Raw genomic sequence first — 135,648 nt, forward strand, 5'->3', positions numbered from 1 at the left:
GCTGCCCCAGCCCCTCTGCCAGCCATGAAGGACACAAGCAGCCCCCAGGGGGGACAAAACACCAGCACAGGGCAAGGTATCCGAAGGCCCGCCCTAGACCCAGCTGCAGCCCTACCGTCTCCCGGGCCAGACCCAATGCTGGTGTAGGACAAGCTCCTTGGGCCCTGCAGTTATGTCCACCCGGCCTGAGCAGGGGTCCTGTGAGGGGGTGGGGGGGCGGGGTGCAGGCTGAGCCAGAGCTGCTGCTGCTCAGGGCAAGGGGTTCGCTGGGGGCACTGGGGTGGAGGGGTTTGAGGGATGGGGCTGTTTTCCTGGCCTGGCCTATCTGGTTTTGGAGCTGGGCTTTGGGGTGGCCTGAGTGTCTCTGGCTGAGGCCAGAGCCAAAGTGGCCAGCACAGTGCTAGCCGGCCTCGGGTTGACCCTGACCTGAGCCTCACCCCAGAGCAGCAGGATTGCTGGCTGACCCTCCTAGGCTCACCGCCCAGAACCTCAGTCTGACCTGCCCACTGCCAGGTGGGGGCTGGAGGGGGCTCTTGGCCTTGTGCATCCCAAGCTCTGGTCTTGCGGTTACAGCCAGGCTGCACCGTCCCAGCCCTTCTGGCCCCAAGGTGACCCAGGGAGGCGGGGGGGGGTGGGTCTCAGTGTTGGGTCAGAGCCTGCCCCCCAAGAGCCCTCGGCTGCTGTCCGGTTTGAGTGCAGACAGGAATGTGGGCGTCTGGCTCGGACAGCTGGAAAGTCCACTCGGGGGCCAGGAGCAGCCGCCAGCTGGGCAGCCAGGCCTCACCCCACGCCCTGGCAGGGGAAGGAGGGCCAGAATGGGGGCTCCCTGTTGTGAGCAAGAAGGAGGCCTGGTCCCACCTTCCATGGTTCCCTCTGAACTTGTGGGGTGGGACAAGCAGGGGTGAGGCTTGCAGGAGAGGTTGTGGTCGGGGTCCTTGGGCTAGCCAATGAGCCCATCATGCTAGATGGTCAGTCTGGCAGCCACAAAACTGCTGGACCCTGAGGTGGGGAAGTGCTGCTCCCCTGGGCCTCAAGCTGGACTCAAGGTGTTAGGTGGGGAACCCCGGGTGACAGGGCAAGGAATAGGGGTCCTCCCCCAAAGAGGGGCTTCCAGCATTATGTCTTGGGGCAGAGGCTTCTGGGGTCAGCAGGAGCCATCATCTCGTCCAAGGCTTCTGTCTTGCACAGAGCTCTGAGCCAGGCCTGGGCTGTGGCCGGGGAGCAGGGGACACTGTGTCTTGGGGCCTTTGCTCACTGACTGAGCTTGGCCAGTGCGCCTCGTGGGCTCTGAGCTCTGCGTGGCCTCAGGGCCCTGCCCAGGGTGAACAAGGTGCTGGATCTGCAGCCCCAGCTACCTAAGTGGACCCGGGAGCTGAGGCCTGCGCTTCCCGGGGTCTCCCACAGCCAGGCCCTGGAAGTGGGTGGGTCGAGGTGGTGAGAAGCATGTCGTGCCCATGCCTGTGCCTGCTGCCGCCATCAGCACGTCTGCCTGCCTGCATGTCTGACGGGTGGCCTGGTGTGGGCGGGGGCTCGGGGACAAAAGGCCTTTGTTCAGGAGGGTTGGGGTGCAGCCCCGCTCTCGGGCAGTGACTCACGGGTTCCTTGTGTGACAACATCAGTTTTGCAACAGCCGGTGTGTCACACACACTCATAGGTGGGGGTGAGGGCAGGAGGGACCCCCACCTGTGCCTGCGGCCCCTCCAAGCTGTCCTGTCAGAACCTAGGTGTGTGAGGGGGTGGCAGTGAGAACAGGAGTGAACAGGAAGGGGTGTCAGAGGGCCAAGCAAACCTCCATTTCTGAACTGAAGTGTCTGCAGAAGCAGATTCCCAGTTCCCTTCCCATATCCCTGAGGCCCTCACAGCAGCACACAGTGAGGCCAGACGCCAGGAGGCACTTCCAGGCCCACACTGTGGATGATGCCCAATCTCTCTGGGGCTAGTGAGCCAGGACTTGTGTGAGGCTTGAGCCTGGCTCCGGCTATCCACACCTCACTCCCTGTCAGAATCAGGTGGGCAGCTGTGGCAGGGGTGCCAGGGCCCCTCGGGCAGGGGCTGGACTGCCGAGACCCTCAGACGCCACTGGAGGGAGGGGCCAGGGCTTGGGTTTCCTTCTCCTCGGGTCACTGGGCTGGGTCAGGCCCCGGGTCAGTGGGAGGCCATGGAGATTCAGCCGCCTGCAGTCTTTAGAGGAAGAGCTGACAATGTCTGGGACCCCAGGGCCACTTTCTGAAGGCCCTGGCTTCTCTCCAGCCTCACACGTACCCAGCTCCATGCCAGCTGAGCCTTGCCCGGTGGATCCTGCTGGCCAGGGGCAGGAGCCCTGGGCCACGTGTAGGAAAAGAACAGCAACCTGTGCACCACCTGTGTACGTGGGTACAGGGGACTGTTTACCGAGTGGCCAGACCAGCAGCTGCCCCTTGCTGACACCCCTACCCCACTGTCCAGGCTGCCCACCAGCTACAGAACCCTCTTCCCAGGGCGGGGTAGCTTTTACCTGCAGGTTCAAGTGGACACCCCTCTGTAGAGAACCTTGACCCTCACCACTGTCCGGGGACCCCACGGCCACTCCGAGATGGCCCAGGTACAACCTCTAGTCTGCGCCCGGGGTAGGAGCCTCTTCACCCCCATCTTTAGTTTCTGCCCAGGCTGGGTCTTCAGGGTCAGCTTGGCCAAACCCTGCCCCTCCCTGAGGCTCTACTCTCCCCAGGACCCCACCAGTCGGGCACCTACTGATGCCACAGCTGTGCCCAGTCTTCTGGTGACTGGCTGGCTTCCGGAGCGGGTTCCCAAATCTCTGGGACCTCCCAGAACAGGTCCCCCTGGCCCGGGTCTGTGGGTCCCAGGGGGCCCTGCCCTTGCCTCACAGGAGCTGCTGATCTTTCCTGAGTCACTTGTTTGCCATGTGGATCGAGGGGATGGTCAGCGAGCGGGGAGTGCAGCTTCTGTGAGCAGCACAGCTCCCAGCTCCCCCACTGCGGCTGTGGGCCTCCTCTGTGACTCCCGCCAGAACAGGCCATGGGCAGAGCTCCAGCTACAGGCCGTGGGACGCCTGCCGAGGCCACGCTGTAGGTCTCGCTGGTCACTGTGGCTGGCCAGAAGACAGACGGGAGAGGCTGGCTCCCTATGGGCCTCCAGTGTGAGGGTCTGAAGCGAGGGCGATGGGCAGAGGCGGGGGGGCCACAGCACCAGCCACAGCCAGCGTGGAGGTCAGGAGAGGCTGGGAACTAACTGGGGGACAGTGGGGAGGGTGGGGGGCCTGGGTTGGCGAGCACTTCCCCAGGGAAGAGAACTGAGGGTGTGAGCACACCTTGGCCCCAAAGAAAGGGTGGTGGATGGCCACGGGGGCCAGGTGATGGGTGAAGGGACCTATTCCAGCTCCCAAGGCTGTGGGGAGGGTCCTCCCTGGGGACTGGGAGGTGAACCCCCACCAGGGGAGACCCAGGAGTGGAGGGTCTCAGGACAAGGAGACCCACAGGGCTTTGGTCTGACACCCTTTAAGAGCCAATGTTTGCTCCAAGGCTGGGCCTGGGGGACGGTCACATACAAGGGCCTTTCACCTGCTCTCTGGACTCACGTGGATGTCAGTCAACCCAGATTAGGGGGAAACAATTCAAGTGCCCGGACCCAGAGTGCAGGCACCAAGGAGCAAATGAGACATCACTCCGTTTTCACTGCCCTCCCCCAACCCTGCATGGTTCTCCACGATTCCTCTGGGGGCCCCGAGAGCAGGGGCACCTGGCCTGCTTTAGGCCTGTGGACAGCTGCCATGGGCAGCTCCTTGGGGCCCCGGACGGCTAATCAGCAGTCTTACAACGTGGAGAGGGTGCCCAGGCTGCCCCAACAGACCCGTTGGGTTCTGGGTGGTGTGCCCGGCAGATGGAGCCAGGCAGCCCAGGGACCAGCCTCTGAAGGCTGTGGGATGCCTGGGCATGTGGCCACGACAGGGCCGTGTCCTCCCAGCCGAGGCTGCACTGGTCTGTGCTGAGCCCTGGGAAGTGGAGACGTGGGCTCCAGCCAGCTGGGAGGCATAAAACAAGGAGCATGGGGACTGTGCTGGCGCTCTGGGGCTGCTGGAGCAAACTGGGCGCAGACAGGGTGCCTGAAAGCAGAAATTTGTTCTCGCCAGCTGTGGAGGCCAGAGGCTGACAGCTGTGCTCCCTCCAGGACTCTGGGTAGAACCCGCTCCCTCTCCCAGCTGCATGGCCTGCTGTCACATGGCTGTCACCTTTGCAGGCCTGTCTACTTTTCTTGTAAGGACACCAGGAATGTTGGAGTGGGGCCCACTCTAAGGCCCTCATCTTTCCTGAAGTGATGTCTGCAAAGGCCCTACTTCCAAATAAGGCCACATTCACGGGTACTGGGGGTCAGGTCTTGAACATACCTTTGGGGGACACTATTCAACCCAGGGCCATTGGAACCATGACGACAGCCAAGTGCAGGTCCCACCCAGGTGGGGGGCAGATGAAGACCTCAGTGAAGGGCTGAGGGGCTGAGACACAACTAGCGCTTTGCATCTTCAGGCTGCAACCAGGGCGACCAGGGCAGCCACCAGGCCCGTCCCGAGGGACCCAGGGCTGGCCCAGAGCTGAGCCTTGATGACGTCAGAACAGACCCAGCAGGCGGACAGGTGAGGGGCTCCTGGGGCCTTGCGATTTAGTCTGAATGGGCCTCCCGGAGGAGGTAACGTTCAAATGAACCAGGGACGGCGGATGCCTGAGCAGGGGACATGCAGGAGATGGCTGGCGGGAGCCTGGTGTGGAGAGCGGTGGAGGCTGCAGACAGGAGCAGGGGAGAGGGGCCAGGGGCTGCAGAGGTGACGAGGGGACAGGAGGAGGGCCGAGGGCAGTGGCTGCAGGCCCCTGGGCACGCTGCTCATTCTCCTGCTCCAAGCACCAGGCCAAGTGGGGAGCAGCAGCTTGGGGTCTACTTGGTCACCCCTCCCCAGACCCAGAGGGGTGCTGTGGGCACAGCGCAGTGCTCAGAGAGCCAGATCCCGGACTGCAGCTCAGACTGGACAGATTTTTGTCTCTGATTCTTTCTGTTTTTACCCTGTGCACATGGAGGCTGGGGACCGTCCTGCACCCCGAGCTTACTGACTAAACCTAATACATACAGCAACACTGTGGGGCAGAGCCCTGCCACCCTCAGGGTGACCAGGAGCCAGCTGTGTGCACAGGAACAAGGGGTGCAGGCCCTGGGAAGCCACCAATGCCGTGTGCAGGGCATGCCTTCTGGGGGCTCAGGCTTGAGCCTCAGTCCTTCCCAAACCACGCTTCATCTGGCAGGTGTGTCCTGGGCAAACCCCCACAGCGCACCCCCCAGCCCCCACCACCCTTTTCGGGTCTTGCCAAGTCTGCCACACCCGGTGAACCCAGGCTTTGGAGGTCTAGAGGGGCTAGGAAAAGTCTCGGGTGACAGGCAGCCAGCGGGGAGCAGCACCCGCCCTGTGGGCCCAGCTATGGGTGCTGCCTTCACTGGACCCCACGTCCCAATTGCAGGACCACGCGCTCCTAGTGCCTGGCCATCCTGGGGACACGGCCTTCCCAGTCTCTGGTTTATTAGAATTGGCAATGTGCTACATAGTCTGTTTCAATTTCGAGGTAATCGTGGACGCCCAGGCCACTGTGAGAAACGATGCAGGGCAGTCCCAGGTGCCCCTCACCATTCTGATGGTGGAGTTGGCAAAACCAAAGGGCAATGTCAACCAGGTCAACATTCAGAGACACTCGCCTCCCACCACAGCCCTGGCAGCACGAATCTGTCCCCATCTCCACCTTCCCATCCAAGTACTAACCAGGCCCGACCCTGCTTAGCTTCCGAGGTCAGACGAGTTCAGGGTGGTATGGCCGTAGACCCCATCTCCACCTTCATCATCCAAGAATATCGCAGAAACGGGAGCAGGCAGCACGTGACCTGTTCTTGCTCGGTCCGTTCGTGGCAGGTCCATCTTGGCTCTTGCAGGCATTGGAAGTTTCCCGGCTTTCTGGCTCTGGGCCCTGGGCCGCGGCACTCGGTCTCCTGTGCTACAGCTCCCTCCCCCCTTCGCGGGACAATGGACATCATTGGAGTGACAGTGCACAGCACTGGGCCGTTACCAGGTGTGACTGCCGGCTGGCGCACCATCCTGGGGCCCCCCTCCAGCTGCCGAGCTCCCTCGCCACCTCTCCTTGATGCCGGCAAGGGTGAGCAATGCTGACTGTTCAGAAGCGATGGAGTTTGGCCGGGAGAAGACTTAGTTGCCCTGTACCCTAAATTCCCCCCAAAAGTCTGGTTCGATAGTCTGACTTCTCCATCTACCAAGGGCCTGCTCTGTCCTGGGACCCCGGTCCACAGCACACACAGGTCCAGATGACATGGACTCCACTAGGACCACACATATGAGGGTGTCCATGGGTCACTTTACGAAGAGGTTGCCAGCCTTGAGCTCCAGCTGAATCCTGACATCACATCGACAGCGGTGTGGATGGGCATGGTCAGCCCCCTGGGCTGTGCTGGTTTGAAACAACCTGTTAATTTCCAGTTTTGCAAGTCAAATCTGGTTGAATACGTGGGTCAGCTGAATGTTACAGCTCAGGTCCCCCTAAAGACACCTGCCTGAACTTACAGATGTCCTAGCAGGCGTCTTGGACACTGGCTCTGTGCTTTCTGTGAGGTCCACGCTACGCAGCAGCGGGTGCTGCTGGGCAGGAACCCGTGACTTGAGTCTCAGCTGTACCACTGGCGGCATGGACCTCAGCAAGTCCTTCCGTTTCATCATTGCCTGAAAGATGGGAAGCGTGTACACACCACTGAACAGATGACCCAAGGTTCCAACAGGACAGCCCAGTTGACAATGGCTGTCAGAAATCGGGTTCTGCTGTTGTTAGCGTCCCACTGGGGGGCAGGGCCCCATTCTGCTCACCCCGGTGTCCCCAAACCTGGATCCTCATCCTGTGAATAAGGGGTACGCAGGGGCCATCAGTCCTGGCTCAAGGCGATTCATCAGAAGCTCACTCTCACCTTGTAATCAGAAGTGGGTGGAGCCTTGGGGCCTCTCTGGTCCAGACTCCACTTTCTGAAGGAGGCAGACTCACATTCAGGACACTAACTACACGACCCTCCAATCTGGCCTGAGACCCCAAGATCTGCACATCCTTCTCCCTTTAAATAAAAATAACCACAACCTGCTGCTACGGACTAATTGTGTCCCCACCAAATTCAGGCGGAAGCCCCAACCACCAGTGTGATGGTGTTAGGAGGTGGGGCTTTTGGGGGTGACTGGGGGAGATGAGGTCATGGGGGTGCCTCCACGGGGTTAGTGCCCCTAGAAGAGACACCAGAGAGCTTGCTCTGGTTCCCTCCTGGCCGTGAGAACGTGGCATCAGCACACCAGGGAGACACCTCACCAACACCTACCCTGCGGGCTCCCTGGTTTCAGACTCCAGCCTCCAGACCGAGAGAAACAACCGTCTGTTACGTCGTACTGTCGGTGGAACAGGCTATGGCGGATGGGCTGCCAGAGACACCTGCTCTTAAACCCGTGGCCTAAGAATGTAAAATGGTAATGAAGAGGTAAGGCAGAGATCTGTATTCCCATTCACAAGGCCCAAGGTGGACCGGAGACGGTGGCAGCCCGGCCGGGGACCTGGACAGAAACGCATGGCGGCCACACGCTGCCGGGCTGGGAAGGGCTCACGGATGCCCTGCAGCCCCTTCATTGAGCACAGCACCCCGTTCACACTTAACGGGAAAAAGGAAACCCCGTCTCCTGAGGCTACGCTGGAGCATGAGAGCCACTCATCTGCCGGGCGCGTCATATTCGTCCCCAGCACAAGAACACGCCGGCCGGCAAAGCCTGTTTTCTTAAGACAGGACTTGGGAAACCTCATCAGCGCTTCCAAGGGTTCAGATTCCTGGAACTTGGGCCCAGAGTCTAAGATAACAGATGCGTGCGTGAGAAGCACTTGCCCGTGAGGCCGCAAGGAAGCCTTAAAAGGAAAGTCTTTGCAGAAGGGAGACAATGGGACTGACTTATGTGTAAACTGAAAAGAAAAATGGACAGTTTTAAAATTCTTCCACGTTTAAACACACATGCAGCAACGGACGCACAACTCAAGCTGTAAAAACAGATTAATCCAGGAATTCCAAGTTCTGCGAGAAAGTCTCAAATAAGTTAAAAAATACCAAGACCCCACACACTCCCAGCTGAAACTCATCTACACAAATTTACAATGTTTATAAATAAATGACAGGCAGGCCCTGAATTACGTTTACCACGAATTCACTCTCGGGAGACACACACACCAAAATACCATGGAAGCTGGTTCACATAAAATGAAGTTCGCCCTCAGGCTTGCAGATGATAGACGACACCAACACGGGAGACACAGAGGAAGGAAAGCCAAGCGTAGAGCAGCAGCCGTTCTGATAGAAGCCGCTGGGTTGCAACACGCAGTGGGTTGTAACTGACAAGGGCCTGCGGCCCATTCACAGCAGGGCAGCTCCAGGGGCAATGACTTCCTAGACTGATGGCTAACACAGTGAATGTAGGACATGACACAGTCCCCACCCACAACAAGTTGCACTCTCTTTGGAGTCAGGTTCTGCAAGTGCCCATCAGCTCTGGCCTCTGGCTCCTGGTCCCTGCCTTGGGACAGGACAGCAAGAGGACAGGCTGGGGGTGGGGCTGCAAGGCCCTGCACCTCTGGCAGGTTCTGCTCGTTGTCACACCCCTAGCTGGGCACCTGTGCAGTCCAGGAAAATGCAGCTGAAATCCAGGGGCAGGACACATTTACCTGGATGTGATGCATCACCTTAGCAAGCCCCATGGTCTGCCAGTCCAAGAACGCAATGTTCTTGGGCGACATGGTGTGTAATATGGCCCAGATGGGAGCTGGGACCTACTTGTCCACTGCCACCTGGCATCGGGCCAAAAGCCCCACCAGTCACTGTATAAACTAGATTCCTCCCGAGGGCTGGACAACTGGCCCGAGCTATCAGCTTCCCCAGTGTAAGACCAGTGGGGGCTCCAGAAAGACTCGCTGCAACTGCCACGTCCTGAGGCGTCTATCTTGGGGTCTCCTTTAGCACCAACGCTCCGCGGGGCAGCTGCAGCTGGGCTGGGAAGCCCACATCCCTGGCGCGCCCGTTACCCCAGGTGTGGCAGCGGCGGCAGCGCTCAGGGGACGCCCTCCTTCCTCTGACAGCACTGCGAGGGCGGCGCGGACCAGTCGTAGATGTAGGAGAGGCGCAGCTGCACCTCCTGCTTGCACAGGCGGCCTTCACGCGTCAGCGTCTGGTGCTTCTCCAGCATGTCCTCCAGGCTTTGCTTGTGCGTCACGAGGTACTGGTTGCTGCAGCCGCGGGACTTGTACTCGGTGTCGAAGCGCGGGTCGTGCTCGCGCTGCACGTCCACGGGCGCCAGCCAGGCGCCCAGCGACACGTCCTCGCTGTGCCACGCGCGCAGGTACTCGCGGCTGAGGCGCAGGTAGTGCACCAGGTCCGCCGACAGCACGTAGCCGCCGCCCAGCGCGTAGGGCAGGTAGTAGTCGCACAGCTGCCAGGCGGCCTCGCGCCAGCGGCCCCCGGGCTTGACGCGGCCGCGGCCCGAGAAGAAGCCCCAGTAGAGGCGGCGGCGGCGCGCGGGGTCGCGGGCGCGCAGATCCGCCAGCAGAGCGTCCAGCCGTGCGAAAGAGTCGTCGTCCGCCTTGAGCACGAAGTCGAAGTCCACGTGCTCGTCGAGCCAGGCCAGCATGGCCAGCACCTTGGCAGTGAGGTTCTCGTAAGCGTCGCGCAGCGCGGGCAGCAGGAGCAGGTCCCCGTGCCGCGCCTGCTCGCGCTCCAGGGCGCGCCGCTCCTCGGCGCCCAGGCCCCCCGTGCCCACCGCGAAGCGCGCCCACACGTCGCCCGGGCCTCCGCGTCGCGCCGCCGACAGCCACGTGCCGCGGACCACGCTGCGCCGCTCGGCCGCCCGCGGCGCGCTGGCCACCAGCACGGCCAGGAAGGCGGCAGCGCGCGGGGGCCCAGCGGGCGGGGGCCCGGGGCCGCGGCCGGGCAGCGGGCGGTGGCCGTCGGCCGTGCAGCGCGCCAGGTAGAGCAGCGCGGCGCCGCACAGCGCCAGACCGCCCAGTCCCAGCGCCGTCCGGTGCCGCCACGCACGCCGCGGCAGCTTCATGGCGCGCAGGCCGACCCGCGAGCGCACGGACGCCCAGACGTCCACCGGCCGCGAAGCTGCGGGCCGGCCAGGGCAGCCCGTCACGTGGCCCCGCGCGCCCTTCTCATTGGTCGCCCCGGGACGGCGCGCGGCCGCTTCCGCCCGCAGGGAAGATGGCGGCGCCGGCGTCTCCGCGCGGAGGTCGCGCCCGCCCGCCCCACCCCCCCGAGGCCCGCCTCTTCCCGGAAGAAAGATGGCCGCGTCCTAGCCGAGGTCGGTCGGAAGCGTCACAGCGCACGACCGCGCTCGGCGGATACCGTGCGGTGAGTGAGGGCCCGTGCGGGGCGTGCGGCGGGGTCGCGGAAGCGGACGGGGCTCCAGGGCAGCCTGCAGCGCTCGCTCGGGCCATGGACCCCGCTGGTGTGGCCCGCGGACGTCGGGTAAACGGCCCGAGGGGCGCGCGGTCACGGGAGACGGTGGAGCCCGCGTTCACCGCGGGGAGACGTCACCGTCCTCGTCTGCGGAAGGTGCGCCGGGCCCCGACTGGTGGGATGTGGGGAAGGCTCGCCGCGGCTCCGGCCCCGGCCCCGGCCCCGGCGGTACCCGCACCGGCAGCGCGACCGCAGCCGCACCAGCTTCCAGGACGAGCGTCTGCGTTTCGGGCGACCGGAGCTCGTCTCCCGGGGACGGGCGCGCAGGGACGGCCCGGGGCCAGGGTTCGCACGGCAGCCGGAATCCCGGGTGGCGGCCAGGCCGCGCGGCCGCGGCCCCGGGCCCCACGCTCGTGGGGCTGCGCTCCCACCGCAGGCGGAGGGCGAGGAGGTGCGCGGGGGCCCGGCCTTGGCGGCCGCTTTGGCCCCAGACGACGCCCGTGAACGGAGGGCGACGCCGCTGCCCGGCGCCTGAGCGGCCGTTTGGGGTGACTCTGTGCAGAGCACGTGGAAGTCCCATTCCGTCAAGATGCGTCGCCTCGACGGTTGGCTTTGTCGTTTCACGGAGCAAGTACCGTCCGTGCGAACACGACGTGTGTCCTCGCGGCTGCCGTCGGGGGGCAGGGCCCGCACAGCCCTTCCTGGCCAAGAGCTGGGGGTCCGCACCGGGCTTCCACCCGGTGGGAGAGGAGCACCGCCCGCCTTGAGGGGGGAGCCGGGCTGAGGACGCAGGGCGTCCGTCTGTCAGTCCGGGCCCTTCCCCTGTGCCTGCCCGACCCCCCTGGACCCCCCTGGACCCCGGAACCCCGCGGAACCCTAGCCCCACTGGCATCGCGCTCACTTCTCCCCCACCCCTCTCCGCAGAGCTGCTCGCGGGGGGCACCCCTCTCTGGGTGCTTCCCACTCCGCGATAGGTTTTGAGTCACTTGTCCTTCAGTGTTGAGTGTGTGCTTTTGCGGGAGGCTGGCATTGCCAGGAACACGGATTGTGGTGCAGCACAGCCTCTGTATTTACTCACTCAGGCTCCCCGAGTGCCTACTGTGTGCGGGTCGTGTGTGTGTTAGGTGCTGGGACCCTGAGGCTGAGAAACATACAGTCTGTGCCCTTGGTGGGTGACAACGAGGAGTTGCAGTAAATGTGGCTCAGGGGACAGTCCCAATAGCACAGCAGAGCAGGTGGTGGGCTCTAGTGGGTGTGAGGAGGACACGGGCACCCACAGACCTGCAAGGAGGGATGTACGGTCCTCCTGTAAGAGTGGCTCCTGCACAGGGACGTAACCATCGAGGGAACAAGACCTTGTTGAAGGGCCCAATGGCGCTTGGACCCAGGAGTCAGCCTGTCGGGCTCAGTCAGGAGCAGGTGGGGTGGGAAGGAGGCATCAAAGAGGCAAGTCAAAAAAATCAAAGAGGGGAGCAGCTGGCCTGTCCCCTGCGCCCTTAGGCTGTGGAGTGGTGACAGTCTTTGCCTGATGGACTGCACCATGGTTGCTGAAGCCCTCATGCTCCAGCTTGGCCGCAGAGGGCACCCAGGCCTGGGGTGGGTGTGCCCAGGGCCACCATCCCCGGGAGCCAGGTGCCGGTGGGCTCCTGTCTGCTGCTCCTCCCTGTAAAGACCGCCAGAGGAGGTGGGGGCCTCAGCTGCACCTGGAAGGACCAGCTGGTGTTTGCTGGTGGACAGACTGAGAGGAACAGGTCAAGGGGCAGGAAGGAGCTGGAGTTCCCGTTGGGGTATGTGAAATGTGAAGGTGTGTGTGTGGGGAGTTGGGAGGCAGCCGGGCGCTATTCCCAGCTCAGAGGGGAGGGAGACGAGCCCTGGAGAAGGAGCCCAGGTGGAAGGGCTGCTGTGGACGAAGGCTGGGATGGCTGAGTGCCGCATGTGAGCTCCTCTGAGCCGTGGGCTCCCTTCCCTGGTGATGTTGACGGAAGGGTGGTTGGGGGGACAGAGCCAGGAGTGCAGTTTCCAGGCTCTCGGCCTCACGTGGAAAGGTGCTGGCTCAGGTAGTAAATGGCCATCAACTGTGATTGGATGGCCGTCAGCTGTGGCTAGTTGGCCATCAGCTGTAACCAGTGAGCCATTGGCCACTAATATAACTGCTGTTGCTATGCTAGCAGCAAATGGGGGCTGGCGAGAAGATGGTGGCTGGGCTGGCAAGTGCAGATTGCAGCTAGCACGGTGGATTGCAGCTAGCAAGTGACGTTGGGTTGGCAGAGAGAAGTGGACGGCAGGTTGCGGATAGTGTGGCTCCTGCTTCCTGTGTCTCCAACCCAGCCGCCATCGAGAATATAGTGCTGTGACTCCACTATCTAAGGCTCCGTGGGTGTTCCTTTTTGGCCTCACCATGTCCTGCGTTCTTATGCGGGGAGTGGGAGCTGAGACCCTGCAGGCTGCCCAGCACGACAGTGGCCTTGTTCCTTTGCTGCCAGTCCCTGACGACAGACTTCCTGGGTGCTCTGGCCTTCTTGGTGTTCCTGCGTGAACGTGAGCAAGGATGTGTGTGTGCACTTGCACATGTGTGGTTGTGTGTGCACATGTACCTTATGTGTGTGGTGCACATGTATGTGCGTGTGTATGTGTGTGCATGTATGTACCTGTGTGTACTGCTTGTGCTTCTGTGTGTCCACGTATTTGTGTGTTTATAGATTTGTGTGCATGTGCTTGTACTTGTGGGTGCACCCATGTGCACACGTGTATGTGTGCGCGCGTGTGTGTGCATGTGTTTGCATGTGCTGTGTCTCTGCGTGTGTGTATGAACATGCACAGGTGTCATCCAGATATGAAGGGGGGAAGGGCTGGTGTCCTGCCGGATAGGTCTGGGTATTTGCTGGCACCAGGCTCAGGCCTCACAAAGCGTTGGGGTGGGGAATGGGGGCTTTCTCTTTCATAGGGGGAAACTGAGACCCGGGAGGTCAGGTGGCTTAGCCAAGGTTACTGAACCCACAAGAGCTGAGTTGGGATCTGGGGAGTGGGCTGCCAGGACTTGGCTCAGCCTCAGTGCCGGGAGGAATGGAGACAGACGGTGCTGGGCAGGCTGCTGTAGACATTGAGAAGGGGCGGGTTTGTCCGAGTAGGAGGGATGGGAGCTGGAGACGCAGTAACACTGAAAAGGGCACTAATGCCGTGGCTCGCGTGGGTCCTGGAAACCGAGGACTCTGTTCTATGTCACAGAGTAAATGTGTCTGTAGGGAAGTGTTGGCTGGGCTCCGTCCAGCAGTGGCTCAGTGTCCTCTCGTGACCATTGACTGCTTGTCTGGCAGCCTCGGGCTGTTGGCCTGCAGCTAGGCTGGGGACACGACCTCCTGCAGTGTCGTGGCAGCAGGCGGTCTCTGAAGGCACCCCCGCCTCACCAGCCTCTCCCCTTTCCCCAGCTCCCGGCCACACTTGCAGGCCATCCCGCGATCTGGACCCAGCTGGCCATGGCGTCCAGGCAGGCTCCGTGCTGCCTCTGGCTCCTGGGGGTCATTCTTCTGATGGACGCATCTGCCCGGCCTGCCAACCACTCATCTGCCCGGGAGAGAGCAGGCCTCAGGGAGGAGAACGAGATCCTGCCCCCAGACCACCTGAACGGGGTGAAGCTGGAGATGGATGGGCACCTCAACAAGGGCTTCCACCAGGAGGTCTTCCTGGGGAAGGACACGGACGGCTTCGAGGAGGACGCAGAGCCTCGGAAGAGCAGGCGGAAGCTCATGGTCATCTTCTCCAAGTAGGCGCCGGTGGGCTGTGGGGGGGTGCGGGCGCCCGCCGTCTGCTGCCTTGTTGGCATCGCACAGTGTGGGGGGGGGCTGACAAGGGGCTCACTCACTGACATTCTTGGAGGAAGGTGCTGTGACACGTGCTCTTGGCTGGAGGTGTGTGGGGGTCAGGCTGAGGGAGATGCAGCATGAGCAGCACCCTGGGTCAGGAGGGGTCAGAGGGCCAGATAGTGGGGCTGCCGGGCCATCCCCAGAACCTTCTGGCTGGATGGCTGTAGGATGGCCTGGGGCAGCACCGCCTGCACTGCGTGGGGCTGTGGTGGCGTGCTGGCCTCATGCCTGTGTCATAATATCAGTTAGATGAGACCTGGCAGGAAGCAGTGACCAAAGGTGTTGGGAAGGCTTCATGTCACGCCAGACGCACGGAGCCGACTGGGGCGCCAGGAGCAGGGGCGGGACTCGAGCTCCGAAGGAGGAAGGAGCAAGGGGCCGAGTCAGGAGCAGAGGCCATCGGCAGCCCCACGTCCTTGCCTGCGTCGGGCATGCAGACAGGCTTGGAGTAAACTCTCCCCGACAGGGTCCCGGGTGCTTTTCTGCTTTTTTGACAGGCCCATGATCTGACATTCAGGGTCAGTCCTGCCCGGGTTGGAATGGGGTGGGGTCATGATGCCATGGGGTTCACTCCACACGTGGAGCCAGAAATGCGACAGATGGAATGGGTGCAGCAGCGAGGCCCGGACCTGTGGGGGCCTCACCTGGATTCACACCGAGGGGGCCCTGAGGACCCGGCCTGCAGATGTCTGTACACCTGGGGGCCGGGCTCCATGCCCCACCGACCCCACCTCTGCACGCGCTCACAGGCCTTGCTGACCCGGGAGCCTGCTGGCCGAGTGCACGCTGCACAGAGCCGTCGCCATCCAGGCCGAGAGTGCTCAGAGCGGGCAGTGATGGGGCCGCCGTTGCAGCTGCTCTGGGGGCAGGGATTGGGGGTCAGAGGCCCAGGTCAGCTCACCTGGAAATGTACAAAACCAGACCACGAAGGCTGTGACGGCCCGAGGGGAGGTGCCCACGGCCAGCCTGCGGCTTCTCGGCTGTCTCTGCGCTCGGCTGTGTGTCGTCACAGCCTTGCTGTACATCCATGTCTGACAGGCTTGCGGTCAGGGAGCCCCTGACTCATGCTCTCCTCTCCGCGCAGTGGTGCCTTCTTGCTGCACAGCCTCCACAGGCGCTGCTGTCGGCCTGGTGCACGTGGGGTCCTGGCTGCACCGCCTCACTTGTCCCCCACCCGGCAGAGAGGCCCTGGCGGCCTCAGGACCTGGTTTAGGACAAATGAAAGTGGTGTTGTCATGGTGTTTCCTAAGGAAGCTTCCTTTTTTGGAATGGAGCTGTGTTCATAGAAAAGCTGCAAAGACAGCCGCTCTCCCTAACAGCGACAGCCGCATCCCATGGCACACGTGCAATAGCAGTGTGACGTTACTGCCACCCACACCCAGACTTCAGGTTTCCCACCTTTCCCGTGCCCTCTTTCTGCCCTGGGACCCCATCCAGGGTCGCACGCCGTGTTACTGTCACGTGTCCCTCATCCCCCGGGGTGTGACGGTGTCTCAGGTGCCCCTGTCTTTCGTGGCCTTGACTCTTTGCAGGGGACTGCTCAGGCATTGCGTGCAGTGCCGTCATTGGGGACTTGTCTGTGCTCGGGTTACACTGAGGTGGTAGCTTTTGGGAAGAGCACCCAGAAGTGAGGCCGCCCTCTCGTCACATCCTGTGAGGGTTCCCAAGTTCGCTTGACGTCACAGGATGGGCACCTGGACCACCTGGTTCACGTGCTGTCCCCGGGGTCTCCTCTGTACAGCTGCTCCTGGCCTGTCCCTCCTTCTTCTTGGGCAGGCAGTCACTGAGGCAGCCCCCCGGGGGCCCACTGTCCCAGGGGGATTCTGTTGGGGGGTGTCTCTCCCCACATGGTGACTGCTGATTGCCGCCGTTCATCCGTGTGGATCTGGGAGTGTGGGAGACTCGGGTCGTGACCAGCACGGCGTCCCCTTGCTCCAGCCTTGGCCGTCAGGAAGACTGTGCGTTTGGCTGCTGTGTCCTTGTGATGTGCCTCCCCCCGCCCCCCATTTGTCGAGTGCTCCAGCTTCCTCTGTGCCGCTCCCATTTCTCCCAGAAGCCCTGTTTCTTCTACTGGAGAAGGACATTTAGAGCCTAGGACCCGGGACTGGGTGTGTGCACTGCTGCCAGTGTCACCGCTGTAGTCCTCTCAGTGGACAGAGCTGGGGGCCTTGTGCGTGGCACACGTGTGCCAGCCTGTATACATTTGTGCAGCAGCCGGTGCACACACACATGAGCCTTGCTAACCCGTGTAGATGTGCGACACACACATGCACCTCCGCCGTTCTCTATCTGCCATCTGTGCGTACACAGGCAGACATGGCCTCACTCTGGTGTCCTACCTCTAGGCCTGTTACGGGGATGCCCTGGGCCCGTGTCCCCGGAGTTGGGTTGGTGCTTCCGTCCCTTGTGCACCAGGTGCGGAGGGCCCGTTCACCTTCCCGTGGAGACACTGTGTAGCGAGCGGGCCAACCGCCCACGTGCCCTGACCACCCGCCAGCCCCTCCAGGGAGCATGTCCCCATCAGGCACGATGGTTTGTGGGCAGCTGCACGACTGCCTGGGCGTCTGGCCGGGGCCCGCCTCACTCGCCCGCCCGCCCGCCTGCAGGGTGGATGTGAACGCCGACCGGAGGATCAGCCCCAAGGAGATGCAGCACTGGATCATGCAGAAGACGGCCGAGCACTTCCAGGAGGCTGTGGAGGAGAGCAGGGCACACTTCCGCGCCGTGGACCCCGATGGCGACGGTACGGCCCCTGGCCTGACTGAGGGCCCCCGGCCCTCGCTGGTGCTGCCGCCTCGCGGGCCCGTGGCCCTGGCGGCCCGTTTGGAGCTGCCCTGTGGCCTGCTCTGCAGCTCCCCGGAGCACAGGGGTTTCACGGACACGTTACGGAAGGAGGTGAAATACCTTTTCACAGACGTTCACTAATAAGCACCCTCAAACGCTGATCTGCTTTTTCAGGCCGCGTGTCCTGGGATGAGTACAAGGTGATGTTTTTGGCAAGCAAAGGCCACAGTGAGAGGGGACTTGCTGAGAAGATGCGGAATAACGAGGAGCTGAAGGTCGACGAGGAGAGTGAGTGCGCAGGTTGCTGGGGCCAGCAGGGCTGTGCCAGGTGGCTCGTGTGCTGTGCGGCAGAAGTGGGAGGCGTGGGCGTGGCCTCACAGGCAGAGCCCCCCCGGGTCCTCCAGTCCGATGCCGCCTCACTCGGGTAGGTGGGTGGGTAGGAGGTGCCCTCAAGTGGACTTGAGTCTGGGGAGGAGGCGGCCGGAGGTGCCAGGAGCTATGGGCCTGGAAGACAGCCAAACCCAGCGGGTCGGTGGGGTTGGTGGGGCACCCGGCTGGGGGCTAGGCTGGAGGACAGACACCCTCCCCGCAGCCTCTGAAGGCTCACCTGGCGCCGGTAGGTGCCGTGGTGCCACGAGTGTCGGCCAGGTTCTCCACTGTCACGGCACACACGTGCCCTTCATGGGTCACTGGCCATCCACCGCTCGCTGGGAACTCATGTGTGGAAAACACTGTAGGGCCCTTGTCTCCTTTCTTCACTGGCTGGGCGTCATCCCCGCCGCTGTCCCATAGCGCCCAGCGTGTCATCTCTCGTGTAGGAGATTCTGTGCGGCCTCTGTGCCGGTGACGCAGTCCCTGTTTGTGCTGTGCCACGTGGCCGTTGGTGGAGGGTGTTACGCCTCTGGCGGCGTCCTCTGTCGCCCTCCGTCTGCTCTGTGAAGCGCATTGTTTTCTGGCCCACAGGGCTCAGTGCTGTTTCCTAGGGGCCTGCGGGCGCTGCCCTATCCGACTTCACGATGGCAGCTGTGCCTTCTTTCAGTTTGCGTCTGCTCTTTGGGTTTGGAATCCAGGCCTCACTTGTCCTTGCTCGTGTGTCGGAAAGTGACTGACATTTGGATATTAACCTCCTGCCCTGCAGCCTTGCTCTGAGTGTTCAGCAGTTCCTGCAGTTTTTTGTCAATTCTTTTGGATTTTCTACGCAGGCAACCATGACGCCTGCGTCAAAGACAGCTCATTTCATCCCTCGCCACCCCTACCTCTGTTTCCGCTTCCTGTCTTAGCGCCTTAGCTAGCACTTCCAGTGTGGCGCAGAGCAGGGGGAGGGGGCACCCTGCCTTGTGCAGACCTGAGGGTGAAGATTCGCATCTCTCCCCATCAGGCATGATGGTTTGTTCTTTATCAAGCTGAGGATGTTCCCCTCTTTCCCCGGTTTGCTGAGAGTTTTGGTCATGAGTGGGTGTTGGGTGGTGTCAGGTGCTTTTTCTGCATCTAGTGATCAGACTGTGGATTCTTGTGCAGCCTGTTGACATGATTGTTGGGGGATCTCACTGACTGTTTCCAGAGCCGGCCCCGCCGTGTGCCTGGGACCAGCCCCACTTGGTCGTGGTGTGTGACTGTTACACACTGTTGGCTTCAACGTGCTAATATTGTGTCAATCTCTGCATCTCGTCCTCACAAGAGAGATCGGTGTCCAGTTTTCTTGTGATGACTTCGTCTGGTTTTGGTGTCAGGGCGAAGCTGGCCTCACACAATCAGTTAGAAAGCGTCCCCTCTGCCCAGGTCCTCTGGGAGACTTCTGAGAATTGGTGGTGGAGTCACCAGGGAACCCACCTTTATTCTTGGTTTCTCCAAAACGTTTGTTTTTAATGGACCGTAGAGTGTAGTTCTATTTGGTGAGCCCATCTGAATGTTTTCAGTAATAGGTGAGTTAAGCCCATTTACATTTCTGTTTCTTTTTTTTCCCTCCCATTTTTCCCCCCTCCTTTGTTGATGTGGGATTTAGGGCCTAACCTTCCCTTTTCTTAGTGTCACCTTTAAATGTGGTCCCGTGTGGTGACCTGACAGCTTCCCAGCGTCCCATGGGGTGGCCCATTCAGACTGTCATGTTGAACTTAGCAGTGTCAGCCCTTCCTGGACGGTGTGAAGGCTCCTGCACATGCTGTGACTCTGGCTGACCCTCTCCAGTTCCTACGACGCCAGGCAGAGCTCCAGCTGGGTCCTCTTCAAGCCTCATGCATCAGACGTTACTGTTTTCTTTCTACAGTGGTGTTTGCCTTGTTGTGCTTGTTTCCGTTTGTGTTTCCACCATCTGTCCTGCTGTAGAGGGTGTCCCCTGAAGGCATCTAGGGGGTCCTGGGGCCTCTGTCCTTTTGCCAACCTTGGCACTTAGGCGCTGGCCTCTGGGTCTTGGGCAGCGGGCCCCTGCCTGCTTTCAGAGCCGGTCTGTCTCTGGCGCCCTTTCCCTGGGCTGTGTCTGGGGGGGTCGAGATGTGTAATGCCTGGACCTAGAGCCTCCTCACTTTGGGACTCAGGAGGTGAGTGCAGGTTCCGCACTCCAGCTGGAGGCTCCCCAGGCGCCTTCTTGGCGTGGCCCTTGGCTCTTATTCCCGCACCCCTGCAGGTTTGACCAGACCTTTGTTCCCTTTTCAGTCTGGAGTCAGAGTGAGGAGCAGCTTTCAGGGCTCTGGGGGGCCCTGAGAGGTGGGCTCGGCGTCACTTGGCTTCCTGGGGTTGCCATCACAATGCACCGCAGACGGTGAGGGGCTCTCCTCAGTCAGGGACCATTTCTCTCGGGACTCGGAGTGGGGTCCATCCCAGGTGTCCCTCCAGCTTCTGGTGCTGCCGGTGTCCCTGCTCGTGGCTACGTCACTCCAGCCTCTGACCTTATGTGTCCTCTTATACAAGGGCACCTGCCATTGGCTGAAAGCCCACCTGCCCCAGGTCATTTCATCTTAGGTTTTTAACTAATTACAGCTGCAAAGACCTTTCTTCCAAATCAGGTCCATTCACAGGCTCCAGGTCCCTGCAAGTGGGGGTGGGGCAGGCGGGGAACAACCAGCCGCTCCCAGTTTGCCAGCAGGACTGCTGTCCACCAGCAGGCAGTAATTCAAGGCGACAGGCCTGTGGAATGCAGCCGTGTCTCTGGGTGGGACCCTGCTGTGACCCAGTGAGGCCTGGGCGTCCCTGTCCCCTGCTGGTGTTGGGACCTGGGATGCGGCCGGCAGCTTCCTGCAGGTGACTGCTTTGTTGCCCGGGATGGTCACTGACCCCATGGGAGGGGCGTCTGCATCATCCACCCTCCTGGGAGCAGAGCTCTCCTCGGAGGGGCAGGGCCCATGGCCTCTCACTCTGCAGTGCCCGAGTACCCCTGCATTCAGGTAGCATGTCTTGGAACTTTCTGGATGCCCACAGGTGTGCCTCTCTCAGCACAGGAAGTCCTGGAGAACCTTAAAGACCGCTGGTACCAGGCGGACAACCCCCCCTCGGACCTGCTGCTGACTGAGGATGAGTTCCTGTCGTTCCTGCACCCGGAGCACAGCCGTGGCATGCTCAAGTTCATGGTGAAGGAGATCGTCCGGGACCTGGGTGAGTCCAGTCCCGGACGGGGTGGTGGGGTTTGCTCTCCGCATCCAACTGACCCTCTTGGCGGGAGGTCAGCATGGGCTGGTTCTGGGCTGGGGGCCTCAGGAGGCTGTGTGGACACTTGACAAGGGATTGTCAGTCCTTGCCTGGCGCAGCCTGGCCTCAGCCAGATTCCCGGCAGGTCCTGTGAGGTGCAGCTGTTCAGGTTCAGACTAAAATTTCACCAAATGAAACCCTGGTTACAAAACCTGCTTGGTTGACTCTTCTCCCCAGGGTCCCTGGGGGTCCCATGCCCACTCAAGGTGTGAGCGCCCACCCTGCTTGTCCCCCAGACCAGGATGGCGACAAGCAGCTCTCACTGCCCGAGTTCATCTCTTTGCCCGTGGGCACCGTGGAGAACCAGCAGGGCCAGGATGTCGATGACAACTGGGTGAGAGACCGCAAGAAGGAGTTTGAGGAGCTGATTGATGCCAACCATGATGGCATCGTGACCATGGCCGAGCTGGAGGTGCGTGTGGGGAGGTGCGGAGGGCTGTGGGAGTACGGGGTGCGCGGACGGACATGGGAGGGCTGGGGGGGTGTGGGGGTGCCCCTGTGGATGGCCCGGCGCCCTGAAGCCTCCATTTGGGCCTATGACAAGACGCTGCCATGGGAAGGGGAGTCGCCTGAAAGGTAATCCCAAGCCAGGAAGGCAGAGTTGGTCTGGCTGTGGCTGGTCATGTGGTCACCAGGACCGGGAGCTGGCCTAAGACGATGTAAATGCCGGCATCGTGGCCACGGGCTCCCTGGGAGGGCCCAGCCAGCCAGCCTGCGCTTGGACAGATTTGAGGCAGGAAAGCCAGGAACCCAGCGAGGTTGGGGTGCCTGGCTCTGAGAAGCCACTGCCCGTTGGGCAGTCTGAGCTAGACACTCGCCAAAGGGTGAGGGTGTGGGGTGGAATCCACATCTTCCTCTGGCGTTTCCACTGTCGTGTGTAGGTGACTGTGGAACATGTGTTTTCCTGTTTTGGATGAGTCATTTCATTTTACATGAGAATTGCCTGATCCCTGCTGATAGCTGATGGGAATGTCTGGGTCAGGGATCCCTGTGTGCCATGGTCCCGGAGGCCGAGTCCGGCTGTGTCCATGTCCGAGTCTGTGACTTGCTGGACGCCAGCTGCGGGCCCTGCAGGCCCTCCTTCTCCCTGCCCTACCCCTGTGCCCACTGAGGTGATGCCCACATGGCCCTGAGTCACGCACTGCCAGCCCGGCACCCGCCTTCCAGTACATTCCAGAACGTGCCCACATCCCTGTCCTGCAGCTTTGGTGGTGCCAGCCACGGGTGGGGAGGGTGGGGAGGGGGGCGGCAAGGCAGCGCTGCCCTTGGCGGGCTATGGCGGTAAAGCCCAGTTGCGTCCCTGAGGCCGCGTTACCACGTGGGGACTGAATCCAGGTAGTGAGGACACGTGTGGCTGAGGGCCCAGCAATGCCGCGGGGGCGGGGCGGGCAGCGGCGGGTGCTGAGCGGGCGGCGCCTTGCAGGACTACATGGACCCCATGAACGAGTACAACGCCCTCAACGAGGCCAAGCAGATGATCGCCATCGCCGACGAGAACCAGAACCAGCACCTGGAGCCCGAGGAGGTGCTCAAGTACAGCGAGTTCTTCACGGGCAGCAAACTCATGGACTACGCCCGCAACGTGCACGAGGAGTTCTGAGCCCGCCACCCGCCGCCCTCCGTGCGGATGGAAGCGGTGCCTGCGCGCGCCCCTCTGCGGGGCCGCGCCGCTCTGCGGCGGGCGTGTTTCCTCGCGGGGCCCAGCATGTGCAGGAATCCCGCGTCAGCACTGCGTCTGGCTTCTGAGAACCCAGAGCCGCTCTGCGGAAGGCACTGACCACATCGGGCCGCAGGCTTGCCTCCACCGTGGGAAACAGCACAGCTCCCGCCCTGCCCTTGAAGCTGAGGGTTGAGAGTGGTGGCCGTGCTTGGCTGGGAGCCAGGGGCAGCGGGGCGCCTGCTCCAGGTGGGGGGTCTTTCAGAGCCACCCGTCAGTGTTCAGTCTCAGAAAACGCACATACTTGTGACAAGATCTATGTTAACTCACTTTAAAATATAGTTGCCTCTTTCTCCCAGCTTCAGGTTTTTTTTTGTTGTTTTTTTTTTGGTGAAAAAAAAGGTAATTTGGAACGTTTGTGGCCATGTGGCTTCCCCTTGAAGCTTTTTGAGGTGGGTGATTCGGTTACAGCACGGGGTTTGGAGCTCAGCATCTGCCAGGATAGTGGCAGCGTGGGGGTCAGGCAGGGTCCTGGGGGAAGGGGCCTCCCACAGGGCGGAGCAGGAGGGAGGACTAGGCCCCAGATTTAAAGTTAGGAGCCTGGAACCCAGGCCAGGCGGCAATGGGAGTTTCAGGTGGAGAAGGAGGAACACCTGAGGACACGCCCTGGGCCACTTGTTAGGGCCGGGGCCAGGAGGGACAGTGTTGTCTGCTGTAGGGCGAGGTTGTCCTGCACCAGCTGCAGCCCCATCACCCTGCTGTCCTGGGCCCTTCCTGGGGGTCAGCTGTTCCCATTGCTTTGGCCGGTGTGTGGGGACTGAGGGGATCACGCTGTGAGGGTTTAAATGACTGAAGGCCCGTGACACTGGGCTCGCCCAGCTGCCTGCCTCCCAGGCCCTCTCCACCTGTTGGTCGCTCTGAACCCTGAGCTGTGGCATGGGGTAAATCAGTGGACAGCTCACGTGGCCAGTGGGTCTACTTGGGCCTTTGAAGTTCCTGATGGGGTGGGGGGCTCTGGCTGGGTGGCGGAGGGGCCACCCTGAGCTGCCCACATAACCAGCCCTTCCCACAGGGACCCACTTCTGAGCAGTGTGGGGTGGGGTCGCCACACAGGAATGGGTGCCGTGACACCTGGGATGCTTTCCACATAAACGAGCAGATTGTTTCCGGAACTGAGACGGCAATGTGTGGGGAGAGGTCAGGCCATGGTGGGCCGGGCCCTTGTAGCTGGGTTGGCGGTGAGCAGGTATGAGCTCGGACAGCTGTGGGCTGAGCCCCTGGCCTGGTGGGACCCAGCACATGGGGCTGGGCGTGTGGTGACGTGCAGTTGTCTGTGCCCCCTGGGTCACCTGTGAGCAGATGCCTGAGACTGGGGCAGCCATGTGGGGCCTCAAGCAGCAGAGACCAGCACCTCCAGATGGCAGGTGGCCCCCAGTGGGGGGCACGCCCAGAGTGGAGTGCTGTCCACTGGACCCCGAGTTACCACAACCCCAGTAGCTACAGTTTATTTGGCAAAAATAAAAAAAAAAATGTTTCACTGTCAGTGCGAGACGCGACCTGTGCACACACTGGGCTGCCGGGCGGCCCTGATGCCTTCCCGTGTGGACCCTCTCATGGCGGAGACTCGGAGGGCTGACTCCGCTGTGGCCCCTGCCAGTGGGGAGCCCAGGTGGAATTTCCCGAAGCTGGGCTGGGGACTGGTGTTCTTACCTGCCCTTCTCAGGAGGAGGGGACTTTCCAACCTGTGGGAGGTTCCTGGGCCTGAAACTTAAGTTAGCTGTTGAATAGGTAACTAAACGCTGCAGGCGAGACTGAGAAGGTACAAAACAACCCAGTGATGCCTCCTCTGCCTCTGGCAGCCAGCGATACCAGAGGTGTGTGCTGCGTGTGCACACGTGTGCATGTGTGTGCCTGTGCTCTTTGCCCTTTACATACCGTAGTCGTCCTGGCACACAGGCCCCCCTGACCTGTCCTGGGACTGCCCAGGTCCACATCTGAGGACACCGAGTGCTCCCAGGCCCCAGGGGTTGGGGGTGGGGAGAGCCTGATGCCATTCAGAGTCATGGGAGGCGGGCTTGGCCCGACCACCACAGGGGCGCAGCCCTCCTGTTGGCCCTGCCTGGCCAGGAGGTTCTGAGCAGGTGCTGATGATTTGTCCTCTCAGGACACCCCCCCCACCAAACATGCTCTCAGGAGCAGCCCACACACGTGCCAGCACATGGGGCCAGTGGAAGACACACGGACACAGGCCCACGTGCTCCCCAGCCATGCCACCCCCAGGAATGGTGCCCCGTGAGACACCATGGGTGGGCAGCTTAGGTGATGGACGTTGACTGTGCCCAGTCCTGGGGCTGGATGTCAGAGATCCAGGAAGGGCAGGGCTGGTTTCTCAAGGCCTCTGCCCTTGGCGTGCCAACTGTGCCCTCTGCCCTTGTCCTCGCTTGGCTTTCCCTCTGTGTGCTGGGGGGGTCGTTCCTTCTGACAAGGACGCCAGCCCTGTGGGATCAGGCCCCACCCTCATGACCTCAACTAACCTTCATCACCTGCAAATACACTCTGGGCTTCAACATGAGAATGTGGGGGCACACTTTAGCCCCTGAGGCCTGCACGTGCCCTCACAGCTGCTGGCCGCTGCACTGGTCCGAGCTGCTTCTCGGCTGGTGATCACGGGCTGGTGATCACGCTGTGCAGCCTGGGGCACTGCCACCTCTCCCCCTGCAGCTGATGCCGGGACAAGGTGCAGACTGGGAGGGGCCTGGCTCCTGGCCCAGTGTGCTGCCTCGGTTTACCCCTGTGCTCTGTGCGCCTTTTGCTGAGGGGTGAGAATGGCATGAATGTGGCCCCTCCACTTCACCTAAGGGGTCTGCCCTGTGCAGGGAGAGTGGTGCCCAGAAGGAGCAAGCCGTGTGGAGGGGTCCCCAGACCATCCTGTCCAGGCCTCTCAGCTGTCAGGGGGACACCACCTCCCGTTGAGACAGGTGTGTAGGGTGGGTGTAGACCAGATGGCTGGGAGACTTGGCGTGATCCTGCCGGAGTGAGTGTGTTCGGTCTGTTTGTGAGAAGACTAAGCCAGACATCTGTGGGTGTGGAGGAGGGGCCCCCCCCGCCCTTCCTCCCCAGCCCTTATAGCCACATCCTGCAAGGAAAAACCCAGACTCCTGCATCGCCTGTCCTTGAGGCGAGGATGTGCGTGGGGGCTCAGCCGCCCAAGGTGTGCTATGCAGCTCTCCTATTCCTGGGGCTCGTGCTGGGCTCCACAGCCCAGCAGAACTGTGCTGGGGACACCTACCCCAGCGGCAACAAGTGCTGTCATGAGTGCCAGCCAGGTGAGTGGCCTGGCCATAGAATAGGGGAGAGGTACCTGCGGGGATATGGGAACAGGAGATATGAGGACATGGGGATGGGGACAGGCAGGTGGGGAAGGGGTGTGGGTATCGCGGGACAAGTAGACTCGCTGACAGCTGGTGACCTGGAGCCAGGGCTTTCGAGCCGCGAACCTCCTCCCCGCAGGTTACTGGATGGAGAGCCGCTGCACACAGGACCACGGTACCGTCTGCATCCCGTGCAAGGACGGCTTCTACAACGAGGGTGTGAACTACGATGAGACCTGCAAGCCGTGCACCCAGTGCAACCAGAGTGAGCACCCACCAGCCCCACCGCCTGCGCCTGCCACAGCCCACGGGCCCCTGCCGCAGGGCAGACCCCAAACCACAGTGGAGCTCACTCTGCCTGGAGGGGCCCCAACCGTGTGGAGTTCGGGTGTAGCACATGTCAGCCACGTGGCCTGTTGAGGCCATGGGGGTCCTGGTGCCGGCTGGTGGAGCATGGGAAGGGAGCCCAGAGGCCCACAGGGCTGTCCCCGGGACCATGGGGCCAGGAGGGACACAGTGTACAGGAGTCAGAGGGAACCAGAAGCTGCCAGGCTTCGAGGGCGCTGCTGGCCTGGGGAGGCAGTGGTGGCTTCTCAGCCTGGCCCTCCAGCCCACTGACTGTGCCCCCAGGAAGTGGGAGTGAAATCAAGTGGAAGTGCAGTGCCACGCGGGACACAGTCTGCCACTGCAGGCCAGGCACCCAGCCCCAGGGCGGCAGCTACAAGCACGGAGTTGGTGAGCTGGGGACCTCCCGAGCCACGTAAAGAAGCATGTCCCGCACATCACATGCTGTCACCTCCCAGCATCCCTACCCCAGGCCAGGCCAGGAGTCCCTCCCCTCATAGGCCATGCCAAGATGTGGGTACGGGGTCGGGCCGGGTCAGGGCGTGGGGGGCATGTGGGCAGGGAGGGGCTTCCGAGGTCATGGGGGTGGTGTGAGCGCCCAGCCCCACGGCCCGGCTGCAGCAGGGGGCAGTGGCTGCAGGTGGCCTGAGTCTGTGCTGCTCTGTTGTAGACTGCGCTCCGTGCCCACAAGGGCACTTCTCCCCCGGTAACAACCAGGCCTGCAAACCCTGGACCAAGTGAGTGTCCCGGGGCTGGAGGGCTGGGGGGTAGGGGGTGGCTGGGGGCCTGGGCACTAGGGACCCGGGTGGGAAGCAGGAAGCCACTGACTAGGGGAGCTTCTGGCCTTCTGCCTACAATGGTTCGCTCCCTGCTCAGCCCTGGCCCAGCCTCCTCCTACCTGCCTTCCTTTTGGGATGAAGGGAGGAGTCGGTAGGACCCCAGCCCAGGACCCTGGAGTGTGTGAGGCCCTGTCCTTGTACGGCTCCCCTGGAGGGGGCAGGAGTATGGGGTTGAAGGCGCAGAGTGAGCGAGGTGAGATGGCGTGAGCCGTGGCCTTGGAGCCCCAGCAGGGTGGGGCTGAGGGTTGGGCCCTGGCAGGGTCCTGGCCCCCGTCCTCAGCTGCCTTTGTCCTGGAGTCTGAGCTGACCCAGTGGGCACCCCCTCGCTCCCCACCTCTCCCCAGTCCTGTCCCAGTTCTGGGCCCACCTGGTGGATCTGGGGAGGAGTCAGGGGAGGGCCTGGCCTGATCAACAGCCCTGCTCCCCTCAGCTGCACCTTGGCAGGAAAACGCACACTGAGAGCGGCCACCAACAGCTCAGACGCTGTCTGTGAGGACAGGCGCCCGCCTGCCACCCTGCCCTGGGAGACCCGGAGCCCCCCAGCCCGGCCCCCCACGGCCCAGCCCACCACTGCCTGGCCCAGGACCTCACAGGCACCCTCGACACCCCCCACCGAGCCCCCCAAGGGTAAGGAGGCCTGTCATCGCCCCAGCAGGGTCCCCCAATGCAAAGGGGGTGGAGGTGTGGTGGGACTGCCCTTGGGCCTCGCGGGGCCCTCCTTCCTGCAGTGGATCCCTTCCTCGGGTGGACTCCACTTCAGCGGGCCCCTCTTTGCAGGCCCCGAGCTGGCCGCCGTCCTGGGCCTGGGCCTGGGCCTGGGGCTGCTTGGCCCCGTGGCTGCCGCACTGATCCTGCTCCTGCACTGCAAGGTCTGCAGGCTGCTGCCCGCTGCCACCAAGTCCCCCGGTGAGTGCCTGCTGTCCCCAGCCGCCCCCCGCCCAAGAGCCAAGGCCCCGCTTCCCTCCCACCACTCGCTCTTTCCTCCTCCCCAGGAGGAGACAGCTTCCGGACCCCCATCCAAGAGGAGCACGCTGACGCCCACTGCACCCTGGCCAAGATCTGAGCGGTGTCGCTGGGATGGGAGGGTAGTGGGGGTGCCCCCAGGTGCAGACGCTGCGCCCTGTCACCCCATCGCCCTGCCACCCGCCCTGCACCGTTGTAGGTGCTCCTGGGCTGGCACCTTGGGCTCAGCTATGTATGCTATGCATACTTCCCACCCAGGGTGCTGCCCCCAATAAACTGTGTTGGCTAACGGGAGTCTCTGACTGGTGCCGATGGGCTGGGTCCGCAGTCACGGAGGGTCTAAGGCCGGGTGTGGGGGCAGGGGTTCAGGGGACCACTCAGACTCCGGGGGCTGTCCTCCCATTCTCTGGACACCTCCCAGTACCTGTGAGGGGCACATAGAAGCAAAACAAACATCTTGGAGGGTCGGACAATGCGGCTTCGATGAGGTCCTAAACGCCGCCCAGTGGACCGACCAGTGAGGCCCACGGCCCGAGGGTGTCAGGCTGGGCTCCTGGGGGAGGTGCTAATGGAGCAGGTGGGGAACCAAGACCCTGGCCCCTAAGGGGCATCGAGGACATCCGCCCATCTGTGCCCCTCCGAGGAGAGAGCATGGTGTCAACCCCTCTTCTTCCTGGCCCCTCAAACTTCCGCCTATTGGACGTGACTATGTGGTGACTCGGGACCACCTGCTGCCTGCAGGGCCCCCGAATCCCCGAGGCCATTTTGTGCACTTCGGGTGCCCAGGGCCGAGCACCACCAGGGGTCCTGGTCATGGGTGGCCACACTCCCAAGTCCTGCAGATGGGGCATCAAATGCCACTCTGGGAACCTGAAGGTACCTGGTGGAGTCCAACACAAAGGTCCCAAGGTGGGAACCCGAGTGTCCAGCAGCAGCAGCGTGTTCAGACGGCTGGCTGGCAGCACCAAGGGGTGGCCCCCTCTGTGTGCAGTGGACTAGCTTGCGGTCTCAGGTCCAGGGGGCCATGCCAGCGTCCTCCTGGGGACACAGGTTACTGCCCCTCACCTGCCCCCTGCACACACACCTCCATTAAAACGCTCAACTCAACTGAAGGCTGACGGTGCACAGGAAGCCCGGATCCAGCCGTGGAAATACTGACGAGTCTGTGTAATCAGCCAACGTGAGCGAAACCACAACCTGGCAGACGCGTGGGGCCGCCCTTGGTGTTTGTCACACATTTAAGAGCTACCAGGAATTAAAAACCAAGACCGTGAGATGCATGAGGTCTCACTGCACGCTCTAGCTCACGCACCTTCTCTCCCAGCCGCTGGCCCTCCCTGCCCACCCCTTCCAGCTCCCTCGGCCAAGCCACCAGGCCCACCAGCCCCCAGACCAACAGTATGCAATGGGAAGACCACCCCCTCCCGGGCCAGCTCTCCACAAAGTCACCCCAGAGGCTGTCCAGCACCTCTCTCCTCAAACCTCTGACCCTGTCCCTGGAACCACTTGCTGAAAAGGAAGGAAGCCATGGTCTCTCCGTCAGCAGGTGCTCACGGTGTTCCCACGGAGGAGGAAACAATATGATCTCCTCTGATGTGGGGATGGTGGCCCCCAGGTGGTCCCCAGAGCAGCACAAAGGCTGTGGCCTGAAGGAGGGGCCTGGGCCTTGGCGTTTGGAAGGTTGGAGGTCGTGGGGAAGCTCTCGCCCCAGTCAGGACCCTCTTGCCCCCAGCCTGCTGCTCCATCTCTACACTGGACAGATGAAGGGGCTAAAGGTTGTCACCTCCTCTGAGCTTCTGCACTGCCCCTTGCCCCTTGCCCGATTCTGCTCAAAATCCCGACTTTCTCCACTCCAGGCTCTGCCTGAGTCTCAGGCCTGGATGTCCAGCTGCGCACCACCACGGGCCCTATGAGCCACCACCCAGCATGCCCCCGCTGCCCCTCCCCACACCGGTCTCCTCCCGGGCCCCCCTGGGCTCCCACCTGGCCCCGTGGGATGTCAGCTAATGCTGGCCTCCCTGGTGGGGGACGCTTGCTGCTGTGAGCACCTGTGTAAGTTGAAGTAAATGATGGGGAAATAAACAAGCTGCTCACAAAATACAGATAGTACAGGAAAGTACAGACAAGCAGATAACAGTCGTCCTGCACCCCACTGCCCATAGTAGAAACCACCAACTCAGGAGGTGCCTTCCGCAGGGCCCACGGCACTGACATTTTGTGTTAGTCTCGCCTTTTTAAGACGTCGCTCACCATCTGCATGGCCATGTGACCTGCCCGGTGATTTCTGTGGGGCTGCAGGTGCAGTCACTGGTGGGGGGGACAGCCCTGCTCGACCCCCACTTCTCCAGTGCACATTTTCTGCCCATAGCTCTTCCTGTGCAGCCCAGCTTCCTCCCCTGCCACCTTCACCCCTCCCCCATAACTATTTCCAGGAGGTTCTAACTGTTCTTACTTCCAGGACCAAATGACATACAACATGGTCTGACAAGCATCCCTGTAGGGGTGTTATCGTATTTTCCTGGGCCACAGGACAGTGGGTGCTTTCCAGAACTGAGTGACCCTGTGCTGGCACAGACGTGGCTTGTCACACCGTTCAAATGAGCAGTGGCAGAAGGGCCACACCTGCCCGACTCTCCACTCAGAGCTCCTTTACCTGGAGTCCAGGTACGGCCAGATGGCCTCCCTTTCTGTCTCAGTCATCAGACCTATATCCCCCCCAGGAACAGAGGCCTCTCGGGCCCCGCTGGCTCCGCCTTGCTCTGAGCCTCTGGCAGCAGGGGGCCACAGCTCCTTGAGGGACCCCTCTCTGAGGATGACCTTGTTCATCTTGGGACTTGAGAACAGGAGTTGAGTCACAAATTGCTAATTCCTGTCATTTCCCTCAGAAAAGGGACAGCTGCCCCACGCAGGCCTCAGAGGGGCGTGAACCAGGTCTCCTGGGTCTGTCCCCATCACAGCTGGCATACCTCCAGCCTGTGGACGCACCCGGGTCACATCCCCAACACCCCACTGCCCATCCTCCAGCATTCCCAGGAGGCTTCACCAGCCAAGCCTTAACTGGAGGGCTGGGGAAGAGCTCCAAGCAAGCCAGGCAGGCTGCCTGAAGGAGGTGGGGCCGCAGAACGCTGCAGTGCCACAAGGGACAGTCTCAAGGGGAGGCAGAGGCTGCTCTCCGTGGCTAGAGAGCTCCGTCCGGGCTGGCCTTCCACATGCTCCAGGATGACCAGGTCGGTCCAGAGGGTCTGTGCTGCAATCTGTGCAGGCCTCCTCTGTGCGAGCTGCAGCTGCTGGAGGTTCCCTCAGTGCCCTGACCTCTCTTCACCAGCCCTCCATGCCCCTCCAAATCCCTGTGTTGGCTCTAAGCTATGCGCCGGTGTCTGCATGGCTGGTCCCCATAGGTGTGTGTGTGTGTGTGTGTTTGGGGGGATCCTATGCTGCTGGTGGAAAGTGGAGGGGGGCTCATTCTAATCCCCAGAAAGTGGGGCTCCCAGGCTGCTGGGTGCTGAGCTCTGAGTAGAGGTCTGGTGGCCATGGCCATGCCTGGGCAGCTCTGAGGATGGAGGCCTCACCCCACTCCCTCTGGGAATCCGAAGAGAGCTTTCCACGACCCTGGAAGTGGGAGGGGGTTCAGCCAGGAGCCAGGGGCAACAGTCCTAGGTGACTTCTGCTCCGATCTGCTTCAGGTTTCGCATAGGTAACCGCCCACTCCCACGTGTGGGTCTCCCGGACTCCGGAGGGGGGCGCGTGCCACTGTCCAGAGGCTGTTATGGGACCCCACCCCTCGAGGTCTGCTGGGCTGCACTGAATTTTTTTTAAACAGACTTTACTTTTCAGGGCAGGTTTAGGCTCACAGCACAGTGGGGGAAGGCGCGGGGGTTTCCCACGCCCCTCCCCGTCCCACGCACAGCCTCCCGTCCGCGCCCCCAGAGGTGCACGTGCTGCCCGTGACCGGCCGCCCTGCACTGACGCTCCTCGCGCCCAGGGGCCCCTTGCACTGGGGTCGTCAGCGCCGGCCGCGGCGCCACGTGGCCGCCGACCGTCGCGGGGGTTTCGCCGCCCCAGCCCCCGCGCGCGCGTCTGCGCCCGGAATTCCGCGTGGTGCGTGCGGGCCGACGGCAGGGGCGGGGCCTCAGGGTCGCGGAGCCGGCGAGGGCTGCCGTGGACGCCATGGACGCCGCCCGCGCTCGGGCCGCCCTGTGCGGCGTCGCCGTGCTCTGCGCCGCGGGCCTGGGCCAGCCGCCCACCGGGGGCCCGAGCTGCGGCCCCGGCCGCCTGCTGCGTGGGCTCGGAAACGACGCGCGCTGCTGCGTCGCGTGCGCCTCGGGTAAGGCCCGCGCGGGGAGTGCGTCTCCGAGAGCAGCCGGCGGCGCCCCCGCTGCGTGTGCAGGGCCGACCGCGCCGAGCCGCGCGCGAGCCGACTCTCCGGGTCCGGAGCCCTCGGCCCCGCGCGGTGCCCCGGGAGGTGGAAGGCTCCGCGCTCGAGCCAGGCGGGGGCCGCGGGCGAGGGTGCGCAGCCTCCCCGAGACTGGTCGGGGTCCCGACGACGAGGACGGCTGCCCCGATCCCTGCTGAGCGGTCGTGAGCCCCTGGCCGTCACGCAGACCGCTTCCTGCCGGCCCCGCCCTCTGCCTCTGCCCTGCAGTGTGGGGGAGGGGCCGGTGGAAGGTGCCTCTTTGGGGACAACTATCCGAGGGCATACACGCTAGAGTGTCACCTTGCTGGGTCCTGGGAGGGGGGACCAGGAGCGGATAGGCAGGCTGCCTCAAGGGCCTGGGCAGCTGGGGGCCATGCAGGGACTGAGGTGCCCCAGTCTACTCCCTTGTCCAGCACGGACAGCTCCTGGTCTCAGGGTGAGTTACAGCCACCCTGGGTGGGAGCAGTTTCAGGGCACTGGGTATTTAGGAGGGAGGGACACAGATGGGCCAAGCAAGGCTACTGGGTCCCCCTGGGGCTGAGGAGGTGCTGTGGGCTGCCAGGCCCTGACCTCCCGTTTTCCATGGAGAACCAGAGGGTGAGGGAACCCCGGGGCGGGAGGGCTTGGCCCACCTGCTGAGAGGGACGGCTTGTCTCCTGTCCAGGCGAAGTCTGTCCTGGGAACTGCACATGTGTCCAGCCTGAGTACCACTGTGGAGACCCACAGTGCCAGACTTGCAAGCGCCACGATTGCAAGCCCGGCCAGGAGGTGCGCGCTTATGGTAAGTCAGGTCGCTGGCGGCTTCAGCCAGAGCAGGCCAAGGTGGTTAACTGGACTGACAGAGCTCATGGGGACGGACGAGCGGTGAGTGGCCTGTGGGAGGAAGGAAGCTCACTAGTGTGGGGGTACAGACCTGTCTTCTGGGCAGGTCCTGCAAAGCCCAGGTCAGGGGGCCACGGTGCTGCTCAGTGCCACAGCCCCCTGTGGGCACACTCTGGCAAGCCCTCCCCTCTGTCAGCTGGAGGGAACTCGTGCCCCTCAGAGCTGGCTGTGAGGAACGGCAGGGTGTCCAGGGAGTGCCCAGGGCTGTCAGCCCTCAGGCCCTGCACCAGCCGACCGTCTGCATGAGGTGCCCCTGGCCCTGAGCCCCATCAGGCCAACCTCCTTTTTGGAAGGAGCAGCTCAAATCCTCCGGGGGCCTGTGTACCTGAGGAGATGGGCTGCGGGAGCACTGACAGTTTGGACAAGGGCAGAGCCTAGAGTCACCTGGGTGCCAGCCTCAGCCCCTCTCTCCAGGACCCTGACTAGCCACCTGTCCTCCAGCCTCCTGGAAGGCCTGCCCAGCCTGGCTCTCATGGCCTCTGCTTCCACCCCTGAGACCCCAGCCCCAATCAGACAGGCCCTTCCTGTCCCCTCTGGCCCCACCCCACACTGCTCTCCTCCCCAGGTGCCCAACCGCCCTCACCCCCACTCAGCCCAGCGCACAGCCTCTGAGCCCTCCCAAGGCTGCCTCCCCCCAGATGCCTGCCCTGGAATGGGCACACAGGGCACTGTCCTGTGGGTATCAGAGACCTCTGTTCAATGGATGCCTGTCCATTTGTCTGTCCCTCTGTCTCCAGGAAAATTCACGTTCGGCTTCGAGTGTGTAGATTGTGCCGTGGGGACCTTCTCTGGGGGCCGCGAGGGCCGCTGTAAACCCTGGGCAAAGTGAGTCCTGTTGGGGCCTTCAGGCAGCTCTGAGGGAGGGTCCTGTCCTGTGCCTCCTGGCTCAGTGACCCCTAAAAGCTCCGACAGCAGCCGCTCGGAGGGGTTGACGGGCGCTCTGTCCGTGTGCCCCAGATGCTCCCAGGCTGGCTTCCGCACCATGTTCCCTGGGAACAAGACTCATGACGCTGTGTGTGACCGGGGGCTGCCGCCTGCTGAGCCACACCACTGCTGGCTGACCATTATCCTGCTCGCCGTGGCCGCCTGTGTCCTGGTCCTGAGCGTGGCCCAGCTCGGCCTGCACATCTGGCAGCTGAGGAGGCAGCGAGTGGGACCCCCAGGTCAGTTGTGCCCTGGGGTGGGGGAGGCAGGCTCCTTGCCCCTGGCTGACCACAGCTCCTCTGCAGAGACCCAGCTGCTGCTGGAGGCCCCGCCGCCAGCTGAGGACGCCTGTAGCTGCCCATTCCCTGAGGAGGAGCGAGGGGAGCGGCAGTCAGAAGACAAGGGTCGGCTGGGGGACCTGTGGGTGTGACGCCTCGCCACCTTCTGGCACAGTGGACCCCAAGCCAGAAACTTGCCCAGGGCTGACCCTTGGGGGCAGGGGCTCTGCAACCTACTGAGGGCCCCCACTCTGGCCCGGCCCTGCTCCCCTCAACGGTGGAAGTAGGTGGGGATGCTGACAGTGACGAGTTCCCCAGACCATGCAGAAGCGGCAGCAGCTGTGGCCGGGCCATGGGACATACAGACTCAGCAGTGGCTGCCTCCCTCCCTTGCCGGCCCTGCTGGGTGGGCTCTGTGGGCCCCTGGTTCCCAGGACAGGAGGCCATGCCCGGCACAGGACCTGGCTGCAGGCGGTGCTCAATAAACACTTGTCCAGTGACCGAGTGGATGTGTGCTGGGGGAGGCAGGGACATGAGGCTTCAGGGCCTCTCCCACCAGCGCCCACAGCCCCTCGCAGAGCAGAAGTCCTGGGCACAAGCGTTCAGCAGGAACCCCGGGGCTTGGCAGGCTTCCTGGAGGAGGGTGCTGTGCCTCTGCTGCCCTGTCCACCGTCTGCCCCTGGCGGCCTGACTGGCACTCGCTAGGACAGCTGGGTCCCCAGGCTGTGTCTGGTCTCTGGGCCACCAACGCTCTGGACTCTGGGTTCTGGGCCGGTCACACAGCCTGGGCCCCGTGTGGTGCCTGCCTTTATGTCATTTGGGCCAAAAGTCCAGGGTGAGGTCAGTGTCCACACCCAACAATTCTGGGTGGTCTGGGACGGTCTCAGAGCGGCTTGTCTTTGGCTTCGGTCTCTCCAAACCCTGCCACTGGCTTCCACTTCCCAGGAACCATCTCTTGGGGCATGGTTCTGGGGTCCTGCTCAGCAGAGGTGATCAGTACCCTCCCAGTCTCTGGAAAAGGCTGACACCTGGGGAGGTCTGATAAGGACTCTTTGGCACAGTAGTCCAGGGTGTGGCAGGCGGGCCAGTGGGGACCCGTCTCAGCAGCAGCACCCTCCAGGTGCTAGCACACCTGGCCACTTGCCTGCAGCCCCAATGCTCCAGCCTCTCCCATGCCCTCCCCTCCCACCTGCATGCTGCTCAGTAGAGCCCCTGACTCATGGGTCCTCAATGCCACCCAGTCCCCCTGGGCATGCTCATAGTAGGTAGGTGGAGGAGAGAGGGGCTCTGGGTGCGTCTCACCCAGGGACATCATCAGACCCAAGCTCCGGGACAGCACAGCACAGCCCAGTTCTGCCCTTGGAAGAAGGGCGGGGACAATTCCTCTTGACTTTGCCCCCCTGGGAAATAAAGATCTTTGAGCAGGTTCTCTGTGCCCGCTGGGTCCCAGGCTCTGGGCACCCCCGCGGAGCCCAAGTTGGGTGAGGGTCCAGGTGAATGAGCTGATAAGAAAATGCGGGGCGGGGGGCGGGTAGCTGGACGTCTGCGGAGATGAGGCTGGAAAGCACTGGCCAAGACGTCGGCTGTTCTGGGACAGCCCTCAGGGGACAGATCTGGGACCTGCCTGCCACACCACAGGTGCTCCTCTGTCTCCAGGCCAGGTCTCCTGCCCTACCACCCCCTCACCCATTTTCCTCTGGGGAGCCAGCTCTCCTTGTGCTTGTGCTTGCTTTGGTCACCTGGGTGACTTCACAGCTCCACCCATGGCGGAGGGCACCCAGCTGCTCACAGCTGTCCTGGCTGAAGGAGCAGCGCCCACCCCAGCGGCCCCCTCAGGCTGCCCCGTGGAGAAGGGGTCCCCAGCCTGGCTCAACAGCCCTGGGAGGGGCCGGGGAGTCAGGTTGTCTCCAGACCTTCCGGAGAAAGCACCTGTGGCCTGCCCACGCTCAAGTCCCAAGGGGCCCTGCTGATGGCACGGCATGACTGACTCAGCGTGGAAACTCCTCGTGGGCGGCCAGCGTAGGGCCCCGCGGCACCCTGACGTCAGCGTGGGGGCGGCAGGCTGACGCAGAATGAGGTGGAGGGTTCCGGGGGTGGATTCACAGAGTGGGAGGGGGAGGCGACACCAGGCTTGGGGGTCTGTCTGGGAGGGAGAGGCCTGACCCAGGGAGCTCAGGGCTTGGGGAGGGCGCAGGGGAGTCATTGTGGAAGCAGTACCCCTGCTTCCCTTCACGCCTCCACCCTGGGCGGACAGGACCCCCACCTGGTGGTCACCCTAGGTCCATTTGCCCACTCCCACCCTCACCCAAGGCTCATGTCCCTGCCCAGCTTCCTCCAGGCCTCAGGAACCCTCGATTCGCAAGCTCAGCCTGGCTCTGCAGCGCCCCAGTTCACTCTGCCATGAAAAGGGCCTGGGGTGCTGACTGAAGCTGGAGGATCGGGTGGGGACCCCAGGGCAGAAGTTTGTGGGAGTTGCACTGGGGTTTAAGCAGGGGAGGCCTGAGCAAGTGTAAGTTCAGAGGAGGAACCATGGGTGGTAATGGGTGGCAGTGCCCCGGGCAGGGCGCTGAGGAGACGAGGTGCTGGCCTGTGGGGAAAGGGGGTTGGGGAGCTTGGTGTTGAGATAAGGTGCCACCGAGGGGCTCCCTTCCCCCTCCCACTCAGGCCAGCTTCCTGGGATGGGGGCAGGTATGTACCCATCTGCAGAGGCTGGTATGACCTCCCGGGCCACCAAGCCCCAGTGGAGATCTTAAGGTGAGACTGTCCACCCTGGGAACCCCCAACTGCAGGAGCAGGTCTCCAGCCGTTCCGGAAAACCACGGCCCCTCCCCGGGGTTGGAGGTCAGCCTCAGATAAAGATCCAGGTGCCACCCTTTGTTCCCAGAAGTGCTTCTGACCACAACAGCTCCCCACCCCTCAGCTGCTGGAAAAAGGCCCTGCCCTTCCCTTTACTGAAGGTTGGACTCAGCCAGGGTGGGCTCCCCCTCCCCCCCGCCAGCTGCACAGAGACCCACGATGGGCAGGGAGGAGAGCCATCCTAGACAGAGCTGGACACCAGCCTCGCCAGCCCCAGTCCTAGGGTGCTGCAGGGGACTGCGAGGTGTGCCCACTGATCAGATGGGCCCCAACACCAGGCGTGACCACTCGTGGGCCCTGATAAGGACCTGGGCCATCTTTCCTGCTCCCCTCCCCCATGGTGCACCCTGAGCACAGCCCTCACCCTCAAGCTGGGCTGAGGTCAGGAAAGGGTTCTCTCCTGGAGGGGGCTGCTCCTTCAGCCCCCGTGGCAGCTTTCAGGGCCATAGACCACCCCCTCCAGAAGTGGCTGTGCCTGGGGTGCGGTGGAAGGCAGACCTCCCCTGCCCCGCCCCAGGCATCCCATCTCTCTAGGAACTTTCTGGAGTTGTGTTCCTTTCCAGGGGCTGTGACTCAGGCCTGGGCCGCTGCAGACCCTTTTCTCAGAGACACATTCCAGGGAGCAGGGCCTGGGGATGCTGCTGAGTGCTGGGGGCTCCTTGGCTCTCTTTGGCTGTGGTACGGCACTCAGCAGGCCCGGGGCTGTCTGTCAGGGGCTGCGGGAGCCCCAGTGGGTGCAGGGTGGTGGCGTGTGCTGTGCAGTCCTCAAGGGGGAGGCTGCAGAGAGGGCGGGTCCCGGGACCGTGCCGGGTCAGAACCAAGGGCAGCTTGACTCCCCAGACCTGCAGGTGGAAGGCCCTGCTCGAGTTCCCACCTACCAGCTTGACCACTGGAGGGAGGAGGAGGAAAGAAAGGGGTGTGTGGGGGGAGGGGAGACACTCAGCTTCCACCTTGGATTACAGAATCCAGGCCGCAGTGCTGGGCAGCCCTGTCCTAGGCACTGAGGCCCCTCCTTCACTGCTGCAGGGGTCCCGGCCACCTCTGCTGTGCCTGCTGCCCACCATGTCATTTGAATATTGGGACACTCCTATGTCCAGATGTCCAGGAGCCCCCAGTACACAGCACCCCTGGGTCTTCTCTCCCTGGGTCCTTAAGGCTTGGAGCCTGAATGTGGGCTGTGGGGGACTGGGGAGGACCTAGATGGGGCATGGGTGTGGCCATCACCTCTGGGAGCAGACAAATCCCATTTATTGACATTCAGGCCTTTGGGGCACCAGGGACCCAAGAGCAGCAGATAGTCCAGGCTTTTGGGGGAGTCCTAGGACAGGGGTTCAGTCAGGATGGAGCAGGCCACTCGTGAACGTGCACTTCTTGTCACATTGCAGGTCCCCGTGGCTCATTGCACTCACTTGGGATCCAAGGATAATCGAGTCAGCAGGCCACCTCTGTGAGCCCCTCATCCACAGGCCGGCTCAACCTGGAGGAGCTGGAGTATTCTGGGATAGCACTGATGCCGCCGCAGGTCACATCGTGAAGCATGAGACAGCATGTGGCACCTGACAGCAGACACTCACAGGGTGGGTGGGAGTGAGGAAGGGGTGGGAGAGGCCCGTGAGCTGAGGCGTGGGGGCACAGAGGCCCCACGGTGCGTTCAGCAGCTGGCGCTGAGATGGTGTGGCCCGGAGGCCATCGGGAACGTGGCCCTGACCCCCGAGGCGTGGGTTTTACAAAGACCTGGTGCCCTCGGCCCATCCAGGAGGCCACCTCCCCCTGACGGAGGCTGGTCTTCTTTCTGCCCTGGCCTCGGGGCACAGAGCTGGCCGGCTGGGCTGCAGAGCAGGCAGTCCCGAGCCTGGCCCCTCACAGAGACCACCAGACATGCTGGGAGGGGACTCAGGGTTCTCGGACCCTGGTCACACAGTGGGCACCGCACACTCTAGTCCTCAGCAGCAGGATGAGGGGGAGCAGTGGGTACAGTGGGGCGGACAGGCTGTGCCTGGACAGGCCAGACCCCAGGCCCCGCGTCCCTCACTGGCTTTGTGACCTGGGGGACTCACTGTACGTCTGAGCCCCAGTTCCCCTCTTCCTCTCCGTGGACGCACCCCTTTAGTGGCAGGCGGAGACACCGCTGTGCATGGCGCCCTCTGGCGGTACATCCCTAGGAATGGAGCTGCCTTTCCCTGGAGCCGTGGCGTGGCCAGCGGGGAAGGGCTACCGGTGCCTCTCGGTCCCGCCAGCTCCAAGGCGGAGCATGGAAGGGGACCCAGCAGGTTCTTCCACCTGTGGCAGAGCCCACTGATGTCTGGGGTGGATTCGGGTCAGAACATCTGTGACTTGGCAGTGTCCATTGGGAGAGGTGAGACCAGGCACTTGAGGGGGGCGGGACGTGCAAGCTGATGGACCCTGGCTTTGGACTGGGGTGGGTGACGGGTGGCTGTGGGGTAGGGGTAGAGTGTGAAACATGGCTGGCCCTGGACACCTGGGCACATCTGATACTCTGAGTCACCCCGAAACCTTGGGCATGGGCAGGTGGGGAGCCGGTGCTGAGGTCAGATAAGGAATGGGCAGGGGAGGCTGGTGCTGGCTTGTGTGCTTGTCACTCTCAGCCTAGGTTCTCCAGGTCTCTGTAGCACCGGGCCTGCTGGGAAGCTCAGGCCATCGGGACGGTGCAGGAGTGCAGGGCACAGGGCCCTGGTGCCCAGAAGGCCCTGACAGGAGCTGTGCCTGAGATGGAAGTGGAGGGAAGGCATGGGGAGTCTGAGGAACAATCTGGAGTTGAGGCAGCCCTCCTTTGGGGATCCATGGGGATACCAGACACTTTTCCTGGGGATCTTAGAGCCAAATGGTAGGGGCATGAGGGTGGTGACACTGCAGGAGGGTCCAGTCGATGAGGGACACAGGGAACCCAGGAGTGGGTGGCTTCCCACGATGGAGGCAGCCTCCAGAGTAGGGGGCTCATCTCCCCTTCCTGCGGGACAGACCCTTCCCCACCCGTCAATCCTATATTCCTCTCAAGGACAGGTCCCAGCAGAGGAGGAGGCACTGGGGCGGAGGGAAGGGCGTCAGGGTCCACGGAAACCCCAGAGAAGCGTTCCAGGCGGCAGGCCCACCTGACCAGCTGTGGAGGCTGCATCTGTAACAAAGTAGCCTTTATGGGTCCCGGAGAGGGCTCTGGTGGCTGGCCACTAGGAGCTGTGGTGGCCCGTGCTCTTGCGCTCCTTGCGGTGGTCCCCCTCCGCCTGTCCCGAGGAAGGGGCCCGCGCTGGGTCACTGCTGCCCTCTCGCGGCTGCTCAGTGTCTCCGGTCTCAGGCTCGCCGCCCTGCGCACGGTCTTGGCCACGTGGCCGGGGGCGTCCGTGCATAGAGCGGGCCCACCCGGGCGCACCACTGGGGCCCCGGGGTGACGTGGGCCTGCGCGCGCCTGGTCTGTGGGCTGCGTGGAGCAAAGGTGACTCGGGAGACCTGGATTCGCGGGCTGGCCGGGTTGGCGGCAGGCGGGGGACATTGCGGGAGCCCGCCAGGCACGGCCACACGTCTGCCTCGCCATTGTGTAACAGCACGAAGTGTCGCTGTGAGACCAGCGGCAGCATCTTCTGGCTACGCAAGCTCTTCTGGAAAGTCTCAAGCGCCAGGTCTGGGGATAGGAGTGGAAGTGGGTGAGTGGGGGGCACTGGAAGGGGATGGGAGGGGCAGAGGAAGAAGTGAGGGAATGATGAGGGGTGGGCACCTGCCTCAGGGGGGAGGCCAGGGGGGAGGCCAGGGCTGAGGGTGGGGTTGCCATGCAGACCCTTCAGATGCTAGAGAGCTAGATTTGTGGGCATCTGAAGTGGGTAGTGGCGGGAGAAGGTGGGATGGCAGATCTAAGGCTGGGCAGGAAGGGGGGCAGTACAGGACCTCACCCAGCGTCTCCACCACGACCGCCGGAATCACCTCCTTCAGGACCTCACAGTTGGTGTGCAGGGCGGGGTTGGAGTTCATCTCCAGCAGCCACACCTGGGCCGGACACTGGTTAGAATCCTTCCCCACCCACCACTTGGCCAGTAGGAGGCTGAGGTCCCCGTTAGGCCAGGTGACCCTGGGCAGGTGGCTTCTTTTCTATGGCCACACATCCCACATTTGCACAAGAGGCTGAGATTCTAAGGGTCTGAGGGTCTGGCCCTAGCTGCAGGAGGAGTAAAGCCTTATGGACACCCCCCACCCCCGAGAGCTTGGAGAGGTCTGACTGCAGAGTCCACCCCAAGGGGCCTGCTGGGTGGTCAGGGTGTATACAGATTCTCCTGCCTATCAGGCCCCACCGCCCTGGGATGCCTCAACAGCACCTTGAAGTTCTCATCAATCAAGAAGTCACAGCCAATGAGGTCAAAGTAGCCCAGCTTGCACTCCAGCTTGGACTTGACGGCCAGGAAGCAGTGGACCATGATCTGTTGCATCCGCTTCTGTAGGTGGGGCAGGGGGAGGTGACTGGGTGTCACCTGTGGACCCTGATTATACCTCCCTGGCTAAACAGCCACATCCCTCACCTGTGCTGTACCTAAAATCTCACCTGTGCCCCCATCTGCACTCCCATCTGTGTCTCCACCTGCTTTCCTACCTGTGCCCCCCACCCCATAGCTCCTACTGCATAGCAGGTGCTAGGGTACAAGAGTGAAGAGAACGTTGGAGGAATACACCACTGAGTAGATCACTTGTAGCAGGAGAGAGAGACAACAAATGTGATACATAGATCATCATACACTTTGCACAGCATATTAAGCAATAAATATGTGGGACGGGGGTTTCTGGGGTGGCTGTTGTGATGTCTTACCAAATAGAGAATATCAGTGACGAGATATAAATTATAAAAGGGAATAAAATAGAAATTCTGGAGTTGAAAAGTATAATAACTGAAATTTAAAGTTCACTGGAGGGGCTGACTCAACAGTAGATTTGAATTGTTTGAAGATAGGTCAGTTGAGATTATATCCAGCCTGAGGAACAGAAAGAAGGAAGGAAGAAGAAAAAGCAAACCTACAGAGACCTGTGAGGTACACCAAGCAGATCTGGAGTCCTGAAAGGAGAGGAGAGAAAGAGGCAGGAAGAGTATCTGAAGAAATAATGACAGAAAACTTCCCAAATTTGATGGAAAACAATCTATACATCCAAGGCCAATGAGCTCCAAATAGAACAAACTCAAAGAGATCCACCACATCATAAGCAAACTTTCAAAAGACAAAAGACAAAGAGAGAATGTTAAAACCAGCAGAGAGAAGTGACTCATCATAAGGGATCCTCAATAAGATTAACAGAAACCATGGAGTCCAGAAGGCAGTGGGAGGACACATTCAAAATGCTGTAAGAAAAAAAATCTGTCGGCCAAGAATTCTATATCCAATAAATCCACTCTTCAAAAATGAAGCAGAAATTGAAATTCCCAGATTAAAAAAAACAAAAGTTATCACTAGTAGAACTGGGTCCTTCAGGCTGAAATAGAAGAATGCTAGACAATAACTCAAATTAATGAAAAGTAAAGAGCACCCATGAAGGTAACTACATAGTTAAATAGAAAAGACAGTATTAATGTATTTTGTGGAGATTGCTTTTGTCTCCTATCTGGTTTCAAAGGCAACTGCATAAAACAATAATTATAAATCTATGTTGATGGGCACACATGTATAAAGCTGTAGTTTATGACAGAAACAGCATACATAGGAAATACATAGCTACATAGGAAAAATTTTTATACTATTGAAATTAATTTGGTATTGATCCAAACTAAACAGTTATAAATTAAGATGTTAATAGTGATCCCCAGGGCAATAAGAAAATAACTCAAAAGTATATAGTAAAAGAAATGACACTAGCAATGGTACACTACAAAACATCTATGTAACACAAAAGGAGGTGAAAATGGAGAAACTGAGAAACAAACACGATATGACATATAGAAAACAAATAGCAAAATAGCAGATGTAAATTCTACCTTATCAGTAATTATATTAAATGTAAATAAAACTTTCCAGTTAAAAGACAGAGATTGGCAGAATGCACGAAAACCCCTTGATATGCTATCTGTGAGGCCTCAGATTCAAAGACATAGGTTGAAAGTAAAATGATGGAGAAAGATACATCATGAAAACAGTAACCAAAGGAAAGCTGGAATGACTATAGTAGTATCAGAGAAAATAGATTTTAAAACAAAAATTTAGGACATTAAGAAAAAGAAGGACATTTTATAATGATAAATCAAGAAGATGTAATAATGATAAACATATATGCCCCTAACAAAGAGCTTCAAAATAAAGCACACACTGACAGAATTGAAGGGAGAAATCAATAATTCAACCATAATAGTTGGAGACATCAGTATTCCACTTTCAATGACGGATAGAACATCTAAACAGAAGATCGACAAGTCAATAGAAGACTCAAACAACACTATAAACCACTAGACCTAACAGACATCTACAGAATACTTCACCCAAGAGCAAGAACACACTTTCTTCTCAAGTGCACATGGAACATTCTCCAGGATAAAAATTTGTTAGGGCATAAAACAAGTTTCAATAACTTTCAAAGGATTGAAACCATACAAAGTATGTTGTCTGATCATGATGTAATGAAATAGACATTAATAAGAGAAAGAAAATTGGAAAATGCACAAATGTGTGGAAATTACGCAACGCATTCTTATACATACAACACGCAAAAATGAAAACAGAATACAAAATCTTCTGGCATGCAGTGAAAGCCGAGCTCAGAGGGAAACTTATGGCTGTAAATGCCTACATTGAGCTCCTGCTCTTTATTGACTAAAGATCTCCAGTCAATAACCTAATCTTTAACGTTATAAAAACCAGAGAAAGAAGACAAAACTAAACCCAAAGCGAGCAGATAGAAGGAAAGAATAAAGACTATAGAGTGGATATATATGGAATAGAAAATAGAAAACAATAGAAAAAAATCAATGAAACCAAAAGGTGGTTATTGAAAAGATCAACAAAACTGACAAACTTTTAGCTAGATTGACCAAGAAAAAAGAAAAGAAGACTCAAATTACTAAAATCAATAAAGAAAGACCTTACATAGAGATGAAAATGATTATAACAAGGATGATAATTATTCATAGAACAATAGCATTTTAAACAAATTAGGTAACTTAGAAGAACTGGACACATTCCTAGAAAGACTAACTAATAACCCTGAGCAAAGAAGAAGTAGAATATCTGAATAACCTAGAACAACAAGATGATAATAATAATAATATTAATAATAATAATAATAATCCTTCTCAGTAGAAAAACCCAGGACAAGTGGTCCCACTGGTGACTTCTTCCAAATATTTAAAGAATTAACACTAAATTTTCACAAACTCTTCAAAAATAGAAGAGGAGGGAATGTGTCCAAAACCAGACAAACACGAGAAAAGAATACTATAGAACAATATTGTTTAAGAGTGTAGACAAAAAAACAAACAAAAAACCCTCAATGAAATACCAAACCAAATCCAGAAGCATATTTAAAGGATAATACACCATGTCTGATGGGATTTATCCCAGAAATGCAAGAGTTGTTCAATGTGTGAAAATCAATCAATGTCAACATCATACAACACATGAGTAAAATGAAGGTACAGCGTCAAAACAGTGTGATGCTGGTTCAAAGGTAGACAAACACACCAGTGGAACAGAATTGAGAGTGCAGAAATAAATGCACACACATCTGGTCAGTTGATTTTCAACAATGTGCCAAGAATGGTCTCTTTGACAAATGGTGGTGCCAGGACGTGGGATGTCCACATGCAAAAGAATGAAGTTGGACCCTTACCTCACACCCTATACAAAAATTAACTCAAAGTGGGTCTATGACCTAAATGTAAGAGCTAAACTATAAAACTTTTAGAAGAAAACATTAGTATAAGTCTTTCCAACTTTGGATTCGGCAATATGATCTCAAAAGCAAGAATAACCAAAGAGAAGATAAGTTGAACTTCATCAAAACTTAAAAGTTTTATTCAAAAATGGACAGTATCAAGAAAGTGAAAAAAGAAGTCACAGAAGAAAATATTTGCAGATCACATATCTGATAATGGTTTAGCACCCAGAAGAAATATGAGAGCTTTTTTTACGCTAATAAGGAAGAATTGACAAGGTATTTGAATAGAAATTTTTCTAAAGAAGATATACAGATAGCCGACAAACAGCAAGAAAAGATACTCAATATCATTATCATTAGGGAAATGTAAATCAAGCCCACAATGAAATACCACTTCACACCCACTTGATGACTATTGAAAAAAAGAAAAATAAAAATTGTTTGGCAAAGATATGGAAAAATTGACACCCTCATGCATTGCTGGTGGGAATATGACATACTGTGGAAAACAGTCTGGCAGTCCCTCCAAAAGTTAAACGTAAGAGTTACCATATGACCCTGCAATTCTAGTGCTAGGTATATACCCAAGAGAATTTAAAACGTACGTTTATGCAAAAACTTGGACACTCACAGCAGAATTATTCATAATAGACAAAAAGTGGAAACAACCCAAATGTCCATCAACTGTTGGCATATCCATACAATGGAATAGCATTGTATTCAATTGTGACATATCCATACAATGGAATAGTATTCAGCTGTAAAAAGAAATGCAGTACCAACAAATGCTACAACCTAGATGAATCATGAAAACATTACACTAAGTGAAAGAAGCCAGGAAAGGCCACATGTTGTATGATTCCAGCAGGGGAAGGGAACAGGGAGTGATGACTAATGGGTACTGGGTTTCTTTCAGGGAAGATGAAACGGTTCTGGAATTAGATAGTGGTGATAGTTGCACAACTTTATGAATATACTAAAACCCACTGAACTATACACTTTAAAATGGTGAGTTTTATGTCATGTGAATGATCTAAGAGAGAGAGAGATGGAGACAGCACCCAGTGGCCAGCTTCCCCCACCCAGTTTCACGCCCAGAGACACACTCTTTAGTACAGATGGTCCCTCCCACCCCTAGTACTTGGATATGGCCCGGGATGTACCTTGTGCCCAGCCCAGTACAGCCAGAAACACTGCCCGCCTCCTATATACCCTAAGGAGTCTTGACCCTTGGCCCCTCCCCCCAAGTGGGGATGGGTGAGGAGCACACAGACCGTGAAGGTGGTGAAGACCCAGTCTCGGGGGAGGCCCTTGGCTTTGCTGAAATTGTCGTTGATGTAGTGATTGAGGTGGTCCATGCTCCACACTGTGTCATCCTTCAGCAGCGTGTAGAGGGGGTTCTTCTTCTGCATGAACTGGGGGGCAGAGTGGAACCTAGAGACCATCGCCCCAGAGGCCCCAGAAGCTCCGCCCCTAGGACACTCTGCAGTGACCCTGCTGTTGAGCCCCCCTCCCCGCCACAATACCTTCTCCCACCAAGTCCTTCTCAGCTGATCCTCACAGAGGGCTCTGCGTACACTCTTCCCATGAAGAAGCTTCCATGGAGACCTCTGGCCCACAGGGGCTCTCCACTGAGGTCCTTACAGAGACCCTTGGCCCAGGCTCCTACCCCTCCCTCCACCTCATCCACACCCAGAGGGAACGGGGTGCAGGGCTCTCTGTCATTTCACCAGGATGCCCTGCATGGCTGAAGGTCCGAGGTAATGCTGACTGCAGGCCCAGGTCATCGTGGGGCCTGGACCACCTCTGGGCCTGAGTCATGTCTACAGCTGAACTCTCTGTGTTCCTGAGCAGTGATCTTGTCCCAAGGTGGTAAGAAGGGGCCTCACCTGGTTGGTCAGGTGGCCGCTGAGGTCTCTGGAATGGGGATCGTAAAGGCTGAGGGTGAGGCGAGCATACCCGTGGCCAAAGAAGACCATGTAGGGCATGGCACAGGCAATGAGCAGGTAGGAGCGCACGTCAAACTTCTTCCCGTCCAGCAGCAGAGGGTTCTGGATGTACCTGGGGACCACGGGAGGGCTGAGCACGCGGCCAGCCTGGCCTGTGTCCCTTTGCCCTCACCAGGGCCAGTTCCTCAGCACTCCCGCCACCTGCCCCAGATGTGACCTGTGGGTTCCCTCCCCTGGCTGAGTGCAGTGTCCATTGGTAGGGAGACATTTCTGAGCCTGAATAGGTGAAAGAAGCGCTAGATATCAGCCCACTGTGGTGTCTGGGAGCCTCAGGCTGCAGCTCTTGCTAGGAACTGGGAGGGTGGAAGCCACCTGGGCCTTGGGCAGGGAGGATTGCCTGGAGGAGGAGGGCTGACATTGGGCCTTAAAGGGTGAGTAGCATTGGAGAGGCAGGGAGGGGTCATCCCAGGTGGATGGAACTATAGGACTACAGACTCAGAGGCTGCAGGCTGCAGCTTGGGACAGCTAAGAGCCAACGGGGGAACGGGAGAAGGGCAGCAGACAGCAACTGTGACATGGTGTGGTCCACACAGGCAGGTGGGGAGTTTCAAAGGGACCAACGGAGGGACAGTCAGCTCTGTCTGCAGACCTGAAGGCTGTGGCTGCCTGGGCAGGAGACAGGGGAGAGGCTGGCAGTAGGGACACCTGCCAAGCGTGAGCTTCCTGTAGGACAGAGGGCCAGGGCCCAGGCTGGGGGACAAACTGACCAAGCCTTCCCTGCCCACCCCCATGTCCAGGAGCCTCTGTCCCGGGAAACCATCTCCTCTGTGACCCTGACTGGATGTGACGCCTCCCCCTCTGCTAGCTAAACAGGGACCCAGCTGGGGCACAGCAGCCTTCCTAGGCCAAGGAGTCCTCTGTGGGCCACAGACCCCCACGAGCCTTCACAGGTACCCCCAGCGGGGCCCAAGATCAGCCCCACCCCCACCGACGCCCTTCGTGGTGTCCACGCCCAACACCTCTGCACAACCCGCGCCGGAGGCGCCCGGAATGGCATCTTGCGGTAGATGGGGTCGTCCTCGACGCTCTGGGTCTTGATCCGGAGGGCGGCGACTTCCTCCTGGTTCCTGAGCAGAAAAATGCCTTTGCCCTGGTTGGAGGCGGAGGGCTTGCAGATCCACATGTGGGTCTCTGCAGAGAACGCCGCCTGAGGCCACTGCGCCCCACCGCTCCCGGCCCCGCCCCCACGTCATGATCACGCCCACCAAGCATGCCCACGCCCCCCAGCCCGAAACACACCCCTCAGCTCGGACCTCGCTCGGCCATGACCACGGCCAGCTGCGGCCCCAGCGGCCCTCCCAGCCACGGCTCCGCCGCTGCCAGTCTCCAGCCTGCAGTAAGGCCTAGTCATAACCCCCCCTGACTTCGCCCACCTGGCTCCACCTTTCCCCTTCCTAACCACGCCCTCACCTCGTCGTGGCCCAGCCCTAATCACGCCCCAACCCAGAAGCCGTCTACCCAGACCAGGTCTGGCGTCCAGCGGCCTCTCACCATCAAAGAGGTTGAAGAAAGCCTCTCTCTCATCCCTGATGTCCAGACGGTACGTCTCTGGGAAAAATTCTTCCATTTTGAGGATCCTGGGAGAACAGGGGAGTGGGGAGGACACAGGGAGGGCTGTCTCCCTGCCCGCCAAGCTTGGCCTCTGCGCTAGGACCCTGACCTGGGGGGGGGGGTTGGAGGGAGAGTGGCCGCTGGGACGCCGAGTTGGGCTCGAAGGGCCCCGGTTTCCTCTAGACCCCAGCCCCTCAGCTCTCCCCTTGCCAGAGTAGCCTTTTCTGGCTCCTTGCACACCTGGCCTCTCTGCACACTGCTGGCCGCCTCCCCACAGCCTGGCCCCTCCCCCACTCTCCCCCTTCACCCCCACCTGCAGGTCGTAGACGTTTGTGAGCGGTCGTTTCAGAGCTTTGTCCCCAGGTGAGGGCAGTGCTCGCTCGCTCGCTCTCAATAGTCAGCACGGATCCCTGAGCACCCAGCCCAGGGCTAGTCCAAACCTCTTCCTCTGGCCTGGGATGCCCTTTAACCCCTTCTCATCTCCCATCAGGCCATCCTTCAATTTAGGGCAGAATGGCCCCTCCCAGCGGGGCTAAGGGCATCTACCTCTGTGGCCCCAGGCGTTCTGGGGTGGTCCACATGAGCTCCTGGAGGACAGGTGTCGCGTCCTTTCCAGATTGGTACCCCAGAGGGACACAGCCTGGCCTGAGTGTCCACTCAGTAGTGTGTGGAGAGTGGTTGGGTGGGGGGCTGGAGAGGTGGGGAGTGGGTGGCAGCTTTGAGGTGATAGGTGGGTGGTGGGATACATGGATTGTGGATGGATGGGCAGGTGGGTACACAGTCGCCTGGAGGGGAGGAGGGGAGAGCTGCTGATAGAAACACGTGGGGAGGAGGTGGGTGCCTGGACGCGCAGATGTAAAGATGGTGTCCTGGGTGACCAGGCAGGGGTGAGCTGCCTGCCTGGTGGGGGTGGACAGTTGGTTGGGTGGGTGGGCAGATGTGTCAATGGTTGGACAAATGAGTGGACACGTGGAAGATGGACACATGGACAGATGGACACGCCAAGTGGCCTAGGCATTGCTGGGTGAGTGGAGGGTGGCAGATGGACACTGTATGTGGAAGGATGTGTGGGAAATGGGAGAGGGTGGACGGTAGTGGGTGTGCTGGGCCATGAATGACTAGATGAGGGGCACCAGTGGATGGCTCTGGGGTGGGTGTGTGGAAGAACACTGCGTGGGCTGTGGGGGTAGGTGATTGGAATGGGTGACAGGTGTCTGCGGTGCAGACAGACTGTGAGTGCTTGAATGGGTCCATGGGAAGATGGGTGGGTGGACAGTTTCCATGGAGGGCGCTCAGGGCCAGGGAATGACTGACCTGTCTGCGGTGTGGGTGCACCGCCGAGGGGAGGGGCACGGGGGTTAGTGGCGTGGGCGGGCTGGCCGGTGTAGTGCAGCTGTCGCTTCCCCGGGCGGACGGGGGTGTGGCGGGTGCAAGGCCGGGCTCACCTGGCCTGGGCGCACAGCGCCACCTTCTGGATCTTGCTGGTGACGCGCGAGTACTCCCGCAGGGCGCTCAGCAGCCCGATCTTGGTGGTGAGGAGCTTGTTGTTGGGAAGCTGGTACAGCAGCTGGTTGCCTGGCACGACAAGGCCCGGGGCAGCATTGGGCGGCCCCTGCAGGGCCCCTGCCACCCGGCCAGCACGGCCTCCCCAGGAGGCCGGAGCCCCCGGCCCCCCTTCTACCTTCCCGGAAGCTGCAGTAGCTGTCCCGGCACTTGACCTCACACCACTTGAGCGTGTAGTCCTCCCGCTGGCCGTCCTGGGTACGCCGCCAGCCCTTGCTCTTGCAGTAGGAGCTGACTCTGTGGGGCAGGGGCGTCCGTGACTCTGGAAAGGGCTGTGCATGCCCGGAGGGGACAGACAACCCCAGGTAGCAGAGCCCAGGCTGGGTTTGGCCCTGGGGGCAGAGGGGCCTGGCCACGGGCCCCACTCACATTGAGGCGCCATTGGTGCCTCCGATGTAGAAGAAGGGGCCGCCCCCCGTGCTGGGCGCCTGCTTCTCTCCACCCAGCAGGCGCCTCTCCAGGGGCGTGGCCTGGGACCTGGCCGCCACAGCCTCGTCGTCCAGGAGGTCTGCAGACAGGTGGGCGGTCAGAGGCTGTGGCCTGGCCGGAGGCTTTCCCGCCCCTCCCGGCCCCTGCTGGAGCCCACCTGCATCTTGGTCCAGCTGGCTTAGCTGATGCAGGAACCCCTCTGCTTGGCTGCTCCCCATCGATCTCTCATGGGCCAAGCCTGTGAATAGGGTGGGGTCTGAGGGGGTGGCTGGGGCAGCACCCACTCAGAATCTGGCCAGAGCCCAGTCCCAGAGGGCCCCAGACTAGTCGACCATGTCCCACCCATTTCTAGCAGCCCCCAAGCGGTTCCCTCAGCCCTCTCGGCACATCTCATCCCAGGCTCAGGCCTGACCAGGGGGCCTGGGCCTGTCACGCCTCCTAGGAGACCGGGGACAGTTGCCAGCAGCATCCAGCACCAGCCTTGGAGTGGGCAGGGTCAGGGCTCCGTGCAGGGGAGGGGGCAGAATGTGAGGCTGGCGCTGGGGGCAGATATGGTGCAGGCATGTGCCCAGGAGGGTGGGGGTCACAATGTCCATAATGACATCATGGGTGACCCATGTCAGGCCAGGCTAGGTGCTGGGGCAGGCAGGGTGCCAGCCAGACTGAGGACAGTGGCAGTGTCCTCTCTCAGTGCCTTTTCACACCCCAGTTCTTTGCCCATGTGGCCCCTCTCCCAGGGTTGGCTGTGTGTGCCCACCCTACCCCCCGTGAATACCTCCAGGGATGGGGTGCTTGTGCTCGGGGAAACCCTAGCCTAGGGGGTAGAGTACGTCCCCACACTACATTCACCTGATGCCCGCAGGCGGGTCCGCTGGAACCCTGCCATCCTTGACCGTTTGCCTCTCTTGGTGCTGACCTGGGTTCGAGTAGGCAGTCCCCGACAGTGGGTGAAGTGGGTGTGGCTTTGGCCCCCAGGCTTGGGGGCGTCAGATGCTGCCCCTACCCCTCTGCGGGACCTTCTGATAGTCCGTGGTCCTAGCCCTGGGACCCGGCGCACAGTCAGCCCCACTCTGCCAGGGAAGGGGCGCCTCCTGGGGTCTTGGATAAGGGTTTCCACTGGTGGCAGGCTCCTGTCTCCCTGGTGACCGTAGGGCCTAGTGCCCTTCCTGGGTGGAGGCAGGGCCGTCTCTGCATCCTGCCTGTCCCAGGCGAGGCCGCCCCTGTAGGGACTGTCTGTCTGGCGTCGCTGTGCTCCGTGGCCGACGTGCCAGCTGTAAGGACGGGCACCGTGAGGCCCTCAGGTCAGGAGGGGCCCGGTGTCTGAGGGACCGCAGGTCCTCGTGGCTGCCCTGCTCTGCCCCAGGTGGCTGCCTTGTTTGAGTCCCTTTTTGCCTGTGGCCAACTCAGGAGCATTTTGGGGGAGTTTTAGCCTTCCCCTCGAGGGTCCTTCCAGGTTTGGGGCTGCTTAGGAGGTGAGGATTGAAAGATTGAAAACACAAGCAGTGGAGAGGGAAGCACGTGGGGAGCTGGCAGGACGGAGGAGGTGTCATTCGCCAAAGGGGACAGTCACTGCAAACCAACCAGCTGATCAACAGAGAATGTTGACCAGAGAGCAAGCCCTTAGTCTCATTCCCGATGTCAGGACAGAAGCGAAAGATCCAGGAGCCAGCTCGCAGGCTGAGCCCTGTTTCCTCCGGCCCGGCCATCCGGCCCCGCCCCGGCCCCGCCCTCCGGCCCGGCCCCGCCCCGGCCCCGCCCCCTCCGGCCCCCACACAGATGGTCACGAACACGCAGATGCGTGCAGACATAGTCACACATGCATGGAGGAGGAGGAGGGGGACATCGGGTGGCTCAGAAGCCAAAGGAAACACTCCCAGAGCACACTGAGGTGGGGGTAGGACACGCCTCACCCCTGGGAGGCCAGGCGCCCTGCTCAGAGCTCTTGGAAATTAGAAATGCAACACACAGGTCAGCAGTTCAAGGCCAGGAAACGGCCCAGAAAAGAGAACACAAAGCTGGGAACAGGAGGGAGGTGGAGTTAACATGGCATCCAGAGGGCCCGCTTCTGGAACAGTGGAGGGGACCCTCGGGGACTCCTAATGTCTGTTGTCCCGTACCTCACCTGTGAGGTGGGCGTAGCAGTTTAGGCACACGGCAGGCTAACAGTGACGATGAAGAGGACACACAGCACCCGGCAGAAAAACAAGCAAATGCAGAACCAGGTCTGGGTCCCTGGGGCCGCTGGGCATGAGCGTTATCTGCGGTGCTGTGCTAGCCCGTTGTGGTCCATGGGCAACCTCTGTCACGGAGTGTGGGCTGTGGGGAGGTGGCCACATGCACAGGACGCTGCTTTTCATTATAAGCCTCGTGCCTCTCTGCGGCTTTTTGAACTGTGTACTTATTACTTTCACGAAGAATAAGGCCGAGAGTTATCTTGTCATTCAAATTAACAAAGATTAAATAAAAAAAGGCCCTGGGCAAGCCCTGTGGGGAGGGGCAGTGTCCCATGGCAGCAGGAGCTTAAGGGTGGGATGGGGCACTGGGTGGCAGCCAGGGTCCCTGCTCCCTTCTCCCTTCGCCCTTCGCCTGGTGAGCACTTTTTAGAGCCTCTGAAGAACATCATTCCAAATAGGGGCATCATTCCATGTGGGGGCAGGGGGAGGACCCAAGGCACGAGTGTGCTGGCCGGCCATGGTGGACAGCCCCGGACAGTGTGTCCAGACAGCGCGGGAGGGCTTTAAGTGAAAAACTGAACTCCATAATAAACTTTGAAACAATAAACTTTTTACCTGGTCAGGTAAAGTGACCGGCGGGAATCAGGACCCAGGTGTGATGCATGAAAGGCCCTCGTGAACCTGAAGGAAATGTCCAAGACAACGAGAAGTCGTCAGTGTTCTGCCACACACTGTCCCCCAAAATACACGTTTAGCATCATGGGATGCCATGGAGGTGCTGACATTGTCTGACGGACTGGTTGGTACCTCCTGGCCAGGGGAGAGCTGTCTGTAGGGACATAGGTCCCCACACATGTCAAGAGGCCGCTCTTCTGGGGATCCGATCTGGGACACAGACTTGGTCCTGGGCAAAGGAGCTTGCCCTGGGGGGCTGCCACCCCCAGGGGGCACATCCTTCTCTGCCACCAGGCCTGGGGGTGTGTGCCCCTCCCGCCATGGTCCTGGGGACATGGGTCCTCCCCCTGCCCTCCTCTCCCTCGGCTCCTTTCTGCTCCTGGACAGTGTCCTGAGCTGATCCGCAGGGTCCCTGGTGGCCGGGCGGGGGCACAGGACAACAGGCGCACCCTCATGCCCAGCTAGGACCCCCACTGTTGGTCCATCTGCCCCTCTCCTGCCCTACAAGCTGACATGAGCCCTCTGCCCAGGAAACAACAGTGGTGACCTGGCAACCGTCTCCCAGCAACCACTTCCCAGCAACCTGGGACCCAGTGGCCCAGAGGCAAGCAGGTGGGTGGGGAGGGACTAGGACCAAGTCGGGGAGCTGGGCCCTCCATTCTCTCCAGGATCATTTCTGAGCCTCTCAAGAGTCCCAAATCCATGCCCAGACCCAGACCCAAGCCCATGACGTTCTCTGTGTTCACTGTTCTTCAGTGCTACCTTTCTGCTCCCTCACCATAGCCCCAGCACGTGGGGTCCCCACCAAACAGTCAGTGGGGCTCCCCCAAGGGTGGGGGTGCTCACACCCAGGGTTGTACCTCTGCTGCCAAGGCCCCTCCAGAGCCTCTGTGGGTCAGTCACAAGGGTGTCCGTTTTGAGTGCCTTTACTTGCCTCTTGTAGGGCTGAATGGGGACCCCAAAACGTGTACCCACACCCTAAGGCCTGGAACCTGCACATGACGTCACTTGGGAAGAGGGTCTTTGCAGATGTGATTAAGGATCTCGAGACAGCGTCCTCCTGGATTATCTGGGGGCTCTATGTGCAGTGACCAGTGTCCTCATAAGAGGGAGGCAGAGGGACAAGAGCAGATACATGGGAGAAGCCACGTGAAGAGGGGACAGAGGTGGGAGGGATGCGGCCACCAGCCCAGGGACACCTAGAGCCCCCAAGGCGGAGACAAGCAGGAAGGCCCCTCCCCCAGAGCCTCCGGAGGGGGCGCCCCCCACCCAGCTCTGTTTCTGACTGCCTCCTGAGCTGTGAGCATGCATTTCTGCTGTTCCAGGCCACCCAGTCTGGGGCGTTTGCTTGGTGGCACTAGAGGATGTATACCCCTCTTAAAGCCCTCCTCACTTTTGAGGTTCCCAAATGGCACCCCCACTACAAGGAGGCCTCCCTGACCCCACACAGAGGCAGCTGCACCCCCAAGCTCCATGCCTGCCTGTACCTGGTGCTAGGGGCCTTCAGGGGTCAGTCCTGCTGGGCTGTGGTCTGAAACCCGCTCTGCCCTGTGGTAGCCGTAGGTCAGCCTGGAGGGGGAAGAGGGGTGGAGAGCAATGGCCAAGCCCTTGACTGAGTGGTTGGGGCATCCTGACCTTGGGAGCTGGTGGCCCTCCAGCCTGGGGCTTCTGGGGGCAACAGCGAGGGTCATTGTGGCCCCTGGTCACCTGCAGGCCACTTCTCGTCCCCGTGGTCTGAGCACCAACCCTCGGAATGCAGCGGCTGACCTCCCTTGGGAGCCTGTGCCCCTTCTACATCACTTCTTGGGGCCCAGACCCCTTGGAAGCTCCGAGGCTCCAGGGCCAGCCTAGCATCAAATGTCTGCGTGGTCCCCCCTGAATCACCTGCTCAGAGAGACCTTCCTGGGGCACCCTGCCCCGCCCCTCTGGCTCCTCTCAGGTTTGGGGGAGGCGGCCCCCTGCGTGCAGTGACACCAAGCTCAAACTTGAAAACTCTGCCTCATAACCCGAAAAACTGGACGGCGCAGTGCCGCCCAGCCATAGCCTTTCCTCACTGCGCATGTGGGCTGGGCGTCCACGTCCCCACAGCAGACGCAGCCACAGGGCAGCTGGGGGCCTCCTGGCCGTGTGTGTGCTGGAGCAGGAGCCCCCCTCTGAGCTGGGATAGGCTGGGCACCCCTCCTGCAGCAGTGATCTCCCAGGCAGGTCAGGCTCTGGCCCCATGGGGAGCTGGCACCTTTGCTGGGGCCAGGCCAAGCCTCCTGGACACTGGACCAGGAAACCCCCCTTGCTGGTCCCAGATGGCCTCTGGCCTCTGGGCCTCTCAGCTTGGCTCCTACAGGTATCTGCATGGTCCCCCCTTGGTCACCTGCTCAGACAGGCCGTCCTGGGGTGCCCTGTCCTTCCCCCTGCCTTCCTCCTGTTCTACAACTGCTGTGCAGTGTGTTTAGGAAAGACTCAGGGAGGGAGGGAGAGACCCCTGCAGCCCAACTCCAGCCCCAGAGCACTTGTGCTTATGCAGAGTCTGAGGCTCTGACCTTAGTGGGTCCTTTGCAAAGCTGTGGATCAGGACCCTGGGACCTGCTCAGAACTCTCAGGGGAAGGGAGAGGCTTTAGGGGGCAGCCTTGAGGCTGGGGGTGGGGTCAGCGCCTTTAGTTTGGTTCTGGGGACAGCTTTAGACAGAGGACATGGCAATGAACCTGTCCTGAGGAGAGCAGAATAGAGCGGGTGGGTGGCAGGCCAAAGTATGGGGTGGGGTGAAGGGTGAGGGGGCTTCATGGCACCTGGACAACGCCCCTTTCCTGACTGCCCAAGACCCAATGGGGCCCCTGATTTGAGACTTGTAGAGGGAAGGAGAGCTTTTTGCTCTAGGCTGAGGGTGGGGAGGGGACGGCCTGGGGCTCTCTGGGGGCACTCCTGGCCACGGGTACTTTTCCCCATCCTGGGGTGGAGGCTTGAGGGTCTGGGTCTGCTTCCATCTTGTCCTCCTGAGGACCCCCTCCCTGGTACAGGTGGGGCGTGAAGGATGAGGTCACCTTACTGGAGAGGGCTCGGGGTGGGACTGACTGCACCCCCATCTCTTCTGGCCCAGTGGCAGTGCCAGCAGCATTGTGGCTGCACCATATGTTGGCAGACCCTCAGTGTGGGGCCCTCGGGGCTGCTGTGGGGGTGGGCTGTGCCCTGACAGCCCCACCACCTGTGCACTTGAGATAAACAGAAGCCAGCTGCTTTGAGCCTCACACCTTTATTACGCCAACAATCCATTATGGCTGCGAGAGAGAGAACCCACCATGATGTCAAAGGGCTCCCCCAATCAGGGTCTTGGGGGCTGGGAAAGTCCCAGCGTGGCCTGAGCCCTGGGAGGACTTGAGGCATGCAGCACCTGGCTCAGGGCCACTGCTGGTCCCCATGTGCTGTCCCCCACCTGCTGTCCGGCGAGGGGCCCCTCCGGCGGCGACCAAGCCATGGATGAGCGGCATTACCAGACAGTATTAGACAGAAGGACCCAGGTCTAACCGTGTCTGGTAAGACGCCCATCGCAGGCTGCAGTACAGGTGGCCTCGAGTCTGGTGGCCCTTCCAGGAGGGCCCAGGGGCAGCTTCTCCCACCGCCTGTCCTGCCGCGCTCCGAGGGATGGGGGGGGTTCAGCTGGACGGCAAGACCTCTGGGCCCTCCTGAGTCTGCAGAGGCCAGGAGCCCCGTGGCCTGCTGTCTGGCTGGAACATCTCAGGACCCACTTTGCCCCAGACCCAATCCCAGCATGCAGCCCCCAGGCACATGTGTTTGTGGGGGCATCTGGTTACCTTGCACTTGACCCTGAGTCAGTGCTCAGTTAATAAGTAACAGTGGGGCCAGAAGCAGACCCTCCTCCCCCAGAGACCCTGGGGCCCCGTGCAGGGTGGGGCTCCCAGGGCCCAGAAGGCCACCCCTGTGCATGTTGGCCCGGCAGGTCTGGGAGCTGGAGTCCTGGCTTCAGGTCAAAAACATAAAACCAAGGGCCATCCTGGCCTTGGAATTTCAGACAGTGTTCCTGTTCTTGCCTGTGACATGGTGCGGGCTTGGAGGGGGGAGACTGTCCTTGTCAGGGAAACAGCACGGAACGTCCAGTGTAGGTCTGGGCAGGGGCACCTGGACACACCTGTGTCCTTCCTGTGTCCCCCATGGACAGAGGGAACGCACCCCCCTTCAGAGTAAGAGCCCTGGTGTGGGAGAGGCCCATGCCCACTGCGGATCCCACTTGATTGGGGCCACTCAGGGCAAGGCCAGCTCCCAACGGTGAGTGTGGCTGGGGTGCCTTAGGACGGTCGCAGTGGACACCTGCCCCTGTGTGCTGGACGGGAAGGGCTGGAAAGGGAAGGTGGAGCAGCCTGCTGCCAGCTGTGTACCAGGCACAAAGTGCATTTCCCTGTGTGGCCTGCCATCCAATTCTGGGGAAAGGTCTCGGGGGCGGGCAGGCTGGCGGTATGCTGGGGGCATGCTCCAGGCCCCCAGGACGAGGCTGACGTTCAGGACGGCCCTTCTCCAGTCCCAGTGTCCTGGCCCTAATGGTCTCTCCTGGGGGTCAGGTCACTGTGAGAGCCCAGCCAGGATGGAGCTGGGGGAGATAGAGCATGGAGAGCCTGTCCTGTGTCCCCAGTGTAGCAGGAAGATGGGGGTGTGTGCCCAAGGCAGGCCAAGGCCCTCTTGGTGGGCTGGGCTGAGACAGGCCGTCTGCCCACCCCACAGCCAGCCCTGCTCGAGTCTGGGACTCTGGATGGTGAGACCTCGGGCCACTTCCTGGCAGCGAGCGGTGGGTCACCTTTGAACATCGTTACCAGACAGTGTTAGAGTCGAGCCGAGAAATCCAGCACTGTCCGGTAAGATGCCCACAGAGGCCCAGGTGCACCTCGGCCCGAGGATGCAGGAGGGACATGTGGCGCCTGCCCTTGGGCAGGAGGACCCGAGGCGGGAGGCCTGCACACTCCTCCTGCTTTGTCTAGAGCGAGGACGTGGGGCCTGGACCTCGCCTGCCATCCCCGGGCCCACGCCAGGTCCAGGCCAAACTGAACACCCACTCAGAGTCTTTGCTGTGGTTCTGCCCCGCCCACACGACCAGGTGTGGTGCAGTACCTGTTCAGGCCCCGTGGGTGGGGACGGATACCTGAGTGTCCCAATCCCCGATCACTGTCTTGGGGGGGGGGCGCTCAGTGCAGCTGCAGAAAGCCTTTCATTCTGGGGGGCTGGAGGAGGGGCCTGCCCAAAGGTTAACTTTCTGCCCCATAGCCCCACCCAGAAGCTACCAGGTAGGACAGGGTGGGGACATGCGTGGGGCCTGCATGGGGAGAGAGGGGGCTGGGGGCTCAGGCTGGGGTGGGGGGCGGCCCCATCGCTGCGTGCAGGGCCCCGCCGTCATCATTACCAGGCAGTATTAGAGACCAGACACCATCCAATGCTGCCCAGTAAGATGGCGATGGCCGCCCCGAAGTGGGTCTGGGGGCCGCCCAGGCTGGGGTCAAGAAGGGACTCGATGTGGGGGCACTCAGCAGCCTGAGGCAGACACACGTTCTCTTACGACACTGCGGTGAGGAGGAGCCTGGGAGGGGTAGGGGCGCAAGAGAGGGCCCCAAATGCCTGAGGCCACAGCACCAGGAAGGTCCCATCTGTGGAGACTCAGCCTGGAGAAGGCTGGGCTGCAGTACCCAGAAGTCCCTGGTGGCCCAGACCACAGGGTGACGTCCCTGCCCAATGGGGCCACCAGCTCTGTGCACCAGCTCTCAGGGTTGGGTGCCTGATGGGGAGGGCTAGGGTGTCCTGCCCACAGGAAGATGGCAGCCCCATGGGTCAGTGTCAGGACAGGACCCTCCCTCTGGGCAGTGCCAGGAAAAGGCAGGGACCTCAGGGGTCCCTGTGACTGTGTATCGGAGGCCGGTGGGGCTACTGTGGCTGGATGGTGGGGCTCTACCTCTTGACACGGCCCCAATGGTTATGCAGCCCAGCCCCTCTTGCCCTCATCAAGGATGCGGAAGGGTATTGGGATGAGGACGGAGCAGGCTGTGGCTCCGGAGGCAGGATGGCACCTGGGGGCTCCCTCCCCCTCCCCACCGAGCAGGGCAGGTGTCCCGAGGGCCCAGGGCCCCCCACCACTTGCTGCGCTGCCTCACCAGCTGGGTCACAAATGGGGCTGTCTGCCTGGCCCTCTGCTCCGGGGCCCTGGGGTTCTGGCCACCGCTGGCCACGAGGTCCAAGGGCGAGGTGGTGCTGGGCCTGCAGGAGGGGTGAGAGGGGTAGCCCTGCCCAGCCTGTGCCTGGTGGTCACTGTGGCTTGTGTGCCCACTGGTCTGGTGTCCAAGCCCACAGCAGATGGGTCAGCAGCCCCCACACTTAGAAAGGAGGATGACAGTCCCCAGGTCTTTGGCAGCACCCTCAGGACAAGGGTATTCAGAGTGCGGGGGTCGAGGAAGTGGGGGCCCACACCTGGGGTCCCTGCATGGAGATGAGAGACCCTGGCACCCTGCCCTGGGGAGACTGAAGGGTCCTGTTCTCCCTCCTGTCCCTTGTCTGTCAGGTGGTACCTGAGCCTAGAGAGCCAGCCAGAGCAACTCCTCAAGTTTTCCGGCACCTTCCACCCACAGAGGCTGCGGGGGGGTGGTGTCCTGTACTGATTCCCCCCAGGCTGCCGGGCTGACCACAACAAAGGCTGCGTCCGCTCACCCCCGGACTCAGCCAGGTCTACCTGGTTCTCCAGCTCCGTCCTCAGGAACAGCAGACAGTTCTCAGAGGACCTGACCCTAATGTCGGCCCAGTGTTGGGAGACAGGTGGGAAGTGCAGGCGCCTGCCCTGGGCCCCCATTCCCACCCCGGCCCCGTAAAATCAGTGTGCTGCAAGAACGCAATGCCCTTTTTCTTGAGCTAAGTGAAACCATCTAGGCTTCACTTTCAGAGCTGAGTTAAATTTCAGCTCCACTTCCAGCTGCCAGGCCACAGGGGAAAGACAGTGGGGGCTGAATGAGGGGATGTGAGTGGGTGTCCAGCGTCCCTCCCTTGTAGCCAGCCCACAGAGCTGGAGCCTGCTGTCCCCTGTACCCTTGACTGCTCAGGGCCAGCCTTAATCCAGGCGAGTCAAGGGTCCAAGAGACCCCACAGGCCCACAGCCGGCCTGGCCGCAAGCCAATTGGACGGGCACCCCTGCGGTTGGCTGCCCACCAGCTCATCAGCTAGTGGGCACCTAGGAATCCTCACCTAGGAGGCAGAGAGGTGCCGGACAGAAAGACAGACAGACAGAGACAGGCCTGGGCGGGCAGGCAGCAGAATGCTCCCTCCTAGGTTCCAGGACAGAACCCCACTCTCTTCCTGAACTCAGAACCTGTGAGCCCACAAGGAAAGGCCGATGCCTGGCCTGGGCCTCAGTACAGCTCAGCGGACGGGTCAAGGGCCCAGCCCGTTGTGCCAGACGAGACTCTGAGCAGCTGAAATGAAAAGTGAAAATGAACGTGGCCTGTGTCCACAGGCCTGTCGTGGTACCGGCTGTTGGCGTAGTTAATCATCGCCACAGCGACCAGGCGCAGCAAACACCCCACCAGGAGGGCACCACCGGCCGGTGGGGAACCCGATCCCAGCGTGAAACACTCACTCGCTGGTTAACCTGCCCGACGGGCCTTAATCAATGGTGAGGCCCACAGAGAACAAAGCGCTGAAACCCAACCCCTGTGCGGGAGAGGTCTTCACGCCCGGTGGTGTTCAGCTCCGCCGGCGCGCCGCCATTTCCCCCACACAGCGCATCACTTCTCTGGCCTCCTGGGGGCGCACCCCATGCTGCCCACACCAGAGAACAGATGGGCCCTCAGGGGCGTGTGGCCCCTTGCCTTCTCTTAAATTCACCAAAAGCATTCCTACAAACTGACTTTGCAAATAAGATATTTGCAAATGACCAAAATGTCTGAAATGGACCATAGGCTGTGTCCATATTTACGGTTGCTTTGCATTTTCATAAATGCAAAACATTTTGCCTAATTCAACATCCTGCCAATCGCTCTCACTTGTAAGCACTTCATCTGGGTTACTAGAAAAAAGCAAAACAAAACAAAACCAACCTATTTTTCCCAATGCTCAGCCTAAAAAGGGCTAAAATGCTCCCACTGGATTAATTAAAACATCACATACTTAAAAGTTTTTTCAAGAACAATGAATTCTATATCATGCCTCAAAGAAGATCAGCCTTATGCCCCTATGATGTCATCCTCCCTTAAACTGTAACCGTCCTAAGAAAGCCAGTGATTTGGGCTGTGAAAGCGGCTCCAGGGGCTGCACAGCAGACTTTACCAGAACGAGCTGTTTAGGTGGCAGCAGTGCCATTTTGCATTTAAGTCAAGAATCTTTAGAACAGACTTTGGTCCTGGCCTGAGTAATCGTGTCGGCCAGGAGCCAGCCCGCTCCTTCTCCAAGTTGGTTCCGGCTTTGCGAGGAGCAGCCACAGTCAGGGCCAGACCAGCTCGGCCGCACTCCGACCCATCCAGTGTAGCCACCCCAACACCAAGCCCTCCCCATGGGCAAGCCCCAGAAGCTCAGCACCAGAACAGAGTGCCCCAAGTCCCCCCACCCAGCTCTGAGAGAACAAGAGCCCACACACACTGGCTGACTTGTGAAGGAGCTTTCCAGAAGGTCCTCTGTCCAGGCGGAAGGTGGGAACTTTATGGTCATGGACCCCAGCTGCCCTCTGGGTGGGGTGAGACCCCCATCGCCCGGTGCCGACGCCTGCCTGGCCCGGCACACGCGGCCTATGGACCCTGAACAGCCCGGCCCAAGATGGCTCCACACCCGACAACCAACGGCCAGGCCTGAGGGCCCACCTTCTCCTCAGAGAAGAAGGACCACCCTTCCCTGAGTCCTGACCCCGAGCCAGGCACATCGCCTGGTCATCCGTCCTCTCCGGGTCCACCCGGAGGCTCTCCTGCAGAGCGGCCTCCGCAGGCTCCCCACCTCCTCTTACCTGCCCCAACAGGTTCGGCACCTGGAAGAGGGGGCGGGAGGCCTCTCCCTGCCCCCAGCCCAGCGTGACCAGCAGCGTCCCTGCACCCAGGACCCACCAGGCCTCAGCACAGCAGGCACTGGGGAAGCTTTGACACCAGTTGCCCCAAATACCTGTCAGCCCATGGTCCACAGCCCAGGACCCAGGTCTGGCTTCGGCCCAACCTGCCCCAATCGCGGTCCGGCCTCGTAGAAACAGGACCAGGGGGCTGCCACCCTCTGGGGACGACCAGCTCCCTGCCTCCCCCAGCTGAGGCTCCTCGCACAGGACAAGCTGAATTCCACACTTGCAGGTGGCAGCTCGCCTGGTCTCTGGCAAGTTTGGAGAGTGGCTGGGAACAATGGAGGCGGCGGCCTGTCCTTCTGCCGCAGCCAGCGAAGGGCAGGGCAGGGCAGGGGAGAGACGGCGGCCCCGGGCTCGCCTTACATGTAGAGCCTCACCCCGCCCCATGCAGGTGCCTGCTCACGCCCGACCAATCTCCGCTCCTGGCCACCGACAGGTGTGTCCCCCGGGCTCCCATAGGCCGGAGGGAGGCAGTTACATGACGCAGCAGGGCGGGCAGGCAGCAGGCCCCGCACACATTCCTGCCCCGCCTCGCCTGCCGGCGGCCCAGGTTGAACAAAAACCAGGCCAGAGAGCTTCTGCCATGGGGCTTGCAAGCCAGCCTGGGGGCAGGGCGCCCACTCCTGTTCAAGCCCCTGGATGGGAAGGGGGCAGCGTTGGGTCACAGCTTGTACGCTCTGCTTGCCCGGGGGCAGCTCCACAAAGGCCCCTACCCCTTGGGCCTGCAGTCTCCTAGACAAGGGGCAGAAGCTGTGCCTGCCCCTCACGCAGGCCCCAGCCCCCAGCTGTGGCAGCAGTGGGGGTTCTGCTCTGCCTGGACCCTTGGAACACTACTCCCATGGGACCCCAGTTGGCCTATCTCACATGGACCCACACGTGGGAGGTGGGGGGCCATGGCGGGGTCGGGGGGGGAGCATGGCTACTGGGAGGGAACCAGCTACTGGGTGGGGACTGGCCTGGTGGCTACGGCTGCCGCAGCCCCTAAAACGCCTCCATTTTGAGACCCCTGGACGAGGGGTTCGAGGTTTCATGTTGGGGTTTGGAAGGACCTGGAGCCTGTGGCTGCAGGGCGGGAAGGGACAGTTTGGGGAAGTGACCCTTCTGACTTCAGGTCCGTCCCTGAGGAAGGGCCCATAATGAAAAAACAGGCAGCCCAGTAATTAACCCAACCAGCAGAGAGGTCCCAGAGGCCCAACTATTTCCATAACGAGCTCCGAGCTCCGAGCTCCCGCAGCTGCACTGGAAACTCCTAATGACAAGGGGCCCGTCTCCGCTGCCACTTCTCCGGGCTCACTGGCCCCTGGAGCAGGGCTTTGTACGGTCTCGTCTTTCTGTCCAGGGCCCAGTCTTCAGACCCAAAGCCTGCCCTCCAAGAACAGACCTGGCCAGAGGGGGAAGAGAATCATGAAGGCTCCTAGGGCTGCACAACTCCAGGAGGCTGCCTATCGGGGCCTCAGTACCCATGGCACAGGGGACCCCAGAGGAGGGCACGCACCCCATGGGCCCAGACCCCTGGAGTCATGCTGGGGGAACCTGAAACCTCCCATTGCCCCTTCAGAGTGGACTTCTGAGGCACTGCCCCCTGGACATCCCCAAGCTAGTGCCCTCCTCAGCCAAGCTCATCCTGGCCTCAGGCCCCACAGGGTCGTGCTGGGGCCATAGCCGGTCAGGCCCCTCCCCCCACCCCACAGCAGAGAGCAGCAGGGAGCTGGTCCCCAGTCCCAGCCGGGCATCTGGGAGCCAGTCCTGGGCACCTCAGTGACCTCTGACCCTCTGACCTCCAGGCCCTAGGGTTGTGGAAGGCATACCCCTCCTCAGAATTGGCAAGACACTTGCCAGCCCCAATGCCCACTCAGGGTGTCTGTGTTTGTGTGGGGTGGGGTCAGGACACCCCGCTGGTGGGCACCTGTGTTTTGGGGAAACTGAGGCATTGCTCACTAACCCTAAACCTGAAGGCACTTGCAGTTGTCTGGGAGTGGAAGGGGCTGCTCACAGCTGACCTCCAAACACTCAGCCATGGGGCAGCCTGGCACTGCCACTTGTCAGGACCTCCTGGCTCAGCGCAGAAATGTTGGGGAGGGGCTGACAGGTATGGCGTTGCCAGACTTCAGAGGCTCCCGGGTGGCTGGAGGGAGTCATGGTCAGTGTCCACTGAGTCCCAAGTGCTGGGACATGGTGGGGATGGAAGGGGGCAGTCACAGGAAGAGCAGTGTGGCCCTCCACCCTTGCCCATGGAAGAGGAAGTACCCGAAGTGGGTCCCCGCTGAGTGTTGGGACCAAGCAGGGCTTCCTTTTTCTTTCTTGTCACCACAGCAGCACCTGGCCTGTCCTGACTGCCAGATACGACCCAGGAGCAGTCTGTCTGTGACTCGGAGGTACAAGGCCAGGCAGTTTTCTGCAGGAGGTTTACCAAGGGGTTCTACCAGGCAGCTGACGCGAAAGGCCCCTCACCAAGTGCTCCCCACCTGCTTGGGGCACTTATTCCACACACTCGCTGTCCTTGTCAGTGGCCACCCCTGCTGGCCACAGGTGGGCCACAGAGGTGTGCTCTTAGCCCAGGAGTGGAGAGGCCAAGAAGCAGCTGAGCTTTGGTGACAGGTTCGGTCGGGTCTGCCTGACCACCGCACCCTGACGTGCAGTTCTCCTTGCCCTGTTCACACTTCTCCATGCCCTGTTTTGCTCAAGTCCCCAAATAACCCAAAGTCAGCTGTGGAACCTGAGACACGTCTGCTGCTTTGTGGGCTGAGATGGCCAGGACGGGCCTGGCAGGACGGGCAGCACACGGTTTCCAGCACACGGTCAGTTGGGACACCATTTTCCCCTTAGAGACATCACAGGTGGCTGCAGCCAGCCCCAGCTGGGCCCCACGGACCCTCAGGTGCCTCAGCTCTGCCGATGGCCAGCCTCGAGGCCCTGAGAGGGGCACCGTCACTCCTAACGGAGCAGTCGTGGGATCCCAGCACAGAGGCACTGGGGGGGTGGCCTGGGACACTTGCCAGCACAGATCTCCCTGGGGCAGCACTCTCCCGCCCTTCAAGGATGTGTGTGGACAAGGGGCATTGGGGCAGCCTGGAGCCTCTGCCTCTTCCAACAGGAGCCATGGTGAGTGCCGAAGCCCTGAATGGTCAGCATGGGCCACCCCACATGGCACCCCAAGCCCACGTCATCGCTATCTGCAGGGTGGCAGCTGTACTCACTGCCAGGAGTGCTGGAAAGGCCAGTGGCCACCAGACAAAGGTTCCGGGCCGGCCCACCTGGTGGGTGTGGACATTTCCATGGCAGCAGGAGGGGTGACGCAGCAAGCAAAATGGGTTCTCCAGAGACCAGAGATCGGGAGTCCTGACCTGGGAGGGGTGACAAAAGCCACCCCCACACTTGGGGACACAGTTGGGCTGGTGGCAGAGCTGGCCTGGTTGGGGCTGAGGCCTCCCTGGGCGGGGCAGGCAGGACAAAGGGCCATTGTGCTGTGGCTTGAGGCTGCTTCCTGCATGGCGGCCAGCCATAGACTGCCACAGGGTCTCTGTGCCCTCGGGGCCCAGCCTTGGCCTAGAGGCCAGGCTAAGGGAGGGGGCTCACCTTCCTGCCAGGACAGTTCTGGAGCAGGGGGAGAGCCCTGGAGCCTCTAGGCCCTCACGCAGCACTCGGCCAGTGCTGGGCTCTGAGGGGACAGGCTCAGAGTCACCTGCGCTGGTTGAAACGTAGTTTTCCTGCAGCCCCAGGCTCCTGTGACTCGCCTGCTGGCCTCAGCAGAGCAAACACCTGGGGCAGGTGTGGGTGAATATGGGGGGCCTCCCTCAGCCCCACCATGGGGCTGCTGTCCCTGGGCTCAGGGTCCCCCATGGGGGTGGCAAAAGTTGTCACTCACCCTCCTTGCCCTCCCCCAAGTCAGGAGTGTTGACCTGGGTTGGGGAGGAGACTGTGACTCTCCCTCCTGCTACTTTTGCCTTTGGCCACCCAATCAGCAATTTCCTAGAACACAGACATGCTTCAGGTCAAGAAAACTGGGAGGAAGAGACAGTCACAGACCCAGCAGAGCTGGACTCCAGAGTTTGGGGCTCATACTTGGTGGTGCTGCCAAGGACAAGGGCACCTCCACCCCCACCCCCAGGGCACCAGCTGTGCCTCTCGCCCTCTTGCCACCTGCTTCCTACTCTGAGCTGCCCCTGCAGCAGACACCCCTTCCCACCCAGGAAGGCCATGCAGGGGCCACTATGCTCCAGTGTGGGGGTGGGGGTGCAGTGCCTGTGCCCTGGGACCCTCCTGCCAGCCCCGCCAGCCCTGCTTCCTGCCCTTGATCCGCAGGGCCAGGTGCTTCCCCGCCCAGGCTGCTCCCGCCCGCTGTGCTGACAGGTGAGTGTGCCCTGGCTCAGGAAGGTGGGTCCTGCTGTAATTAAAGCCTGCACAGAGAGGGGACTCTCCTGCACCCACCTTTCTACCTTTCTGGCCCTGGCTCCTCCCACCTGACCCAAGGGCCCAGGGACTGTTGGCTGCCTCAAGCTCAGGACGAGAGAGTTCAAGCCAGAAAACTTGACCTGTTCCCACACGAGGGCCTCCCCAAGGCCGCCAAGTGGTCCTGGAGGCCTGGTCATCACATCCTATGATGTGACATGCCCACAGACAGGGTTAAGATTAGCCCAGTGCTGGGGCCCCTCTCCAGCCCTCCCGGACAAGTCCCGGCCCCGCTTCTTCACCTTCCTGTCGTGGACCATGCTGGCAGGCCCCGGTGTCCAACAGCAACACCCACAGGGCCTCCCAACCCCCGGGGAAGCTCCTGCAGCCAAGTTGGCCTTCCCCTTGACCCCTTCCACCGCAGACCAAAAGCACCTGTGTCGCCACTGGGCCATCTCCCTGAGGACCACACCTGCTCACTGCATCCAGAACACACTGGGCCAGAAGTCTGAAAACCTGAGAATGCCATTCTTAGACCAGGTTTCTTGCGAGGCATCTGTTTTCCTGACCCTCAGACTGTCCATTTCTTTCTTCCCGAGTGCCCCAGACCCACCCAACCCTCCAGCCATCAGCTTTCAGGTCCCCAGCTTCTTCCAGGGTGCCTTGGCCCGACCCGTCGGCAGCTAGTCACTGTGTGCTGTCAGGACCTCTGCTCATCCACCAGAGCCCACGCAGCCTGGGTTCACCCGTCCCTGGGAGCCAGAGGGTCAGGTTCCGATGCCACGGCATGGAGGGGGTGGGTGTAGATTGCAGCCCTGGGTACCCTGGCATCTAGAGGTTGGGAGGACCCAGAACACTCCTCCCCAATGGCCAGTGGTCTCAGGCCACACTTCCTGCTGGTTCCAGTTGGGCAGGTGGAGCACGAGTGTCTGGGGCTTTTCCCAGAGGAGACTCTGAGCTGCTGTCATAGGTCAGCAGGGACCCTGGACAGGAAACACGTGCTGTCTCCTGCTGATGGGGGACGAGGCCACTGTCAGGGTCTCCTAGGCTGGGAGGCCCCCCAGGAGTCCTGGTTGGGAAGTGGGCGGTCACAGCGGAGCAGGCAAAAGAGAGGGGAGCGCTAAGGGCGAGAGTGCCCCAAGGAGGAGGTGGCCCATACTGGCCTGCCTCTCCACACTCGTGGTGGGCGGAGGTCGTCAGGCCGACCTGCTCACCGAAACAACCAGAATGCTAAGCCATCTTATTACAGCATCAATGGGCCAAGGAGCTGGCAAGGACGGATCAGGCTGAAACCAAAGGAAAACATGGTCTTGAGAACAAATGAACACAAAAGCTGCTGTCCCCGGGGTCAGATGTGAACTTTTGTTCCGAGGAGCTGGAAGACAGACATGAAAGCTCGGGGCCCCCACTAAGTGAGGATGAGTGTCTAACAGGACACCCTCCCCACAGAAAGCAGGGATCCCCAAAGGTTCCGCCCCCACAGTGAGAATGAAATGTGGCTTTCCAGCTCGAGTTCAAGCCACCTTGCTCTTCGAGGGAGCTCAAGTCAAGGTTGGGCACAGGTGCCTGGCAGAAGAGAACCAACTGGGAGGGCACCTTCACCCGAGGCATCAAATTTTTCCTACAGATAATTCAGGTGCAATGATTAGCACACAGCCAAAGATCACCAGGCATGCAAGGGTGTAAGACACCATGGGCAAGAACCAGCAGAAACGAGACACCAGAAAGAACTGCAAGGACCTCAGGTTCTGCAGACTGAAAAACAATGAAACTTACTATGTTGAAAAATGAAAAAGAGAAGACAAGTTTAATGTTTGCAGGGAGCTGGAGCTTACAAAAATGATACAGCAGATGTGAAAAAAGAGATAAGTGAACATTTAAAAATGAAAACATATGATAACCACCATTTAAAACTCAATGGACTGGCTTAATATCAGAGCAAAAGTAACTAAAAAGAAAATTGGGGAACTGGAATACAGGTAAGAAGAATTTACCCAGAATGAAGGCTAGAGTTTAAAAGAAAAAGAAAAAAAGAAAAAGGACATTATGAAAAATTCAGAAGGAAGGGTAAGATATATACCATGTTTCCTCGAAAATAACACCTACCAGAAAATAAGCCCTAGCATGATTTTTCAGGATGACATCCCCTGAACATAAGCCCTAATGCATCTTTTGGAGCAAACCTTAATATAAGACCCGGTCTTATTTTGGGAGAAACACAGCATTAGAGAATTAGAAGAAGAGAGAATGGGAGAAATGGATATTTGAAAGGATACTGTCTAAGAATTTCCCCATCTTTGCCCAACATCCTTGGTGGTTCCTAGGGCCTGTAGGAGAGGGCAAAGGCCACAGTGGCCATTTGGCCCCACTGACCCTCACCCCTGGCCTTGACCCCACCCTAGCCACACATTCCAGGGGCTTCCTTGGCTGGTGGACACATTGACCCCCTTCTGGAAGGTTCCCCTCCTCTCTTCTGGTTAACTCCTGGGACTCCTGGTGCCCCTACCCCACAGGCCCCACATCCCCCCTAGTTGGGTGGTCAGTGGGAAGGTCAGATGAAGTCAACAGAAGGTCAGGTAAAGTCAGTGAGGTCAGATGAGGTCAGCGAGGTCAGGTGGAGTCAGTGAGGAAGTCAGATATGGTCAGTGAGGAGGTCAAATGAAGTCAATGAGGAGGTCAGTGAGGTCAGGTGGGATCAGGGAGGAAGTCATTCTGAGTTGTGTGGCCCCTCATTCATCCCTCCCCCAGGGTCTCACCTGGGGATACCCCCTCCTGCTCCTGGTGACCACTTGGCTGTTTCCACCCTGTTCTCCCTGCGGGGGAACTGTCCTATGCGATCTCCTGTCATGTCCAGATGGGGGAGAGACTGAGCGTACAGGGCTTCACCTTGTGCCCAGAGTTAGATTTGAGTGTGAGTAGGAGACGGGGAGGCTCTAGGGCCAGCCTAGAAGGGGTGCAGGATCGGGGGGGGGGGGGTGGCCTCCAGGGAGGAGGGAGGAACAGAGCTTAGCTTAGAGTTAGTATGGGCTAAGTAAGGCCTTTCCCAACTTTCTGGGTGCCCTTTCGGGAGCATCTGCCGTGACCCAGAGGAGGGTCCTGGAGTTCTGATGACCGCTGCCCACCCACGGCCCCTCTGTAGCTGAGCGGGAACAGGATATCATGGCCCCAAGTTTTCTTCCTTAAGCGGGACACAGAGACAGATCCTCTGGCCTTCAGAGCCCCAGCCAACTTGGGACTTACGGGGAGTGAAGGGAAAAGGCTCTGGGCGTCCCTGCTTTCGTGGAGGAGGACGGAGGCAGAAACTTCCAGAAACCCACATTTACAGGAAGGCTGCGGCAGGGAGGAGGGGCAGCTGTGGCGGTCCTGAGGGAGGCAGAGCCCAGCCCACAAGACAACTGAGGCAGCCCTGGGCTGGTGCTTGGAGCCAGCACAGGGGTGTGGCGGCCTCCGTGGCTGCAGGTGCTGCTGGAGCCCCAAGGGGCCGTTTGTCTGATGCAACCCAGGCCCCGGGAACTGCAGGCATCAGCTGGGCTGTCATCAACACAAAGAGGGAGCCCTGCAGCCCTGCACACACTGGTAGAGAGAGGTGGGAATCCACCTGGGGCCGGGGGCCTGGCCAGGCTTCCTCTGCACCTCTGGGCCCTGGACCCGCCTCCCTAGAGGAGCCTCCTCCCACCCAGGCCTCAAGTTAATGAGGCCGCTGGGCCCCTGCTTGTCCACACCAGCTGGGTAATTGGTCTCCAAAGACAGGAAAGAGTCACCGAGATGCCTGGGGCCGCCTCCGGGGACGGGGCTCCAGAAAATTACCACCCCTTTTTCCACTGGCTGGAGCATAATTGTGCTGTGGGGCCGCCCACCCGGCACCCCAGTTTGTTTTTCAGCTGCACACCAGGGAAGTCGGGGGAGGGGAACACACCGGCCCAGGCCACAGCACCTGAGCCAGGTCTGATGGGAGTGGGAGGAGCCTATTTTGCAGGAGTTTTTTTTTTTAAATTGAGGTGAAATTTACAGAACACAAAGGGAACCATTTTAAAGGAAACAATTCAATGGTATTTAGTGCATTCCCAGGGTTGTACAACCATCAGGTGTATCTAGTCCCAGAACAGTGCCCCAAAAGAACACCCAGCAGGCCGGTCCCTGGCCCCCCAACCACCCGCCGTGCCTGTCTCCATGGACATTTCCTGTCAGTGGACGCCCCCAAGCTGCTGACCTCCCGCCCTTTGAGTCAGAGGACAGTCGATGGAGCCCTTTCACCCCAGCTGTCTAGGCCCCACCCCAGCCCACCGTTGGCACCAGAGGCCCCAGCGAGGAGAAGGGAGGGAGAAGCCAGTGGGGCTGCCGTGGGGGTGAGGGGCTTGCAGCAGGTGGGCCACCTCCTCACGTGGGCTGTCAGGGGCTGGGCACCCAAGAGGGGATGACCATGATGTGTGCAGCCAGCGTGTGGGCCGGGGCGGGGCTAGAGGAACGCTGAGGTGGGCGGGTTTGGGAGGAAAAACCCGCAGCTTCAGTCACCTAAGTGTGACGTGCTGGTCAGACATTTCAGCCCGAACTCAAAGCAGGAGACTAGAGACCAGGGGAAGGTGTTCCAGCACGGACACCCAGCTGGACCCCATGGGTGTCAGTGACCGGAGGGCCAGGGCTGCCACCCATGAGAGTCAGGGGCATGGGAGCTGAGTGCAGAGAGCCTGTGCCCCTCGGCACGTGCGCCTGGTCACCTTTACTGGGCATGTGTGAGGGCACCAAAGGCTGGGTCCCAAAACCGTGAGGACAACAGTTGGGAACAATATGTCAGCGAATGTTTCTAAAAGATGCTGATAGGTCCGATGGAAGGAGCAAGACTTTGATGCCCCCCCCACCCCCGGTGGATAAGACTTTTGGTGGTGAGGGGTCAAGGGATGGGGGGCTGGGGCCCAGGATGGCCAGGCGCCGGGGGCTGGGGCCGGGGTTTGGGGGTCAGGGGGCCAGGGGGAATGGGGTCTGGTGGTTCAGAGGGACAAGGAGAGAGGGGCCTTGGGGACCAGGGGGCCAGGGACACAGGGGCCTGTGCTGCCACAACACCTGTGGCCGGGTAGGTCTAATCCATCCTGACCAGGCAGGCACCCGGCCTATCCACACCCACAGGAACTCCACTCCAAGATTCTAGCGTGGCTGGCTGGCCTGGGTGTTGGGGTGCCGTAGCTCCAGAAGGAAGAGCCCAGAGACCTGTCTGAAACTACAAGGTCCTTGGGAGGCTGAGATGGTGCAGGCAGAGAGGTGGAGGAGCAGGAGGGATCCTGATAGTGTCTGAGGGCGGCACCCAGGGGGAGGTGACACTGGCCAGGCCAGTAGGAGGATTGGGCATGGAGGTTATTGTGACCTTGAGAGAGTGCTGGCAAGCAGCAGGAGGGAGGAGTGGCTATGGGTTCTAGAGGGGGAGGAGGGAGGCAGTGAGCAGCAGTGTCTGGAGGGGTCACTGGGGTCAAGGAGGGCTTTATGAAAGATGGAAGGGGCATGCTCAGGTACCAAGAGACTGGCACACAGAGATGAAGGTGGACACTGTGGGAGCATGGGGCCTCCAGGAGGCCCCTGAACACGCCCAGTGGGGCTCCACTCGGCCGGGAGCACAGCGTCCACCCCAGGATGGCTGCTGCCTGACTACAGTTTGAGAGGAGACCTCCGGGCAGGGCAATTCCTGCAGCCACGGTGGGAGCCGAGGGATTGCAGGGAGAGCAGGCACTGCTGGGCTCTGGGGACCAGAGACAACCACCACACGAAGGGAGAGGGGGTGTCCACAAACCACATAGGGTGTCACTGCCCCCAAGGGGCAGCCAGGGGCCTGCAGAGACTGACCCTGGGGACCCAGAGGCTGTAGCCTAGGAGGCCAGGCCTAGGGATGGTCATGGGGCCTGGGGGATGGTCATGGGGCTGGGGTCCAAGGGCCCCTGTGAATGCAGCGAGGGTGCGAGGCTATGAGAAGGCCCTTGAGGACAGAGGGTGGACGCTCGGCTCAGGGCGGTGGGCAAGGGGAGAGCTGTTTAGGACGCAGGCTTCCCAGGATGAGGGTTGGGGAGAGGGACATCCACAGACAGGCACCCTGGGCAGGTCCCTTCAAGGGGATGTGCCAGCACTTAGCTCTGGACCTGGAGTCTGGGATCCCTGTGGCCTTGGAGGAGGAGGCATGGGGACAGCTGAGGAGGAGGCCAGGGCAGCTTTGATGACAGCAGTGGGCAGATGTCCAGCACAGCCAGTTGGAGGAGGTAGTCTGGGTGGTCCCCACTCCTCCCCAGAGGTGGAGCCTGCCTCCATCCTGGGTCTAGGCGCACTTGGGGCAGCACAGGGCCCTCGGGCGTCCACACTTGTGCCATGGGCAGGGCTGCCCCGCCTGCCCCTGCACGGTGTGTGGGGCTCTGACTGAGACTCAGGATGTGACCCCAGGCCGCACCTCAGCACCCCCCGCCTCCCATTGGAGTACACGAGCCTTTGCGCCCGAAACCGGGGGCTCTTTGCATCCTCTGTGGCCCCACCCCGTTTCTGCCAGCACCCATGGCATCCCCAGAGTTGGGTAGGGCCTGAGCCAGGGTCCCAGGGATGTGGGAGCCTCTGGAAGGCCTCCCTCCCATTCGATCAGGTACTAGCGTCCATCGAGATGTGTGGCCACCAGGGCCACCCAGAGACACAGGAGCCACTGCGACCAGGCAGACTGTCCACCTAGGCTGCTGTCCGAGTCGGGTGGCGGCTGGATGCTAAACTAACAGTCATTGGGGTCACTGTGCTGCCTAGAACAAGGCTGGGCGGGGCCTGTGCTGGCAGAATGTGGCACGCCAGCTTCAGGAACTATGTGAGCAAAGCACAGATGTGTCTTACTGTTGCCAAGATAAAATGTTGCAGCAAGAGTGACAGCCACGAACGGGGTGACCATGTGTGCAAACGTCAGTTACAAACGAGCAGCTCTTGCATGGTCAGCTGGGAAGAGGCTGATAGGGAATGTGAATGCTGGGGGCAAACGTAGTTATTTATATGCTTCTGGGGCAATAAATACCTATAAAATCTAAATAATAGCATAAGGCCGAATGACAGACGCTATCACAGTCCTAATTGTCCACTGTTGGCTTGGCAACATGACATGACATGGTAGGACCATCCAGAACCGTCCTCAGCTTACAATGGGCTTACATCCTGATAAACCCATCACAGCTGAAAATACCATAAGGTGAAAACTCATCAATACACCAAACCTGCGAAGCTCACAGCTCAGCCTGGCCTTCTTTACACGTGCTCAGAACACACATAGCCCACAGCTGGGCCATTCTCTTGAGTTTCATCTCAAGAGTAACTGCCTCCCTCTTCTTCTCACCAGAAGCATGAAACACCGGTGGGCATTTTTACACATGATGGGATGTAAAAACCAAACACAGATGAAACATGCCCACAAAGCACTGGGAACACAGCCCTGCAGACATCGGTGCTGACCCTGAGAGCACGGGGCTGAGGGCAGCTGCAGCTGCACAAGCGATCTGTGAGCCTGAGAACAGGTGGGATTCAGAGTGTGGTCTGCATTGAATGCCCAGAGCTTTCACACCATCGTGAAGTTGAAAAGTCACAAGCCCAACCATGGTTAAGTCCCACTGGAAGTCGGGACCATCCGTATCCGACTCTCAGCTAACAGACTCCATCTGGGCTTTGGGTCTTTCAAGGAAAAAGTCTATCCGGGGATTTTCTGCACCTGGTCCGTGCTGCAGCTGCCAGAGAGGAGGCCGAAGGCGCCATGGCAACCAGGTGGAGCAGCCTGGTGGCACAGGATGGAGCAGAAGGCTCTGGGGAGGGCAGGCCCATGCAGTGAAGTCCCTCTTTCCCCTGCTCTTTCTGGCCTGAGCCCTGAGGCCGGTGTGTCATAGGTGGGATCGTGAGTCAGAGGGTACACCACGGTCATTGGGCCGTGGCCCTGGCTGCCTTTGCTGCCCTAGAGTGGGGCGGGGGAAGAGGCTGGGGCGGCTGCCTGATCCTCTGGGGCTGAGAACCACACCTGACCATGAAGCAGGTTCTAGACCAGGCACGCAGGGACCCCGCCCCATTTTCACAGCTTTAACACCTGCATACACTTTCCTGGTCACTTCCCTGGAAATGCCCCCCAGCCCAGCCCAGCCCAGCCACACCCGCTGCCCATGGCTCACTTTGGGGTGTGCCCCTGGGCAGGGGTCCTGGGGGCAGTACACCTGTCTTGTTCAGTGGGCTCCATGCCCCAGCAGACCTGTCAAAGAGGGGAGGCCGTGGAGTTCACACTTCACTCTCCAGGACATGCCACCATCAGGTCTCACCCTACAGACTCCCAAAGGCCTCAGGGCTCTGGCCAGATTCTGTGTTGGCTGAGGTCAGGGCTGGGACTCAGGCAGGGCCCTGTGGGGCACAGCCGTGGGACCGAGGGCATACATGCAGGGCACACACGTGCACTCTCTGTCCCCGGGACTCCCACCTTCTCGCAGTGTTACCCGGTGACAGCAAAGGAGAAAGGGGGGGCTTGGTGTGTGGGGACATGGTGTGTGAGGGGTGAAGGGCAGAGGTGAGTCCCCCTGGATGAGCCTCTGTGTTTCTGTCCTGTTTGCAAAGTGACATTTCCTGTGTTTTTTTCCTCAACACCCCTTCCCCCCAGGAGACCAGCTCAGGTCCCAGGCCTGGGACAGTGATGGCCTCAGGAACACTGTCCCCTGGGAGCTGACAGCTGGCACTGGGGATGAGCTTCAGGGTGGGGGATGGGGTGGTCTGGGCTGGGCGGTCGTGGTCCCAGAGGAGGGTCATGGGGCCAGAGGGGCCGGCAGATGCAGCGTGATCGCTGAGCATCTGTGGCCCTGGTGGCAGGCCCCATGGCAGCAACACGCCTGTGCTCCCCACGTTTTCTCACTCTCAGTGCAATCCCACACTAGTCTACCCATGGTTTAAGGAATGAGGTCAACCTGTTCCTACCAGGAAAGGAAAATGGGCAAAACCAGCTGGGACAAAGCTGCAAGGGAAGAGCAGTGAGGGAACATCGGCCCTCCAAGCGTCCACCAGGGTAAGGACCTCACAGACAGAGGAGTGGGCCCAGCAGAGACTGGAAACGGACCCACGAGATGTGGGACTTCGTGTAAGAAAAGGGGGAGCTGGCAGTGAGACTCTAGGAGCAGAAGAGACTGACAGTGAAGCTGCCAGCCCTCCCACCTTCACCAAATGGGGCGCCAAGCTCTGTGTCTGTACAACCCCAGGCAGGGACGGCCTTCTGGAAGCACAGAAACTCACGCTGGAAGATGATGCCAGAAAAAAGGACGCCCTGCTGATGCAAAGGTTGTAACACATCTTAGAGGCGCAGGGTTTGCATCGGACGCATGTCGCCTCCTCCCACCCTGTCCTCTCCTTCCAGGGCCCCGAGAGCATCCTGCAGGAACCCAGCTGTGTCCCCTCCCTGGACAAGAGGGCAAAGGGCACCACAGTTTATATGCAGGACCCAGAAGTGTTGCGGCCACAGGAACTGGGCCTCCGTGGGCACTAGCCCACTCCTCTCTGGCCAGACCCGCCTTGCTGAGCCTCAGTTTCCCCATCTGCACCGACCCCTCCCCCACTTCTCCCCTTCCTCTGCCTTTTGTCACATCCCAGGTAAGGACTGGCAGGAAGCCAATCGGAAGCAAGGAGCAGCCAGAAGGTGGCAGGTGGCCTGGGACAGTGAAGATCCCTGAGTGCGGCTGCAACACATCCTGCTTTCGCTTCTGGTGACAGGACGCTTCTGATGCAGCACGTCTCGGTCTCCACGAAGCATCTGATTCTAATCTGCAGTTCCCGCCCTCCCAGATCCCATACTCTCCTCTGGGCACAGCCTGTGACTGCCCGTGGCCTCACGCCAGTGGCCGCCACACAGGGTGCCCTTCGGAGCTCCAGGACCCGGAGACCGGAAGCCAGTGACTGGGCGTCTGGGGCCGTCCCCATGAGCACCCTGATGGCCACCCACTCTTAGGACATGCTGACCAAGGCCAGGAACACCTGTGAGATCAGCTGGGCAGTGAGAGTGCTTCGGGGGGGACCTGTGAGCCCCCAGGCAGGGCCGCCCCTTGACCCTGCAGGTATCCAGAGGCCACTGTAGCACAGGACCCAGCTTCTGGCCACTGTTCTCTTTCTCCCTTAAAAAACATAGACCTGGCCCTGCTGTCCAGCCTTTGGGGACTAGCATGTGTTTATTTGACAAAAAAGGGCATTCAAAAATGCCACCATTTGCCAGCCATCATTTTCCAAAGCAAACAACGGTTTAACACCAAGAAGTGGGGAGGACACAGTCTCTGGATAAAGGACGCTTTCTCCAAATTGCTTTCTGGAGAATTCACTTACTTCCAGAGACCAGTAAGCCCTGCAGGCCAGAGGTGGGGAGGGAGCTGTCTTGCCCTGACTGGGGACCTCCAGCCTCGGGCAGGTGCACCTGTGGCTGGGCACAGCTTACTCTCCTCTCCCCCTTCCCTTTCTTTCCCTTGTCCCTCCTCTCTCTCACTTCTGTCTGCCCGCAGGAGCCACAAGGTTGCTGAGTACCCTGAGTGTGATGGCAGCTCAGGGAAGCAGTCAGAGAGGGCTTCCTGAAGGAATCAATCCGGGTTGGGGAGAGGAAGGACCACGTCTGTTCCTGAAAGGTCTAAGGCAGGATGAATTGGTGGCCTCCAGCCATGGGGGGCTGTGGGGGTGAGAGAAGACCTAGGCTGGTGGCAGGTCAAGACAGCCCCAGTCCCAATGAGACCCAAGGGCGTAAAGTCATGTTGTCTGCTCAGTGAGACTGCTGAGGGGCCACCTTGCCCCGCCCCCCAGGACCCACAGAGGCAGGAAGTTCAGAGGTAGCATCTGGAAATGGGTCTGGAGGGTGAAATGGGGTGCAGAGTGGATTCCCCAGGACAGGGCAGAGTGCTCTGCAGTGCTGTCTCCTGGCTGCCAACTCCAGGAGCACACTTCTGCGTGGGGGGCATGTGGGGCTTTGGGTGTGTGACTGAGCATGTGCGGGCCTGCAGAGAGCCAGGCGCCCTGAGGAGGCAGGCAGGCAGGCAGGCAGAGCCACAAAGGAGAGACTGGCTGAGGGCCCAGAAGAGCAGGGAGGCGGGTGGTCCAGGCCCCTGACCCCGAGAGGGCAGGGGGGACCTCAGGAGACCCCGCCCACCTTCCCACTAATGCCGTTGCCACCAGTCACAAAGGCCTCCGTTGGCTCCTGTCACAGGAGACCTGAACCTTTGCCCAGGGTCACAGGAATTTGAACCCCGGCCCACAGGCTGTGCCACACCCCTGGCGTGGGCCAGGTGGGGGCTGGAAGTGCCCTCTGTGCATCCCCCGACTCCCAGGGGTGCTCCCGTACCTGGGACACTGCAGGTGGCAGAGGCCCCAGAAGGACCTCCAGCACTGGACACTGCGGAGGTCTGGAGCGCCCAGGACTGCAGCCCAGGACTGGGGCGGGGAGGAGGTCAGGGAGAACCCGCAAAGCACCTTTAACTTAAAGCCTCTGTCCTTTTCAGGGAAACCCTCTCGGAGGACTGATTTGGCCACAGGACACAAAGACGGTCCCTAGGGGCGAGCCTGCCCTGCTCAGATGGGTGGGAGCGGGGGAGGGGGGGCAGGAATGAGGTGGGCAGGGGCCAGACGGAACCAGGGCCCCTGGCCGCCGCCTCACCTCCTCTGCCCTCCAGCTGGGCCCGCGCGCCTCCCCTCCCACGCGCCCGGGGGAGCGACACCGCCCCGAAGCCCCACCCGGAGGCCCCGCCCAGCGCCTTTGTCTCCTCCGCACCTGGCGGGGGCTCAGGTTTCCTTCTGCAAAGCTGGGCTCCCCGCCCACGACGATGAGCGAGCGCGGTCCCTAGAGTGAGGCCACCACAAAGCCCCGGTCGCCCGCATTGTTAACTGGAAAACCAAGGAAGGGGCGGGGCTGGGGTCGTGGACAGGTGCGCAGGCTCCCGGGCCCAGGTGCGAGCGCGCGTGGAAGAAACGGGCAGGGGCTGCCTCGGTCCCTTCCCAGTCCCGACCCCACCCAGCCGACGGGCAGGGGTGCGGCCCGCCATCCCCACAGAGGCGCGTCTGGCCAAGTGCCCCGGGCAAATGGGCCGCCCGGCCGGGGCTCCAGCCTCCCGCCCCTGCTGGTCTGTTTCCCCCAGTCTCCTGCGGCGCTGAGAGGGTTAAGGGGTTGGGCCCCACCTTTGTTTGCACTTCTGCACCTGCACTCGAATTAACCGGACGGACGGAGGCAGATTGCGTGAGTCCCGCCACGAGAAGGATCCGCCCTCCGGTCTGCGCCCCGCGGCCTTGCACGGCGGGGGAGGGGGGCGCAGGGGACCCGACCCCTTCCCATCTGCAGCAAAAGGCAGCATGTGCTCACAGCAGAGGAACTTCACGTTCTGTACGTGGATTCTACCTCTGGGCCGGTGGGTAGGCATTTGCCCTGGGCTCTGTAACCCCACCCCCCAGGGCTGCTGCCCAGGCAGCCCCTCGCCCAGTGAGGACACCTCTGACGTCACCGTTCTGCTACCAGTGGCCGCAGCCGCCCACCACATGCCAACTCAGCGCCTCCCCCCAGACTCCAGGGAGGTCCCATAGCCTTCCACTATAACCCCCCAAATACTTGTGTCCTGCTGGGCCTCTGCTCAGCCCACAGCTCTCCAGGGCGACCTCCTCCACCCCCACGGTCCCCAACCTCCACCCCATGTTTCTCCAAGCTCTGCCAGCCCCTCACCAGCTGCCTGACCCCCACAGGAAAAATGCTTTTAGCCTCAGAGGCTGGTGTGGACATGGTGCTGCAGGTGTAAACGCCCTTCCTTTGTTCCCCCTGCAAGGCATTCACCCATGTGCTCACACCCTGCTGGAGCTGGGGGGGGCATGGCAGACCCCTCGCCTCCGCTTGGGCAGGCACCATCAACCCTGGGGCTATGTGCCCCAGTGACACCAGCCCAAGGCTCTCACTTTCTGACCTGGGATCTTCCTGCTCCCATCGACAATTCCCGGTCCACAGTGGGGAGCTCTGGCCCCCTCATGTGTGGACAGTCATGCTGGCCAGGCATGGGGGAGACCTTTTGTACCTAGAGGCCACCTTGCCTGCTGGGGAACACATGGTGATGTGCTGGGAGGCAGAGGCAGCTGCCCTGGGATGTTAGTGTGGACAGGATGTGGGGAACGGTTTTATGGAGAGAAGCGGCTGACCTGGTATCGGTTTTGTGGTGGGATGGGTGGGGGGATGGAGGCCTGGGGGTCCTACTGGGAAGGGAGGGCAGGCTCACTGGGACCCTGGGGCGGGGTAGGGGGAGCAGGCACGCAGGATTTCACAGTGAGGTGCCCTCCCCTGTGCTGTTTACATCAGGCCTATTTCTGAGGAGGCAGGGCTTCTGGGTCTTTCCTACCCCTTGCTCCTCAAGCGCCAGGAAGGGGACTCGAGCAAAGACACACATTAATCAAATCGTTCTTTTTCAGGAAAGCAAAACAGGAGACCCACATTGTAGGACACATACCCTCCCCACACCACCCACCTACTGGGTCAAACTCCAGAAAACTCTGCACTTGTCCAAACAGGCCTGGGAACCCAGGTCTGGATTAAGCCAAACCCTCTCGTAGACAGACAGGCAGATATCATGGGTGTCCCCAAATTCCCAGCTGCTGACCCTGACACACCCCTGACAGGTTAGAGGGAAGTTCATTGCTGTCTCCTGGGGGCACAGGAGGCAGACTTGGGCAGAGAGTTAAGGGCCAGGACAGGGTTAATGTCACAGCGAGGGTGAAACATCACAGCCACTGTGTGGCCCGCTGTCTCCTCCCCTCCCCCCCCCACTGCCTGGGAGTGGACACCCAGGAGCAGCGCCCCACTGGGGTCTTCCGGGCTGGTGGTGAGGGTGCCATGTGCCCCCAGCTCCCAGCCTCTCACCTGGGGCCTGAGACCTCAGCCCACAGTGACCCCATGTGGCAAGGACACACTAGAGACTGAAGACAGGAGACCAAGGCCAGCCCCCCCGGGGCTCCGAGCTCTCACCAGGCCCCACTCCAGTCACCCTGTCGGACCCTGGGCATCTTCCCTTTGCTTTTTCTGAGAGAGTGAGCATGGCAGTGTGGCCCATGCACCAAGCCCAGGCTTCCGGTTCCGTGTCCTCCCCGAGTCCACAGGCGACAGCTCGTTTCCCTCTGTGTTTTCTCCTTGTTGATAAACTCTACACTCCTGTGTACAACAGGAGTCCATGTGAGCTGCAGCACAGTTGAGCCTGAGCAGCGCGGTGTTGGGGCGCTGACTTGACTCCCCAAAAGTTTACAGTCGCCCCTTCGCATCGCAGTTCAACCAAGTACGATGAAAACCAGTATTTCGCATTCTCAGCTACCAAAAGTACTGTCTTTGATGCATGTTGCATGGCTCTCAGGGTCGGCTGTTTTTACTGAAGCAAATGCTAGTGGAGTGGACCATCTGCACACAGCTCAAGGGTCAGCTGTTGACTGTCTGTGATGGACTTTTACTGGCGGTTTTGCAGGACGATTGTGCCAGGTGAACCTCTGCTTCACGCCTACGTCTGGTCCCCGAGTTACCTGGACCCCTTCTGTCCATGGAGAAGCTGCACCTAACACCCTCTTATGACTGAACCATGTCCCCCAAATTCATATATGAAGCCCTGGCCCCAGGACCCCAGAATGTGATTATATTTTGAGACAGGGCCTTAAAGAGGTGCTTAACTTAAAATGAGGCCGATAGGTTAGGGCCTCGTCCAGTCTGACTGGCGTCCTTGTAGGAAGAGGAGAGCAGGGCTCAGACACAGAGGGACAACCACTGAGGCCACCTGGAGCAACCAGCCCTGCGAAACCTAGTCTGGGATTTCCAGCCTCTGGGGCCCTGAGGTAGTAAGTCCCTATTGTTGGGGCCCCAGTCTGGCACTTTGGGACAGCCTCCCATCTGCCCCAAGCTGCTGAGAGGCCCTTACCTCAGTGCCCCTCACACAGGGAACCCTATTGCAGCTCTGCTCTCAGGGACAACCCCTGTCCTGTCCCTGAGGCTTCCTTCCCTGCCTTGAGTCTGACGTGCGCTTGCTCACTGGGCCACCTGGCCGCAGCCCTCACCCATCTTTCCACAGAATTTCTTCTCTTTTTCTTGACAATTTACAAGAGCTCTTAGCACAGTGTTGACTAACCACTTATCTGCATTAAAATTTTTTCTCAAACCAATTATTTTTCTGCTGACCTTGCTTGTGGAATGTTTTTCTACATTCAAGTTTTAACTTTGACGTTCAATGGGACTGTAAGGAAATATGGAAATATATAAAAGATTCTGTGCAAGAAAACTTTAAAAAAAACACTTATGAATATCCTCAAGAAAATAAGAGACGATATTGTGACCACGGAAAGAAATTAGAATGCTATAGAAATAAATATTCAGAGAACAAAACTGACTTGGAAATTAACATGGCAGCAGAAATGTAAAGCTCAGTGAAAGAGCTGGAAATCAGAGTTAAGGCAGCTCCGTGAGAGTAAAGCCAAACACCAGAGAAAGAACTAGGAAAGGTCGTTGGAGGCCAGTCTATGAGGTCAAAGACCCTGATAATATGTAGCATAGACAGAAAGCCCAGAAGACAGATGGGAGGAAATAAAGATTAATACGCAGGAAAATCTCCTGGACCTGACGAACAGGGATTCCAAGAAGGAAAGAGCCATGGGGCACCTAGAAAAGGGGATGCGAACGAACCCAAATAGAGGCCATTTTCATGGACTGAGAAGACTGGGGACAGCAGGAAGGCCCTGCAACGTCCAGTGAGAAAAGCAAGCAGGTTTCAGGCCACAAATCAGGAGTTAAAGTGATACCACGCTGACCCACAGCCTGGGGAACTGGGAGGCGCTGGGGTGAGGTTTTCACCATTTGGAGGGAGAACAGTGATCACCCTGGGGTTCGAGCCCGGCCCCACGGCCACGAGAGTGAGAGTGGAGTAAGGGCCCTTAACGCCAGATGTGTGTCACGTGCCTTTTTCAGGAAGCTATGAGGACACGCTCCACCAACACAGAAGTAACCGAGAAAGAAGGCGTGGGATCCAGGGAAATCCAAGCTTGGGGACAAGCAAAGGGGATCTCAGGAGGGAGACCAGGAGGCCTGACCGGGAGGGGTGACCGGGAGGGGTGACCGGGAGGCTCCACAGGGGCCTCCAAAGACTCTCTGTGTGTTTAAGCCCCTGGTGAGAGCCTGAGGATGAATTAGCCTGAGGATGAATTAGTCGTGAGCTCAGAGAAAACCCAGCGAGCAGGAAAACAGAAAGGTGATTATTAACTCCAGGGGGACACTCACGTGCGGGCAGGTGCACCGGTGGGCAGGCAGGTGGGCTGCTATGAACCCGGGTCCGAGCCAACCCAGATGATAGTGTGCCCCTGCCAGAGATACAGGGGGACCCCAGCATGTGTGGGACGGGGTGGGGGGAGGCAAAGAAGTAAAAGCCTTCTTCCTTAGGGCGAATTCAATAGGTGACACCCAACATGGGAACCCCGGAGCTGTGGTTCAGTCGTGGTGTCCCCGAGAAGCAGTGAGTGTCACAGGGGCCGTCTGGGCACGGGGTGGCAGGCTATCTGTCTGAGCCTCACAGAAATGTGCCACTCTAACTACGTACAGGTAGGATGGTGATTGAAAACAGAATTGAAACCTCAGCTGGTGTCGTCATCGTCTGAGGCCCGGGATCATTTCAGTCATGCTGGAGGGACCTGTGATTAAAGGTTACCTGAGACCCGGCTGGGAATGTCTGTCCTCATTGCTCTCAAGGATGTCTTCCATCACCATTCCCGGCTCCTCTAAAGTACCTGACCTTGTCCACATTCTCCACCTCCCCTTTCATAGATGACATTCTGCTGAGGCAGCACCCAATTTCCTGGCTTTTCCCATCACGGGGCCACCCGTAGTCCAGCCCCCTCACCCCTTTTCCAACTCACTAGTGGATGGTCCCCACTGCGACCTGCCCATCTGCTATATGACCATGCCAGGCCAAGTGCCGCTGGGGAGCCATCAGAGTCTTAGCCCATGTCTTACTTCTTTTGTGCCCTCACATCACCATGACACCATGGGCTCTGAATCTCAGCAAGATAGGATTTCAGCTTTCAGAGAGGAAGCTGGTCTGACCCTGGCCAATCAGGAGTCCCCCACCTGCAGGGTAGCCCTGCATGCATGTGTTTTGTTAAGTGCAGTAAATCTGGCTTCCTGGCAGGCACTTCCGGCTCTGCCCTGTCCGGGAAACGTGCACCACGGCCAACCCGGCTGCCGCCTTCCTCCCAGGGCCCAGGAAGGTTTGGCTGTGGCTCAGATACTGCCAGGTCAGCGTTAGGTCCCCGCCCCCCCACCCGTGATTAGGCTAACAGTGACCTTCCCACAGGAAGCTCAGAAGCACCCAATGCCACCGAGGTCCCAGGCCCCCAACTTCTCTGTGCATCACCGTGAGGCCATTTCCTACAGACACATGGGGCTGAGTTTCCAGGAGGTCACGGCACTCAGGTGGCTGCAGCTGGCCAGCCCGCCTACACAGGCCCGGGGACGATCCCGGCTTTCCCCGCTATCTCAGGTGCCCCCAAATGTGTGCTGTGGGACCATCGCCATCCACCCCCAGCAAAGAGAGCCTCCAAAGGTCCCCAGTGCCTGAGTGCCACAGGCTGCAGCAGGACACCTCAGAGACCCGCCTCAGGCTGGACCCGACTCAGAGAGAAAAGCTTCAGAGTGAGGGGGCTTTGAGCCAGCTGGGCCCAGAAGCGATAAGGCAACTGCAGACCCACCACACAGACTTCTCCTACCTGTTCCCGGTGAGGACACGGGGCAGCGGCCAGGCGGCTCCCAGGGTGGCCTCCCCGGCCTGGCCGGGAACGCGGTGCAAACCTTTGCCTGGTACAACCGGCCTCTGCAACGCAGCCCAGGAATTCCTGCTGAATAATTTTTAACTTGTGCTCTGAGAGAAAAGCAGGTTTGCGTATCCGTCTGTCTACACAGGAATGCCAGGGCTTTCAGTGAAAAGTGAACACGTCAGTAATAATGAGGAAACCTGCATGGGGGGTGGGGAGAGAGAAAGAAAGCGGTTGTGGGGCTCAGCCAGGGCCTGCCTGCCCCCCACTCCCCCACACTCTAGGTGAGAACCCAGGGGACCACCCCGCCCCCACGCCCGCCCCTCCTACACTTTCTTTTCACGTTTCAGGCACCACCCCATGACCCGCACACCCACCCCCCACACTCCCACTGGTAGTTCTGTCCTCGTCCCAGGCAGAGGCCACATGGAGCTCCTGTGGGCCCTGTGCCCACGATGGGGAGGGGATAGGCTGGCCAGCCCTGCCCTGAGTGACTCCCACAGTGAGCTGGGAAGGGCAAAGTCCAAACCCAGTTTTCCTTTAAAAAGACCCTGAGTTCCCCCAGCTCTGAGACAGGCGTGATGGGCCCTATGCTCTCGGTGCCCCAGCGAGGCCTGCAGCCCCTGCGTGAGAGGGTCTCTTGCCCAGGCCCACGCTGGGAACACGTGTGGTAGTAGGTACCCACTTGCATGGTGTCACAGAGGTGAGTGACAAACAGGACACAGGCCAAACCAGGACAAGGCTGCAGGCCAGGACCCCTGTGGCCCCACGCACGGCTCTGCGGGACGTCCCCAGCCTGGCAGTCCATGTCCCCAGCCCGGTGGCACCATCTGCGCCTGGCCCACATGCTCTGTGCTCTGGTGGGGACGGGGCCTGTCCTGTGATCCATGCACTTCTGTAGCTGCTGATGGCTTTGGCCATGACCCACCCAAGGCCCTCGGGCTCAGGGTCTCCTCTTCTGGAACATTCTTGTTCATGGCCTTTGCTCATTTCCTCACTTTGTTTTGGAGTTTCTGTCCTCTTCCTGCTAAGTGGCAGAACTCCTTGTATATCCTGGGTTGTTGCCACGCAGCAGCCTACCCATCTGTCCCATCGTACCTGCCCCTAAAGCAAGGAGAGTCTGTGAGACGGATCCTTTCAGGGACTTTGCTTCACCTTTGTGCTTGCACCTCATGTCTCCCTGTTTGGCCCCAGAAAGACGGCTGGTCAGCCAATGACGGGTACGACTTACCTTGTGGAAGGGAACCTAAGACAGGTGGAGGCCTGTGGGGACCAACAGGAGAACCCACGGGGTGGATAGAGGTGGGCACAGCCCCCCACCGTCCCCAGGCTAAGGAGGGCCTCTGCCTCTGTGGCTGCATTCCTTCCCACAGCTGCAGGGGAAGTGACTCAATGATGTGCTCTCCATCTATTCATATGCATAAGAGTTTTGTCCCTTGGGGAAGGACATACATCCTGAGACTTACGGCTCCGCTGCCTGCAGGCAAGGGTGATTGGCTTGAATCAGTTTCCTACTATGATGTATGGGATTCACAGATCTGGAGATTGACAAGCTTTATCTCCTTTACTTCCCCACCTAAGTAATAAAAGCTAATGTGTAGACCCCATTAGGGGCTCAGTACTTGAGGCTGGAGTCCCTTGGCCCTGTTTACACTCTATTCATGGCTACTGTCTTTTCTTAACCCTGCGCCACCCTCCTCGCTCCCCACACACTGGGTAACGGTCCTTTTGTCCCTGTCACTCAAAACGTCTCACTGTGCTGCACTCAGCCTTCTGGTGATGATGTGAGGTGAGTAACGTGGGCATCGTTCGCTGTTGGCCTTCTGCTCCGGTGACCCTGGGTGGCCGAGCCGTCACAATGTGGGCTAGGTGTCAGGAGCAGATGGTGTCGCTGTTTGGGGACACCAGACGGTCAGACCACAGCTGGCCACACGTAGCTGAAACCCCAGGAAGCAGCACCACAGGTAAGGAAGGGGCAGCTGTCTTCTCAGGTCCTGTCATGGCCGTGGGCCGGGAAGCCCTGTTTTTGACACCATCAAATGCACCATTTTTTGCCAGGTGCTCTGTGTGTTGCAAGGTTTGTTTGGGGTCTCCTTCCCTGCCAACTACCAGGCCACCAGGCCCATGGGTGGCTCCATATCAGGAGCCTGCTCCAATCCCGGTCACCTGGTTGGTGCTGTCATTGTACATCAAATACGCCCGAATGGAAAAGTCTGTGCCTACACCTCCCGCTCCCCTGGTCATCAAGGCGTTTTCCCAGACCTGCTTGCTTTGTGTAGCTATGGCTTTGCTGTGAGGCCCTGACATCTGGACAGCTAGCTCCCACCCCCACCCCGCCGCCACACACACTTTTCTTTTTAAGGCTCACTTAGTTATTCACGACTTTTTCTTTCCTAAATTCTAGAGGAAGTCTATCTAGTTCCTGAAAAGCTATAACGGTCTTTTTGAATAGGATCACATGGACCTCACAGGTTAATGGGGGAGAACTGGTCGCTGTGTAGTACACAGCCCTCCCACCTCCCTCCCACTGGGAACATGGTCAGCTTCCACAGCTCTTCCACACAGGCTGGGTGGCTTCTCGCTTGGGTTAAATCCTGCACACTTCATTGTGTCCCTTGCTGTCGTGAATTATTGTTTTCTAATTGTTTATTGCGGGTATCAAGCAAGACTATTAATTTTGTTTTCATTTTTTAAAATGGAGGTGAAATTCACATGGCATAAAATCAACCATTTAAACTACGTTCCAGTGGCCTTTATACATTCACAATGTTGTGCAACCACCACCTGTATCTGGTTCCAGAACCTTTTCATCACCCCAAAAAGAAGCCCGTCTGCATTACGTAGTCAGTCCCCGCCCCCACCCCCAGCCCCCGGCACCCACCAACCTGCTTTCCGTTTCTGTGGATTTACCTGTCTTGGATATTTCGTGTAAATGGATTCATACAATATATGACCTTTGTGTGGCATTCTTACAATACTATTGATGTTTCATTGAGAAAATTTATATAACATAAAATTTACCATTGAAACTGTTTCTAAGTACAGTTCAGTGACATTAAGTGACTTTCACACTGATGTGCAAACATCCCCTCCGGAATTTCTCCTCCTCCCAAACTGGACCTGCCCCCATTAAACACCCACTCATCCTCCTGCCCGCCCCTGGCCCCACCAGATCCTTTCTGCCTTTATGTTTGACTCCTCTTATATGCCTTACTCACGTGGGATCACAGTGTGTGTCCTTCTGTGTCTGGTCTCTTTCACTCAGCACAAGGTCTTCAGGGTAATACTACTGATTTTTGTAGGTTGGTCTGTTATTCAGCAATGTTATTGGACTCTTATTTCAACAGTTTGCTCATCGATTCTATCGGTTTTTCTAGGTAGATGATCATATCTTTTGCAAGTGACATCAATATTTTTCTCTCTCCTCTTACAAGCTTTATGCCCCTCCTTTAGTTTTCTTCCCTTACCTGTTGGCCACCCCTCCACTAGGGTGTCAGGCAGTAGCCATGACGTTGGGGCGGCCCTGACCTGATTCAGCTCCTGAAGACAACACACCACCGCTTCTCCACTTAGTGGAAAGTTCGCTGTGAGGTTTCTCTGCAGAGTTAGCATGTTACTGATCTTCCCACCCATTGCTAGTTTGCCAAGAGCTGTTTGCAAAGTCACAAATGGGTTTTGAAATTTATTAAAAGCTTTTTCCACATCAACCGAGGAGATCACATTTTCTCCTTTAATAACCAGGCTTGCATTCCAATGACAAAGCCCATTTGATCACTGTGTATTGTTTTTAATACATTTTTGCATTTGATTAAGAACCAAACCCTACCTCCCCTTCACGGCAGGTCCCAGATGCCCAGGCCCGCCTTCCCACCACACTGCCCAACCATCCCTGGCCCTGGCCTCCCCTTAGCCTTTGCTCAACTGCAGGAAGGAAGGTGGCAAAGCAAAAGAGGCCAGGAAGGCTCAAGACACCACAACTCAACACCAGGCTTCCAAACGCATTGGAAGGCCACCCTCTGCCCACATGGACAGCTGTGAGCACTGCACAAGTCCCTCCCCTGACCTCCCAGGCATCAGAAGGTCCCCCTGGAACTTGAGAGACCACCAGTGGAGTCCTTGTAGTGACTATAGGTTAGCGTGTTGTGAATTCTAATAGCATCTTAAATGCTTACACCATTCTCAGGAAGGAGAATCCGGGCAAAGGGAACAGAGACAGCATTTCAGAAAACAAATCATCACGTGCAGGGGAGCAGGGAGCCTGTCTCATCTTTTCCAGTGGGAGACATGACAGGAGGGGCTTCACACCGCACATAGAGGGCACAGAAGAACTGACACGCTCGCTCCCCAGGCTCTCGCGATAAGTCCTTTCACAAGAGAAGCACCTCCAGGAAGCTCTGCTTGGGAAAGTATCTGGCCCCGAGAGCCAGAGACACAGCGTGACGTGCATGAGGGAAAGCGTATTCTGACAAAAGCACTGCTGTGGGGGTCAGTGCACCACCGTTAGAAGCAAATAAAGACACAAAGCAAATGGGGTGCATCTCAGGAGGTGTACTTGCTGCTGTCACCCAACTAGCAACCTTCCCACTCCTTCTGGGGAAAGTTGCCAAAGCTGTGTCCATAAAGAAGACCACCCAGGGGACAGGAGCAGAGAGGACCCCCCCCCCCCGAATGGTGTCCGTGAGCTCTGACCTGGAGCAGCTCGGTACTGGGCACCCAGGCTACAACAGCAAAGGGCACGGACCAGGTCTGGAGTCATGGGGGGCTTTTGTCTGGGGGCGACATGTGGACTGAACAAAGGAAAGGAGGTGAGGGTGGTGAGGGTCTTGAGGAAGTTTTCCCAGCAAGGACAATGGCCTGGGGGCAGGTATTGGAGAGCGGGGGTGAGAGCCAGCGCTGGGCAGGTGCAGTGGGGCCAGGTATGATGTGGGCAACAATTATGTCCAGAGGGTAGGTGTGGCTGGCCATGGGGCAGGAGCAGGGCGTGTGGGGTCTTGCCAGCTGACGGGGCAAAGGATCAATCTGTGGGGAACCACAAATGTATAGGAGCTGGCAGAGGACGAGATGCCCCCATCCCTGGCAGGAGTGACAGGGCAGCGAACGAAGGCCAAAAGGAGACATGGAGTGACGAGCGGTCTGGGCCAGAGAGGGTTGGGGGCCATGGTGCTAGAACCTCAAGCACGTCCCCAGACAGCCAAGGGGTCAGCGGTGTTGTCTGTGCCGGGCAAGCACCAGGTCAGAGGCCAGTGATCTGGAGGCCCTGGGGCCTGAGAACAGGGTGGGTGTTGGAGCAGCACCCCCCCCTGGTCTCCACCTGGAGATCCCCTGCCCACTCCGGTTTTCCTTCCCGCTCTGCTTGCAGGGAGGTCTCAGATGTCCCGAGTAGAACAGGCAGCACAACCATGAGGCGCTTTCAGCCACTGGAAGGCCAGGGGCATCGGGAGATGGACTTCCCAATGTCCAACAGCGTATGGCGGTGGAGACACTGCCAGGCAGCTGGGGAGGACCACCTCAGAGCAGGTCTGCTGAGGTGTGTGCATGACACATGTGAGCGTGTGCACATGTGTCTGTGTGCATGTGCAAGGGCATGCATCTGCCATACACACGCCACCGGGGGGTGACTGAGGACCAGGTTCTTTGGCCACTGAGGGCACAGGCTGGCCCTGGGCTGGGAAGGCAGTACCTGGAGAAGCCTGTCCAGGTCCCAGGCTATCACAGGTTCAGGGAGCCTGGGTAGCTGCAGGGCCAAACCAGCGAGGCAGGTGCCCCTGCCCCCAGGCACCAGGCCCCCTCAAGTCCCCAGGTACAGGCATGGGGGCCAGGAGGTCTGAGCAGATTAGCCTGGTTCTGGCCGTGGAGGAGGCCCTGCCCAAGCACACACTCAGGTGTGCTGTTTCTGTAGCCTCCTCCGAAGACCGAAGGCTGCGGCTCACGGCAGACCAGCCACCCCTGTCCTTTCTCCCCAGAAGGGGAGGGACACTTGTGATGCCTCATCAGGTCAGCACAGGTCAGCATGGGGAGCTGACAAAGGGGCTTTTCCTTTTGAAATGAAACATGGCTGAGAGGAGCCCATGAGCTGAAATCCGCGACAATCCCCAGCTCCATTTGAGAGCTCTCCTGAAAGCTGGCAGTCGGCGGCACCATCTCTGGGAAGTAGACGCTTACCAAAGGGGTCGGCAGTGAGTGGGTGGTGGGAGGCAGACCCCTGGCCGCCCACTGTCGGGTGGGTACGAAGGACACAACCAGGGCTGGCCCTCGTCTACCATGACCACTGCTGACACTTTGGTGTGCTCCCTACAAACTTTTCTGCTGTGCCTCAATGTAAGTAAATAGAATGTACGTATATGAATATTAGGTTAAAAACCAACTATGCTCTTTCCACCCAAGACCATGGCATCTTTCCTTTATTATCACATCTCATGGCTGTGGCTTCAGAGCTGTGTCGTGATTTTATCCCGTTATACTGAGGTCAGACAGCCAACACCCCGGCCAGGTGACGGCCACGCTGACTTCACAGAGGAGCCACAGAGAGGCCAGTCACTCATCACACGCCAGCCAGGAGCAGGAACTGGGCCCCTTTGGTGCTGCCCCTGGGGACACTGGGTCCACCCTGTGGGCTAACACTCCAGGGAGGCCAGAAGGACCCTGCCCCCAGCCAGGGCTGCGGGGCCTCCTCAGTGATGCCCTGTCCCGCCTTCTGCTCACAACCAACAGCAGCAGCTCTAAGGTCTGTGTCGGGCTTTTGCTGATGTGAAGGTGGCTGTGTGGGTCATGTTTGTACCAGGGAACTTGGGGACTGTCTTTTGCAGGCGAGTGGCCCTTGCTGGGACCAGGCTTGTCACTCTCTGGCTCGCAGTTCTCTGGAGGAGTGTGGGTCGGGCTCTGAGGCCCTGTGTCTTCCCAGGACCCGGACTGCAGAAGAACAGATCTTGACCAGTGGGCAGCCCCAGCTCTCAGAGTCCGCACCTGCGCAGCTCCCGGAGAGCAGGGCTGGACCAAGAACAGAACCCCTGCCAGGCCTCCTTGGCCCCAGGCAGCACAAGGGCTGAGCAGAGTGTCCTGGCTGGAATCCGAGGCATGAGTCCTGGATAAGCACTGACCAGCCCAGGGCCAGACCCGGGGGCCCAACCCGGCTCAGCCAGTGGCCACCTGCCACTGAGCTCGGGGTGGGGTAGAGGCACGGCTGCGGCCCGGGGGCCAGGCCCCTTCCTGGCCTCTGAGTCCCTGTGGCTGGGGTGCAGGCCAGGACTTCCCTCCGTCCCCAGGGCCCCCTCCAAGGTGAGCAAGGCCTGGAGCTGGTACCACCAGGAGAGGGCAGCAGAGTCCCCAGGGGCTCCGGGTGGGCACGCGCTACCCCTGCCCACCACTATTCCTCAGCTCTGGGGCAGGTGGCTGCACTGCACCCCAAGGTCGGGCTAGCAGTGGGTCGGGGGCCATTGATAAGCTGGGAGGTCTGCCCAGCCTGGTGGAGAGGCCACCCACCATCGTAGGCCTCGCTGAGAGCCAGCCTCCAGCGTCTTTCCGGGCCACAGCCCCAGTACGGTGGGGCTCCCCGGCGCCTATTATCGCACCATCAGCACACAGAGGCCCAGGCGTCAGAACACATCCTATTCCAGCACAGGCCCCTGGCCCAGCTCCCAGCGCCAGGCTCCCACGCCTGCTTTACAGGGGACAGCTGTTCAAAGCACCTTCTCCGTGGCCTCCTGCCAGGTGGGATGTTTTTGCGGCTCCACGAGGCCCGCCGTCCTTGGGCACAACCGCCCCTGTTCAGGGGCCTGGGCACCTACCTCCGCCCGACTCCACGCCGCCCACCCTTCTTGGGCCGGCTGGCGCCCCAGGTGCTCACAAGCCTTTCATGGCCTTCGTCCTGGTGAGCCCTCGGTTGCCAAATACATATTTACCCAGGGTGGAGACTGGTGCCCAGGATTGAGTATTAAATGGGTCTAAAGTCGGGGACTCTTTGGCAGCTCTGTAGGGACCCAGGCAGCCATGGGGCTGTAGGGGATGGTGGACCTAGGGTCACGCAGTGTTCTGAGCTGCCCTGTTTAGACCGGAAGGCAGAACTGACCCCTCAGCTGACCCGGCGTGGGGTGAAGGCCGCACACAAACCAAGGAGGACAGAGGCAGTGGGAGAGCCTGGGAGGTGAGGGCCACACCGGAGGTCAGCCAGAACGTGACAGGGTCCAGGCAGCTGGTGAACAGAGTGCAGGAAAAGGGGCGTCCTTGTCGCCCACTGACACCGAGCTCTGGCGGCACGCTGTGTTCGTTACCTGTGGCTGCATGACAAATGTCCCCAAGTGTCGTGCCTAAAGACGTTTATCAGCTTTCGGTGGCTGTGCAGCATGAGGCCACCATGGTGGTGTTGGATGGGTTTCCACGCGAGGGCCCCCCACACTGTCCACCAGGGCTGGCTTCCCCCAGGGTGAGCAGTCCTACAGAGAGCGCCCGAGACAGGCCACAGCCTTTTTATAACCATTCTCGAAAGTGCCGTCCCATGAGTCACGAGGGAACTGCACAGGGCAGGGGTCCTGAGAGCTGGACCTGGGCATCCTGAGGTCCCGCTGTCTGTGTTTGGGTTAGACCAGCCAGGTCAGGGTCACGGCCCACTCAGTTCTGTTTCACTCTGATCCTTGGAAGCCTGTTTGTTCGCTCTTGCTGATGGACTAGCAGTTGTTTAGTCAAAAGCATGAAGTGGGAGAAGTTGTGAAAGATACACATTGATTTTACAAACGTGCAGCCACGCACCACCCTGCTGGGGCCAGGCCTATTCTCTCGAGACCCCAAGCTCCCCATGTGCCCCTCTTCCTGCCTCTGTGCTGTCACAACATCTCATTCTACAGGAATGGGGGCCGGTTGTCCTCATCCAGGCTTTTCAACTCAATTTTCAGAAGAACAGCCTGTGTTTGCCTTCACTGTGCCCGGTTCCATCGCAGTTAAATGACTGCTTGGCACCTCTCTCCCCACAGTGAGCCAGCGTCTGGGCTGATTTTATGTCAACTTGGCTGGGCCACAGGTGCCTGGGTATTTGGTCAAACATGATTACAGGTGTTTCCATGAGGGTGTTTCTGGATGAGGCTGACATTTCAGTGGGTGCACTGAGTGAGCAGATGGCCCTGCCCGAGGGTGGCCCCAGGAGGGCTCCCTGTGGCTTGGAGGCCCTCAAACGGGGCCCAGCTTGTGGACTCGAACAAGAATGACACAGGCTGCCTGGCAGCCTCCATGAGCTATGGCGTCAGCAACCCCTCAGAATAAAGCTCTTTCTAACACGTACATGTCCCCCCACCCCCCGTCCTGCCTTTCCCAGGACCCTGACGCACTCCACACGCAGTACTTGAGTGAACGAATGCCTTTGACTCGAATGGAGCAGAGGGGACAGTTGGTGGGCCCTTGGCACCCCTCTATCCACACTGCCCCTGGGGTCAGTGGGAGGAGGAGAGCATGAGGATGCAGAGGGTAGACAGCCTTCAGGGGTTCCTGTTGAAAACAGAGCAAATGAGAGGGCCCAGCTGCTCGAGGGGCCTGGAGGCATCATGGCCAGAGTTTGACGTCCTCTGAGGTGCTGGTCATCCTTTGGGGACCCCAGGAAGCTATGGTTTGGGGCTGTTGGGGACCTGAGGCTGTTGGGCACACGTCGAAAGCGGGGACCCCAGGGAAAGGGCTGCCTCGGCACCAACCCAGGAGGTCCCCCACATTCCTCTATGTGGAAGGGCCAAAGTTCAGATCTTGAGAACCCCCATCTCAGCACCTCCCCAAGAAAGGACCCAGGTCCACAGTTCTGCCTCTGTCGTGGACCGGCCTGGGGCAGCTGGCAGTGCCCACGTGACCCAGGCCAGCAGCCAGCTGGACATGGGGCGCCACCTTCAGGCCGACTCGAGCATGCACCATCCCGGAGGGACAGTCCATCCCAGTGCCCCTGCCCACTCCTCCTCCCCAACCCCGCGACCCTGTGGCTTGAGTGCGAAGCTGTCAGGCCCAAAGGGAGGGTGGGGTCCCTTTGGGTCCCACGCAGGTGGCTGGGTGAAGCCCTGCATACCGAGGACCAAGGTCACCAGGCAGCATGTTGCCATGTGCCCAGGCCCCAAAGGCAGCCGTGACCTAGTCGTGCCAGCAGCCGGCAGAAGTATGCTGCCTACAGACAGGAGCCTGCTTCTCTGAGAAGCTGGGTCCCTGGGGCTCTGAGAAGCTTCCAGCAAGGCCAACATGCACTTGAGACCCCAGGGCTCAGCCTGCATGCATCCCCTAGCCGTGCGACAGTTCTTCAGGTGACCCCAGGCCCACGCCCACAGACCAAGCCCACTGCTGGGGGCACCACAGCCAACCGCCCTTCCCCCACACCAGGAAGGCAAGGGCACCCAGTCAGGTGTCCTCCCCAGTGCGACGGTTTTTCCCTCACAAGGACACTGAGAACATGGCCTGCAGGCCAGCAGGCTCTGCACAGAGCTGACCACGTAGCCCGCAGCGCCAGGAACCGGGGCTGGTCCAACAACAGGGTGGGGTGGGGGGTAAACACAGCAATTAAGGCGTCTTTTAATTGCTGACCAATTAGCTGATAATTGAGCCTCGGGCATCGCCCTTTGGGAAGAGCTACGGAGGCTCACACCTCCTCCCCCTGGTGGCAGGTGCCCCTGTGGGGGGGGTCTGGGGAGCACAAAGCAGGACAGTGTGTCCAAGAGGGGCCAGCAGGTCTTGAGCCTGCCCACATCTCCACACACCTGGGCTGCGAGATCAGCTGTGACCACTATCTGTGGGGAGCAGCCCGGAACCGGAACCGGAACCGAGTACCCAGGCCCCACCCGTGGGGAGAGGCAAGCGACAAGCTCGGGCACGTCTGGGCTGAGGTGACGCCCGTGGCAGCTGCTGTGTGAGCTGAGGCCCCTGTGGGGCGGTCCTGCCAAGGGCAGCGCGTCCCAGCCTGCCAGCAGCTTGAGTGGGTCCCCTCTTCTAAGGCTGTGGGTTGAGGGGCTGTGATCCCCTTGCACAAATAGCCATGTTACATGAAAAAGCTGAGCGTGAGAACTGTCACTGGGTTTCAGGAAACAGGACAGAAACTGCAGACCCAGAGACGGAGTCCAGACCGAGGCAGAGAAGCCACACGAAGCTGGGACAAGCAGACCTCACAGAGTCCCGGTGCGGCCATCCAGCCTCCCCATCGGTAACATCTCCCTCAAACTGTGTCATCACACCCCTGTGTGATTCCAGTGACCACCCCCTGAAACCAAGATGCAGAATTCCACCCCACAGGACCCCTCCGGCTGCCCTCCAATCGCCCGCCACTCCTAACCCGACAAGCAGCTGTGTCCTCCTGTTCGCACGTGCGTCTGTCATTTCAAGGATGTTAGAAAAGGACAATCGTACTGCATGCAACCTCTGGAAATTGGATGTTTCACCCAGCAAATGCCCCTACAACCCAGCCAGGTGCCACTTGATTTCCTTGGTATGGCCAAACCACAGCAGGTCAGCCACCCTCCTGCTGGAGGACATCTGGGTTGTTCCCAGTTTGGGGCTATTATAAATAAAGCTGCCATCAACAAGTGTGTCCAGGGTTTTGTGTGGACAGAGTGGTCGTTTCTGAGGGACAAATGCCTTCAGAATGCGACTGGTGGAGGGAGTACTGAGTTTCTTGCTCTCCCACCAGTGACACACGCAGACCCGGGTCTCTTGTAGCTATTGTGACGTTTTCAATCACAGCTTTTCTGATGGGGGGGGCTATGTCACTGGGGGCTAGTTCACTTTTCCCAATGGCTGATGACATCTGCTTAATGGCCACCTGGTGTCTTCTTCAGTAAAATGTGTCTTCATGCCTTTTGTCCATCTCCACATATTTTAAACTGTATTTACAAAGATAACACAATCTCTATTTCCTTTTCAACTTTGTCTGAATTAACACAATCTTCTCAGTTAAAGAACAGATGGACACCTAGATTAAATAAATTTATACATAGGCTATTCCAAAAATTCTCTTAAATTTTCTAATACTGTCCATGAGGTTAGTAGGATTTCACCCTAAATACCAAGTCTGAATGATTCCCTCGCTGGCACGAGGACTTGGTGGCGAAGCTGACCCTCTCATAGGACAAGCTCTTGGGCACTACACCCATAAAATGTGTGCCGGTTCCATTTCAACACAAAAAGCACCGTCATGACTTTCAATGTTCCCATCCCCTGCCACCGTCCCCCGGGCAGGGGATGGGAGCTCCTGCAGGAGCTGGCAGGATCCCTTGCTGCCCATGACAGGTTTCATTAGGCATACACCCACATCCCAAGCTGCTCCCATGGCCCTCAGGGAGCGTCACCATGTGACTGCTATAGGGAAGTCTGCATTTTTGTGCCCTTAAGATAGTAAACATTTTCCATTTCGCTCTAGAGGTTTCTCTTTACTTGAGCTGACTTCTCACATTCTCCACTTAACCTGGTGGAATCTCATGTTCTTTCATATTCTTGGGACACTGTAGTTCGTGGGGTTACTTAAAATGTTCCAGGAACATCTCTCTGGGTCTCATCTGTACCACACAGGTCCCTGCCCATCCACATTTACCTGACAAAGAGTTTTCCTTAGCTTCGTTATGTGCCCTGTCCCCAAAAGTGTCACAGGTCTTGTCGGGACTGCACCTTCCCTGGAAGGACCAGGTAACCCCTACCAGCCTAACAGGAGAGGGAGTGGTGCCAGGTTTGCACAGGCCGGGCAGGTGCTCTGCTCCCTGGGGACCAGTCTGGGGTACTCAGAGAGTAACTGGCCCAGGCAGCCCAACCTAACCCAGGCCCTAGCCCAGGCCCTAGCCCAGACCCTAACCCAGGCTCTAGCCCTAACCCAGGCCCTAGCTCAGACCCTAACCCAGGCCCTAACCCAGGCCCTAGCCCAGGCCCCAGCCCTAGCTCACACCCAGGCCCTAGCCTTCTGACTGCGTGGGGAAGCTGCAATGATGAGGGGTAAGGTACTGGCACTTTGCTGGTGGCTGGTGCAGGAGACTACCCTCTGGGAAACGGGAGTGGCAGTGGCTAGGCACAACCTCTGATGGGTCACTTCTGCCTGACCCTGTCCACAGTGTACCACCTCGAAGCAAAGGGCTGGCGTGAGGCAGGTGTCCACCTAGCAGGTGGTCATTGCAGGAGCACAAGAGAAGCAATCAGAGTGGTTACCCAAGTTATGCAACTCAAAGGTGGTGCCTAGAGCCACTTACAGTCCTCGTGTGTTAGTGCCCTGCCTTGTTCAGAAAAGGCAGAGTGAGGGACAAAACACAGGACAACATCCGTTGAAAACAAGTGGAGGCAAGCAAGTGTGCTTCGACCCTGGTCCCCAGGGGCTCTGTGGGACAACCCCCACCACACACACACACACACACACACACACACACACACACACAGCACAGGGAGCCTGGCCCTGCGGTGACCAGAGGACTGCAATCCAGAAATACCAGCGTAAGGTCCCACTTTCAGACGTGCGGAGATCTGAATTACTTCGCGCACCCATCTTGGGCATGAGCTCCATCCAAACGCGTGTGAGGTGATGACTGCTGCAGGCCACAGGGGCCCGCAGGGGGACCCAAGGGCGTCCCCAGGATGATGGTCAAACAAGGACCCCAGAATGAGAGCCAAGGGAAAGTGCCCGTCTGGATGGGAGCACATGACAGTGCCATGGGGACTCCAGGGAGAACAGGGGCCTGAGGCATCCAGGCATCGAGTGGTGGACGCCTGGCAGGTGGCAGCCTGGGCCCTGAGGGCAGGCATGAAACGTTCACCGGTCTTTGTTTCCTGTCGGGGCAACTCGCAGGGTAGCTTGTGCCAGCTTAGCTGTAACATTTCCCATGGCTGACAGTGTGACCCTGGACACCAGGCACGCCGCACTGGGAGCGACTGGGAGCAAGAGAGTCGGAGCTGCCTTGCTCAGCAGCAAACCACTGCTGAATGGCTCCTGTGGAGACTGGAAAGCCAGTATAACCATATTGTTTAAGGAAACGGGGGTAACCACTCCTCACGTCCAAAGGGTTTATTTTTTTCCCCTCAGGAGATGGAATTGGGAGTTTGGAAAGGAGGAGTGGGGGATTAAAATAAAACCAGAAAAACTTCTGCTTCTGGCCAACATGAAGTCACAGGGACCAATCACCATCCTGCCCACCAACCCTCCGACACCCAGACCAGATTAAGGAGGCAACAGTCTTCAACACAGCGAAGCACAGTGGTCCCAGGAAACGGGACCCGACCGCCCCAGCTCTCTGCCTCGAGTGTTCAGGTGGCGGTGCAGGGAGGGGATCCAGGAGGGGCCCAGCAGACACCTGAGTGGGGGAGTAGGAGCTGACAGTCCAAGGAGTTCACAGGTCAAGGAGGCAGAGAGGAGGGCGCTGCCTGGAGCACAAGCCAGCCTAGAGGGCCCTGCCCTGGGGTGGGGACCGATTAGCCCCAGAATGAGCGCAGCTCCAGAACCATCCCATAAAGCTAAAGAAAAAAAAAACGCCCCGAAGGAGCAGATGGTTTCCATCACTTCTGTGCGTCCCAGGACAAAGACCAAGAATATCTGCAGAATTCAAAACGGTCCAGCACCAACAGAGTAAGTCACAGCTGGCAACCAATCAAAGATTGCCAAAGCTTACCCAAAAACAGATAGAGAACTTCACTAAAGAAACAGAATATATAGCTAAAAACCGTCTCACAAAGGCAATCGCCATGGGGACGGCAGGGCCCTGAACAGGAAAGACACATACATCACAGGAAAGCCTGGGCCAGCGTCTCTCATGTCACAGACACAGACATTCTTAGCACATTAATTCCTCACTTGGAAAGTTTTAGCAACTGTATGCAGCAATATGTATCACAACCAGAAGGGGTTTACGCTGGGAGTGGAGGGGTGGCTACACACGAGATAATCTATGTCGCTCACCACATGATCAAACTAAAAAAGAAAAACCCTATCATCTCAACAAGTTTGTTAAAAACGCATTTGACAAAAATCAACATCCATTCCTGATGAAAAACAAAAAACAAAAACCAAACAAACAACCCTCTCAGCCAAGTAGGAGGGACCTTCCTCAGTGTGGTGAGATTAGGGTTCCCTGTGGATGGTGGCGTATGTGGTGTGGACAAGACTTCAAGCAGAGGGCTCCAGGGGGCTTCAGTGAACTCCTCTACAGAAAGATGAAAGTTGCAGATTACTTTACTGTTCATTTCAGGAACTTTATGGAAAAAAGCTTTCACACACCTGGCTTTCAACAGACCCCACGAAGACTGCTTACTCCCCACTCCTCAGAGCCTTGGCCTCGCTCTGTTTGCCAGCCCTAAACTACCACCCGGGACCCTCACCTAACCCGAACCAAGCCTCCTTCTCTCTGAACACCCCACCCCAGCCCAGCCCCCCAGGCCAGGACTCTGCAAGGATGCACTCAGCATCGTCTTGCCAGCAGGCTTCTTTGGCACTGTTTTCATGGAGCCCACAGTCTACACTGCAGAGAAGCACTAGAGTGCAAACTCACCCTCTGCTATTAAACGATTTGTTGTGAGTGGCCGAGCTGACAGTGGGGAGACTCAGGGCTTTAGCAGAAGCCTTGAAGATACACAACCCAACACCGGGGCCACTGTGTCCCCTGTCCTTTGGAAAACAGGCAAGGAAGTGGGACCAGCTCAGCTCCTAGATGGTGAAGTACTTCTGGGACGTGCACGGCAAAAACAGGGCCCCGCGGAGCTGGCAGAAGATAGCAGGTGAGCATAGGGGCAGGTATGCTTGTCTTACGTCCTGGTTTGTCGCAGCCCAGGTTCTTCTCGATCACACTGGCCCATGTAAGCTGTCACAATCCCAGGCACAATTTAGTTCTCAAATGTTTTTATCATCGCCATCAAGTCACACCATTCTGAAAGCCTGCTCTCATCAGTGACCTCCTCTGTATGGGTGGGAACGTGAGGTCATTCTGAGGCCTGACCGGGAGACAACAACTCCTGACAGAGACCAGGGCATCCTGGGTCAAGCCTCCTGCTTCCAATTATAGGAGCTCGGCAAACGCTGTCCTTCAGAAGAGACACAGCACGACTGTGCCTCTGTCCCTAATACTCATGCTGGGAGAACAGCCTCATGCCACAAGACTGGCGCTCTATTTCCGTTGAAAATTCTGGACATTGAAACTTGGGGCAGGTGTCCTGACACAGCATCCAAAAGGGGAAAAGACTTCCCAGGACTCAGGGTGGCCAGTGGGAAAAAGGCAGAGACAGGGAGCCCAGGGGCTGGGCGTGGGTGGGTACCAGTGGTCCTGTAGCACCCACGGCCCAGCACACCTGCAGCTCCTAGCCCCAGCCCGCACCCAACTCTCACCCAGACGACCTCAGGGACACGGATAGGATAGGCATCTTTTTATTGGCACACACCGATTCCATTCATGGGGAAGTGGTGAGTGAGCACCCCCGGGCACTCACAGAGCCGTGTTTGCCTAGCGTGGCTCACAGGCAGAGCCTGGCCCACATATGTGTAAATCCCCCTGCCTTGGTGTTGTCCTGTTGGAACAAAGCCGGCGCAGGGTGCCAGACAGTCCTGCCACAGACCCCAAGGTCTTTGGGGCTGACCGCGGGCAGCATTCCCTGCCCGCTGCCTATCCCTGAGTCCATGGGGTGGAGCTTCACTGGGAAGAGGAACCAGTCCAACCTGCTTCCCCAGCTGGGAGGAGCTGAGGCCACACCTGTGTGTCTCCCGTTTACTGAGTCACACGGGAGTGCAGGAGCCCTGTGCGTGGCTGTGGGTGCCCTTCCTGGTCCAGGCCAAGGTCACATCTCTCTGCTCAGACTCACCGGCCCAGACACTGCTCTCAAAGTACTGGCCCTTGAAGGAGACTGGCTCCCGCCCAATGGCACAGAGAGCAGCCCGTCAGCGTCCTTTCCTGCCTGCCGAGCTCTGCGGGTTCGACCCCACCATCCGGTGAGGTAGGCCCATGCTGGACACAGAAAGGGCAGTGGCCAGTCTCACTCTTTTCTCACAGAAGCTCCCTGGCCCACGCCCTCCCCAGGCCCAAGCGGGGTTTGACACGTCGTGCGGGCCAGATGCTGTCATCTCCCATCTAATCTTGGCCCCACGAGGACGCCACGTCACGTGTAAAAGCTGCCCACGTCTCAAAGGTGGCGGAGCTGGGCTGCGAGGTAGCCCGAGAACGGACCCCTGCCTGAGGCTTCCCCCGGCCCTCTGCGGGACACGCGCGGGCCTCGCCTCCCGAGGGCCGGCTGCCGCGACTCTGAGAAGCCGCGATTTGGGAGAAGGCACAATTAGGGAGCGTATTTTAACTTCACAGAGGGCTTCCTGCTTTGACACGGGTCAGGCCGCCAGTCGCATCCCACAATGGCGTCCTCGCCCGAAGCTCCTGTCACCGGACTGGTGCCCGTGTAAAGCGAGTCACACCTGTTCTCGCTTTCTCTAGTGAAACCAGAGGCGGCCGGCGGCCGGAATGGCCTCCCGCCGAAAACCAACCGACAACGGGCACAGCTGCTGTCGTCACTCGCGACAGCTTCCGCTAAGGGAGGTGGGCCGAACCCCAGCGACCCGGGCTTCCCCTCGGTTGGAACGTTGGAACTCGGTGCGAACAGCGGGGGCGGAGCGCAGACACCCCGCCCAGCACCCGGCGGACGCCGCGCCGCCAGAAACAGTGTCTTCCGGAGCCTCGCCTGCCGGCCCACTAAGCGGCTGTCCGGTCTCCTAGCAACGCCGAGACGGCCCGCGCGACGAATCCTGGGGAGTGTAGTCCGTCCTTCCCCAACAGGACTGAGGCGCCCTAGACCTCACTTCCCAGGTCGCTCCGCGCGTGCCTCCCATGACCTCGCGAGAACCCTGTGCCGGAACCCACTGGCGAGCGTGGCCTTTCGCGGGGACCGCCGGGAGATGTAGTTTGGAGCTGGGAGGCGCGCGCCCTGGCACCCGGGCTGCGGCAGCGGAGACACTACAAGTCCCAGAGGGCGCGGCGCGACCGCCTGGAGGGCGGGGGGTACGAAAGAGGAACCCGAAGGGCGCGGGGGTGAGTGAGGGGCTGGGGCGTGCGGCGAGGCCGTGGGGCGGACCGGGGGCGGGGGCCGGGGCGGCCCTGGGGGCGCGGACACCCGGGCGGGGCGGGGCGCGGAGTGTGGACAAAGGTCCGCGGGGCCCTCCCGGGCGTTGTGAGCGAAGGGCCCTGTAACCGGACCTAGGACCCGCCCCGCGAGCCCCGAAGCCCTGGAAGGACACACGCTCCCTGGCCGACGGAAGGTGGGTGCCGACACGCACCCGGGCGTCGCGCGGGCGAGGTGGGGCCGCGCCGCACTGTGCGCGACCTGACGAGCTGCTTTCCTCGAGGCTCCCGGGTTTATCTTAGTCCGTTTGTCGCCACGACACAGTCAAGGTTCGGTGGTGACGTAGGTTTTCCCCAGAACAATAGCGTTGTCACCGTGACGGCCCGATGTGTCAGCTTGTGATCTGAGAGCAGGTGGCTTAGGAAAGACACTGTTTGTACCTGAATTCTCAAGCGCCCGTCTCATTAAATTCGAAGATGTCAAACTTTGCCCCGGCTTTGTTTTGCGTTCTTCGCGTTCCCACGGGACGCGCCGGGCGGCCGGGCGCTGAAGCCGCGTGGGGCTCACACGGGACGCGAGGTCCGTTACCCCGGAAGCGCTCCTCCTGGCGCGTGCACCCCACGCGCTCCACGCGCGGCAGAGGGCAAACGGGTGTCTCGGCGTGTGATCGCCGCGTGGGCCGGCCCACGGCGGGCCCCGGGCCCTCCTTCCGTCGCCCTGTCCCGCAGGTGAGCGCGCGTCGTCGGAAGGACCCCCGGCCCGCAGCGCAGCGTGGGGCGAGCTCCGCACCCAGCGGAGGACGCCGTTGGCGCTGCCCCGGCGCGGGACCCGCACGCTCGGCCTCGAGGCCGGCGCCACGCTGGGCGTTTCCTGTGCCGCATCGGACCGGATCCACGACGGCGTTTCCTTCCTCGCTGCACTACAGGCGGCTCTTAGATTGAGAAGCAGGTTTCGTGGTTTCCTGAGCACCGCCCCTTTGCCGACCCGACGACCAGCAGCACCGACGTTGACGGGTGGGGACCCAGCCGGCCCCCCTGTGTGTGCTCAGTGCCCGAAACAGACGCTGCTGGACCACGGCCCCGACCCCGGCCCGCGGCCTGAGCGTTTGTGTGCGGTGGTCGCACCCCGGGGGTCACCGGGCAAGGCTCCCTGGAGAGCCCGTTTCCGTGGCTGTCCCGCCAGCCCCCTGCTGCCCGACCAGAAATCATCCCACGCAGTAATCTTCGTGTGTGACTTGTGGAGCCTCACAGTGAGCTGAGACATCACAGCCTCATTGAAACCAATTCTTCTAAGGAAAAAGAAGAGGCGTGGAAGAACATATACAGTACAGTGTAAATCCTCACCGAATTTCTCATTCCTTTGTAGAAGTTTTTTACCCAATAATTTAGCATTTCAAAATAGAAACTGAGTTGCATTTATTCAGTTAGTTTTGAGGTATAATTGAGCTGCACTGAAGTGCAGAGGTCCCATTTGACCACTTGACAAATGCATCCAGCTGTGTAACCTGCACACCTATCAGAACACATTTCTGTCACCCCTGAAGGTCCCCTCGTGGTGTGGGCTGAAATTTTGTGCACCCCCAGTCCATAGGGTGCAGCCCTGCCCCCCCCAGGGTAAGTGGGGGGTGGGGCATTTGGGAGGTGCTTAGGGTGACATGAGGTGGGTCCCCATGATGGGGTCAGCGCCTTAATACAAAGAGGGAAAGATCTCCCCTCTTCCTGTCACATGCACCAGGGAAAGTCCCTGCGAGCACATAGCGGGAACGGGGCCATTACACGCCCGGACACCACATTGCCCATCGTGGACCTCCCGACCCATCATGTCTAGTCTGTGGCCATTCCTCCAATTTGTCGTGGCTGCAGGGCTGATGGAAACCCCAGAAGCCTTTGCAGACCCAGCCCCCAGGAGCAAGCGCTCTGGTTTCTGCCAGACCTTTAATGGAGCTGAAGTGTGCCTGCCCTTCACGTCCAGCTTTGGTTGCTGAGGCTCCTCCTTTTGGCTGTGTCACCACTGCTCCTGGGGAGGTGCCACCTGTACTGTGTCCTCTGTTGGCACGTAGGTGGGTTCCTTGAGTTTGGCTCGTGTGACTAAAGAGGTCATGCACACTCTTGCACCCGTCGTCTGTGACATGTTTGCCTTTCTCTTGAGCAGACACCCAGGAGTGAACTGCCGTGCTACTGCAGTAGTCCTCTCAGCGGACAGCAAGGGGACATGTGTATGTGTTCAGTTGTGAGTCTGTAACCTTCCCCGCCCCATAGGAACCTGGCTCCCAGCACCTGCCACTCTTTTCTTCCTGGTCCCATCCCAGTGCATATGCAGAGCAGTTTCAGGGCCTTTCACCCATATCCAACCGTAGGAGAAGCTGATTTACCAACCAGAGCACAGTTTACGGACTTACTTGTGTCTCCAGTCTTCCCAGATCTATTCCAGACACCATTTCTGTGGCCATCTCCTTTTCCCCATCCCCTTCAGTGTGTTGATGTCACACGTCTGTGACACGGTTAGAGTCCATGGTCAGTTGCATTCCATCCTGAGATCCTTGACATTCTGGTTGTTGCTGATGTGTTTTTCGTACATAGAAGTTTATTGTCTGTGATACATAGTTCTGTGGGTTTCGACAAACGCATAGAGCCTTGTGTCCACCCTTAACGGTGTATTCATAAGCAGAAGTTTTTAATATTGATGAAGTTCAATTTATTAATTGTTTTCTTTGGGGGGGGGGGTCATGCTTTCTGTGTCCTACCTAAAAGGCTTTCCATAACCGAAAGTCACGAAGACACTCCAGTGTTTTTCTCCCAGAAGCTTTGAGAGTCAGTTTTCCACTTAGCCCCGTGATCCTTCTCTAATTGATTTTTCAGATGCCGTGAATCTAAGTTCAGTTTTTGTTCCATATGAGTAACCAGTTGTCCCAGCACCGTTTATCGAAAAAACTTTTTTCCCCAATGAATTGCTTTGGTGTGTTGTCAAAATCTGTCTTAGTGAGGGTTTATTTTTGGATTCTCCATTTTCTTACATTGATCTATGTCATTCACCGGTTCACACTGTCTCGTGACTTTGTAATAAGTCTTCCGACAAAGTAGTCTGTCTTCCATCTTTGTTCCTCTTTTAAAAATTGCTTTGTCTATTCTTGGTTATTTGCATTTTCATATAAATTTTAGAATCAGCCTGTTGATTCTTCAAAAATATACCTACTGTAATTTTGATTGGGATTGTAGTAAATATTAGATCATTTTGAGAAGAATCTTAATAAAATTGAGCGCTCTAATCCAATGGACACGGATTAATGGATCTACCCATTATATATATGTATATATATAATGATTGTATATACATACATATGTTATACCATATGCCATAGTCTTTCCATTATTGAGATCTTGAATTTCTCTTACCAGTGTTTTATAGTTTTTGGTGTACAGGTCTTACACATTTTTTATGAAATTGATCCCCACAAACAAATTATGTTTTTGAATGCCATTGTAAATATTTATTTAAGTTTCATTTTCCAATTTGTTGCTAGTATATAGAAATAACAATTGATTTTGTATATTGACTTTACATTCTTGGAACATTGCTAAATTCACTTATAAATGATAGTAGGGGTCTTTTGTAGATTTCTTGGGATTTCGCCTTTAAACAATCATGCCACCTCCACAGAGACAATTTCATTTCTTCCTTTCTAATCTTTGTGACTTTTATTTTGTTTTCTGTCCTTGCCACACTGGCTAGAACCTACAGTGTTGAACAGCAGTGACAAGAGTGGACGTCTTTGACTTTCCATCTTTAGGGAGAAACAGTCAGCATTTCACTGTTAGAACATGATGTTAGCTGTCGTTTTTTTTTTATAGATGTCTTATCAAGTTGAGGGTGTTTCTTCTATTTTTAGTTTGCTGAGAGTTTTATCATGAATGGGCCTGACATTTTGTCAAATGCTTGTTTTGCATCCACTGAATTAGTCATATGATTTTTTTCTTCTCTTTTCAACTGTTAAAATAGTGGATTACAGTGGCTGCTTTTCATATGTTAAGCCAGTCTCGTGTTCCTGAAGAAGCTCATTTGGTCATGCCCTGCCGGAGCCTGCCGGCCAGTCGAGCAGATGACCTGACTGAGGGGGTGAGGATACAGAAAAGAGACAGAAACGAAAGATGGGGTTGGGAGGACTGCTAGTCCCGAAGAACCCAGCAGCCCCGAGTTTATTTGTCTCAGCCAATTTATACAGCACATAAGCAGGAACATTCCCACCGTTATTTACAGAATGTGGTGACTTTTGTGTTTTTTATCTTCCTTGTTTCTTGGCGTTTGGAACATGCTGACCTTCACATGTAGCCAACCTCCCTGTTCTTGTAAGCTTCTAGATAAGCAAGTTACTGTGAAACTCAGCCAAATATTTCTAAGACAAACGCCCTAGGGGGGGGGCGCATCAATGGCTCCCCGCAATGCCCTATCACCTTTTTCTATTTACTGTGTGTCGTTCACGAAGATTTTGTGAAGACTTTTGGGCCTGTGTTTGTGAGGGATCTTAGTCTGTATTTTCCCTTGTTATGTCCTTGTCTGGGTTTCTGTCGGGGTTTTCCTGGCCTTATAGATGAGCTGGGACATGTCCTGTCCTCTGTTTTCTTACAGACTTTGTAGAATTTGGGTATTCCTTCTTCCTGAAACATTTGATAGACTTCACCAGGGAAGCCGTCTGGGTTCGTTGTTTTCTTTGTAGGGAGTTTTTAAATTATGAATTCAATTCATTTAATGGATATGAGGCTATTCAGATTTTCTGCTTCACTGTGTATCGTTTTTGATAATTTGTATCTTTAAATAAACTTGGCCATCTCATCTACATTGTTTCATTTATTGGCATGAAGTTGTTTATTATATTGACCAATCATCCCGCCATATTTGTAGGATCTATGGTGACATCTCCTCTTTCATTTCTGATATAGATCATTTGTGTTGACTTCCTAATTGATTATTCTTGCTAGACGTTTATCAGTTTTAGTTATCTTTTCAAAGATCCAACTTTTGACTTTGCTTATTTTCTCTAACTTTTGTCTATTTTCTGCTTCATTCATTTCCCCTCTTATTTGTACTATTTTCTCTCATTTTCCTAATTTGGCTTTAGTTTGCTCTTCTTTTTCTATTGTTTTAAGATGAAAGGTGTGCAGTGCAGTTCGTGGAGACCTAAGTGTAACCATAGTGATAATTACATTAAATGTTAATGGACTAAACCCTTCAATTAGAATGCATCCATTTTTAATTCTTTGGTTCTTGCTTTTTTTGTCCTAAGAAAGCTCTCCGTTGGCTGCAGGGTCATAACGGTTTCCTGTGTTTGCTTCTACAAGTTTTATGGTTTTGACTTTTATTTTTTTATTTATTTTTTTTTTATTTTTATTTTTTGGTTGTTAAGAGCCCACTGGCCCATGTGGGAATCGAACCGGCAGCCTTCGGAGTTAGAAGCATGGAGCTCTAACCGCCTGCGCCACTGGGCCGGCCCGGTTTTGACTTTTACATCGTGCGTTGTTAAACAGGCTTTCCTTTTCACGTTGAATTATCTTGACATCTTTATTGAAAATCAGGTGAGTACACATGTGTGGGTCTGTTTCTGGAGTTTCTGTTCTGCTCCATTCATCTTTGTGTCCATCCTTCATCACTACCACAGTGTCTCGATTACTGAAGCTTTCTAGAAAGTTTGAACTCAGGTAGTATAAGCCCTGCTTTCTTAGGACACAAAAAGTAAGAACCATAAGAGAAAAAACTGGATGTGTTACATTTTATCATAACGAGAACATTTGCTCTTCTAAAGATCCCCATAAGAAAATGAAAAGGCAAGCACAGAGTGGGAGAAAATCCTTGTAATACACACATCTAACAAAGAATGTATAGGGAGTTCAACCACAGAAGGACAACAACCCAGTTAAACAAAATGGACACAGACCCCTCCCAAGAGCATGTAAGAAGATGCAGAAATGACCAGTGAACACGAGAAGATGTTGATCGTCGTCAGTTAAGAGGAAAATGCAAGTTTACACAAGGAGGGTGCCACTGCACACCCACTGATATGCATACATGTGACACAAATGACCCTTGATATACTGCTGGTGGGGACACGCGCAGTGTGAGCGCGGTGACAAACAGACCAGCAGGTTCTTACAAGGTTAAATGTGTACTTAGATCAGACAGTTAAGTTCGCGAACTCATCCTAGAAAAAGTGCTCCACACCTCATTGCTGAATATCACTGTGGTCACCTTCCAAGTCCTCCCCTTGGGAAGCTCTGCACTGACACCAGCGCCTAGTCCACCCTTCAAAGCAATTGTGGAACTCTTTTTCTGGAATGGTCATCAGAGCTGTCATCGTATTACCCTTGATGTCCTGAATGTCATCAAAATGTCTTCCTTTCAATATCTCCTTTATCTGCAGGTAAAGAAAGAAGTCATTGGGGGCCAGATCAGGTGAGTCGTGAGGGTGTTCCAATACAGTTATTTGTTTACTGGCTAAAAACTCCCTCACAGACAGTGCCGTGTGAGCTGGTGCATTGTCGTGATGCAAGAGCCATGAGTTGTTGGCGAAAAGTTCAGGTCGTTTTTGTCTAACTTTTTCATGCAGCCTTTTCAGCACTTCCAAATAGTAAATTTGGTTAACTGTCCCGTTGCTACAAATTCATAATGAACAATCCTCTGATATCAAAAAAGTTTAGCAACACCGTTGCAACAAGTTGGCAAACTTAATTGTCAGATCTTGTACTTACCTTGACCTGGTCATTCCAGCCTAGGTATTTACCAGGAGAAATGAAAACACATGTCCATACAAAGACGTGGAGGAGAACATCCAGAGCAGCTTAGTCAGTCACCAAAACCTGAAAGCAGCCCAGCTGCCCGTCAGCAGGTGCACGGGTAAAGGGGACGTCGCGTGTCCTCACTATGAAATACCGTTGGGCCTTGCTGCCCTTCCCCAGGCCCCTCCAGGCGGGAACTCTTAGAGGTCGCTGGCCTTTGGAGAGGCGGTTCCTCACCCCCAGCTAAGAGGGGGGCAGGGGCAGTTCTTCCCGGGAACCTGAAACCCCCTGCGTGGCCTCCACCTGGGAGCTATTTTTGTCAAGTAAAAGATCTTTTGAAGGTGACTGTTACATGTCAAAATATGTAGCTGTGTTTGGGACAGATTGTAACTATGGTCACCCCTTGCCAGTTAACAGAAATTCGTTGAAAACGTGCCTAACGATTTACTCGGGGGCTGTGCGGGGCTGTGCGTGATCCTCTGGCTGCGCCGGCCCCGCACGGCAGCGCCCGCAGTCGCGTGTTTTGGTGCCGGGAACGTCCCTCAGTCTGGGACCGTTGCCTGTTCGCGTCTCCTCAGATGTTTCTCTGCTCTGCCAGGAATGACCCTGTGCCACAGGTTTGCACACTGACTCTTACCGCCCCAAATGCATGTCTTGCATGCACCCTTTGGGACGAAAGTGGGCCGAGCAGCAGAAGCGCTGCCTGGCCTGTGCCCCAGAGGCACCCTCGCCGCCTGACAGGTCCGTCCGTCTCGGGGTAAAGATGTCCGAGATGCGAGTTTAGGGTTTTGTTATACCAGGACAGGATGAGGTGACAGGCGGCCAGGCCCGTCGAGCTCACGTGTAGGAACGGCCCGTCCAGACCCGTGCTCGGTCCTTTCTCCAGGAAGCGGCGCGGGGCTGAAGCTGTTGGAGGAAGGACTGAGTCCGGCTGGAGCCCAGATCCAGATGGCCCAGACGGCCGTCGGTCCCCCGCTGTGGGGGCTACTTATGGGAAGTCCGGCCGGACCCAGAGCATCAGAGGCCGAGGCCCTCGCCTGGTTTGGCTGCGCAGTGACCAGCAGCGGGCCTCATCCGGGACCTTGGTTTGCAGGCCTCGGACCGGTGGGACCTGGGCCGTGAGACTCCTGGCCACCGATCGCTGGGCGGTGAAGAGCTGGATGTCTGCAGTTTGTGTCCTGGAGGGCCAGGTAAGGGCGCGGTGCCTGGGCGGGGCGGGGCCCTGGAGGCGGGGTTGGGAGGTGGGGGGCGGGGCTAGGGCGGGGCTGGGAGGCGGGGCGCGGGCCCTGGAGGCGGGGCTGGGGGGCGGGGCGAGCCCTGGGGGCGGGGCTGGGAGGCGGGGCCAGGCCTGGGCGGGGTCGGGCCCTGGGGGCGGGGTTGGGAGGCGGGGGGCGGGGCTGGGGCGGGGCTGGGAGGCGGGGCGCGGGCCCTGGAGGCGGGGCGAATCTTGGGGGCGGGGCGGGGAGGCGGGGCCAGGCCTGGGCGGGGTCGGGCCCTGGGGGCGGGGTCGGGCCCTGGGGGCGGGGCTGGAGGCGGGGGCTAGCCTTGGAGGCGGGGCCGGCGAGGCAGGCCCGTGGCCCCAGTGTCCGTCTCTGTTGCAGACCCTGCGCTCCGGAACATGACGCTCCAGCGAGCCGTCCTCCTGGCCGGCCTCCTGGCAGAAGTTGCCGGCAAATCCTCAGAAACTGCGGTAGGTGCCCTGTCGAACGATCGGCGTGGGTGCCTGGAAGTAAAGTCTGAGCCCTTGTTCCAGCCCCGCACAGAGGCGGGGCCTTCACCCAAGGTGTCTCACCCTCCACCTTCATAGGTCACCCTGCCAGGCCCCAGAGACGCTGACCCAGCCCACGGTCAGTGTCAGAGGGGCCTGTGCCTCTCGGAGGGCAGCAAAGTTGAGGCCCTGCCACTGGCTCCTACTCTGTTCCGCCTGCTAGAACCTTCTTTCTATCTTTGCCAAACTGGACCTGTTGTATAGCTGAAATATGGTCTCTACAGAACTGACCCAGTGGAACTGACCAGAGCCTGGAGCTGCCTGCCCAGCTGCTGGGGTGGGCGGAGACGGTGCACTGCAGGCAAGCAGCGGCATCGGGCAGGGTCCCCACAGGCCTGCGGCCAGGTGTCCTGGCTCTCCCAAGCCAGTGACGTGGATGGGCTGTGCTGTGCTTTCTGGAGGAGCCCTGGTCCTGCCCTCACATCGTCCAAGCTGGGTGGGGCCTTCCCACCTCTCTGCCTCCTCCATGGTATGGAGGGCCAGGATGGCTTGGCCTCAACTGTGAGCTGGCCCTCAGCCCCTCCTGTGGTTGTGTGGATGCTCCCGCCATTCTTCATTCACCCCTTAGGTGCCCCTCGCAGTTCCCTGTGTTCCCGTCACAAGAAACAGAAGCTCAGCCGTGATGAAACACATGGCGCTGAGATCCCCTGGGAATCCCCCTCAGCCGTCCAGCCCCGTGAATGCTAGCACTCGGTGCCTCCGCTGCTGCTCATCCACTGAGACGCTTCCCTGGGCCAGGCACTTCCTCTGTGGGGACTGGGCTGCACAGCCCTAAGGGAAGGGTGTGGAGGAAGCACAGAGAGCACGCTGGAGTCGCTGGTCTGTGCTAGCAGAGCGTAGGGCAGACACGCCTGAGCCGGCTGCCTAGCCGGCTCACTAGGGAGGCCATGGGGCCTGGGCTTATCTTCATATTTTATCAAGGTAGAGAAAAATGTGCTTCCGTTTGCCATGAAGGCACTGCAGTGGGGCTTAGCAGCTTTGATTTTTAATTTTCAAAGCTACCATCTGGCACATGGCGACAAATAATTTCATAGACTGAAATGCCCCACCCTATCCCGCCTGTGGCCCACGAGGCAAGTGACTATACCCACGTGGAGAAACGGCTGCAAGCCCACCACCTCCAGGTGAGCCATGAGTGGTCAGCCACGCAGGCAGTGGAGGAGAAGACCATGTAACCACAGAGCACCCACAGACGGATACGGGTCCCCAGGACGACTTCCTGCCTACCAGGCTGCCCCCAATGGGCTCCCGAGGCTTTCTCCTTCCTCTCCTTTGGGAGTCCAGGTGCTGGGGAATATGGTTGTTTATTCAGTCATTAAAACTCGCTGGGGATACCACGTTCTGTCCCAGGGAGCACCCATGCTGTGGGGCCTTGAGTCCTCTCTATCCCAGTAAGCAGGGGACAGTCACCCAACACCGACTCTAGAAGAGGCCAGAACTCTGGGCATTGGGACAAGCTCTCAAGGTGCCTCCTCTGCAGACCCACCCTTGGCCTGGCCTGCCCATCCTGCACCAACCACCTGACGGTGGGGTCTGGAAACTGACCACCGTTTCCTCTCTAGGGCCAGCAGTCCGAGTGCTGTGTGGACATGGTAGATGTCAACACCACCTGCCCAGGCACAAGCCTGTGTGGCCCAGGTAAGCACTTCAGCGTGAGTGAACCTAGGCCATCCTCTCGAGCTCCTCACGCCCATGGTGACTTCACAGGAAGGACCCTGGAGGGCGACTAGAGGAGCGGGCAGCGGCAGCCCACCCAAGCCTCCTCCCGGCGTGGCTGCCCCATTCTGGGTGGTGGGGCAGGACCGGAGAGGAAATTGTGGCTCTGAGCAGCGGGGGGTACAACGTTAGCTGTCAGCCCTAGGAAGCCCCCATTGGACCTGAGAACTGGGCTGATGAAAGATGAGCGAGTGGGAGAAGCCCACAGATGTGTGCGGTACCCTGACACAGCCTTACAGGGAAACAGGACTTCCACATCCCTATTCCTGACCTGGAGGCTGAGGGCGCCACGGCGGTGTTGACACGGTCTATGCACAGTGTCCTGGCCTCACTTCCATCCTGGGCCATGTGACTGTCCCTGCTGTCCTCCTGAGACAGGGCGCGTCTTCCCTGCGGGGTTTTGTCTCCTGCTTTTCAGGAAGAAATGGAGAGGTCAGAACACCCTTCCTGGACCTGCTGTGCTTTCAAGTGTCTTTAGTGAAAACCACCTCTCTATCAAATAGGCATATTTGGGGTCTATGTGTTCTGGTCCCTTTCAGTCCCCCATTAGAAACTTTACCTTCAGAGAGTCTCACATGTTAAAAGCCAAGTTGGAGGCTGTAGTGGAACAAGTGGAAAGGGCCCGGCCTGACTGCTCTGTCCCATGGGCACAGAGCCCGCCTGTCAGTCCCAGCGGACGGGGGCATCTGTTGTCAGAGGAGAGGTATTTCTGTAGAAACAAAAGAAAAACAAAGTTCACAGTTCGAGAAAATATAAACCCGGTTTTTGAGCGTGGAGAGCAGTCAGCTAAGAACATTTCTGGATGTTGGTCTGAAAGCACCTTTGGCTGGAGTGAGGACAGCAGTGGCAATTTGGGACGCATTTCCTGGTCCTCAGCTTGACTGTCTCTGCTGACGGCACTAGGGGTTCTCATTATCTTTTTGAGTGGCTCGCATGGCAGCAGGCACAAAGCTTTTCCCTGCGTGACCGGTCAAGGTGATTTCTCTGAAGTTCATGTCCAGTCATCCAGCCTTAGTTTGCAGGGCTGGGGGTGGTTTTAGTTCTCGATGGTTCTAGGTCAGAGGGTGGGAGGAAGTTGGGACCGTGAGCTCGATGTCGTAGTCTGAGGTTGGGGTGGGCTGGAAGCATTCAATGCCACGCCGTCCACGGGCAGGACTGAGTTGTAAGTTCTCCTGAAGCCTAAGTTTCCTCTACAGTCTCCCCTCTACAAAGGTAAGCATAGCGAGACTGACGTGCTTTAGAAACAAGTGCAGCCTCACTCAGTGATTTACAGAAGAGCAGCAAGACCGGGAATGAGCACATGGCTCCTTTCAGTCTGTTTGGAGCTCTACCCGGGAATCTCACCTTGGACTCCGGAAAGCCTCTCAAACCTGTGTGGCTGCGGTTCCTGCTCGTCTAACACATGCAGTGCCGCCAGGGTGCCTCTTGGGAGGGTGGCTGTGTTGGCACCAGGCCCGGTCCTAGGCCTCCCGGAGCTGACCCTGGGCCGACACCAGCACCTCCCCTACAACCCCCCAAAGATGCTCCCCACCTGAGAAGAGGAACTGGCTTCCAGAAGGCAGCGGGCTGGCGTGGGTTTGCTCTGAGCTGCTTGGCGAGCCTCTTGCTGCCCCTTCCACACAGGCTGCTATAGGCGCTGGAATGAGGACGGGAGTGTCAGCTGTGTGCGATGCAGGAACGGGACCCACAGCAGCTCCGAGTGCAAAAGTCATCTGTCATCACCCCCTCACCCCACCGGGCCTGCTCCTCACCGAGCGGCTACATCTCCGAGTTCTGCAGGACCAGGTGGGGGGATCGTCTTTCTTGTCCCCAGAGCATCGAGTGCCCCCCAGGACCCTTGTGTCCCCGAGTCTGTCCGTTCAGGAGAGCTGTGGGTGACAGTCACTCTACCTCCATGATCACCCCCGTTCTGGGTTCTGGCCTGTGACTCCCCTTGGGGCTGTGCCTCTGGCTCCCTGGGTGCAGACCTTTCTGTGCTCTGGGCTGCTCCCGGAGCCCGCAGCACTGATGGACAGCTCTGCTCCCACAGTCACTGGCCGGGGCGCACAGCTCCCCGTGAACAGGAGCACAGGGACGCCTGGGCGGCCAAACTTCGGTAAGTCTGGCTCAACAGACCAGAGCAGGGCCATCCATGCCCACAGTCAAATACACTCCTCCCCAGCCGTGAGCCCTGGGCACAGAGCAGGGCCAGTGGAGGGGCCGGCAGCCCTGGGGCTGGGCTCAGCTGGCATGGCCTCCCACGTGCCTCAGAACGGGTCCGTTAGTGGCGGCCCTTACGGCCACTCGCCACACTCTTTGCCTCCCTCCTAGCCCCCAAACCCCTGTCCACTCAGAATGCATGGTTCTGCAGAGTTCAGAGGACACCCTGAGGACCCCTGCCCTGTCCCCAGGGGCAGACTCAGGTCCCACTGCCTGGGCACTCCATCCCCAGCCTACTCCTGTCTGCCGGGCATCCCATCCTACCAGGGGCATGGTGCCCAGGCTGCGGGGGCCACTGCAGTTGGAGTGGGACCTGCCCTCTTCTGAGACAACTGGGTTGTGATGGAGGTGTGTCCCTGCAGACACTGGTCCTCCAGCAGAGGACATTTTGGACCTGGACCAAGGGCTCAGGTTTTCCGGGAGTCTCAGGACCGGAGGCAAATGGCACTGCACTGACTGGGTGGCAGAGGTCGGGGTGGGGTCGGCTCAGACAGCCCTGCCCTCTGACCAGGCTGCTTCTGGCAGCAGGGCTGGCCCAGGAGGACGGCCCAAGGGTCTGGCTGCCTGGCTGCTGAGTCGTTTTCATCACAGCACATTGGGGGCACAACGCGTCTCGGCTGGAGTTCTCCCCTTCTCTTAGCCTCATGCCTGTGTCTCGGTCAGAAAGTCACTACCCCACAGATGACGGTCCCTCTGCGTGTCCAGAGCCCTGCCCACAACCCTATCCTGACCCCGTAAAGGTGGCTGGGTGCTATGCACTGGGAAGACCCCTCTGGGTGACAGCAGACGAGCTCCCGAGAGGCAAGGGGATGGGGAAGCTCTGCATGCGGTGCCTGGGACCCCATCTGGGCTGAGTCTTGAGGAAGCAGGGATGCTGGGGCTGCTGCTCTCAGGCTGGAGTCCTTAACCCGCTCTGCGTCCCACCTCCCTGAGAAGCCTGAGGCCTGGAGAGGTCCAGTAACGTCCCCAGGCCACACTGCCCACCCGGCGTGGCTGGGCCTGTGGGGACCCAGCGGTGCTCAGGGACGGGCCTCCAAGGCCCCTGGGCCCAGACGCAGAGCTGCCCTTGCTTGCAGGGGGCCCTGGAGTGGCAGCCTCCCTCTTCCTGGGGACGTTCCTCATCAGCTCGAGCCTCATCCTCGCTGTGGCCATGTTCTTCTACCTCAAGCGTGCCAGCAAACTGCCCCATCTCTGCTACGGAACAAACAAAGGTACCTCCTCGTGCTGCTTGGGACACTGCCATGGGGCTGTGCTGGGGCCGAGAAGCAGGGTGTCCAGCACGAAGCCTCCTGGAGAACACAGCAAAGGGGACTGGGTTGTCACACGGTTCTTGCGTCTGAGCATAAGAGTGGTGGTCACTTCCCAGGAATGGTCCCATGGGGTCTCAGTGCAAAGGGTGCTGGTGTGACTCCACACCCTGAGCCATCACGGCAGGGTTGCCGATAAGGGCAAGTCTCAGGGCCACTGGCCCACAGCTCCCCCTCCAGCCATGTCCTCTCCCTGCCCAGCTATGATTGGGAATGGCCAGGCTGGTGCAAGGACAGTGGGCTGCATGCCACCCCAGCTTATACTGGGCCAGGATGCCGGCCCTGCCTTTCTCCTGAAGAAACGGCCACATCTGCTCTACCCTTTAGGTGTGCCAGGCAGGTGGTCCAGCCAACGAATACGACTCCTCAGTGGACAGTGCCGGGGCCAGCGCTGGGCGCCTCAGGGGAGCTGCTGTAGCCCCCTGGCCCCGCGCTGCCAGTCAGGACAGGGCCTTTGGGGTCAGCTGCGTAGTGGTGGGCATGGGGTCCTGTTGTGTGTGTGGTGTGGGGCCCACTCAGTGTCTGCAGAGCTGGGCTTGGTCAGCCTAGGTAGCCAAGGCCCAGGGACAGGCCAGGGCAGCAGTGGCATGGCCACATGTCCCCAGTGAAGGAAAGTGGTCTCCCTGAGGCTCCTGGGAACCCGGGAGATAGAGGAGTTGGTTCGTGCAGCACTGGGGCAGAGAGAAATGCAGTCTGGACTGCCATGTCTGCTCTGCTCGGGGTGGGAGGTAGGGCCTGGGGCCAGTGCAGCTGGGAAAAGCGGCCAGGACGACGTCCACACTGAGGGCACTGCTGGGTGAAGCTGGGCCTGGGGCCTGGGAAGAACCTCTGCAGGCTCCGCAGACCCCACTCTGGGCTGAGGGACCCTAGGCATAGTGACTCCGCCGCAGGCTGAGGGACCCCCAGGCTGAGGCAGCTGCACGTGACCTGTAAGTGATCCCTGTGCTCTCCCCACAGCCCCGGCCCTGCAGCCTGGTGAAGCCGTAAGTAACCTGGGCTGGCTGGCGTCCTCATGTCTGTGCCGTGTCTGTGCCTCTGTGCTGGGCCCTCGCAGGTCTCACTGTGCCTTCTCCCTTTTTCAAGGCCGCCATGATTCCCCCACCACCGTCCTCAGGTACGTCTGCTCTCACTATTCCTTGCCCGGAGGGGTGCTTGTCTCAGGCGAGAATTTCGAATGTCAGACCTGTCTGCGGGATCAGCTGCCCTCCTGGGGCCACTGCAGGGCTTGCGGGGGGGCTTGGTGGCATCTGGCCCCAGGTCCCCACCCCTGACTGCTCAGGACGCCGGCCACGTTCCCCTTAATCAGCCACGGCTTTCAGGCCTTCTCCCTTTGTTTCTGAGACGCTGAGTCTGTCGGAAGAGGAGGAGAATGCGCAGGCTTAGGGAGCAGGTCAGCTGGGCACAGGGAACTCCTGCGGCCCCTCCTTTAGTTTTGCCAGGTCAGGTGTGCCCTGCCTCAGATGGTTCCAGGTGGTATGGGCACAGTGACTCTGTGAGCAGAGAGGTCACACAGCTGCAGGCCACAGAGCTTTCACTGGGCTCTCCCAGTCCATCTTCTTGCCACCATACGGGGAGGTCTGGTGTGGGGACAGGGGAGGCCAGGTCTCTTGGGGACCAGAAGTTACTTGGTCAGCTGGGTCTGCCCTGCTCCCTGAGACACTTGTGTGCCTTCTGAAGCCGCCTGTCTGCAGCATTCTTGCACTTAAGTTCCCTGCATGCATCCTCTAGGGCCACCAAGCAAACGCCCCAGACTGGGTGGCCTGGAACAGCAGAAATGCATGCTCACAGCTCAGGAGGCAGATCAGAAACAGAGCTGGGTGGGGGGCGCCCCCTCCGGAGGCTCTGGGGGAGGGGCCTTCCTGCTTGTCTCAGCCTTGGGGGCTCGAGGTGTCCCTGGGCTGGTGGCCGCATCCCTCCCATCTCTGCCCCCTCTTCACGTGGCTTCTCCCATGTATCTGCTCTTGTCCCTCTGCCTCCCTCTTATGAAGACACTGGTCACTGGACTTAGAGTTCCCAGATAATCCAGGAGAATCCCGTCTCGAGATCCTTAATCACATCTGCAAAGACCCTCTTCCCAAGTGAGGTCACATGTGCAGGTTCCAGGGCTTAGGGTGTGGGCACACGTTTTGGGGTTCGCATTCAGCCCGATAGTACATCCCGTGACCTGTGGCTCTGTGTTCTGGGCATGCCAGGCCCTGCCCAGGCGCTTGGGGCACAGGGTCCGTACACATTCATCATGCAGCCACTTGCTCACTGGCTGTGGGAGTTCAGCAGGGTCTCCCCCTGGCTGGCGGCTCCACGGCCTGCTGCCCAGAGCTCTGGGAGGTGGGCCCTGCCATCTCAGGCCGGCTCCGACCCACCTGTCTCTGATCCATTTCAGTGCGGAAGCCACGCTACGTCAGGCGCGAGAGGCCCTCAGACAGGGACACGGGCCCCACAGCTGTCTCCTCGGTGGAGGCACGGGTCAGCAATGTCTGACCCCAAGGACCCACACTGCGCACCGCCAGGGAGGGAGCCTGGCACGCAGAGGGCACGTTGCCCAGCAAGACCTCGGACAGGCCTGCACTCGCCCAGCTCAGCTCTTGTCTCCCAGCGACAGATGCCAGGAGGTGCTTCCCGCCCGCCAATAGCTGCTGACCAGGAGCGGGTGCCCCCGAGTCAGTGGGGGTGAGGCTGTGAGTGTCTGGGCCCCCTGGAGGGACAGTGAGCTCCTGGCGGCCAACTGTCTGTAGTGCTCTGCGCCAAACAGCCTCTGGCCCCCCTCTAAGAGGAGTGACGCCTTTGGGTGTCCCAGCTGGTATCCGGACGGGGTGGGAGATGGCCTGGGCGCCATCACCCGAGGCTGAGGTGCCTGCAGGGCTGTCTCGCTGTGGCCATGACCCCCAAGCCATGACCACTTGTTCCCAGGGGCTGGTTTCCTACTGACTTCTATCTGTTTTTAGTGGAAATGCATTTTATACAAAAGTCTGAGAGCCACTGCTGTCCTCATCTGCTCCCCACGCCTGGGCCCCAGGGATGGACAGTGGCCCACGGCTGCTGGAGGTCAAGGCTGGGCCCCATGGTGTGTCCACCAGGGTCATGTTCACCTATGATGGCTGCCTGGATTGTCTGGTCCTGCCTGAGCTGCGGAGGTCTGCCGGGTCCCTGTGGAGGAAGGAGCATGCAAAGCCACCTCCTGTGCCCTGGGCTCAGCGTTGGCTTCCTTCCCACACCCTTGGCCATCATCCACATTTTCTCCTTCAGTCCAGGAGCCCGAGGCAGGGCCTGTGGTCAACTTCCCGTGCCATCCTGCATGGTGATGCCCATCTCAGGCGCTGACAGTTGACAGATTCAACCTCATTCCTCGAGACCTGAACCACTGTCCCGGCCAGCAGCTGAGACCAGAGAGCCGGCTTGAAATCAGTGTCAAATAAACTATTCAGGGCTTTCTCTTCCCATCCTCACCTCTCCAAGTTTATCTGTTCCCAAGTGAGGGTGCTGCCTCACCCTGGGGACAGGAGGGCGGCGAGTAGAGCAGTGGGGAGCCTTGAGCACAGACGAGGACCCCTCACTCAAAAGCCATGCTGGTTCCCGCACAGAGCCCCCACCCTTCAGGACGTTATTCCTGGGAGACGGGGCTTGCCCCAAGCTGCCTCATGCAAGGGTAACCCAGTGGCCCCCAGCCCTGTCAGGATCTGAGATGGGAAAAAGTGTGGGTGTTTCTTAGGGGGGCTTCTCTGTAAAATGACCAGGCCTAGTGGGGAGCATGGAGATCATGGGTCACCACAGGCTCCCCTGCACAGACAGGACACCCATGAGTAAGGATGGCTGCCATGGGACCCAGCTCAGTCTCCAGCAGAAAGTTGGGCAGTGCCTGCTAAAGTTACCTCAGGGAGGCAGGTCCTTCCCCAGGCCGAGGGCAGATGGCTCTTTGGAGAGGCTGGTGAGCATGGGGACATTTGCTGACTGATGGTAGGAGGACCAAGGAGGGTCCAGGGCTTCCTACTGGGACGTCCAAGCCAGAGCTGGCCAGGCCTGAGCTGTGGTAGGACCGCCCCACCCAGGGACAGCAGGGAGCGTCTCCCATTCTTGGCCATTTGACCAATGTCACCTTGATGGCGTGTCTCTGGACACCTACTCTCTTGTCCCTGGGAAGGCCCACTCTGAGGTTTATGGCTGTCAGAGCACCTGTGGGAGCATCTGCTCTGCCCTAGGCCTGGGCCCCCACGGGGCCCTGCACACGGGGCCACCGGAGGGCTCCGAGGCTTTGTGCTCTGCTGTGGAGACAGCCACTCTGGGAATCGCCTGCCTCCATAGCCAACAGCCTCCCTAGGGCCTGGCACGGCAGAGAGGGAGGCTGCCCCCAGGTCCACCTGCCCCTGAGCAGATGTGTGCGGCCAGGGAGGAGTGCCTGGCCAGACACCTCAGTGACCTCCTGGTGGTCAACGCAAGGTGGGGGCCCTGGTAAGAGTTCTGAGGAAGATGGGAAGGCAGCAGCTCCAGCGCCTCCACTGGACTTTGCCACTTCAGCCTGGGGGTCTCAGTTGTGCCCCTGTGGGCACTGCTGCTCTCTGCGGTCATCTTTGCAAGAGAAGGGGACCCAGACACAGGTGGGGACTCCAGGGTCAGGGTCCCTAGTGGCTTCAGGGACCACAGGGAAAGGAGAGGACACCCCACAGCCAGTGTGTGCATGGCCCCCGAAGTCAGGGGAGCCCTCCAGTGCCGCGGGTTCCTGAGAAGGGGAAGCTGAGGGGGGAGGAGGCTTGCGTCCTCTGCTCCCATGTTGGCACCCAGCCCAGGCTTGTAATTTGGGGACAAAACAGGAAACAGCCATGTTCAACCAGGATAGCAAGTCGGGCCCTGTAGGCCCAGGCCAGGAACAGATGGGGGACGCTTCCCCAGCTCGTCCCCACCTGAGAGCCTCCTCCCACCCTGAAACCAGGGTCATTTTGGCCAGCTCCAAGCCCCTCCTCCAGGCCACCCTGCGGGTTCTGCCCACCCCCCACAGCAGCAAGGACCCTTCACCCCAGGCTGCAGTCCACACTCATGATGCCTTCCTCCTGACCTTTGAGGCCGATGTGGCCTGGCCCCCTGGCCTCCAGCCACGCTGGTCCCCCTCTGCCCCAGCGCCCCCACAGTGGGGGTGGGATCACTGGGCTCACCAGCTCCAATCCTGATGGGCATCCAGGCCAGAAAGCAGGTGGGTGGGGGCAGCTGGCAGGGCAGGGCGTCTGCAGTGGGGGCCTGCACAGCCCCTCCCCAGCTTCTCTCTATCCCGAGTCCCTTACCCAGCCCTTACCTAGACTCCAGGACCTCACAGAAGAGGCCAAAATGAGGCCGATTTGTAGTGTCATCACTCTGGCCCAGCAGGCAGGTGGGGCGCCTGTACCCTCCTGACCCCCACCATGTTAACAACCATAGGGACCTTTAGGGAGCTGCATTCCCCTACCACATTCCAGGAGGATGGGCAGTGGGCACAGCCCTGGGGGCACAGCTGCAGCTCATTCATTCATTCATCCACTTAGCACTAGAAGCTCCGAGAGCCAACAGAGGTCAGCAAGAGGAAGGCCCTACGGTGGCAGTGGCGTTAGAGGCGGGTGCATAGCAGGGTGTTAGCAGGACTGAGCAGGGCTTGAGGAGGTGACGTGAGGCACAGGTCCCCAGAAGCAGCCACAGTGAGATGGGAGGGGCAGCCAGGCCAACCTCTGGGGACCTGGCCCTCACTGCGGGGCGGGGGTACAGGACGGCTGCGTACACCTGACGTGCCAGCAGAGCAGCTCAGCCAGAGCCCAGCACCCAGGGGACCCGAGTACACAGCCCAGGCTCGGCCCTCGGACCCCAGGTCCCACATGAGCCCTGCAGGGCCTCTCCCCGCACTGACGTTTCTGTGTGCCCGGCAGAGCTCGGGAAGTTGAAGCCAGTGCTGCCCCAGTCCTGAGGGTGGGGATACCATGGCCAGGGTGGGGCACATTCCTCTCCCCCCACCTGGCTGAGGGCGACATGTGTCAGCCCAGGACTCCAGGCCTCTCTAGGGCTCAGGGCCCCCACATCTAAGAGCCACAACTGGATGGGGATGTCGTTGAGGACCTGTCCTCTCCCCAGCCCAGTGAGTCCCAGGCTCCCTCACACGCAGGGGCCATGCGTGCTGTCACATTCAGCCAGTTGCATGTGTTGGTACACACATGCCCACCACGCACATGAAGACACGTGCAGCCCACCCACCCACTCACAGGTACTTGGTGGCTGGACAGTAAGCAGGTGTTTGGGGACCGGTGGGCTGTCCAGGTCTCAGAACCAGGGTCCAGCCCCGCCTCCTGTGCAGTGAGGCCCGGTCACGCCCCAGATGGCACATTCCGCAGGTCTTCCTGTCCCTTTGCCTCTGGGCACTGACTGTCCGCTGTGGAGCTCAAGTGACCTCAGAGCTGGGATATTCCTAGGAGCCCTCAGGAGGGTGTTCTCAGAGCAGAGGGAGCAAGAGGACACTTCCTAGAGGAAGCATGTGATCCCCGAATCACAATCCCCATGGGAACCAGAGCCCCATAATGTACAGGCTGGGCCAGGCCCTCACAGAGGCTCCCTATGCTCAATCCCCACCCTCTTTTTGAATTCCCGCCATCCCCTCAGGGACTGCCTCACCTCCCTGGGCTTCCACCCTCTTCTCTAGGCCCCACCCCCTCATCGGGACTCTCACAGGGACTCTTCTCCATCATGGGACACATGGGTGTCCTAACCCCTTCCTGAGCCCAGATCTCCCTTTCTCCTGCAGGAATAGGGCACTGCCCCACCCCCTCCCACGTCCCCCAACATCTAAGCCTCCTGAATCGGCCACCACGTATCCCATCTCCCTGTGGCCCACTCATCCTGGGGTCCCATGCCCACGGACCCACCTCCTAATGCTGTGGTAGGATCTTCCTTGTGCTGACCTCTGATCTCTGACCTCTGTGGCTGGCAGTGTTTCTAGTGCTGCGAGCACCAGGCAGCCTCTGCAAGCTGAGATGGGCAGTGGGCAGCTGCTGGTGGGTGGGCGCAGCCTGAGGCCAGCCTACGGGTGTGAGACCGTTGCCCCCCAGGGTGGACCCCACTCCCAGCCTCACCACGGTCAGCACCCCTCCCCATAGGCTCGTGATGGGGGTCCCACCTCAGCAGTGGGGGGCCCAGTGCCCTAAGCCCAGCTCGCATGTGCACTGAGGTGTGCAGGGCCAGGGAGCAGGGGACGGCTTGCCATGACCTCAGGCCTGGAGGCATGAGGGACATCATGGACATGGGGAGTTCCCCCAAAGGCTGCAGGGGGTGGGGGCTGGGCAGCAGAATCACAAGTTTGGAGGTGGTGTGCGTGTGACATTGGGTGGCACATGGACACACGCATGCGAGCAGGCTGTTTGTATACATGAGGTGGCGGGTTGGGGGGCAGGACGGCAGTGAGAGCACAGGGTGTGAAGGGCTGGGCTGGGCTGAGCCGGTGAATGGGGGGACCCACCCAGACGCACAGGAGCTGTCGGGGCCCTGAAGAGCAGCTCTGAGCTGAGCTGGTCGTTCCGGAAGGGCTACTCCAGTGTCCCAGGCGCCTTGGGGAAGTTTACCCAGGCATCCAACCCCCGTAGTCCCCACCCGGGCCCTGGAGGCCTGCACTGACCCTCCAGCCCCACCCCAGACTCTGACCCCTCACCTCTGAGTCCCGGTCCAGTGCCACCCAGCCTGCCAGGAAGAGGACGGGCGGCCAGCCAATCCCGGAGGCCCGAGGCCACGCCCTTGGCTAGCATGACCTCAAGTATATAAATACACCTGCCAGGACCTACAGCCCAAGAACGCACACCTGCCTCGGCACGCCACACCTGGAAGAACACGCATCACTGTGCACAGTACCTGTCGGAGATACAGCAAAGGGCGCACCTGCCAGACCAAGGACACAGATAGCTGCTGGCGACCAGTCCCGTGAAGGGACACCTGTCAGGCGGCACACAGGCCGGGCCTGGCCCAGAGGAGAAGGAGGGAAGGCTGCTGGAACAGGAGAGCTCAGAGCCTCAGTGCCTGGCCGTGGCCAGCCAGGAGGACCATGCTGGAGCACCACTGACCCCTGGCCGCCAGGTAAGACAGCATGGCTGGCACTCACCTCTGACCTGCATAGGCTCAGGTGGGCGGCTCTGAGGAGGGTGAGGCCTCAGTGCCAAGAAACCGGTTCCTGGCGCACACCGGCTGGGTGGGGGCAGGCAGCTCACAGTCCCCCAGACGACGCTGAGGCTGCCGCTTAGCCTGCGGCCACCACTGTCATCAGGACATGGTGACACCTCATGCCGAGATGTCGGGTGGCACTGGTGACATCATAGTGAAGTCACTGTGACTCACTGCAGTCACTCATGAGGCAGCAACACCCACGCCTTCACCGCATGTCACCAAGTCATCCCACTGGCTCACCTGGACGGATGAGCCAGTCAAGGTTGGCGGTCACCTCGGGGGGTCTCCTGAGCTCCATGGGGTCACATGGCTCAAAGGCTCTGGTCTCCTCTGCCCACCATGTGGCTTCTTGGGGTGGTGACCTGGGCCCAGTGAAGGGGTGGGGACAGGCCTGGGGCGGGCCCTGGTCAGCAGGCAGGTCACCTGAGCCTGGCCAGGGAAACAGAGACAAGGTCTCCTGTGGAAATGGGTCAGAAGGAGGACAAAGCTGTGTGATCGGCCCAGAGGGGACAGTGGGGCCCATTCACCTCCTTCTCCCCTCCAGTGGGCTTAGGAATGGCACCAGGCCCTTGTCACCAGCCAGACAAGCTGGCCCTATGGGTTGGGGCACAGCCGGGAGACACCGCCCCCCCTCCTGCTTAGGCCTCCGCATCTCCCGCAGACTGACTGGCTCAGCCCAGCCCCCAGACCTAATCTCCTAACCCTCCCCCAGCCAGGCCTGGCACCTGTCCTTACACGGCTGCCTGCAATTTGGGCGTGCGCCAACCCAACCAGGCGCCCACACTGGGGTCCGTGTTCACCTGGCCCAGAGCCGTCCCCTCTTAGGAGCGTGCAGGGCCCACTGGCTGGGTAAGCTGGCTGAGTCATCCTATTCTCAGAGCTGCCTTTTCTGCACCCTGGCTGTGTGTGTCACAAGACCTGGGCCCAGCCTTGCAGAGCCCAGATGTAAATACTTCTTCACCTTTATCTGTGCCCAGGGGGCACAGCCAGGTAGCGCAGGCCCAGCAAGAGGCATCCACCAAGCAGTCAGCAGGACACCGGTGTGCACACCACCTCCCTTCTCAGACACTTCCCCCCCCACACGCCCATCAGGCCTGAGCACCCCAGGACACGCCCCCTGCCTCAGCAGGAGGAGGCGGGGTTACTACTTGAGCAGAAAGACCTGGAGACAGGTGGGACGTTCTGGAGCTGCCCACAGGTGGGCAATGTCCTTCCTGGGATCTTTTCCTTGGGACTAATGCTGGGCAAGAGGGATGGCGAGAGCCACAGGCTGACCTTGCAGGAAAGGGGCAGCCTGTGGTCACTCACGGTGGCCTCTGTTTGTCCCACAGCTCAGAGCCATGTCATCAGGCCAGCAGGTGTGGCACACGGCCATGCCGCCCCCTGGCCAGAGCAGCCCCACAGCCACGGTGCCCAGGTCCCCCAGCTCAGTCAGCGGCCCCAGGTCCCCCAGCTCGACCAGCAACCCCAGGTCCCCCGGTTCGGCCAGCGGCTCCAGGTCCCCCGGTTCGGCCAGCGGCTCCAGGTCCCCCAGGACCCCTGGCTCAGAGAAGGTGGCCTCCCCGCTGGAGTGCTCCATCTGCTTCTCTGGCTATGACAACATCTTCAAGACGCCCAAGGAGCTGTCCTGCACTCACGTGTTCTGCTTAGAATGCCTGGCACGGCTGGCAGCCGCCCAGCCAACAGGCCGACCTGGCGGTGAGGCTGTGCCCTGCCCGTTCTGCCGGCAGCCCACGGCTGTGCCCGCCGCCGGGGCCCCCGCACTGCGCACCAGCCGGCAGCTGCAAGCCAGGATGCCGGCGCACCTGCGGCGGGAGGAGCCCGTGTGGCTGGAGGGCACCAAGCTGTGCTGCCGGGCCCCGTCCCCCGCCCCCGGCCTCGCGGCACCCAGCTTCGTGTGCGTGGACGTGGGCCTGAGCAAGCCCACCGAGCCCGCCCCACCCACGACTGCCCCAGACCCCGCCCACCGCCGCAGCCGCGTGGCCCGCTGCTGGGCGCGCTTGGGGGACTGGAGGCGCATGGCGCTGGTCACGGCCCTGCTGCTGGTGCTCTTCTGCGTGGTGCTCTGGCCCGTGCAGTGCGCGCTCAAGACCGGGAGCCTGCACTGCCTGACCCGGCCCCCGGGCCACGCTGCCACGGCCACCGTCAGCTACACAACCACCTTCTCTCTCCGGCCCTTGGCGGACGACTAGGGCTGTCCCGTGCTCCACGCGTGGGGCCCCAGCCCGAGCTGGAGTCACGGGTGCAGCAGCCGTTGAGTCAGTCCCTCGGGGATGCCAGAGGGGTCCTAACATCTTTGAAGGCTACATTTGGCTCACCTGCCCCCCAGGGTATGGGGCTGGGTCCTGATGGGGTGGACAAAAGGGTCCCCGAAGCCTTCAAGAATCACAGACTCCTATGAGCCCCAGAGACCACTCCCTAACTCCCATCATACAGATGGGGAAACTGAGACCTGGGACAGACAGCCTGGCGAGCACCCTCTTTACACACAGTGAATCGCTCACAGGGGTGGCCCCTCGAGGAGAAGGGACTCGCCGTCCTTGTCTTATTTTCACATTTCACCCACAGCTCCTTCCCCAGACGTTTCCCCAGGCAGGGCTGGTTCCTTCCGTTGGCTGGGGGTGCTGATCCTGCCCTCTGACCAGGGAACAGAATGCAGCGGCAGAGCCCAGCCGCCCAGTGCCCATCCCACCTGCCTGAATTGTATATTTTAAATAAATTATTTTGTAATCACATTTGGTATGGGCTCCTCATCCTGTGCGCCCGCCTCCCTGCACCACTGGGTCCCGCCCTCCAGAAAAGCCCACCGTCCGGCCCTACCCCAATCCAGAGAGCACTCCTACTGGATCAGACTCTCAGCAACCCCTAGGGTGGGTGGGCCCCAGGTTCTAGGCAGTCCAACTCCGGTCCCCTCTGGGCTGTGGACAGGCTGCAGCCGTTCTGGATTTGCTGTCTCACAGGACCGTGAAGCTCCCCCAGGGAGGTGGGGAAGGCCCAGAGCACCTGGGACTGGGCCAGGCCTTGGCCTGGTGGTCCAGTGCCCTCCTTCCCCGTGCTCAACTGTGGTCACGCAGGGCCGCACCCCCAAGAAGCCAAGGCCCCACCGGCGATCCTGCTAGAAGACCTGACAGGAGGACTGCAGAACCCCATTGCCCCCCAGGAACTGAGGCCTAAGGGTACACAGCAGCAGAGATGGTGACAACCAGTGTGTCCTGAAGAGCCACCAACCTCAGGTCCCTCCAGCAGACTTCTCTGGGCCTGGTTGGTGAAGCGGCAAAGTCCTGCCAGCCCCCACTGCCACCCCCACGCGGTTCTTCTATCAACCCCGGGAAGCCTGTAGCACCAGGTTGGCATGGCCAAGAGAGGCCAGGCTGGTTCTGGCTCATACTAGTCTCGGCGTCCTCACCCTTCACCCCTCATCCCAAAGCCCAGGACTTCCTGCTCCAACCAGCTGAGCCTCTGGCTAAGGTGGGGAGACCCTGGAGACGCTGGCCTCAGTTGTGGGGACCCAAACACACCCTTTCCCCAGGCCCCAACAAAGACACAGAACTGGGAATGGCATTTTACTGAGGACACGACAAAGCCACAGCACCATTGGGGATGGGAGGATGCGTGTGACCGTGGACCACATGACAGTGCCATCGCCCCCGTCACACACCACTCACGCACACACGAGCCTCGCCCTCATCATGGGCAGGGCCAGGCACATAAGCATCTCACAGCATTCCCTCATGCAGCAAGCATGCATGTATCCTCCTGTGAGCGCAACGTCACAGCTTGAACCACAATGTCATGGCCAGGGAGTAAGCCAATGCTCGGGCCCCATCCCAGACCACACCACTGCGGCAGGGCTGAGGAGGGCTCCGGGGGATGCAAAGGAGCTTGGGCACAAACACGTGGCTAGTCAGGTCAAGCACGGACTGGCCACCACCTTGCTGGTCACTCATGTCACACATACGGGGCGACACTCAAACATGTGACACACAGGGTCACACGTGGTCACTGGTGGCCTCCCACATTGAGACAAGCCACAGCCTGAAGGCCTGCCCCCGCCACCCTCACCTGGGAGCCCCTGAAGGGACAGAGTCACCAGTTGGCACAACCAACTGCCTCTCCCCATTTCTGGGTGTCCAGGCCTCGTGGGTGGGTCTGAGGGGCAGACTCCCGGACCTCTTCCCCCAGCGCTCCTGGACAAGCCACAGTCTGCACTATCCTAAACGCGGTCTGTTGAAGAACGGGAAGGCCGGCTTTCCTGGGCTCAGAACCTCCTCCGCGGCTCCAGCCGCACCGGGGGCGCGAACACGCGGGGCCTCTCACCTCCCGAGGCTCAGCAAATTTGCGTACACGCCGCCGGAGGTCTCTGGGGTCCTGCGGGTGGAGAAGGAGTGTCTTTCGTCTCTTCACGCACCCACGCCCCGGCCACGCCCCCGCGGCCTCCCAGCTCCCGGCGGGGACCCCAGCCTGGTTCTGCTCCACGACGCCCTGACTCACGCTGCGGGCGCTCGGGACGGCGCGGGTCCAGGGCCGTGGCCGAGGTCGGCGGGCACGGCGCCCACGTTCTGATAGTCGCGCTCCGACGGCTCGCGCTGGGGGTGGGGACGCCGGTCACCATGGTGATGCCCGCGCAGGCCCCGCCCCGGCCCGCCCCCGCCCCCACCTGCTCGCGCAGGCGCAGCTGCTCTCCCTGGATGTACTGCTGCAGCGCCAGGTACACGAACTTGTACTGCGCCTCGGTCTGCACCATCCCCGAGCGCTGCCGTCGCACCAGCTGAATCGTCTTGGGAACGTCGATGTCGCAGTCCAGCCCTGGAGATGAGTGCGCTCAGGGCGGGCCCGGGAGAGTGGGCCGTGGCTCGATGGGAGGGACGGGGCTAGAGAAGAGGGGCGGCTCACCCTGCCTGCGGATGAGGTCCACCAAGATGTCAATCACGATGATGGTGCCGGTGCGTCCGATGCCGGCGCTGTGAGGACGGACCGGGAGGCCTGTGGCGAGTTCGCCGGACGAAGCCGTGGCCCCGCCCCGAGCAGCACCTACGCCGCGTGGCCACGCCCACGCCGCGTGGCCACGCCCCCGCCCCCAGCCGCACCTGCAGTGCACCACCATGGGTCCGGCCCCCGGCGTGCTTCTCTGTGCCTGGTTCACCTCCTCTAGGAAGCCCAGGACTCCGGCGGGCTCGGCGGGGACGCCGTGGTCAGGCCAGCTGAAGTACTGGTAATGCTTCACTGTGCGTGGCGGCTCCTCCTGGGCGGGGCGAGCCGGTGAGCGCCACCCGGGCAAGTCTGGGCAGTTCCCAGGTGGGGCCGGGCCGCGGGGTCAGAGAAGGCGGGAACTGCTGTGACCCCCGAGGTGGGAGGGGCGCAGGGAATGAACCAGGAAGAGGCACAGCACGGCCAGGAGGAGTAGCCGGCTGGGCCGGACAGCGCGGGAGAAATATAGGGGATTAAGGGCTTGGGGGGCCCCACAGATGGCCCCAGCTGGCTCAAGTGCTGGGGAAGGGAAGAAGGAGCAGGCTTTAGGGGCAGTGAGTTCTATTTGGGAAGGGCCAAACGCGAGAGGTCTGTTAGACAGAGGGGACCCGTGGAGGGATCTGTGCCTGCGACAGAAGTAGGCACCACTGGCATACACAGGAGACTGAAGTTGCTGATGGGCCAGGAGGAGACTGTGGAGGGCGAGGCCAATGTGGGTGTGAGGTCACCGAGTCCCTGGACTGGCCCCTGGGGCCTGGTGTTGAGAATGTGGCCTGCCTGTGAACACTGCTCAACAGGCCCAGCCCAAGACTGTGCCGACTGGGTTGAGGGACACAGAAGCCAACAAGATCAGTGGGGTTGGGTGGGGCCAGGTAGGGGGTTCTCCCTACACAGGCCCTCCTCACCCCCAGCGCAGACCTGGGGACTCCCTGACCACTTTGACTCTGGCCTCGTATGTCCCGTTGCCCTCAAGGCTCACCTGGTCTGGCCGCCACACCTTCAGCTCCCGCACACAGTAGCCCTGGGACTGGTATTCAGCCACGTTGCACACGTGCACACAGCCGTACTCTTGGCTGCCATGCAGCTCTGGCCAGTATCGGAAACACTTGTTCTGGGAGGGAGTGCTTTGCATCAACATTGCTGCAAGACCACCAGCAGCACCCTTGCCCCTGTGCCCTGCAGGGACACACGCATACATGCATGCACACAGGGGCTCTCCAGGGCCATCCCCGCTCCCCAGAGCTTCCCGAAGACTGAAGAAGCAAGGTGAGGCCAGTGACCGGCACAAGTCCAGATGAGCACATGAGGACAAGCCTGAGCTCCTACCCGGCCTCGCTCCACTTCCCTGGTGGTCATGACGATGACACGTGTGTTCTCCTGGTGCACCATCCTCCAGAAGGCAGACACTGTTGTTGGCAGACAGCCCTGGGTGGCGATGTATACCTTGCCAAGTCCATGGCCTGGCTTTTCCTCTGGGTCACTCTGAAAGGGGGTGGTGGTCAGCTGCCTACTGTTTCCAGGATTTAACGTGCCAGAGAACAAGTGCAAGTCTATGCAAATGATATGCAGAGCAGCACCGGGTGGCTCACACACAAAGTCCCTCCCACCACAGGCTAGGGAGGAGCTTAGGACCAATGTTTAGTCCAGCCCCCTCTGAGGACCCCTTGGGGACTGCCACGCCCCTTCCCCCAAATAACTGAAGCCTGGGGTCCTGCCTCTTCCTAGGCCTGCCAGCAGGAGCTCCAGGCTCATAATGGGACAGGAGACTGGCATGTGGCCAGACTTGGCTCAAGGAGTCCTGTCTGATGCACACCGGGCCACACTTGCAGCTGGCCACTCACACCTGCCTCGCGCACACCCACCCTGATGTAGTTGGCGTTGATGTAGTCGGCTCCAGGTACGTTGTCGTCCACACCACGCAGGACAACACGGGTGGTATCAACTGGGAAGGGAAGATGCCGCTCAGGTCTCCAGAGGACCCCTGTGGCAGAGGACCCGCGGTTGGAAGCGGCCCCGCCCCCTCACATGGAAGGATGTTCTTGTAGCGATTCTTGGGCTTGTTCTCCAGCCGCTGTCCCTCCTTCCGGGGGTACAGGAGCCGGCATTCCTGCTGCTGCAGCATCTGGCAAGGCGGAGGAGGCTTCAGCCGAGGTCCGACGCTCCCCCAGATCCCCCAACACCCATCCCACCTCCCCGCCCGCGCCCTTCTGCCGGCCCTCCCCCGGCCAGAGGATGAAGTCTGGCACCTCGAACTCCTCCCAGAAGCCCTGCTTGGCCTTCTCGCCGACATCCGTGGGCCTGTTGAGCTCCCGCACGCGGCTCTCCATGCTTGCGGCAGTGATCCTTGTGGCCTTGAGGGGCTGACAGGGAGAGGCCCGTGTCCAACTGGGTAGGGTCCCTCGGCGCCCTTTTCCCTGGGTTGGGAGCAACCCACTCTGGCTCCCAAGGCCACATCAGGGTGCATACCTGCTTGAGGGGCACCACGGCTCCCGACTTCTCCACCATGGGGTTCTTCTTGTAGCGCTCAACCAGGTCGCTGAGGGAGTCGAAGCGCTCCCCGCCTCCCACGTCGTACTTCCCGTCTGGCTGTGGGACGACAATGAGGGGTCTGGCGACAATGAGGGGTCTGGCCGCTGCTGCCTCCCCTGAGCCCCACCCCCATCCTGGCCTTGCCTCCCACCTGGAAGCGGATCATGATGTGGGTGACCGGTGGTCGGTGGTCCTCCTTGTCGGGCTGCTTTGCGAGCACCGACAGCACAAAGTCCCCGGGCTTGCTTTGACTCTCCCGCACCAGGAAGCTGCCCGGACGCCCCTTTTCCAACAGCAGCTTCTCAGCCTCTTTGCCAGACAGGTGCCCATGGTACCACCTGACCCGGGGAAGGGGGTGGGAGCACAGGTGAGACTGGGGGTCACAGCCTGGCCAGGTGAGGGGGCACAGACCGGATACAGCTGGAAGGCTCCCAGACAGACCCACACAGACCTCAGGGGCGCAGGCAGCAGCCCACCCAAGCCGGTCACAGTTTGCCCCGCCCACCTCCCTGACCCTCCCCTCCCCTAGAGCCGGCGGGAGGCAGGACAGGAGGGCTGTGCAGGGCCCGGGGTGGCCACCAGATGGCAGCCTGGTCCTCAGCGAGGAGGGGAAGGGCCACCTCCCCAGAGCCGCCCCACCCCTACCCTGGCGGGTGCAGCTCCCTCTGGCCTCAGCAGTGCAGTTGGGAAAACGGAGGCTGGAAGAACCCGCTCACCCCACGTGACCCGCCAGGAGGGCAGGGGTAGGCCGGCTGCAGGACCACTGCCACACACAAACGCCCGCATCCCGTGCCTGGGACCTAGAGGAAATGATGCCCCGGACCCCAGGGGACCGTTGTGCGGGACACCCAGAAGCGCCCTCGGATACTGCGCAGACTCCGGCGGATGTGCTCACCGCTCGGGCGTGGGGTCCTGGCAGCCCAGCGGGTGCCGAAGCTCGACCGGGGCCCCGCTGCGCTCCCGGAGGAGCGCCCCCCGCTGGCCGGTGTAGTGCTGCACCAGCTCCGCCAGCGTCGCGAACTTCTCGCCACCATACAGATCGTAATAGTCGCCCGTGTTCTGGATCTTGATGTGGGTCACCTCGTCTTGGCGCCTGGAAGGGCGGGTGCGCCGGCCGCTGTTGGGAGGCCGCTCCCACTGTCACCACCCTCAGCCTCCAGGCCGTCTGGGCTGCTCCTGCCCCAGGGACTGGCCTCTGCGTGGCGCGGCCCAGGCCACGGCCAGGCCCCAGTTCAACCTGTATGCAGACAGCCCTCCACGACAGGCTCTGCCTCACCCGACCACTGGCCCGGGCTCTAGATGACTGGGGACAGACAGGTCCCCAAGACAGCTTCTCCCAGGCCCCACAGCGTGGCCGGAGGAGCCCCAGGGAAGAACACGGTTCTCCAAGGTGAGGGAAGTCCAGCCTGAGGGTTAACCTCAGTCCTGCCTGATGCCTCAGGTTCAGCAAAGAACCTGGAAAGATCTAGAGCCCTTTTGGAATCCCCCTTCCCCAGACCACCACTCTCACAGACTGACCTTTCCCCATCCAGGGTGGACATGGGTCTGGCTGTCCACTCCCCACCCCTCCTCCCCACACATGGGCTCCAGCCAGACCTGAAGATGGGAGTGCAATCACAGCCCTTGCAGCCCCCTGCCCGCCCCCCCGAGGACCCACCTCCCTGAGAGTCTTAGAAATACTTCCCTCCTGCCCAGAGGTTGCCTGGTCAGGCTCCCCAGCCCCCCCAAGAGCTCTCGGTGTCCAGCCCCCAGTGTGGTCCTCAACACCCAGGAAGCTGCCTACCACTCGGGAGGACTGGGGACCCTCATCCCCACCTGTGCCCCCAGCTGTGGGCATTCAGACTGAAGCCTCCTGGGGCCATAGGCTCGCTCCCACCCACCTGACAGACAGTGTGAAGCCCCCTGGGCAGCTCGTGCTGGGTCTCGCCAGGAAGGTCCCATGCCGGCCTCTGGACAAGAGCAGCTGCTCCGCCTGAACCCCGCTGATGTTGGGGTGAAACCACCTGCAATGAGGATAGCCAGTCAGCGACGCCAGGGAGCCAGGAGACGCTGTGCCCAGGGTACAACCCCCCAATGCTGACCCACACCCAGCCTCCGGCACCATTTACATGGCACCTGCCCTCAGCGCCTATGTGGGCTGTCCCCAGCTCACACCTTCCCTGGGCGGTGACCGCAGGGTATGAGTGCCGTGGGTCCCAGAGACACAGATGGGCAGTGCTGTGCAGTGCTCTGTCTCAGGGCTGAAAACACCGCCTGGGGACTAGCACATGTGCTTGAATGTGCACGACTGCCTGGTGGGCTGGGACATAGGCAGGTGGGTGGTTGGATGGCTGCATCTTAGAGGCAGAACCAGTGTGGCTGGACCACCAGGAGCTACTGACCATGGGGCAGGTGTTGGTGAGGGGCTGGAGGGGGCTCCAGGCTAAGCGGAGCCTCCCCCTCCTGCCCCAGCCCTGATTCCCTGCGACTGCTCCTTCCAGGCCTCCCCCAAGAGATGGGGGACAGCCAGCGAGGGCCCTTTGCAAGGCCACACATGAGTCCACGTCTGAGATCACAACTCTGTTTTCTTTACCCCAGTGGCTTTTGTCCCAGTGTGTCCCCCCTCCCGTTAGGGCAGGGACTTCTGGGCCAAGGACCTGATACCACAGGTCCTTGTGTGGTAGTCGCAGTGTGTCAGGAAGGAGAAGCAGGAATGGCTGAACGAGGGACGAGGGAGGGAACAGATGAAGGAATGGCCCCTTTGCTCTGCCCCCCGGTGGCCCCCCAGCAGTAACACTGTAACATGAACCTCGTCTATCATGCCATCTTGTTCGGAGGTGTCCCCTGTTCACTGCACAGATGACACACAGTGTGGGGGAGGGTGCGCTCAGGGACCTGCATCTGGACCCCCAACTTCAACCATGCTGCCTTGCAACCCCTATACCGAGGTCCCTAAGGTGGCACCCCCCCAGTCACAACCTGGGCACATTGGGCAGGGCTGCTGTGCCCTGGCTGGACCCTGGCCTGCCCCCATAGTGACCTGCGAGATGGGAGCCAGAAAAGGACAATGCTGCCCCCACAGAGATTTTTCTAGAATGGGGTCAGCTCACATCTCTTGTTTCAAAGCCACCGGACCCTCCTCCCTGCAGACCCTCCTGCTGTTGGTTCCTCCTCTTCCCAAAGGCCCCCTGTGTCCTGCTGCCAGCTCCCTATTCTGGTCTGTACTGTCCAACATGGGAACCCACAGCATGTGGGGATGTGAACACAGGTGAATTAAAATTCAACCAGATTCCAGTTCCTCGGTCACACGGGCCACATTTCCCTGCTGACAGCCAGGAGACAGTGCAGGACACAAACATCACCAACGAAGGAAGTTCTGGCCTGTGTGGGCCAGAACTGCGTGGGTTCACACTGCCGTCCTAG

At 59.6% G+C, this 135,648-nt stretch overlaps 8 protein-coding genes across 35 annotated transcripts in view; 5 read left to right on the top strand and 3 right to left on the bottom strand.

Annotated features, from left to right (window-relative positions):
- Positions 1-5,548: 5,548 nt before the first annotated feature.
- On the bottom strand, positions 5,549-10,153 carry B3GALT6 (beta-1,3-galactosyltransferase 6; the record flags this gene model as incomplete). 2 transcript variants are annotated; one of them, XM_081056703.1, is made up of 2 exons in its annotated part: positions 5,549-6,760; positions 7,396-10,153. In XM_081056703.1, one exon carries the CDS (start codon positions 10,151-10,153, stop codon positions 9,158-9,160), a length of 996 nt encoding a protein of 331 aa, XP_080912829.1. In that variant the 3' UTR covers positions 5,549-6,760; positions 7,396-9,157. The 2 variants fall into 2 exon arrangements, with proteins under 2 accessions (XP_080912829.1, XP_080912828.1); XM_081056702.1 differs by having other exon boundaries at positions 5,549-6,590; positions 6,632-10,153.
- A 176-nt stretch (positions 10,154-10,329) lies between these two features.
- SDF4 (stromal cell derived factor 4) lies at positions 10,330-24,024 on the top strand. Of its 4 annotated transcripts, none has more exons than XM_081056275.1 (7): positions 10,330-10,455; positions 13,929-14,263; positions 16,970-17,106; positions 17,322-17,435; positions 20,574-20,732; positions 21,062-21,237; positions 22,249-24,024. In XM_081056275.1, exons 2-7 carry the CDS (start codon positions 13,977-13,979, stop codon positions 22,423-22,425), a joined length of 1,050 nt encoding a protein of 349 aa, XP_080912401.1. In that variant the 5' UTR covers positions 10,330-10,455; positions 13,929-13,976; the 3' UTR covers positions 22,426-24,024. The 4 variants fall into 4 exon arrangements, with proteins under 4 accessions (XP_080912401.1, XP_080912400.1, XP_080912399.1 ...); XM_081056274.1 differs by having other exon boundaries at positions 10,403-10,572; positions 22,249-22,845; XM_081056273.1 differs by having other exon boundaries at positions 10,405-10,659; positions 22,249-22,845.
- A 1,642-nt stretch (positions 24,025-25,666) lies between these two features.
- Positions 25,667-28,100, top strand: TNFRSF4 (TNF receptor superfamily member 4; the record flags this gene model as incomplete). Its single annotated transcript, XM_081056488.1, has 7 exons — positions 25,667-25,808; positions 25,993-26,118; positions 26,484-26,588; positions 26,869-26,935; positions 27,468-27,664; positions 27,815-27,943; positions 28,030-28,100. 7 exons carry the CDS (start codon positions 25,667-25,669, stop codon positions 28,098-28,100), a joined length of 837 nt encoding a protein of 278 aa, XP_080912614.1.
- A 4,039-nt stretch (positions 28,101-32,139) lies between these two features.
- On the top strand, positions 32,140-34,999 carry TNFRSF18 (TNF receptor superfamily member 18). Of its 2 annotated transcripts, XM_081056479.1 has the most exons (5): positions 32,140-32,324; positions 33,079-33,195; positions 34,034-34,121; positions 34,254-34,459; positions 34,526-34,999. In XM_081056479.1, exons 1-5 carry the CDS (start codon positions 32,168-32,170, stop codon positions 34,648-34,650), a joined length of 693 nt encoding a protein of 230 aa, XP_080912605.1. In that variant the 5' UTR covers positions 32,140-32,167; the 3' UTR covers positions 34,651-34,999. The 2 variants fall into 2 exon arrangements, with proteins under 2 accessions (XP_080912605.1, XP_080912604.1); XM_081056478.1 differs by having other exon boundaries at positions 32,151-32,324; positions 34,254-34,987.
- Positions 35,000-38,582: 3,583 nt separating this feature from the next.
- On the bottom strand, positions 38,583-84,988 carry TTLL10 (tubulin tyrosine ligase like 10). 2 transcript variants are annotated; one of them, XM_081056481.1, is made up of 13 exons: positions 84,800-84,988; positions 53,547-53,612; positions 50,915-50,995; positions 50,698-50,836; positions 50,447-50,565; positions 50,211-50,340; positions 48,706-48,791; positions 48,174-48,345; positions 47,095-47,266; positions 46,480-46,620; positions 41,674-41,790; positions 41,254-41,347; positions 38,583-40,988 (listed from the first exon to the last, which is right to left on the bottom strand). In XM_081056481.1, exons 3-13 carry the CDS (start codon positions 50,973-50,975, stop codon positions 40,540-40,542), a joined length of 1,680 nt encoding a protein of 559 aa, XP_080912607.1. In that variant the 5' UTR covers positions 50,976-50,995; positions 53,547-53,612; positions 84,800-84,988; the 3' UTR covers positions 38,583-40,539. The 2 variants fall into 2 exon arrangements, with proteins under 2 accessions (XP_080912607.1, XP_080912608.1); XM_081056482.1 differs by lacking the exon at positions 84,800-84,988 and adding an exon at positions 62,725-63,004.
- Positions 84,989-101,518: 16,530 nt separating this feature from the next.
- Positions 101,519-120,133, top strand: LOC308501150 (uncharacterized protein C1orf159; the record flags this gene model as incomplete). 21 transcript variants are annotated; one of them, XR_013993840.1, is made up of 12 exons in its annotated part: positions 102,778-102,813; positions 109,254-109,285; positions 110,702-110,798; positions 111,210-111,298; positions 112,939-113,014; positions 114,716-114,877; positions 115,122-115,187; positions 116,368-116,502; positions 117,556-117,581; positions 117,682-117,712; positions 118,979-119,273; positions 119,673-120,133. XR_013993840.1 is itself a non-coding variant. In XM_081057002.1 (11 exons), exons 4-11 carry the CDS (start codon positions 111,227-111,229, stop codon positions 119,074-119,076), a joined length of 666 nt encoding a protein of 221 aa, XP_080913128.1. In that variant the 5' UTR covers positions 102,777-102,813; positions 109,254-109,285; positions 110,702-110,798; positions 111,210-111,226. The 21 variants fall into 21 exon arrangements, 11 of the variants coding, with proteins under 11 accessions (XP_080913130.1, XP_080913128.1, XP_080913124.1 ...); XR_013993836.1 differs by lacking the exon at positions 109,254-109,285 and having other exon boundaries at positions 101,525-102,813; positions 118,979-119,207; XR_013993837.1 differs by lacking the exon at positions 109,254-109,285 and having other exon boundaries at positions 101,550-102,813; positions 119,842-120,133.
- Positions 117,810-135,648, bottom strand: part of LOC308501149 (tyrosine-protein phosphatase non-receptor type 11-like) — a 21,993-nt gene continuing 4,154 nt past the window's right edge. Inside the window, exons 2-16 of one of the 2 annotated variants that reach the window (XM_081056994.1) lie at positions 134,127-134,249; positions 133,142-133,339; positions 132,398-132,584; positions 132,184-132,303; positions 131,964-132,077; positions 131,743-131,839; positions 131,580-131,659; positions 131,044-131,199; positions 130,697-130,828; positions 129,837-129,991; positions 129,643-129,710; positions 129,407-129,555; positions 129,241-129,335; positions 129,067-129,117; positions 117,810-117,948 (exon numbers count right to left, since the gene is read on the bottom strand). In XM_081056994.1, coding sequence (XP_080913120.1) covers positions 117,897-117,948; positions 129,067-129,117; positions 129,241-129,335; positions 129,407-129,555; positions 129,643-129,710; positions 129,837-129,991; positions 130,697-130,828; positions 131,044-131,199; positions 131,580-131,659; positions 131,743-131,839; positions 131,964-132,077; positions 132,184-132,303; positions 132,398-132,584; positions 133,142-133,339; positions 134,127-134,249 — 1,777 coding nt within the window. In that variant the 3' untranslated portion in view covers positions 117,810-117,896. Of the gene's footprint in view, positions 117,949-128,298; positions 129,118-129,240; positions 129,336-129,406; positions 129,556-129,642; positions 129,711-129,836; positions 129,992-130,696; positions 130,829-131,043; positions 131,200-131,579; positions 131,660-131,742; positions 131,840-131,963; positions 132,078-132,183; positions 132,304-132,397; positions 132,585-133,141; positions 133,340-134,126; positions 134,250-135,648 lie in introns of those variants that run through there. The other variant, XM_081056995.1, reaches the window with a different exon arrangement.
- RNF223 (ring finger protein 223) lies at positions 123,919-127,483 on the top strand. Its single transcript, XM_081057010.1, has 2 exons — positions 123,919-124,662; positions 126,081-127,483. The coding sequence occupies exon 2, from the start codon at positions 126,090-126,092 to the stop codon at positions 126,939-126,941; it is 852 nt and encodes a 283-aa protein (XP_080913136.1). The 5' UTR covers positions 123,919-124,662; positions 126,081-126,089; the 3' UTR covers positions 126,942-127,483.

This window comes from Rhinolophus hipposideros (assembly GCF_964194185.1).
Source record: "Rhinolophus hipposideros genome assembly, chromosome: 8".
In the NCBI taxonomy this organism is placed as follows: Eukaryota; Metazoa; Chordata; class Mammalia; order Chiroptera; family Rhinolophidae; genus Rhinolophus; species Rhinolophus hipposideros.

Excerpts from the sequence above, each read along its gene's own strand:
- SDF4 (XM_081056273.1), top strand. The coding sequence starts at position 10,540 with ATGGACCCCGCTGGTGTGGCCCGCGGACGTCGGGTAAACGGCCCGAGG. Across the intron at positions 17,436-20,573 it reads GCTGAAGGTCGACGAGGAGA|CACAGGAAGTCCTGGAGAAC; the intron begins GTGAGTGCGCAG and ends TGCCTCTCTCAG. Across the intron at positions 20,733-21,061 it reads GGAGATCGTCCGGGACCTGG|ACCAGGATGGCGACAAGCAG; the intron begins GTGAGTCCAGTC and ends CTTGTCCCCCAG.
- TNFRSF18 (XM_081056478.1), top strand. The coding sequence starts at position 32,168 with ATGGACGCCGCCCGCGCTCGGGCCGCCCTGTGCGGCGTCGCCGTGCTC. Across the intron at positions 33,196-34,033 it reads CCAGGAGGTGCGCGCTTATG|GAAAATTCACGTTCGGCTTC; the intron begins GTAAGTCAGGTC and ends CTCTGTCTCCAG. Across the intron at positions 34,122-34,253 it reads CGCTGTAAACCCTGGGCAAA|ATGCTCCCAGGCTGGCTTCC; the intron begins GTGAGTCCTGTT and ends CGTGTGCCCCAG.
- TTLL10 (XM_081056481.1), bottom strand. The coding sequence starts at position 50,975 with ATGGGGAGCAGCCAAGCAGAGGGGTTCCTGCATCAGCTAAGCCAGCTG. Across the intron at positions 48,346-48,705 it reads TTTCTTCAACCTCTTTGATG|AGACCCACATGTGGATCTGC; the intron begins GTGAGAGGCCGC and ends CGTTCTCTGCAG. Across the intron at positions 41,791-46,479 it reads GGGTCTTCACCACCTTCACG|AAGCGGATGCAACAGATCAT; the intron begins GTCTGTGTGCTC and ends CCCCACCTACAG.
- RNF223 (XM_081057010.1), top strand. The coding sequence starts at position 126,090 with ATGTCATCAGGCCAGCAGGTGTGGCACACGGCCATGCCGCCCCCTGGC.